The following is a 112358-nucleotide window of genomic DNA, read 5'->3' as shown; positions in this document are numbered from 1 at the left end:
TCTTTTAAGAGTACATTCTTTTCCTCATCCAGTTACAGTGCTGTTATCTTCCCTTTATTCAGAACTGAGTTCTTTCAGAACTTAGATTAAAAAAATAGTATTTAATTCTTATTTCCTGATTTTTATAACTAGAGAAGTAAGTAGAATGTCCATATCCACACTGTTTTTGTGTTTTTACTTTTAACACATGCAAACCAAATTAGTTTCAGCTGTGGATGGTATTAGCTTGATTTTGCTTGTTCAAATGAAACCACTTCCATTGAAAGATACAATTCTAATATAATGACATTAACTTTCCTAATACCAAAGTTACAGTAATTGTGTGTGTATGTTGAAATTAAAAGCAGAGGTAAGACCAGAAAAGGTGGGAATTAAAGTGCTGCTATCATCTTGCATTTCTTGTCCTTCAGGAAGAGAAGAACGTGCACAACTGGTCAAGTATTTGTTTGATGTTGTCAGGGTAATAAAACACAGTGCCAACACTCACAGGTTCCTAAGGACTCGGCAAGAAGCTCACTGGTGATTATGAAGTGGACTTTTGCAGCGCTGGGAACTGTTTCATATCTTGGCAAAAGGATTTTAGGTGCAATCCAAGGCATTACCAGCAAAGAGAGGTATTTGGGGGGAAGAAGGGAGGGAAGGATTGTTTTTAGCACTGCAAAAGTTGTGAACTTGTTCTGTTCTTCCAAGTATTCTCACCCGATTCTTTGTAACCTTAGTTTTTCATAAGTTGGTATTCAAGGCTGCCTGCCATCTAGACTAAAAGAATGATGCTGTCCAATACCTTAGAATGGCAATAATGACAGTGCTGCTCTTGTGCTGTGGAAACCATGTAGATTCTATAATGTTGAAGGCCACGAGTAAACTGTAGAAGGTGTGACTGCCCATGGCAGGGGGTGGAACACAACAAGCTTGAAGTTCCTTTCCTACCCCAACCATTCTGTGATTCTATTCTACAAGAGAAAGTAAGATCACTGACATTCAACCAGATTTCTCCAATTCACATTTTTATGCCTCTTATTTATCGCTTAAGCTTGGATCAGAAATGATTGGCATAAATTCCATTTTGCGGTCTTGAAGGAGTTCAGCCCGTTCGTCTCTTGGGGTTGAATGTGCAGTGCGGGTACTCTGGGCTATGCAAAGTTTGCTCTTCATTTTGCCCGGGCGTTTCACCGGTGTTCGTAGAAGGGAATTAGGAATGAGCGCTGTGGTTAATTAGCCCTTACGTTCACCAAGCGCACCTGGTACAGCCACACTGCCCTGCCTCCCTACCCTGTCCCGTCCACTGACCTACTCCAAACCACCCGCCGTCAGAATTCTCTCGGGGTGGAAGGCAGTGCTTCTATTTTTACAAGATGTCCTAAAACCTTTGAAGAAGTAACTACGTCTCTGCGTTGGTTTTTATGGTGCTGTGAAGAAGGGTGGAGGGAAGGATTTGGGTGCCCCAGTGGAAGCTAGAAATACTAAAGTAATTTTTGCGTTGCTGCCGTTGTGCTACTTACAGCTCCTGCCACAACCGTATGTTACACGCGGCTGTAACTAAACTCGTCCCGACGGCCGAAGCTGTTTTTAACCCTCGGGGCCGGGTCGGAACGCCGCTCCCCCCCCCTCACGGCAGGGTCGGAACGCCGCTCCCCCCTCAGGGCCGGGTCGGAACGCCGCTCCCCCCTCACGCAGGGTCGGAACGCCGCTCCCCCCTCACGGCAGGGTCGGAACGCCGCTCCCCCCTCACGGCAGGGTCGGAACGCCGCTCCCCCCTCACGCCGATCGGCCCTCAACGCGCCAGGTCCAACCAGCGCTCGGGGCAGCGGGGGGGGGAGGAGGGAGTAAGAGGGAAGAAAGGACTCCCCCTCTTCGAGCCGCGCAATGGACGCTCCCCAGCTCGCGCCCCTCCCCCTAAGCCGTCATCGCCCCGCTGGCCAATGGCAGCGCGGCGCTGCCGAGTGACGGTGCCTCCCCGCCCCCGGAACTGTTTGTTCCCGCACGTGCGGTGCTCACGTGACGGGAGAGCGCGGAAGCGCGCGTCTCTATGGTTCCCGCGTGGGGCAGAGCGCCCGCCCATGGGCCTTGGTTGTTTTGGCGCCGCCGGGAGGCTGGCGGACTATGAGTGTTCGTCCCTCATTACCTCACGGCCGGGAGGAGGAGGAGGAGGAGGAGGCTGCCGGGATAGCGGCGGACCTGCCCGCGGCCTCGCTCCGGTCCTCCGGCCGCCCCGGGAAGCCCCGGCCGCGGCGGGCCCTGCCCGCTTCCCCGCCCGCCGGGCCCGCTTCTCCGGGGAGCCTCGCCCAGGCCCATGGCCCCATGAGGCGGCAGAAGGCTGCGGGGCAGCAGCGGCGGCGGCGGGGCTGAGGCGGAGGAGAAGCCGGGACGGGTGCAGGAGGTGGGTGACACCCCCGGGGGGGTGAGGAAGGCAGTGGTGGAGGGGGGCACCGTGGTCCGCCCGCCCGCCCCGGGCTCGAGGAGGCCGCAGGGGGGGTCCCGCTCCGCGGCGCCCCCTGGCGGCCCCGGTGCTGCTCGGGGCTTCGGGCCGGGGGCACGGGGGGTCCCCGGGGTCTCCCCGGGCTGGACCCGGCGGGGCTGCGGGACCCCCCCGAACACCCCGCAAAGTTTGTGTGCGGGAGCCCGGGGCTCGTCCCGCCGCGGCGGTGCCCCGGTGTGCCCCCCGCCCGCCCGCGGGGCGCTCCCGGGAAGCGGGGCTGGGACCGAGTGGCCGCCTTTGTTAGGCCCCTACTGCAGAGCAGGGGAGAAGAGAGGGAAGCTCCCCTCTGCCCCTGCCACGTCTCCGATCTTGAATCAAGTGTTGTGCTTCCGAATAAATAAATAATGATTTATCCTCCCCAATGCGGCTGAGCCTTCAGTGGTAATTGGGGAAGGCTCGTAGGGCTCAGCACCCTCATAGAGCCAGAGCAGATTACTTTTAATAGGCACTGAACAATTTACATGATGGCTTTGTAAAAAGTTACGCTTTTCTTTTGCCTGGTTTGGTTTCTTTTTTCTTTTTCTTCTTTTTTTAAATTTTATTACTATTGCAAAATAGAGATCAAAGAAAAAATTATCATTTTCCTTAGGTCATATAAATTGTTCCTTACAGTCTTTCTAAAACCTTCAGGTGAGGATTCCTAAGCAGAGCAAGCACTGCAGGCATGCGTGGTTTGTATTGAGAGGTGCACCTCTCAACACCACTTACAGCAGTTCTGGTTAAGTTCAGAGTCCTGTGACTCCTGCTACGACTGATGAAACTTCATGAATAAAGTTTACACTGTTTGCACGTGCAGAGGAGGGAGGGAGTTGTCACGACCTGAATGTCAGTGCGTGTCATCCCTCACCCCCCAGTACTGTGTTTGTGCTTTCAGCTTGGGAGGGTTGGAGGGCTGCTCTGGTGGTTACAGTAGTACCCTGGTACTCATGAGAGCTGAGTGTGACTTCAGTCCCCCGTGGTGTTCTCTGTGACTCATGTGCCTGTGCTTTGAGCTCCTGGTTTTCTCTCCCTTGGTGTATTCAGATCTCATGTTGATGTTGGTGTTTAAGTTCCTACCACTGACCTGTAATCCTTGCCTATCATGTTTGTTCATCTCTGTCTGCACAGCCTTTCCTGCCTGTGTTTGTTCCTCCCCTTCTTGTGATGCATGAGCTGCTGTTCTCTTCTTTGCAGGCATAACACTGTTTTGAGTTGTTGGGTTTTTTATACCATATTTGTTTCCTGCTATTGTCACTTTCCTCTGTTCAGACTGCGCTGGCTTCAGCTCTTCCTCTCATGCACGTCTTGCCTGTACCCCCTGCATGTTTATTTGGGAGCTGTATTGATTCACCCAGTCCTGGAAAGCAAATGCAGTTTCCAGTTTGTGGTCTGGAAAATAGTCTGTAGTTTAGAAAATGATGGTTTCAGTGTTTTTAGCTCCTCTTTGATCTTGCCAGTGCTAAATCAAGGGCAACACCTCTGGGAGTCCAACCCCAAAGGTGTCATTTTGGGCTGCTATCATTCTCCTCTTGGGAGCAGGGAGGAGAAATGCACTTCTTTCCCCCTGGTGCAGGCATTGACTGACGAGGAAGGGGTGAGCTGGAAAAGTAGTGGATAGGATGTATATGTAGTCCCAAGACTTTTTTTTTTCTGATTTCCCACAGTTTTATTCTTTTTATGGGAAGTCTGGTTATGGTTTTTTTTGCTTGAGCCACCTATTAAAGTGTTCAGTACACCTTATCAATAACTTGGAAAGTGTGATTGCATGCATGTTGTGTCCATACTCTTGCAATTTATGTGTGAAAACACCCATTCTGCTGAACTCGCTTCAGTGCTGGAGGGTTTTCTTCCTCTGTAACAGAAGCAAGGAAGCAGCTGTTGGTTTTTCACCTGTAACTCTTTGTGTAATACTTCTCCCCTCTCCCCACCCCTCCATGCCAGGGTTCTGCAGTGCTCCAGGCAGCGAGTTTTGAAGCAGGATGGGAAAAAGACGCTGTGTTCCTCCACTTGAGCCCAAGCTGGCAGCTGGCTGTTGTGGGGTGAAGAAGCCCAAATTGTCTGGGAGTGGAACGCACAGTCATGGGAATCAGACCACAACTGTACCAAGCTCCAGTTCAGGTCCTCTTCAGAACCACCAGCATACAGATGGGAATAATGGAAGGGAGAACGTATCTGACTTGACTTTGGGCCCAGGAAATTCCCCAATTACTCGAATGAATCCCACTTCAGGAGCTCTGAGCCCACTTACTCGGCCCAATGGAACTGCCAACAGCACCAAGAACCTGGTGGTGACAGCAGAGATGTGCTGCTACTGCTTTGATGTACTCTACTGTCATCTCTACGGGTTCCCTCAGCCACGGCTTCCTCGATTTACCAATGACCCCTAGTGAGTACATCCTTATGTGGGAGCAAAGCTGGAAAACAGCTTCCAGAGCTGTGGTTTGGTTGGGGAAGGGTGAAGGGTTTCCTCTGGGGAGTGGGAGAAGTGGTGTGCAGGAAGAAAGGGGGGCATTCTGCTCCTTACTTGTTCTGCCAGAAACAAAATGATGCACTGTAAGTGCACAAAAGATTAAAGTATTGTCTGTTGGTGCACATGAGTGAGCTTTAGAGAGTGTCTTTCGAGAAAGAACATGCTTAGCTCTACAGAAAGAGCGAAGAGGTGTGGTGCTTCTTCAGCTCACAGTCTGGTGTGTTCCATGAGGCATTGTGTTCTTTGGGGTGGAATGCAAACCCACTTCATGGTAATGTTCTGGTAAAGTTTGCCCCCTTCTTTGTAAGTAGATTCCTCTGCAAAAAATTAACTGAGCAGTGCCACCTATAAAATTGTACTAAAAAAAAGTTAAATAACGTCATTAACTTGAAGAAGCTCCAGCTTCTAATGTGAGACACCGACTTGGAGAAGGGAAGAGACTTCCTTCTGCAAAGCAAATGGAAAGGGAATAAAGTAAGAAGTTGAAACAAGTTTCCAGTTCATCCTGAAACAAATGCTGGGCGGGTGAGGATTGGACAAGGACACTCACAGGAGTCTTCAGCTGTCCAGGTGAATGGGTTTAGCAGGGAGGGGAATCTAAAACTTACCAGTTATAGAAGATGTGTTAGGGAGATAGTGCTAGTTGAGCAATGTACAGAGAAATCGTAGAATCATTTAGGTTGGAAAAACCTTTGAGTCCAACCATGAACCCAGCACTGCCAAGAGAGTTAACTTTCAAGGACGATACCAAGGTTAGGAGGAAAGAAGATGTGTATGAGCAGAAGTGAGGAGAAGGATTTATGAAGCTGTTTCGCTTTGGTGAGATTTAGCTGATGTTTATCTGAAGGTTGACTGTGTAGGTGTGGAAATGTTAATGTTGTTAAAATGTTGGTTGAAAGAATTATATGGGAAAGATCAATGACAAATGGACCTTCTGACACTCCTCCAGGGGCCTCCTCCAGAACAATAGGTAAAAGAAAAAGTTGCTGACATCCTTAATTTAAGTTAATGAATTTTAAATTGATGTAAGGAACAATGGCTTAAACAGGTCAAGGACTTCCTTTCTCTGTGTATTCAGTGACTGCCCACCTTACTGCTGTCAGGGTGGATGTAGGCTGTGCTTCCATGCAGTTATTATTCAAGCTGGATTATGGATACCTGTTCTGAATGCTGCCGCAGAGTAAGCTGTTTAATACTGTAAATATAAATGAATAGAGAAATGCTCTGGACTAGGATATCAAATAGTTCCACGGGCTCCCCAGGCTGAAACATTTCTGGTGTTCATACCTACCCTAAGTAGGCTCTCTTTAGAACATTTTATGTTAGTATGAGAACATTTTATGTTAGTCTGCTTATTATTTTGTCGCTTGGAATGCAAAGGGTTATTTGCTGTTGTTCTGCTAAGCCGGTAAGAGAGATGGTTTTATAGAGCTGCATTCTTTTGGTGTCAGAGGAGATTTCTGGCTGGATTTTGTTGCTTTTTCTGTAGACTAGTTTCAAAAAGGATGTCCTTTGGGGAATAGCAGCTGGTTGAATTTTATGCCCAGATTTGAAAAGTTAAAATTTGTTCATTGGTTATTTCTGTGCTCATAATTACAAGTCTTTTAGATCAGCACACCAACAAAATATAACCAGCCCTTCCCTTCTCTTCCCCTGTCAGCCAATGCTTACCTGGATTTTCCTGTGTTTCAGCATTTATGCTGTTGCTTCCAGGAAACAGTTGGAGGTACCCCAGGGAAAAGCTTGGGGTTTGCTCTCTTGGAGAGCAGCACACAAGGATGAACTGTCCCACTTGAGACAGTAATGTAATGAACTTCAAGCCAAATGTTACCAAATACAAGAGTAAGCAAAGTGAAAATACAGAAATAATTTGCATTGTGGCCTTTTATGACATACTTAATGTCAGTGTAAGAGATCTTTGGACAAAACAAAGGTTTATACTGCAAGTGTCTCTGGACAAACAGAGAAGAGACTGTTGATTGAATAGAAAGAGGCACAGCCTGTTCTTAAACTGGTTGTTAAACTGGTGCTGAACCTTAAAGATAAAAGTGGGCGTGAAGGTCAGGATTTGGCATAAACAGTGTAATAACATGCAAGTTACGGGGTGTTGAATTGAAAACCACCATGAATTTCAGTTACCAGCCTGAGGGGATGTGCACATGGACAACACTCTTGATGGGAATTATGGAGCTGGGAGATACCTGTGAAGTAAGGTTCCCTTATTCCAGTGTTAGCAGTGATGGTCACAGATCAATGGAGAAATGGTGGCATTGCAAGACTTGTAGTTATGTCTGAATGAACTTGGCAAAGCAAGAAAATATCCCCTTTACTATTCAGCTAACTCCAAGTAATTACAGTTTGGAACTTGTGCAAGTAGTTAATTGGTTACTTTTTCCACTTTTGTACTTCAGTCTGATTTTTTAATAGTAGGTATTACAAACTGGTGCTAAAACTATACCATGGAAGTTTCTAGTTGCCATGCAAGACAAATAATAAGATACTTTCATCATAAAATCTGTTTTGTAACTGGTTTTTCCCTAGTACAAGCTAAACCCTGATTTGAACAAACTTTATTTTTCTACCTTAAAATTCCCTTTGTAGTTGCAATTGATGAAGCTAATTTTTAGTTGCTGAAATTCCCCTCTCAGCCTAAAAACCATCATCAAACACATATAAGTGGGATGTTGTGGCTGGGGAAGAAACAGTTGACATAATCTGCTGAGGATATGGCTGCAAAGTACCAGTAAATGCTCTTGGGTGAACATGGACAAAAGATTGTTGTGACTTTTCTCAGTACATCTGGGAAATAACACTTTTCAAGGAGGGGCTCTGGAACAATGGGCTTATTGTCAGCTGCACCTGCAATTTGCTGAGTGCATTTATTCTTCAGAGACAGAAACATCATCTTCTCTGCAGTGAAAATAGTTAAATTTTATCTGTGTGTACAGAATCATATCTCTTTTTATGCCTCAGTTGTTCTGACCACAATGAAAAATGGTTTTAAATGTGCTTTAAGGTATTTTAAAATATACAGCCTTCTGAAGCAATTATCTTCTCCCCTCTGATAATATCTCTTGTATTATAGATGCATAAAGCTGTGTTGCAGCTCAGTGGAAAGATGGGTTGTGGGATTTTTTTCCCTTTGGAAGGGGAAAGAGGTAAATTGATAATGTGAACCTGCAATCTGAATTGAAGGGGAATTTACTTAGATTTGTATTCTGTGAGTGATGTTTTTTATGTTCTTCCTTTCCTTTTCTCTTTGGGGTGAGTGTCACGTGGACTGAGCAGTACTTTCAAAATTTTATTAGATTAAGGTAAATTTCTACTGAACTTGTGAAAGTAATGTTTCTCAGAGATCTCCTGTGTAAGTTTAGTATCTCTTTGTTTTGTTTTTTTTTTAAGTTTTCTAATGTATTTTCTTACACTCTTTTTCTGTTTGCTCTTTCAACATATGATAGCTAGATGAAAATGTAGAGGAATGATATCCTGCAAGTGCCTTGAAGTGTTATTGGAAAACTAGAACAGAAAATCCCATGTCTTGGTCAAGCCAACCAGAAGGTTGTTGTTGGGTGTGGAAGGGTGTTTCCACTTCCTCTGTGGGCAAAGTCCTTCACATTTATCACTCAAGGGCTAATTGCTCTTTTGGCTCTTACTTATGCCATTGGTCACAGCTGGTAACTACATCCTGAATGGTGGATTTATGTTGTGATGGATTTAATTCCATTGTTGCTCTGAGAAACATCACTGGGCATTGGTTTATTACTACAGTTTAAATTATGTTCTCAATACTTAGATGTAAGAAGTTCTGTTGCTGTGTTTGAGAAACCATCCACACTCCATTCTGGTTTTGTTGTCTCAATAGAGTATCTTAGTATTTTTGGTAAGCTTTGCTGCAGAGGTACATTGCTTACAAAAGCTTCAAGAGTCTGAGGAAAGTGTCTGAGCTATGTTGTCGAACCGGTCCTGATGGTTCAAAACTCCTGTCAATGTTCTTTTAATCTCAGAAAATTATATTCTATCATATTACTTAAAGTTCAACAGAAATCCACAGACTGATGTTTTGTATTTAGTACTCTGTACTCTGAACAAGTCACAGAATCACTCATCCTGTTTTTATAATTAGGTCAGCATTATCAGTTGCCTTACAGAATTTTGCAGATGTTCAGACATTCTTGTAGAGCTGCAACCACCACTGTCCTTTTAGTGTTTCTCTCTACATCTCTTTGCAATTTCACTCACTTCTGTAGAAGTTAATTTTTTGTATTTAATCTTCACAGTCACCTTTACCTGTTTATCTCTTCATAGAGCTCTGTTATACTGAACTTGTTATTCTTTAAGGCCAAATCATGAGTTGTAGTTTAACAGCTTGAAATGAGCCTGCTGAGTTTGAGAATCTACTAGTATGCCTGTAAATTTGTGATGGTAGACAGGAAAGTGGACATCCAGGTGATGTTCGAGTAGGAACAATAGGGTTTTAGGTATGTGTTCAACAGGAGGGAATATGTGTAAATAGAAATCAAATGTAAGGTAAGCAAAAGATATGGACATAAACTGCTTGAGCCTTAGGGATGGACCCAGAAGTCAGATCCTTGTGGAAATAACAGGGAGTAAAAAAAAAATCTGGATTTCTCTTTATTCCTTAAAAAAAAAAAAAAGGAAAAAAAAAAGCTTTTATTGCAAATCTGATTTATAGAAATGGTAGTATAAAGAACTAATTTGCATAATCTATATTAATTTTTATATGAGCTCTGCTGTAAACTAGTGGATGCTACAAAGTGAGGCCAATACTGACAGGTAATGAATCCGTGGGATCAGATAATCATATCACTCATTAGAAAGACAGCACAGAGTCTGGCCAGGAGGGTATCCATGGAGGACTTCCAGAGTACTGCTGGAGAGGAGGGAATATGCTGAAAAGGTGGAGGGAAGTGTTGGGCTTTGTATGTGGGGAGTGTGGGCATGAAGTTCTTGCTAGATAGCAGGTGAGCAAACCTGCCTGCTGGGGTTTGCTGGAGGGAGAGAAAGCAAAGGCATGTGGCTCTTTTACACCTTGGTTGTCTCCCCTTAGCAACCAAATATCTGTAGAGGCTGGAGGGTTTCTTTTTTTTTACCTTTTCAGTCCACTCTTTGTGACGTGGAAGACGGGGCGAGACAAGCGGCTTCGTGGCTGCATCGGGACCTTTTCAGCCATGAATCTTCACTCAGGACTCAGGGAATATACATTAACCAGGTAACTGTTGAAAATGAAATGAATACGAAATTAGTTTGTTTACTGAAGGTCTGTAAGGATTCAATGTTACGATGTTGGATCGACATAGTTCAACGTAATATATTTCATAATGAAATAAACCTGAGTGTATGATAGTTATAGTGAGGTGATATATCAGGATTTAATGGAACATCTTTGCAAAAGGTGAGTTGCAGTGGACATTTTAAGGCTACTGTCAAATCTGTCTTGCATACTAACAGTTTTGACATCTGTATCACGTAATGTCTCTGCTACTGCAGTAGGCATTGGACAGCATCAGGAAGCTTGCCACTGGTATTACAGTTCATTAGATTAGGGAGAGATGCAAATCACTTTCTCTGCAATAGCAGAGAAACACGTTTCATGCAGGTATAATCAAAAGGGGGATAATTGAGCATCTGACACTTTAATTTGGTGCTTGTATTGGGTGATGTATCTTCTCTTCCCTTTAGTGCACTTAAGGACAGCCGATTTCCCCCCCTGACCCGCGAGGAGCTGCCCAAACTCTTCTGCTCTGTCTCCCTCCTCACTAACTTTGAGGATGCCAGTGACTACCTGGACTGGGAGGTGAGAACAGGTGCATTTGGAACTCTGCATCACTCTCTCGTTCCATTCGGGTTCGGGTTAGTACATGGTGATGTATCTCCTTCATTACAGGGGTGTATGGGGTTAGAAGAGACTGGGAATAGAAGAAATGGGGCTGGAAAATTAGAAGGAAGGAAGAGGATGGCCTAGCAGTATGCTTTTGGTTGGGGGCGATCTGAATGCGAATAAAAGAAACATGAAAGTGATTCATGGGCTTGGCCCAATAGGCAATGGGTGTAAATACACGTATAAAAACCTGGGAAGTATTTTGATGGTGTGGATAGAAACTGGAAATAAAAAGTAGTTAAGACCAGAGGTATGAATGGTTTTTAGGACCTTGTACATGGAATTGTATTTCATTCAAGAAGAATGTATGTGTGGACTTTATAGTTGGGTAATTCTAGGCATCATTCTTGTGTGCAGAGATTTTGTCTCTCTTGCGTGACAGAAGAGATGGAAAACTGACAAGACTTACCTCAGGAGAAGTGGCAGGGACACTGGTGAGGCTTGTCTGGGAAGGGTGGCTAAGAGAGCCACTTGTGAGACTTGCCAGGCAAGAGCAGAGAGTGGGGAAGAGAATGACCTTATCCAGGCAAAAGCCAAACTGTCCAAAGAGAGAGAGAGATACACAGCGTTGTGGGAATGACAACTCAGTCATGGACTCAGTGCTAGCAAACACCTCTTATTTGGCTGTTCATTTCCATCTATAGGTTGGAATCCATGGGATCAGAATAGAGTTCATCAATGAGAAAGGTGTCAAACGCACAGCCACGTATTTACCTGAGGTTGCTAAGGAACAAGGTGGGTTTGAGATGGCAGCCAAACATGTCAACACATTGTTTCACAGAATTGGGTAACTTAAATCTACCAGTTTGGGGCTTGGAATACAATGCTGTCTTCATAGTGGTGCCATGGAACCACCAGGCTTAATCTTGACAACTGACACCTGATACAGTTGTTGCTGGGTTTTCATCTGGCCCTTTCTCATCCCATATCTTTGCACAACTGTATCTTAGTGTCAGAATATTTTAGGGCTGAAGAAATAGAGGATCTCGAAGTATGGCTCTTCCAGCCTCATTCAGCATTGCATCTTTCCTCTTCTATGTTTCTCCCACCAACTAGGATAACTGCACGCTGCACAGCACCAACAGGAGAGTCACTTTCCTCCCCATTCTTGCTAAAGTAGCATCCTCCAGAGGAGGGCTAGAAACACAGCCCCTCTGAAGCACACTTCCCACTCAAATAGAGTAGTGGTCACCATGGTAACTGCTCAAAATATTGCCTCCTCCTTTCCTCCACCTAGCAGAGTGGAGTGGTCGCATCCTCCTGGCTCAGGGGCAAAAGACTAAGGTAGGAATTTTAACTCTGATCTCTCACGTAGCAGTGCACTGTGCTATCACTAGAGCATCAATCCCAATTTGTTTATGTAAAGAGCTAAGTATTATCTTATTTTCAAGGGAGCTAAGTGGCACATGGTGAAAATTTCGGGGTCCCTGCAACAGTAGCAAGGCACAGACCTTTATAAGAAGACATGGAATGGAAAATGGAATTACTGTTTCATAGATCAGCTCCAATGAGTTTAAAGGGGTAGGCATGTGCAGATAGTGTGCATGCATCAGGCCATATATGTCCAGTTCAACACTAGGATTTCTGAATCTCGGGGTTTCCTGTTTAGTTGTTTGTTTTTCTAGTGTTCTTTTTATGCATCTCTTGTGGTTTTGAAACATTTTTTTATTTTGAAAAATTTGCCTTGCTTCTATTTTTCAATAGACTGGGATCAGATCCAGACCATAGACTCCTTACTCAGGAAAGGTGGCTTTAAGGCTCCCATTACCAATGATTTTAGGAAAACAATTAAACTTACCAGGTAAGTAGATGTATTTGTTGTCTTTTAATATTACTTTATAGTGGTTTCTGGGTGATTTAAAATATTTGTGCTTGATGTAAGTCTTTATGCCTCTTCCAGAGGAGATGCAGTGTGAAAGACCAAATCACAAATGCCATGTGTTAGGCATATAATGCACATGGAATTAAGCACAATGTGTTTGGTCCATGCAGGATCGAAGTTGGCATTTTTCTAAGAGAAGTGTCACTGGTTTTAATATTACCATCTATGTGAAAGATCAGAAACAGAACCTTTGATTTTTTCGGTATGTTTCAATGAACTTCCTTTTCTCAGTGTGCTCATCTGTGAATGCTGTAGCTATTCATAGGTGACAGCTGTCTTAAAACCAAACCACACTCAAATTTGGCTGGTTTTCAGAATTTGCTTGCTTTTCTATACCCCTAGCTGTGCTGTTGGTTTCTGCCCCCTTTATGTTAGTAAAAATTGGGACTTTCTGGTTTTGTATAGAAACACTAATTTATCAGGTCATTCTTTACCTCTAGAGAAATGAGGTGGGTGTGCAGCGTTTTCTTTAACAGGAGATGACAGGATGAAGGTTTTCATTAAAATATGATGTAATGTGATCTTAGTGCAACTCATATCATAACCACTTTGTAGCTGGCTGTTGTTTAGCATGCTTTAGAAGAACTTGGAAAACTCCAGTCTCTCCAAAGGAACTTCACATTTTGTGAATTCTGATTGTACAACATGAACTAACTCATTTATAAGCTATAATAAACCTCTCTTTACCCACCTCTCAATTTTTTTCACTGCCTTTTCAAACGTGGACATAACCACAGAAGAAAACAATAGTGAAATACTGGTTATTTAATCACTGTAGTTGAATCTTCTTCCAGCAAACTTTTCATGCCATTTTTGCCCATTGCACGTGGGTAAAAAAGAATACAAATCGATTGTTTTTTTCCTGTGTGCTACTTCAGGCATCCCTTTAATTACGATCACCTTGATTAGGGCTCATCTTTTGGGACACTGGAGCTAATTCAGGCTCAGATAGGTTATTCATACATGTGGGTTCCTCTTGGTCATCACTGGCTCTGAGCTAAAGGGGAGTCTGGGGTGAATGTTTTTGTGTCCAGTCCCTCCGTGTTGCGTAGTCTGACGTTATTTTCCTGCCGCTGTTCCCACAGGTACCGCAGTGAGAAGGTGACAATCAGTTATGCAGAGTACATGGCCTCCCGCCAGCATTGTTTCCAGAATGGCACTCTTCATGCCCCCCCCCTCTACAATCATTACTCCTGACACACGGCTGCATGACCAGTCCCACTCCCCAGTTGCTGCCAACGGCTATGACATCATCGGGGCAGATGCCTCCTCTTCCTGGTCCAGTTACTTCTATTACTGCACCATTTTATGATGCTAGCTTCCGTTGCCAAGTCTGCCTTCCCACTGACCTGGGGGGAGGATGAGAGCGTGACAGGACTTCAGGGGCCCAAGCCTTATCTCAGCCTTCCCTCCGAGTGGGGGTTCAGTTGGATTGGGGCTCCATGCCTACGAACTGTCGTGAGGTGCAGAAGACCTTTAGGAGTGAAAGTGCTGCTTCGGACTGATCTGTTCCTGGGTGTTACTGACACTCTGGAAACTTGAGTTGTTTGTTACGGAAACCCCCCAGATCAAGTAGGAGCATTCCCCTGGCAGCCTGGGCAACGGAGTCCAACAAAACATTTTTTAGGTTCTTTTTAATTTTTTTTTAACCTTTGGTATCTGTTGTGTACTGAGAGCTGATTGCAGTCCCCACGCATCACAGGCGGACATCATGATATTGGGGAGGGTTGAACACCTGGATAGCATCCCCATCCTCATGGACAGAAAACATGTGAAAAATTAATCCATTATTTAAATAAACCCCTGAAGGCTTTAAGCTCAGATCCTTGGTAGGTTGGATTCTTGGTGATGAAGCCTGCTGTGAAATGCAATGCTGTTTTGCCTGTAAGAGAGCGACATGGCACATGCTGTGTACACAGAGGAAAAGACACTCGAGTGTCCCTGGACAGTCTTTGTTATGACCAAGTTTTGTTTCCAAATATTTGTAAGAGATAGGATTAGGGCTGGGGAGGGGCTTGCAGAACATTGACTGTAGTCGTACCAGTGAGAGTAGGTGACTGAAATTTGTTTAATTTAAGCTAACAGTCTTGGGGACCTTCCTTTTGATAGGACAGCCACTTTTGCCAGTATGACTACTGATCTTAGGGGCTGTGAGTGTTCCAGTTTGTAGCAGGTCTATGGAATGGAGCTCTGTAGTTTTGCTGTTAAGATTAATCTTACTTGGCTTAGTCATTGTCACATCCAGGCAGTGAGTGGGGAAATTTGTGTTGCCCAAACTGCATGAAACTCATGTGCATTCTGTATTTTTTCTCCTGTGGTTGATGATCACAAGAAATTCTCTTTTCTAAAAGGAAGTTATCAGTTGTTATTCTGCTGCATCATTGAGGGATGTCATAAACTCTAAATTATGACACTCTGCCAATGAGATAACTGGACTTCAGAATATAATTTGAGGTGGGTTTGGTTGGTTGGTTTCCAAATTTCTGGAGGGTCAGTAATGATCAGGGAAGAAAATACAAGTGCATAGCAGAGTCATGGCTGTTTGGTTGCATAGCTCTTTAGAAACTGCTTGTGTGTTGTAATTGGCTGGTGTTTGAAGCCTGAAATTATGCCTTGGTATGGCAGGGAATAGGGCTGGTAGGAAGCTGAGAACTGCAGGGTGCTGTTCCTGGTCCTAAGGAAGAAAGGCACAATTTGTGCCATTTTGCTTCATGTTGGTGAAATGTTCTGCTGGAGGAGAGAGATGTGAGGGAGATTCCTCTGGATAACGGTGCAATATTGACCCAGCTTTCCTTCCGTATTGGGTCATTCTTACAAATTGCCACTTTTCCCTTGTGATATTGTTGAAAAGCAATTGAAGATGAAAGGATTGTTTCATGACTTCCTGCTGCTGAGAATAAATGAGTCTCGTTACAAACCACTCCAGTTTGTAATTACTCTCCCAGGTGCCATGTAGTGATGGGGGAGGGTGGGGTCAGCTCCAGGCATACCACTCACGTTTCAGCTGTCAAACAGTATGATACATAGGGCTACACTCATTACTGTTCAAGTGTTCTATGTTAGAATTTAATTTCTAAAAGGTTTAAAAAAAGGCAAAAAAATGGTGCTAAAACTTCACCCCTGAGCACGCTCAGTGAGACTGGTCATGCAGGCATACAGTGCCAGGCTTTTCAACTATACTGTTTCTTTTTCAGATGTTTGCCCTGTTCTGTGTCTTCAACAGTGTATAGTGTTTTCCTGATTTCAGTTTCTTTGACTAGGGGATGACTAAAGGGTGGGGTGGGGAGGGTTAGTTGTCATTTTTTTAAAGAACAGAATTTTAGGATTGAGTGACTTGGTTGGTTTAAGCCTGAAGTGGGACAGATGGTTTGGGACTGGGGAAGTCTTATCCTCTCCCACTTCTATTTCCCCACTCAGTCTGTTAAAAAAAAAAAAAACAACAACAACAAAACATAAATGCCTCTAAATATGTACTGTGTTCTTGTCTTGTTGCAGTGAGAAGAGAACCTGGCAGATCAGAAACACTGGTCTGCTGCCTAAGGAACAGGCCCTCTCAGCTTTAGTCCCATAAGGGTCCAGCTATAAAATCAGTTGAGAACTGTGTCAATAGCTAAGTCAGCTCAGAGAAATGTATGACAAGGACAGGTGGTCTCAGGAAATAATCCCGTTTCTAGATCATTACATGGCAGCTATGCATAAGGATGAAAGAGGTGAACTAGGAACAAATTGTAGTTTGAATTGCCTCAAGATGGAGACAACCAAAATCAGTGGCCAATTGATCTGAAATTTTCTCCATGGTTGCTTGGCTGGGACAGCTGGTTAGAACTACTCCTCAAAACAACTGTTACCTGGTTTGATGTGGATTAGCTCATCCTTAGAAGCAAGTGCCTTTTGGTCTAGAAGGGCTTATTCTCATGACAACCACAACTGATAAATAATCTCACTGCAATGATGAAATGTCTTTGTTTTACAGTAACTACAGGAGAATGTCTTTGATCACTGGAGTCTGTCAGTGTTGAAATGTTTCCACTGTGAGGTTCTTAATTATTTTTTTTCATGTTGTTCAACAGTCAATCTCAACTGAAGCCATTTCAGTTTGGGAATGTTATATGGTCAAAATATCACATATCTACAATTTATCAGAACAAAAAAAAAAATCTGTAAGGAAATCTAAGAGTTCATTTTAACCTTTGCACAGAATAATTTGTTTTCATAGTACATTAACAAACCTCTGCAGTCTTCACTGACTATTAGTGCTGTTTTCTGTTTGTATTCAGAAACTACATGTTGTTTTGTTGGGGGTTTTTTTGGTTAATTTATTTCCTTAAAGCAGGAGACCTCTTTTGACCTACAGTGCAGAGACGTCAGACCAATTCTTTATATTACACTTGGTTGCCTCCTACCTATATAATAATTTCTGAGTGTAAATAATTGAACTCTATCCTCTAATGAAGTATTGTAGAGAATAAATCATAATGGATAAAGATTATTTGTACTGTCCTCTTTATATGAGTTCTCACAGTCTCTGTGGGGGATAAGATGAAATTGTTCTCATCTAGAAAGACAAACAATATATTACAGGTACGAGTAGCAAACCTGTAAATTATGCCACATATTCAAAACCAGGAAGGTTGCCAGAGTGGGATGACAGCTGTCTGGTAAAACACCAATAATCAAACAGGCTCACTGTAAGAAAGCAAGGAAAAATAGGAGGAAAATTAAAACCAAATATTAAATATATTTCATTAATAATGGCACAGTAGTGTCTTTGTATCCTTAAATAATGTTTGCTTGACAGTAACTTTCTATCAGTTGCCATGATGGTGGAATGTATAAAGCACATACATACAGAGTACTGTAAATCTTTCTGAAACTCAAGATTGTTCTTTTGTGGTTTTGTCTTCCAAAATGAACTGAGAACAAATTGTCTATACTTTAGGGCTATAGTCCTCAGGTGATGTAAAAATCTTATTTCAGAGGAATAAAACACCCATCTTTCAAGATTCTTACTATTTTAACATTTGCTTTGAGACAGGACAGGATTAACTGAATTGTAGGCTAGTTTTGAATTGTATCTCTGACTTACATGGTTTTTTCCATACATTTTCAGATAATTGTTAACTTTCTGTCTATGGCAGCTGTATAGTTAGAGATGCTACATTTTCTGCTTCTGGCTCTTGGGAAGGGCAACCCTGGATGTCAATAAACAGTCATAAGACCAGAAAAAACACCAACCAAACCAAGGGGGAGGGTAGTTTTGAGTTAAATGTGCCTGAGAAGCTCATTTATCTCAGTGCAACTCCAAAGCAAAAACCTATTTTCAGGTGCTGGTACTAGGAAGGCTAGAAAGTCAATCCCTTAGGCAACGTGAGGCAGATGCTGTGACTAACAGGATTTCCAGGTGAATTCCAGTTGAATTTCCTTGTGAATTCTGAAGTTGCTCATATCCCTACCATCCACTGCTGTCATGTGCCCAGGGGAGTTATCAAGTATATTCTCTCAGCTTTGTTGGCAGGAATACAGTGACTTAATTTATGTATTTTAGTGTCATACGCTTTTCCTTACTTGATTTTTTTGGTTTCCTATTGAATCAGTCAGACATAAAATCTTTCATCAGAAGTTCTTCCATGCATGTTGCATTCCGTGACTGCAGGAACACTCAGCAGCTCACAGGGAGGATGAGGCCAGGTAGAAGGGTGTACATATGACTGCACACTGAAATAGGTCAATCCAGGCTAAATATAAACCAGGATAATTCTCCTGGAAACAGTTTCTTTTGTTGTTACTTCTGTTTGAAATAAGAAACAAAATGAATTAGTCATTTAGCACTCGCCTCCTTCTAGAACAAAATTACAGAAAAATTAGCAGAAACTTCTAGAAGATAGTTCAAAGGAAGAATACTTCAGCATTTTTTTAACACAGAAAAGAAATCTGGTTTATCTGTGATTGAGAAATGCCATTTTTATCTTGAAGATAAAAATGAAAATCAGAACACTTTCCTATGCAACTCAATAAATTAATATGTATACTGATAGTACATGGAACAGTATGGTAGGAGAGTTCCTAGGATGGTTTTGCCACAGTCTGGGAAAAGATGACTTGTGAATATGTTTGATGATCACTCACAAAACACAGCAAGCACAGAAGAGTATTGTTACCACATTCTTTAAAACAAGTATGTAATTCTACAAATTGAACAACATCCATATTATTGAACTGTTATTTTTTCTATGGTCAGCTAGACTGCTCTTATAATCAGATTAATTCTGTCATAAATTATGTATTATACAACCAGTTGATAATGTCATATATGTATTTAAAAACTGAATAGATCATGCAGCTTTGCATTCAGAGTCTTACTATGACTTTATTACTGGATATTAATATAACTTTACTTTGCTCATACATGTTCATTCATTATAGTTTTGAATATATAATTTTAAATGGAGTAAAAATAAAGGTAAAATGCTGTGAAAACCTAAACCTGAAGAGTTATACTTCAAGTACACAGATGAAAATCATGCCTGTCTTGTGCAATGCTGGCTACTGTGGCACATGGTGCTCTCGGTGGGTGGTTATCTCCACAAAGATCTACTCCTATCACACTGGCACTCCACAGAAAAGACACAATTACTGTCAGAAAGCTTAAAAAACTCCTAGGAAAATCAAATTTATTCTGCTGATGAATTAGAAGGAAAGCATATGACAAAATAGGTTTATGCTAATAATAATTATCCTTGTTAGTTGTTCCTACATTTGATTACATGGAGATAGTTAGCTGAGCATTTTGTAAGGTCTGTGTAGGTGCAGGTAGTTGGTACAGGATCTGTGTTTAAACTGTGGCAACACAGGAATTACTATGATAGGTCTGTCTAACAATCTGCTACTCAGTACCATGTCTCCAGCAAGGATCAAAGCTTTTTGCCCTGGAATATGGAATATTAGAGACTTTGTTCATGATAAATTACATTTGGCCATGTATTCTTTTTTTTTTTCAGTCAGTTTATTTTAGGATGTCACCAGTAAAGCTGTCTAAAAGTTCCTGTAGTCATTCACTTTATTTTAATCAAGCTCACCTCACTTTTCTATGCATATTTTGTTGATAAATGCCAGAACAGTCATTATTAGTGAGGAAGAAGCCAGTGCATTTTTAAAATAACAAAAGGTCAGGTATTCTGCTATGTTTTGTTTGTTGCAGCAGCTGAACAATATTTACTGTGGGGCTTATAAGTTTCTTTTTTTTAATATTTTTTTAAATGGGGGGCAAGGGGGAGGGGCAGAGCAGCTTCCATTCAGGAATGTTTTTATTTTGCTCTTAACCAAACACATCAGTGATAATAAACTTAATCTTTCATGATAGCCTCTTTAACTGTACCTATAAAGTCTTGGTTTTATATACTTAAGTAGAATGGGTCCTTGGGGGAAAACAAAAAGGGAAATTAATAACTTAAACCTCTGTGAGCTACCTATTGCTCTGAGAATCATGACATTCTGAGTTGACGGATTATTTGAGAAACCGTCAGGATTCCAAGTGATTTTAAATGCTTTTCTCCTCAATCTGGCATGGATTTCCTTGTTTTCTTGTAAGCCTAATTGAAATTGTTTAATTTGCCAGATGTTCCCCAAGATATTTCCATTCCATCTTCCTGAATGTCTTTCTGCTTGTATCACTTAGCAAATTACTTTCCAATCAGTTTCTCTGCTATGTTCATTATCCAGATAACAAATATTAAAAATCTATTATTTGATCTCTTCACATTCTTCTAGATTATTTTTAATTTATTCCTTTTCCCAGCATGCAGGAAACCATTCACCTAGGCACAGATACAAGTTTATGAGAACAGGAGTGGTTTCATAATAAATCCTTCAACAGTCTATTTTTGTCTTTCTTTCAGGGTGCAGGATGACATAGTAAGGGCTGATAAGATGATTACTTTAAGAGTCTTAGGCTGGTTAGGCACTTACATGTGAGCTCTCTAGGGAAAACACTGCTCCGTAAGTTATTTTGCTGGCAGTGTTGGGAGAACTATCTTCATTTTCAGCCTGGCTATGACTTTTAGGGGTCTGTAGATTATTTCTGGATAGTCTGAAAATTAACCTTCCTTATGAAGTGTGTTATTTATGATATCAATACTCCTTCCTTACAGTCCGAGGTCTATTAATCACAGTGAGCTAGACAGAAATTCTGGCACAGTCACAGTTTTCCTGAGGCTGGGGTTTGCTGTCTAGCTGGAGGATGTTCTGGTAGCAAAATGGAGCTGGTTGTAGCTGCCACTGGTGTGAAGATGCATCTGATGCCTCGGAACCCTCAGGTGCTCCTGGGCAAACAGCTGGTGCTGTGCAGTCTGGTGAGGGACACCAGCGCAGTTTTGAGCTCTTTGGTTATTTCCTAAGGGACAAAGCAGAAGAAAAGTTTGCTCGTGCAAAGGACGAGTGCTGTTTCCCTCAGTGTTCCCGCACTCCAGCTCTTGGGCCCTGGTTCGTGCCTGGTAAGGCTTTGGGTTCATGATCACAGAATGGATTAGGTTGGAAAAGACCTCTGAGATCATCGAGTCCAACCTCTGAGTGAAAGCCACCCTGCCAACTAGACCATGGCACTGAGTGCCACCTCCAGTCTTTCCTTAAACACCTCCAGGGGACGGTGACTCCACCACGTCCCTGGGCAGCCCACTCCAATGTCTATCACCCTCTCTGTGAAGAAATTCTTCGTGATGTTCAATTTAACCCTCCCCTGTCGCATCTTAATACCGTGTCCTCTCGTCCTGTCGCTTGTTGCCTGCGAGAAGAGGCCGCCCCCCAGGCTACACCCTCCTGTTAGGGACTTGCAGAGTCTTGGTCTGCCACAGCTATTTGCCCTCTGTTCATACATACATACATTCAGCACCCCACTGCTTTCCCTCTCTAAAAGGAGCTAATTGCTAAGTGAGTTTAAACACACCTCTAAGGGCTGTTTTGTTGCGAGAGCACTCAGGCTCCCTGCTCCCGCTGTTTACTCTCAGTGCCCCACAGCGGCAACCGAGCTCTTTTATACTCAGCAATGCCCAGGGTAGAATCGGCCGCCGGTCCTTCGGAGAGAGGCAGAAGCAGCCGCGCCCCCAGCCCTCAGCCGGGGCAGGGCCGCTCCCGCCCCTCAGCCGGGGCAGGGCAGTTCCCGCCCCTCAGCCGGGGCAGGGCCGCTCCCGTCCCTCAGCCGGGGCAGGGCCGCTCCCGCCCCTCAGCCGGGGCAGGGCCGTTCCCGTCCCTCAGCCGGGGCAGGGCCGCTCCCGTCCCTCAGCCGGGGCAGGGCCGTTCCCGTCCCTCAGCCGGGGCAGGGCCGCTCCCGCCCCTCAGCCGGGGCAGGGCAGTTCCCGTCCCTCAGCCGGGGCAGGGCCGCTCCCGCCCCTCAGCCGGGGCAGGGCCGTTCCCGCCCCTCAGCCGGGGCAGGGCCGTTCCCGTCCCTCAGCCGGGGCAGGGCCGTTCCCGTCCCTCAGCCGGGGCAGGGCCGTCCCCGCTCTGAGACCCGCCCGCCCTCCCGCTGAGGCGGGGCCGCCCTTTCCGCCGCGGCTTTCCGGTGATGGCGGCGGGCGGCAGCGACCCGCGGACGGCAGATGTGGAGGAGGACGCCTCGCAGCTCGTCTTCCCCAAAGGTGCGAGCGGGACTGACGAGGGGCCGGCGGTCGGGTGGTGGCTGGAGGCCGGCAGCGGCCGCCTGTGAGGGTACGGAGCCTCGCCGAGCGGCTCCGTGGACCGGAGCGCTGCTCAAGCCCCGGCCCCTCCACCAGTTACTAAGCTCGAGTGTTAAAAAGCAGGATAATAAATGATTTGTATATCTTTAAGGACCTCATGATTGCTAAGATATGGCAGTTCTTATGTAGGCCGCTGCGTGTGTGTACGGTATTAAAAAAAAAAAAATCTTGTCAGGTTATAGTGAAAAGATTATTGGTTTTTGATAAAAGCTTTACTTTTTCAGTCATGTTTTTTGACACAGGAGTTCTTCCCTATGAGGGTGGGGAGGCCCGGGCACAATTGCCCCGAGAAGCTGTGGCTGCCCCATCCCTGGCAGTGCCCAAGGCCAGGTTGGACGGGGCTTGGAGCAGCCTGGGACAGTGGAAGGTGTCCCTGCCCATGGCAAGGGGTGGAATGGGATGGGATGGCTTTAAGGTCCCTTCTAACCTCAGCTGTTCTAGAAATCTGTGAATACTGCTGCAGTTAAGAAACCAGCTGTCCAGATCCAGAGTTTGTAACTATGGACATTTACCATTTGTGGATTTTTTTTTTTTTCCCCAGAAAATTAATTCAGTAGAAATTCTAGAAATGTGTTTACACCTCAGAGCCACCCTGAAAAAAAAAAAAAAAGGGGGGGGGGATGGACACTGTGCTGCATTGCTGCATTTTTCAGTTATGAATAGGGAAGTTCTGAAAGACTAACTTTTGTATTTTTTTGTGCTAAAATCTCATGTTTAGCCCAAGCTAATTTACTGCTCAATGCAAAATAAGAGTTGCCAGCTCCTTTCTAGCAGTCCCTGTATCTGCTTGTATAAAACAGTGCTGTCAGGCACTCTGGGGTGCAGCCTCTGACTGTTGCTTTGACAGCTCATATTACTGATGTTGAAAGACCTTGTTATTGGAATACATATAGTGGTTATGGTGATGATGAATGAATTCAAAGTTGGCTAAAAGGGGGAGGGGGGAATTTGTTAAGATTGGTTAAATTTTTTGGTTTTCCTGATAATAAAATTTCAGTAGGTCAATTAACTTTTCAAGTAAATGAAGCCTTTTTTAAAACATTCAACAGCATTCATATTTACTTCAAGAGCTCAGAGACTCCTGAAGACTGTGGCATCACTTCTGAATTTTGTGGAGTTTTAGAGTTCTAAATATTCTTTTCTATAGCAAGTCATGCTTTACTTCTGCCAAAATTGGGTGAAGAAAACATACTGCACAAATATGAAAAAATCTGAATGTTAGGGCTGCAAGTGTAAAATACATGGTCAAAAAGACCAACACTTTGGATTGTCACTCGAAGTGTCATTTTTATCAGCATTTTCAGTATGAAATGCTGCCCAGTCATTGGTGAAAGGGCTCACACAACTGCCACGAAACACATTTTCACTTGTTACCCAGAGCTAAATTACACACAAAACTTGTGTAACTCCCCTTTTCAAACACACTTCACCTTTTTTTATGCTGGTGTTCTCTCATTTGACTGCAGAATTTGAAACGGCAGAAACTCTTCTGAATTCCGAGGTGCATATGCTGCTTGAGCATCGCAAGCAGCAGAACGAGAGCGCAGAGGATGAGCAGGAGCTGTCAGAAGTGTTCATGAAAACCTTGAACTACACAGCACGCTTCAGCCGCTTCAAAAACCGCGAAACCATCGCCAGCGTGCGCAGGTGAGTTGGAAAGTCACAGTGTAGCCCTGTATTAGAGAATTGGATCTGCAATATTGATGCTGCTTGATGAAAGTACATTTTAGTGGTGTTGCATGATTTGTTCTTTAATTCTGAATTTTGTCTTTCTAACGAGGCAAGAAGTTCTTGATGGAGGGTTATGCTTTGTCCAGGTCAAGGCTTCTGAACTGCTTTGTTTGCAGTATTTCAATGACAGCTGATTGCATTAAATGGGAGGATTTTCTAGACTTTGCAGAATAATCCAGGGGAAGTGGAGTTAGCAGATAGGATTTATTTTTTCCTCTATGCATTTATATAATGAGTCTTTTCTCCTGGAAAAAATTACTTCAGTGCCAAAAGTAGTGTGCAAAAAGAGAAACATTTCCTTCAGTTTAAGCCCCTTTACATTTCTATCTTGTAATTTCATCAAATTCTTGTCTTTCCTTACAGTTTACTACTCCAGAAGAAGCTCCATAAGTTTGAATTGGCATGTTTGGCTAACTTGTGTCCTGAGACAGCTGAGGAAGCAAAAGCTCTGATTCCTAGGTAAGCACTTACATACTGTACAAAGACTGCTGTATACTTCCTGGGACCTAAAGCCAGCCGTGCCCACATGCCCTCTCTTCAATCCAACTCCACTGATGGAAGAACATTTGGTCTTGGTCTTTCTTCCCCTACCCACTGATCTGACAGCAACACACTATTTGTACATGTCCCTAATGCACTTCTGAGAACTTTTACTGGATCAAGTGTAAACCTCTTCAGCTGGGGTTCTTAGCTGGCTGTGTTTATGTTCCTTGGAGTTTTTTTCTGTTGGAACAAATGAACTGTTTTGTGGATAATGCAGGGGGGAGCAGTAGCTTCTTCATGTCTTGATTGGTTACCTCATGGCCCGAGGTAGAGGAGGGAATGAAACATTCATCTGAATTACAGTTTCTTCCTTATTTGTCATTATATAAAAGAGAAGGCTTTGGGATGACCTAATGGCCGTCTCCCAGTACCTGGAAAGAGCCTACAGGAAAGATGGAGAGAGACTTATTACAGGAGCAGTGACACGATGAGGGAATGGCTTCAAACTGAGAGTAGATTTAGACTGGATACTAGGAAGAAATTCTTCCCTGTGAAGGTGGTGCAGCCCTGGCACAGGGTGCCCAGAGAAGCTGTGGCTGCTCCATCCCTGCAAGTGTTCTAGGCCAGGCTGGATGAGGCTCTGAGGAACCTGGTCTAGTGCAAGGTGTCCCTGCCCATAGCAAGGGGTGGGAATGAGATGATCTTCAAGGTTCCTTCCAACCCAAACCATTCTATGATTTTATGTTAAGATTTCATAGCAGGAATGGACTGGCTTATGAGCATGCATCTACATGACTTCATTTAGAGGTCTGCTTAAACCTGCACCTGCCTTGCCTTTTTTGAAAGCACATTTTGACATTACTCAGGAGAAAGTTCTGGGAAGAATGGAGTTTTGTCACACAAAGAAGCAGCGCTGCATAGGGATTAGAGCGCTCTTCATACAGTGATGTTACAGGTGGTTCCTGGTGGTTACACACAGGTGGGTGACAGTGTGTTGAGACTGACAGGACGGAGTTATGACTGAAATGAATCAATGGGGAGAGTTTCAATTTCTGAAACCTTTAATGTCTCCTTACTGTTCTTATCTTGCAGCCTGGAGGGCCGGTTTGAAGATGAAGAATTACAACAGATTCTCGATGACATTCAAACTAAACGCAGCTTCCAGTATTAAGGTTAACCCTCAGCCCCTTTATCTGAGCAGAAAAACCTGAGGACTTGGGCTGCTTCTCAGCCTTCTGGATCAGTCCAGCTCCTGGCTGAGTGAGGGTGGTTGTGGATGCAGGGTACTCCAGTGCTGTGTTGCCACAGGTGCATGCACACTGGAGATCAGCACCATCCTTTTGGTTTGTTCCATGTGTATGTTGGCAAGGACCCCCTGTATTGTGAGAGCAAAGAACCTGAAAGGCCTTTTCCCAGAGGCTGAAGTATTTGTTTCTTCCCTAATCCCTCTCCACAGTTTGTAAATTTTCAATGTTCTTGGTTTTTAGCAGAAATATAGATGTGATTTCGTGTTTTTTTAGGAACTTCTAAAGGATGGGGAAACTTGTTCTTGGTTCTCAGAAGGTTCAGTGATGGGCAGCATCCATTTCTGTGGGTTTTTTGTTTCTTTGTTTTATTGTTTGATCGGGACAGCGAACTTTTACAGCTTCAATATTTTTCTATTATTGTTTAGTGTAAATTAAAAAATATTTTTAATTAAAGTTGTGTGTTTTATAAACATTAGGTACATATTATGATTTTGTTAATGAGGACCTTTTTAATAAATAGATCCTGGAGATCTGGGGACTCCAAGAGTGTAATAACCCAAGTTCAGTTTAGGACAGATCAGAGGTGTTACTGTGATCACAGTGAGAAAACGTTGGGGCAGCATCTCCCTCTCTGCTCCCCTGCTCTGTGCCAAGTGATTGCAGACACCCAATATGTATCCTGTTACAGAAAAGAAAAAGGTGAAGAAACCCAGTAATTTTGGTGTTAACACAGCCAGGTATCCAACCCTGGAGGGATGGACTCTTTAAGTAGGTTGCTAACTGCCCTAATTCTGAGATGAAACCAAACAATAAATAATGTGACACAGTGCAGGGGTGGCTTCTGGTCCAGCCTGTGGGAGTCACACACCCAGTGTTATCACAGCTCAGCAGCTGGGAGATTCACAAATTGTTAGCTTTTAGTTGAAAGGAATGTTATTTTGGTTAGGATAAACTTCTTAAACCAGCCCTTTCAAGTCTTGTAATTTTACCACCACACCTGAAAAGAAGGAAAATTTTGCAGGAAAGAACATTGGGACAAAGAGGCAGACAGATGTGTTAAGACACTACTTGTGATGATAAGCAATAATCTCACTGATCTTGCAAAAGGAAGAGAAATATTCTTTCAGGTCTTACCAGAAATGTAATGTTGCTCCTGTGCTGTACTGGTGTGTGGTAACTGCTTGGGCTCACCTCACCTGGAGCACATTACCTCAAACAGCATTTGTGTGTGTGCTGGGGTGGCAGTGGCTTCTGCACACCTATAAACCAGACATGCATCTGTAACCGACCACAGGAACTTTAACAGGGTCAGAATAACTATAACCAAAGAAGGAAAAACCAAGGTCGTGAATCTTTATTTTATAAAGCTTAGTGTCCCCTTTTGATACAGCATCTGATTCCCAGTAGCTGCTCCTGTTGAATGGTTTGCTCTGTAAAATGTTTCTGTTCAAGCAGCTTTAAGACATTTTCATCTAAACACACAGACTCTTAGGTCTTAATCACAACTAATTCAGGGGAGAAAAGCCATTCTGCACCTCTTTATCTACACTCCCACAGTACTACTTGATGACGCCTTTGTAAGCACCCTTAGGACTGCCAAGAAGGGGTGTAACAGGCCTAGTTATCTGTGAACGATCTCAGATTTCCACTACCCTACACACAGATAATTACGAGCCTTGAGATTAGTAGGTTTTGCTTGTTGTGTTTTGAAGCCCGGTGATGGGAACAAAGAAGGGAATCACGGAATCAATTAGGTTTGAAAAGACTTCTGAGATCGAGTCCAACCTTTGAGGGAACACCCACCACCATGCCAACTAGACCGTGGCACTAAGTGCCACCTCCAATCTTTCCTTAAACACGGTGACTCCAGGCACGGTGACTCCACCACTTTCCAGGGCAGCCCATTCCAAAGGTACTTGCGGGAGCCACACAAGGCGGCCTGTGTGTAGCGCCTGGCCGTTTGGTGAGCGTGAGAGAACTAAGGCGGAGCAGCACAGAACAGCACACAGCCGTGCCCGGAAGCAGTTATCGGTCCGGCCGCCGGCACTGCCCCTTCTGGCAAGCCTGGAGCCGCCGGCCCTGCAGTGTCTGGCGGCGGGGCCGCCTTGGCCCTCCCCACCCGCGAGGCGGCCGCGGCGGGGCTCTCTGCGCATGCGCGCACCCCTGCCCGCCCCCGCCCTGTGATTTGTGCGCCAGCCGGGCGGGCTCTCGGAAGCGGCGCGCGCCCCGCCCCGCCCCGCCGCTGGGGCGCACGCGCATTGCCGCCCGCGGCCCTTCAGGCGCGGCGCCCCCGCCCGCGCGCCCTGCTGTAGTGCGCGTGCGCGCCGGCGTGGGGCGCGTGCGCTGCCGGCGGGGGAGGCGGAGGGAAGATGGCGGGCGGCCGCGGGTCGTGAGGCGGCGGCGGAGCTTGCCGGGGCCAGGAGGACGAGGCGGGTGGCGAGGTGTCGGTGGGGCGCGGAGTCCCGGTACAAGAGGCTGGCTGGGCGGTGAGTGCGGCTCAGTGTTGGGCGGGGCGGGTGAGTAGCCAGGGAAGCGCGGCCGCCTCCGCCATCTTTAGGCCGCGGCCCCGGAGCGGCGCGGCCGGGGCAGGGCGGGGGCCGCCGGCGGGAACAGGGGGTCCCCGGGCCGGGGCGCCCTGGGGAGCGGCGGGAGCCGAGCTAGGACCCAGCGCCACGGCCGGGCCCCGTGGCGGGGTGTGCTCGAGGCCCGGGCCTGGTAGGGAACGGCAGGGCCCCTCTTCTCTTTACTGCACAGGTGTCTGTCGGTGGCTTCGCCCGAGTCTCTCAATTGTGCCTTTTTCTACTTCTTGTAATTTTATTATTCTTTAATGTTATTCTTCCCTTCGCCTTGGGTCTGAGCGGAGACACGGGCCGTGTTAGGTATCTCGAGTTTTTTACTTATGTAGTCTTTCACAAGGGTAATTCCTCTGTGTATTAAGGAGAGAGAAGAAAAAGCCACAGACTGGTTAGTATTTAAGCTTCTCAAATGCCAAGTGAAATAACTGCATTTGCCGGTGGAGAACGGTCTTAGTTCTGTAGGACTACTAAGCATTGGTAAAAGGATGGAAAACCATTATTTTTGGTTTTCTTATGGATCCCGAGAGGGCTGTTGCTCACATTTTGTATTGCGTAATGCTGTACAACAACACTGTTGTTCGAATGTGTCCCCTGCAATGTAATAACACACAGTCGTGTGTAGCAGGCACTTGCTTGTGCTGGCACGGTGGAGGGGCTAATGATCATGTGGTGTCACATTCCACTGATTGAGACTCATCAGCCTGTGCTTGGGTGGCAAACCTAGGGGACCTGTCCAACTTGAAAAAAATAGCTCAGCATTTTTCCCTTGGTGAGAGCTCATTAAACTTCTCTTCTATAGAGACATATGTTATTTCCCTCTTGCTGACTGTTAGCTTCGTTGTTACGAGTAGATAGTTGTATGGTCTCAAATACAGTATTTTTTAGTATTAGCAGTTGCTTGAACATATCTGTTTGTCTGACAAAATTGTCATGGGTAAGTAGTTCTGTGCTCTACAAATCTTGTACCTCATTATATCCTTACTTGCAGTTTGTGAGTGCTGTTTCAAAATCTGTTTTTCTGTCTAGGCAGTAGTTCCTCATCCTTCTTGCAGCATATGTTTATTCTTTTATGCTTAACTCAGAGTGCTCTAGCCTTCCTTTAAGAGAGGCAATATTGTGTTTCAGAGAGTTTATAGTATGCAAAAAGCATAGTGCCAAAATACTTCAGGGTTCCCTGCTCCTAAATTCCTTTTCAAGTAAACTGACATTTACTTCTTAGTGATCTGCTGCAATATTCTGCCATTATTTTACTGTAATAATACATAATTACCGAGCATATTTCAAAAATCTGATTCTTAACATCTTGTTCACTTGTGTTGTAACAGTTCTAATGAGAAGATCTGAAAATAGATGAATGTATTGAAAGATGGGGGGGGGGGGAATCTTAGAGCTGCAGAGACTGTTAGGTGTGAGTAACTACTCCTAGAGATGCTAAAACCTTTTGACTTAAATATCAGTCTCTACAGACAGTGACAGCCTTTCCCTGTTGCCCAAAGTGTTGGTCCTCCATTGAACCCTTGGAGCAGTAAATACTAGACTGTTTGGACTGTTGGAATTGAAAATTTCTCATCATTTTTTAATTTGTGATATTATCACAAGAAGTAAAAGCTTAATAATCCTAAAGTGTGCTTGGGATAGAGGTACTAGGAATGCCTTCTTTTGCTGCAGCAGAGAGACCTTGATCTGAGGAGGGGATAAGAAGTCTCCTATTTTGTTCCTATCCCTAGCAGATGAGTCTTCTGACTCACTGAAAAAATCAGTCATGGAGAAGACATTAGGCTGATGGAAGGAATACAGCTTAGCTTTGTACTGGGATGATTCCATGCAAAACATTTCATTTTGTGCATCTGCTAGCCACATATCTAGGGAATTTCAAGAGTTGGTTCAGTAACACTGGAAATGAAAATTATTTTGGCCTTGCTCAGATAGAGGTTATAATTTAGAAAACTGCTTGTAAAGACAAGCTGGAAGCTATCTGTGTTTGTGAATTTTACAAAATTCATTCTTTATTTGCCATATTTACATTCCTGATACTGTACTGTTTTGTTATTGCAAGTGAAAGTACAGATATGCAGGCCTGGTTGGTGTAGTTAATACAGAAACTGGACACTGTTAGAGCTTGGTGGTGGGGAGGAGATGTGCTAAGCATCTTTCAAAAGATTAAAACTTTAAGATAACCTTGGTTTTTTCTTCTTATTAAAGAAAATATCTGAAGGTAAGAGCAGAGTAGTTGAGTTTTTGATAGCTAACTGGTTTTGATTTGTGTTTTGCTACTAATTTTACTTCAGTTTGGAGCATCCATGGTCCCCTGTTTTCCAAATGGTACTAAACTTCCCAGCAATCTGTTCTTGCTCACTAGTATTTAAAAAAGCTACTCAGCATTTCATAATGTTTCTTCTGGTTCAACCTGCTCTCCACATTCAGGCTGGGTGTACCAGTCATGCTGTTGTGAAACTTGAAATGGGGTACGAAGTGTATATTTAGCAGGAAAGCAAGCAAGCTGGTTTCTCTTGTGTAGTAATAGTACTTTTGCTAACATGTTTGCTCTCAAGGCAGTGTGTTTACAGTGATTACAGATCCTGCTTAGTGGTGTGCAGTGATCAGGTCTCAATCAGCACACTTTGTATGTGGAGGGATACTAGAGACCAAGTTAGTGCTGTTCCTGTTCTACCTCTGCACCAAAGTTGGGGGTTCTGTTCTAAGCAGTTTCACTAATTGTGGCTTATATCACATTTTCTCTCCTTAGTAGGAAAGACTTGCTCTACAGTATTGAATGTCACTGTTGTCTAACCCTGATAAAGCTTGTGTTGTTTCAAACAGTTACATGTAACTGTTCTTACACATAGATACAGAATATTAAAAAGTAGGAGCAATTTTTCACATTCTTTAGACACAAATGAAAATGTTTCTTCCTGTCTTATGTATTGCATCAAGTAACCCTGGTACATTTTTTTTTCTATCAGAAAAAGAGTTAGAAGTTTACCTTCAATTTCATTTTTCCTTTATATAAGATTTTTTTTCATACACTGTTGGTAAATCTGAACACTTGCAATTTTCTGTTCACTTTGTTAGTTGATTTTGGTGCGAAGAACAGTAGCATGCCATATGAGCTCTTTGTGCTGCTTAATTAGTCTTCAGTATAATGAAGTATGTTGGTTCAAAAAATAAATTCTATTAACTTTTGAAGCTTTGAAAGTATTCTCAGTGTAGCTCTAAATTTTATTTAACCTAGAATTTTTGGTCCTTTTAAATAATTAAAATTATAGCATTCTTTTGTCTATCCACTTTAGGTACCAGAGTTGATACAGTGGTGCAGGCAGCTGTACAGGGGGACCCTTTCTGTGAGCAGAAGTAGGATGTTTGTGTTTAGTCTGGCTCACTTGTCTGTTCTGGCCTGTGTTAGAATCACCAGTTCTGGAACCAGTGAGGTGGGAAAGAGGAGGTGATGGCAAATACGTGTCTCTGCCATAGCCCTGGCTTAGGGTGCACTGGGTGATGGTAAGTGTGTTGAGAGGCAGCATGCATTATTCTGATATGACAGATCAGTTCTTTTGAAAATATATCCCTAAAATTATGATCTTGTCTACAGTACCGAGTGTTAAAGCAGTTGATCATGAAATTTGGAATTTAGGCGGCTCTTAGTCACTCACCTGTGGCTTTACCCAAAAGTGAGTGCCATGAAGTTGAATGGCATGGTGGGATAGACCAAAAGCAGTTTTGCCACTAGAACTGTAGATTTGTTGGCACTGATCAGTTCTTTATAGTAATGTTCTATACAATTCAATATGAACGCATGGGTGCATTAGTTAATCCATGTTTCTGCAGTTTAAGCATTTGAGGATTCCTTTAAATCATTATCCCAAATCCAAAAGAAACATGATACAAAAGAATATGTTAATGTGTCTTTTTTTTAGAGAGAGGCCGGAGACTGGATAACAAGGAGTCTGTAGTATTTTATGGGTTTGATACAGTTTTGTGTTCATGGTGAAGTTTTGGCAGCACAGTGACTTGTGTTTTACTGTGGGTATAGGAGTACTCATCTGCAGTTTTGAGATTGATAGGAACTGCACGTTGAGCTGGTTAAGTAGCGCCACAGCTCCAGCTAATGGAAGTGCTGGATTTACAGCCTGAAGGCTGTGGGCCTTTGCAGTCGTCTGATCTGGCATGGTATTGCCAAGTGGTAACTTCCCCTGCTTTTGATCCTTTGGTTTTCCTCCTGGGTCAGTAGAGTCATTCCCTGGAACTCAGAAGTCAGTTGCCTGACAGGCTGCTCTGAGTTTTGACCAATATTAGCAAAAAGGGTCTCATAACACAGAGCAGTTTCTTAGGTGTATGTCCAGTGTGGTCATCAGATGTTTATGGTTACTTGAAGGAGGGGTCATGGGAGGGAACCCATGGGGGGGGGGGAGGGGGGGGGCGGGGGTCAAGCCAGGGCTGCTTTGGTTTTGGTCTCAGCAGTTTTGGTTTGGATCTGGGTCATCTCAGCAATTCAGTGCCGAAGTTCCCTCAGTAGCTGCTGCTGCACTTAAATTGTATGGTCACAATAAGCAGCGATGACTCTACCCTTGTCCTCCTTCCCCATTCCAGTAAAAATCAGCACTTAGCTTTGAAAATTTCTTCCTATTGGGCCATGTTTGTAAGCAAACCATTGCACCTCTGCAAACACTAGTGAAATGCTATGATTACACCACAAGAAAAATTGGGGCTTGCACAGAATTGTAAGGAGGAGAAGTACAGACTGAATGAATATCATATGGTCTGTTCATTCTGCAGTATTTGCGCTGTTTCTCAATTACGGACTTTGGAGCTAAAGTCATACTAAAATTAGTCGTCAAACCATATTTTGCAATCTTTTTCTGTGGATGGATGCGAATATTTTGGTCTCCTTAGCAAATCTAAATCTAATAAATGAAGTAGCTGTTTCTAGTAATATCTTTTGTAGACTCTTGACTGATACAATAGGCTGCAGCTGCCCAGCTTTCTGTGTGGTAAGATGAAACTACTCACCTAGAACTGGTGATGAAAGTACTGCTTTTGACAGGAAAGCTTCCTGATGTTCTTGAGGCAGGAGATACGAAGTAGGAAAGAAATGCCAAGGGATTTTAGACTTTTGGAGAATTCCAGCTTTCAAAACTGAAGCTCTCTGGTGATGCACTGGTCTACTGAATTGTCGTTCTCATGGGCAGCTTGAGTCTTCTTGTGTTTAGGGAGAATCTGATACTGAACCCTTTCTCCTTGAAAGGCTTTGTGTGAGCTTGATGTATGGGAGCTTGATGTTCCTTTACTGAGAAATGTGTTGATGCAGAAGATGATCTCATGCTTTTATTGAACTCTACTAAATGGTAAAAGCAAAGGCTGTTTACTGAAGTACTTAAAGGTGGTCTTTTAGCAGTGTGTGTGTATATATATCTATACATATACATTCATAACCTTATACAGGCATTTGCATGTCTCATAATCCACAAGCAGAGACCAGAAAACATATTCCTGGAAAAAACTGGCTCTGTGATTCCAGTTAAAAGAAAGTGTATTTCTAATTAATTTTCAGTTGTATGAGATGTGTATACGTCACCCATCAGTTTAGAAAGTGTTATAGTATTGAAAGTTTCTTGTTATAGAAAAAATATTTAGGTTGGTTATGTTTGAAAATAAGTGAAAATATAATTTTATATGCTGGGAGCTTGAAACTACAATTAACAGCTCTGTTTATTTTTTCTTATTGTAAGTTTGTTCCTCGTGGGATTAAACAGTTTCTAGCCTAACCACTAGCAAACAGGGGTTATGCATTAATCTTCCACACCAAACTCTGGCAAAAGAATAGTTTGCATATATGCTAGACTTTCAAATCTTAACTGAAGCAGATAGTGAGAAGCCACAGTTCTGAAGATCTTCATCCACATAAATAATCTTCAGTCAGGACTTCATTCCATCAAAATAGTTTTAGAAGTGCTGTTTTCTTTGACTGTTTTCTTAATTTAGCAGGTGTTTGATTGGATTTGTTGGGGTTTTTTTGTTTTAAACTCCTTGGCTTCAACAGTAAGTCAAAAATGAGGGGCATTGATAATTAGCAGAGTCCATAAGGCTTGTTTAGCAGCACTGTGTGATTCAATAAGGTTTGAAGTGTTTGCTGCAATTCCACTACTTTTGCTTGAGGATGCCTTTTTATTAGCTAAGTCTAGGCATAACAACTGTAGGTATTAATTTGCATATTTTGCTATAAGCATAGTTGCTAATTTAGCTACTCTGCTGTTGGGGCAGATAACAAATTTCTGTCTTGGATAAGTATGTGTGCATCTGCTACATTTTTTCATGAAAAGAGAATTAAAAATCCCTTTAAAAATCTTTCTGGATATTGTGAAGAAAATATTGTAGGGTAGTATGTTACAGGCCATTTGTTCTGCAGTGTGGATATACAGTTGTTCAGGCTCTTCTTTTCTTACATTGAATACATGAGCTATGTAAATAACCTTGAGGTGCCCAGAAGATGAGGGCTCTGTTGCACAAAGTGTCCACCTCTGGCTGCAAGTTAGGGTATAGACATCGGTGGTGAATGGATTTTACCATTAAAATATGCAGCGAAATAAAAAGTTCTTTTCTCTCGGAGTTTTCTGCGGAAGTATAAAATCTCTTCTTGGAGAGAGAAGTAGAAAATGGATCTTTGAAATACAGTTAATAACTGCTGAAAAACATTGCTTTTAGTTGTTTTTTGGGTTTTTTTAACCTTCTTACACTTCTCACCATATAAAGGCACATTTTTTTTGCATGATCACACATGATAGCACTATCATCCTGCCTCCTGCTACCCCTTCCAGAGTTCAGTTGCGTAATTATAGAAACTTAAGACACTCTTGTGCCTTTATTTGGCCCAGAAACTGATATGGCAAACAGCATTGCTTTGTCAAGAGATGGGCCTGAGTAACATTAAAGGAGGGAGAGAGAGGCAGGGAGTGAGCATTCCTGGGGTCATGAAGTAAAGATTTTGTTTATTCCATTGATGCTTGTAACTTCTATGCAAAAGCAAATGTTGCAAGAGTTCTGGATGTGTTTGGTAATCATTTAACAGATAATGGTTGTGAAAAGTAAATCTTTGTAACAAGTTACACTCTTACTAATTCCCAAATTTTACTAAAAAGGCTTTGGTGTCTGGTCAGCGTTGAGTGTGCCAGTCTTAGGGTCTCAGATACTCAGCTTTGTTTAGTGTATTAAAGTGTATGTTTCTGTTCCATAGTGTAAATGAAGAGATTCAAACTGTTGCTAGATTATATGAACTTTGTTTTCTTATCAGAATTTCAGTAGGTTGTTCCTGAAGCAAAGACAATTTGCTGTGTTTCCCTACTTAAGTTTTGCTCTACAAACTGCCATAGTCCTTCTAGTCCTTTTCCCTTCCACTGATTAAATAAAGTCCTCTGAAGAAGTTTTTTGGAGAATTTTTTGTCACTTCTCCTCTCTGTCCCTGTCCATTCCATTATGTACCTAGCAGTAGTACTTGAGTCAAGAGACTGGAGGAATGGGGTGCCAGGAACACCTGGAAATCAGCAAGGAGACCTGCAGAGTTCTCCATGGGCAGGCAGAGCCTCATGGATTTGTAAAGCTGCCGAATGACTGGCTGCGCAGCAGGCTCACAGAAGAGAACCAGAGACCTTCAGTCAATGCCAAGTGAATAGGAAACAGCAATATGTTTTCCTCACAAGTAAGGCCAACTGCATATTGAATGAAACTGGGAGGAGCATGTCACACAGATTCAGCTATGACATTTTGTTCACCAAGTTTTGATATTATAACCAGCTGAAGAGTGTCTTGATATTCAGGATTAGCAAGAATATCTGGCTTTTTTTTTTTCTTTTAAGCTACTTTCCATATGTTATTTTTCAAGTATTTGTCATGGCATGTTTGTGTGATTTTAACACAAATCAGTCCTAAAGTTTTGTTTCCTGACAAAGTAGCAGCTCCAAGGTATGGCAGCATCAGTAATCACTTCAGCATGAAAACCAAGCTGTGAGTCTTCACCTAGTTAAGAGGAATTGCTATTATCACAGGGACTCACAGTGAAAGAGTTTGGGTGATAATGCAGGTCTTGATAAATACTAAGCAGGAGTTGAAATAAAGGGGTATTTGGGAAGTTTAGAGGGAGGAGGAATGTTTTATTTAAATAAAATTGTGAATAAGTTTTGAGGTAAAACCAAGGTATCCAGTTGGTAATAATAAAATCACAGCAGCAAACCAAATCCTGTCTGTCATCTAGCTGAGGTGCAGTCTGTCTCGTGCCCTCATGCTGCATGTGGTTGCTTCCATGTTTGTTTTGCTCAAGAAACTTTATCTCTCAGAAGTTGCTTTTTTGAGGTGCACAAAGGGAATGATTCCAGGCTGTTACACTCCTGAAAGCAGTTTTCTCTACTGTAGCCAGAGAGGTAAAGCAGGAGCTGTCTGAGTCCTATGAACTGAAGTATTTTGGGGGTTTTTCATAATGTATGTAAGCACATGATCTCCTGTAAATATGTGTGCTTTGGAATGAGTCAAGGGGTCAGCTTGAGCGTAAAATGAGGAATGTTTGTGATTTGATTATTAGGTATTTGTTGAGTGCTAGAAATCCAAAATTAAAAGGAGCTGTTGAAGTATGTGTAACTTACATGCAGCCAAGCAGGCTCAACTGTTGAAACTTGTCCCCTAGGCTGTAACTGAGACTTTCAGACTGGCTGTTTGAAGGTGTTCTCCCTTGGGATTTTAGATAGCTCCATTTGTCTGTAAGTTTGATCTGCTGTTTCAGAAGTTCTTGAGCACTGCGTGTTTTTATGTGAAACTTAAAGGTGTAGGCCCTTTTTGTCAATTAAATATCAGCTCTCCTTTTCCTGCAGGGAATAAACCCTTTGAATCCAAAACTGCATCAACATAATTACATTTTGCCATGTTGTATGTGCTGTCCTTTTAGACTCCATACAGTGTGTGTGTACGTGTTTGGGTCCTGTTGAAAATCCAAAGGTTTGAACTTTGTGGTGAAACTGGGCATTGTGAAAGTACAGAACTGAAGTTAAAGGGGAAAAAAAGTGCTTCTGCATTTTAGGTTTTTGATCATGCCAGTGTCATAGATTTTGGACTGTGCATAAAACAAAAAGCTTTGGAGTACTTCCAAATAAGAACAGATCTGTGAACCTTTTGGGCAGAGTAGTTTATTTTGACTTGGACAACTATTAATTTAAGTATGTTTCTGCAATTTGAATGAAGAATGAGATTTTTATTTTGTTTTTTACATTTTCTATTGGAGCACAATGACTGAAATGGAGAAAGCTGCTGAATTCTTTCCCATTATTTGCATAGTCAGAATTTAAACCCCATTTCTAGGAAAGGTTGGTTCAGAAATAGAATACAATAGAGAATGGCTGCAGATGTATGTTGGGAGCACAGCAGCAGAGCCCAGGGAAAATGTGCTTGCTGCAGAGAATAGGGATGTTGCATAATAGCAGTGTTGTATAACACAGGTCAGTATTTTTGCCTTCAGTTGGTTGATTTGGTGTATTGTGGACCCCTAGCACCTGTAGATCATTAAGGAGTCTCTCAAATTGTAAGAATGGTTTTGGTTTTAAGTTTAAACTTCCTGTACTCATATCTGCATGCCTTGTAGAAAGTTTTTTGAGATATACAAATAAAAATGCACAAAAATGCATGCTGCAGTGCCTTTATATAATTCAAAAGTGGGAATAAGATTTTTGAATACTTAGAGGTCAAGAACCTTACATAGTTTTTTTTTACTGTTACGGGTCTGGTTTTGACTAAAAAGTTGGGCAACTTTGCACTTCATTATGGAATCTAATTTTTTAACTAATTTTATCTTCCTGCTTAATACACCAATTCTCTCTCATAATCAGTGGAAAAGATACCATTATATTCTATTGAAACAGCTTAATCTATCTCAAATCTGTTTAAAAATAATACAACTTACATGTAGTAAGAAAAGTACTTAAAATTACTTCAGAATTTTGATTTTTGTCTCACAAAGATGTAGAATTTTCAGACATTGGGTAATCTTGTTCTGTGAATCTGAATAAATGTTCTTGCAATGCAGTAGGAAATTGAAACACAAAGCAATTTGGGGAATTGGTCGGATTAATATGTTCTTCACTACATCTGCAATTTGGCATAGTGGTTTTTTTCTTTTTTCCATATTTTTGTCTGTGTTTTCTGAGTGGATTTATCTTGTGTACAATGAAGGAAATGTAAGATTAATCTTCAGAAAAGTGATGGCATCTGAATGGAGCAGTAACAAAATCTCATCTGCTGTGAGAGAATAATTCATTGGCAGACATGCAAATTAGTTTTGGCAGATTTCAAGTGTATCTTTAGAAAAAGGTGGTAGAAGCTTGCTGTTGCTAGTGCTGGTTTTACAGTGGCTTTGGTAATGTGATTTTCTGATCCTTCCAGGTTCTAACCATACCTGCAGCTCTCTTGCTCCATTCCTGTCAGTGAGTGAAGCAAGGGAATTGTAGAAACAGTGACTGAGAACAAAGCTTTTGCTCAGGTTCATTTTCTGTTTAAGAGAGAAATTATTTGGGGTTTATCTACTTTAGTTTAAAATATTTGGAAGACAGTTTACTTAAAATTAAATGGTTTGCAGAAATGAACAATCTTTTTTTTTTTTTTCCTGTGTAACCCCCTGCCTGGAAATTTTATGATTTCAAGAACTTGTCTGTCACTCTTCTCAATCTTTAACCAGGATGGCTGGGTCTGTTTCTGTGTAATAGAGAAATGGTGTGTGTACACAAGCATGTTTATTTCCTTTTTTCTTTTTTTTTTTCCTAAAACATGGTTGCTGAAGATGGCAAAAGTTTGAACATTTATGTCTAGAATATCCTTTCACATAATTCTTGTGCTCGGGGAAGAGGTAGGATTCCCAGGGAAGGAAAGAGGCTGGATGAGGAGATGAAGAAAGAGCTTTTCTCAGGAAGGGGAAGCCATGGAGGGATCCACTGCTGGTCTCCAGAGCAGAGATGCACATTCTCCCAAAGGACCAAAGAAAGGCATATCTTTTGGAATGTGGATATTAAGTGTTGATACTCTGTAAAAGAGGGAAAGGAGTAACGTTAAATTGTATTTGCTGTGATTGTTACTCAGAACAGGTGTGTTTATTCAGTTGGGCTTATAGATTGCTTAATACACAAATTTAAAAACGTAGAGATATGTTTTCTCAGAGATAACTACTGACAGTAGGACTTTAAAGATGTTACTAAAAGGAAGTTAGTTATCTCTACCTTGTAGATGTAAAAGTGCTTTGCTAATTAAAGAAAGTTGTATTGAACAATAAACTTGGTAAAGTGCTTTTGCATTGTGGTGCTCTTATCTTATTCTTAGGCCTCAGGAAGCTGAGATGGTTCTTCAATCCTGTGTTTTGCACTGAATGTCCCAAACCATGGTTTGAGCTCCAGTGTGCTGTTGCAGTGCAAATAACTACTACCAATTTTCACTGTTTCCGTTACCCTGTAAAAGTGCTTGTTTTAAAGTCTGTGTGTACTTTGTAGTAGAACTGTGTAATACACATTTAAAGAAGTACTATATAGATACACTTGGAAGTTTTTAGCACTCATTTTCCTTTGCTGCTTTAGCTATTTCAGGCTCAATGTCTTTTAAGCTTCAGCATGTTGTGTTTAGTGGGCAGCGTAGGGTTTGAAAAGTAACTGGTTGCTTGCACTCTGCAGCATAACCTTCTTTGCTACCATTTGGAAACATACTTTTCTTTTGACATGTTCAGTTTATAACTCTGTATTCCACCCAAGTTGCTTTACCTTTAATTAAAAATAGCTATTATATAGGCAAGGATGTTTTAGTTACCAGTTACTGCACTTCATTAATGATGAGCTTTATTTTTTGCATAAACCATATGAAATATGTCAAGATTATACATAAATCAGATTTTTTTCTTGTAGTATTGAGCTATCTAGAAGCACTGATGTATTTAAAACAAGCCATGACTCTCTTTCTCTAAGCTTTACCTGTTTGGTGGTTTTAGTTTGGTTTTAGTAGCCTAATTTGTTTTATTTTGGTTTAGTGAAGTTATGTGTGAATTGCTTTGGTTGCATGATTGAAGTTGGAATCTGTCAATTTTCAAAACTTAATGCAAGATTCATTTTTATATAAAAGGAACAAACATATCCAAATAAGATGATAAAGTAACAACACTACTACATTTAATGCCGGTATTACCTTTGTAGCCTTATTTGGGTACGTGAATTAAGGGTAACCATTTTCTGCAAGTGACTAATACTGTTGGTGACTTTCTGCTCATTTTAAAAAGCAAAGGAAGTGCCCAAGTCCATCTTCCTTAACACCGTGCTGCTCTGGGTGTGAGATTGTCATGAGGTTTTTTTTGTTTTAATTCTGTTCTCCAGTAACGTCCCTCTGATTACTTGATGGCATCAGTAGACCTGGCATCCTTCTGGCACTAATAGGTAGGAGTGAAAGACTTGCTCTGTAGGCTCTATATCCCCAAATACATTATGTCTCAAAATCTGTGAAGCTTTGAAAGGGGTGTTCATGGGCACAGAAAGTGGAAAACTGATAAAGATGCATGGAAAAATGGAATACAAAAATGAACTTAGTTCACGTTACGATAAGGGTGTAATGAACTAGAAGGAAAAGCAATTGGTTGTGGTAACATTTATGTCTGGAAACAATGAAGTAAGAGCTGACTTATGCCAGATGTTGGAAACAAATCTTGCTGTTGCTTCTGATTGTGTGAATTAGGGAAAAGATGGTTTCTTCCATTTAAAATCCTGTTGATGGACTCTAAAATAAAGAAAAAAAATGGTACTTTGCTTAAAATAGGAAATCAGGTGTTACTGCACTGGATTGCACAGTGTCCTCCAATATTTGTTTGCATGTTTCTGCTCACACTGCTAATACAAAAGGAGCTTTAGCTAATAGACATGCTGAATTCTGACGTTGTAGTTGATAAAAAAGATCTTAAGGAGAGCCTGTTGAGGCTTTGGTTTGTCCCAACAAAAGACCAGGTAGGATACTGATAACTTAAGCATTAAGTCTATTTGTCTAACTGGAGTAGAAGTCTTTGGGAAAAAATGTTCTAGTTTCATTTGATAATTGTGTGCCAAAACCATTTATTTCTAAAGCTGCTTTGCTTGGAAGCTTCACTTGGTGTGTATATGTACTCATGTATATGAGTGTGCACACATTTTTTTATAAATCTGTTCATAGATTATATACTTGTCATATGCACACATGACATGATGAGGGTATTATGTGGATAAAACATAATATTTGAAGCAATTATTAGAAGAAAATGCTCCTAAGCAGCTGGATAAACAATACTTTTTTCAGAGTTCATTAATGCAGGTAGAAGGCTTTTCGTGATCGAGGCAGTGATCTCAAAAGTTGAAGAAACAGGATATAAATGCTTCATTTTTCTAATCCTGTGTCATCTCCCCTGTCATGTTGTTGTAGTTGTAATGTCACTTATTGTCTTGCCATAATCATGAGTGTGGAAGGATCTGTAGACATAAAGAGGTGTAATGAGCATGTTTATGCCTTCGGTCCTAGTTCTTGCTGATGTGGATTGCATCTTAAGTGAAGGTTGTTTATGCTGATTTAAGATAGACACTGGTTGAACTCGCCTAAAACTACTGCAATCTAAATTGACTCATATCGTACTTAATGCTTTATTTACCAATGATAGTAACACAGAAAATTTCTTCAGCAGGTTTTTTTTTTTTTTCCTGGAACATGAAAATAAAGTATTAATGTGTTGCTTTGCATTGTTTCCCTAAAAAGGGATTTTTATGTAATGTTTTCTTGCAAATATAGCTGATCAAATTTTTTTTGGAAGCCCCAGCATATATCTTTGTCTGCATTCTTGGTCTCAGTTCTTGACATTTATTCTTGCATTGTCTATTAGAGTGTATAGATGTGTGGTTTTGAAAAAATATCTTCTGTCTGATTTAGAGCACTCATTGGTATAAGGGAGTGTCAAACTTCAGACTTGAGAAAGAGTGGTATTGGTAATTTCATCTGGGTTTCTGGGTCTTCTTGTGGTGTGTTGTTGTTTTTTGTGGGGTTTTTTTGATTGTGTTTGTTTTTGTTGGGTTTTTCCTCTGACAATTGAATAACTACATTTAGGAGACTTAATGGACTTGTATGTTTAATGCCAGCTTGTTCTACTCATTTGAAGAAGCCACTTTCTCTTTTTTGATATAAACTCCCAACAAAAAGAATTTTACCTTTGATATTTAACACTTGATACCTTCCGTACAACAGTTTGATACCTCCTGCCAAGTTGTAAGAGAATTGGAGATGGTCTTAGGGGGGCTTGAAGTAATTCCTGTTATGAGAAAGTTTGGATACCTTGTTTCAGACAACCTTATTGTTGTAGTAGCTGTGTGTTACAGTGGTGGTCTAGAGTGGAGTGTTTGGAGACATGTGGTGTCTGATTAGACGCCCTGGTATGCCTGATATGGGGCAACTTTCAGGCAAATGAGCCTTCCAACCACCAGATGAAGGTTTGTTTTTTGAAAGCTGTTGTCTGTCTTCCCTCCTCCCTTCATTCTAGTTACCAAATTGTTCTAATAAGATGCTACACCTGCCAAAGGTGTTAAATTTCCTTACCTCATTTAAAGAAATGTGCTGGTTTAGTTTGGACTGGTTTGTCTTGAATGGAGAATAGTTGTGATGGCTTTAGTGTGGGAGTTGTTTTTGTAGCGAGGAGCTGGATGCTGTAGGTAGTTTTATAGCTGGCTTGTTGCACTTTGTTAGCATGAAAAGGAGTGTGTAAGTCTTAAGTTTTCAGAGCTGTTCACTTCTCTGTGCCAACAAACTGCCTGATATTTATTTAAACGGCAGCATGCTCCTAGTGATTAGAAAGAATCTCTTAAAAAGAATCAAACCCTGCACTGCCTTTAAACAGACTCTTATATCTAACATTTCTATCTTAGCTTTATTTTGCTGCTTAAAAATAGAAATGGTTTTGAACTGTTGGGTTCAAAAAAAGCAAGATAAAATTTTAAAATTGGCAGTGAAACAACTTTTCAGCTCTTTCAAATTGAGGATATGAGTATTTTAACTGCTTAGGAAAGTACATTCATGAATTTACAAGCAGATTATGTAATCTTTTTTAAAAAGAAATCTGCTATTTCCTTTTTCTTTTATTACATGTACTTTGCTTCTGTGTAAACATTTAACCCTTTGTGCAAAGGAGAGTTTCTAGGTGTTTTTGAATTCCCTTGATGACAGTGCTAGTTTCTTTTGGTTAAAATGTTTTCCAAAGTGAGTTCAGGATGTGGGGGAGAACATGTTCAAAATGAAGTTTGAGCATTCATTGGTTCAGTCTGGAACTGGCTGAGTCTGAAGTTAGTATATACTTTAAAGACTGTGTATATTGTATTTTCAACTCTGAAGGAGTTGCTGTGATCTCATCATTTAAGGATTTCTTAGACTGAAAAATGAGGTTTTACACTCATTTCCCTCTGTCAGAAAAATTCTGAATATTGAAATTTTCTCCCTGCCCTTCACATTTTCTTAACATTCTCAGTGAGTCTTAGTTATATTTACTAAACCTTGTTAAAGATGTAATTGATTTATTTTGTAGTAATGGGATTGAAAGTATGCCTACGGGTAGAATGTGATCTGTGGTCTATTTGCAAGAAGTTGTGTGAAAGGAGTGTAGTTTTATTTTTAGGTCACAGAATAAGATGTTGAGTCAACATTTGAAAACTTTTTCTCTTTTAATAGTTAAATTAATTTATGATTAATGTGGTGTTTCCTGTTTTTTATACTGAATCTGAAATATCCTCTGTTAAAGGATCTTGCCATTTCTTGCATTTATTTATGCTGTTTTACTCAGGACATTCTTTTCCTGCACATTTTTAGTTTAGGGATGGTAATGCAAACTTAATAGTGAAGTATTTAAATTCAGAATTCCTCTTGATAGAGAACGAAAGTATTTAGCTGCTTTGTATGTGGCACAAGGGAAAATAATTATTCAGAGGAATATGCAAATAGTTTTTTACGAAGGAACGGTAATTTCTCAAGCTGTTAGTCATCCTTGTAAACTTAAGTTAGGGGAGATGGTAGCGTGGGGTTTTTGTGATCGTGATTATGTGATAACGCAGTGTTTCACTTTGTGCAGCCTTTCAGGAAGGACGGAGCCATGGCCACAGAAATCGGCTCCCCGCCCCGGTTTTTCCACATGCCGAGGTTCCAGCACCAGGCGCCTCGGCAGCTGTTCTACAAAAGGCCTGACTTCGCGCAGCAGCAGGCAATGCAGCAGCTCACCTTCGATGGGAAGCGCATGAGAAAAGCTGTCAACAGAAAGACCATCGACTACAATCCCTCTGTAATTAAATATTTGGAGGTTAGTAAATTCGTTTTCTGATTTTGTTTGGAAACCTTTATTTTCTTCCTCATATTCGGGATTGTGCTTTTCAGTTTCCACAGGGCAGTCTGGAATACTGGGAGATCTACTGCTGCATTTTCAACCAAAATTACAAATGCTTGTAAATTTGTTATATTGTGAATAAAAGGGGGATGTTGAGTGTTGGGTATAAAACTGCATGTTTTGTGTACTTTATGTAAATACCAATTATTGCGTTTTGTCTTGAAATTCCAAGTTGGTGTGCAGTTGAATATCTTGTGTAATGTTCTGACTTTTCATAAAAACTCATCATAAATAATGTAGTTGTTCTCATTTTTGTTTTGAGATAGAAATTTCCCAAAATGGAAGATGAACCATTATCCCTTCCCCTGCAAAATCAGGGCACTAAAAATGTTTTCTCATCATTTTACTAAATAGCTCTTCAGCCTTCAGTGTAGCCTCTGAAAGTCCCTTTCTATACAGTTAAGAAATAGAGAAAAACTTAAATGTTAAGTTTTATTGAAGAAACTTTTCTGTAAAAATGCTTATTTAGTTCACCTGATGGGATGGCATTACTTTCTTAAGAAATAATTTTCTCATCCAAGATTCACTCTATGAGTACTGAATGTTACCCTAGAAGAAACAGAATGAAATCTAAATACTGGTATTGTTGCAGCTGCAACAGCAACATTGCCAAAATGTGATGCAATTAATTCCATCTGCTATGGCCAGTGCTTGATTATAGCTTGTAGGTGTTAAGTTAGATGGTTTTCTTAATAACTAATCCCTTATCTTCTAAGATCTGTTCAAACATCAAACATTTTAAACATATTCTTATGTTTTAGGGATGCCCCAAAAGAGATTCTATTAGTAGTGGACTATTCTAAAAAACAGTTTTAGAAGTCCAGGACCTTTTTACTGTGGCAGGAATAAGCACCCTCGAAATTCTGTTGATTAAAATGGTAACAACATAAAAAAAAATCAGATCTCTGTCTGCTGGCATCAGTACTACTGATTTATGTGGTTCTATCAAAAAAGAAACAACCAAGAAAAATGTGTAATTTGCTCTTGGCTTAAGAAGTTGTAGCAAAATGTAGTGGTGTATGTTGGGAATGTTTTCCCTAGGATTGTAACTTGTTTCCAATATTTGTACAGATCCAAATTGGTTAGGGTCTGTGGCACAAAGCTGAAATAAGTAGTTTAATTCTAAATTCATGAGAAATGTTTTTGAAAAGGTTTTGTTTGACAACTCTCAAAATTTAACTAATTGAAGGTACTGTTACCCCTTTGTCTTTTGAGTCTCATCCATTTGAAAGCGTTGTCTTTATGCTCACAGTGCAGGAGGTCCCTTTGGAGCTCGTGTTGCTGTGTGGATTTCATGTGGAGTTCATCAGCACAGCTGCTAATGGTGTAAATCCTTGTCCTGAATATAAAGCTTTGACACTGGGCAGCAGAGCACCACTGTCTGTGCCACAGTAATGTTCCTTGTTACATAGGACCGCTGCTTTCCTGGTGTTAAGCTTCGCTTTCAAAGGTGTTGCTTCACTCAGATGAAATTAACACTTTAAACATTCCTGACTCCTTTTCTTACAGAGTATAAATTCCACGTGTTCCTTTTCCTGAGTCCAAAGTCATAACACAGTTCGTTCTGAAATCCTTGGAGCGCTTTGGAATTTCCCAAATAAGGATCTCCATGTGTTTCTTATTCTCTGTTATTTACCAATGAAGTACCCTACTATGAACTAGGAGTTGTTTTCTTCTTTCCAGAATAGAGTATGGCAGAGAGACCAACGAGATATGCGAGCGATCCAGCCCGATGCAGGATATTATAACGATGTAAGTAAAATTTTCCTGTTCACTGGTGAAGTTGTGCAGATAAAATTTGTCCAGAAAATAGGAAGGGTTCTGTATGTCAGCTGAGGTTACTTTTGTGTCTGCAAAAAGCCTTAAAGCTATGAATGGTTGTCTTCACGTTACTTTGTTCTGTTGGAATCCATGCCCATGAAGGGACCTTAAAGTTGGACAGGCTTTTAATTTCTGTGTGTGAGAACTTTCGTAATGCACTGAGGTTGTGAAGCTGCTCTTGAAGATGCTGTTCCTGGATGTTTGAGTTGTTAAATCATGCAGACTTTGGAACACTTCTACCACCTTACTTCTGGTAATACCCCTGCAAGTGACAACCTTGCTTTTCCAGAAATGGGTGTTTAGAACGTATGCTTTTCTTGAAGTTTCTGATTTAAATGTCATTACTAAATATTTTCTTTCTTCTCTTACAGTTGGTCCCTCCTATAGGAATGCTGAACAACCCTATGAATGCTGTAACAACAAAATTTGTTCGGACATCTACTAATAAAGTAAAATGCCCAGTGTTTGTTGTCAGGGTGAGTACAGTGTTGGAATTACTTAGTTGTGTTGTCTTAATTTAAATTAGACTGAGTCTTAACTGAACGAGAAGGCAGTTAAAGCATCTTCAAATAAAAACAGCATGTGGAATGTATGGACTACTTCTGTGTCCAGTCGTTCTGTGGAGGATTTTAGGAAAATAAGTGGTAAGGTCTGAGTACACAAGAGTTCTTACTCTCAGAGTTTAATGTGCTATTCCTACCTTCCTTATTACATTTCAGAGAGCTGACATATCTGACTCAAAAGAAAGGAAGTTTGGTCTCTGTGCTCTTTGAGTCTCATAGCAGCTTTTAACAGCTTTTCCATGATGTCAGAAGTATTGTTTAGTATGGATATTGTGTGCTAGAAATGCAATGGTGCCAATAAGCTGTTTCTTCTTTACAGCTAGTTTTTCATTGTTCTTACAGTGGGCTTTGTCCTGTTGTTACAAAAGTCAAAAGTCCTCTGGCACTGTTCGGCATTTTTGCCTTCTCGCATCCTCTAGAAAGTCATTTAGTTGCTTCCATTTCCAAAGAGTCCCTGAAAAACCTCATGATTTATTTGGAGAATTGTGAAGAAATATTTGAATGCTATATTTGCACAGTTTAGTTAAATGTTTCTTTTGCAGTGGACTCCTGAGGGGAGACGCTTGGTCACTGGTGCATCTAGTGGGGAGTTCACTTTATGGAATGGACTGACTTTCAATTTTGAAACAATATTGCAGGTAAAGTAATCTGTCAAGATTTCTTTGTTTCCTTGAGGTCTTGGAGCATGTTTTAGGAGCACATCTTCACCCTGTTCATCATGGGTTTGTGGTCTGAGTGGTGATGGGAGCCTTAGAAGTCTTTTATTCTGCTCTGATTCCATGCCAGGCTATGGCTACAGGCAATTCACTTAATGCTTCTCATTCCACCTCCATCTGCTGTACTAACTGTTCTCAAGAATGTACTATGAGTATTTGTAATAATAAAGAAACACTTTGTTTCCAAAGTGCAAATACTCTTATTATTTAGAAGACCATTGTATACAGAGTAAGGGATTTTTTTTCCCCCAACATCTTGAATGTAATTAGATCATCATTGTTCTCATTTCCTCATTGCAGCTGTTAAGTTGGAACTTTAGTAACTTCAGTGTTTGTGTGGATCAGACAGTATTTGAATGTGTTTGCTAGAAGTTCTGTTTCTGAATTTGCAGGCTCACGACAGCCCTGTAAGGGCTATGACTTGGTCACACAATGATATGTGGATGCTGACAGCAGACCACGGGGGATATGTGAAATACTGGCAGTCCAACATGAACAACGTCAAGATGTTCCAGGCACATAAGGAGGCGATTAGAGAGGCCAGGTTTATACACAATATACCATTTTCTGTAGTACCTATTGCCATGATTAGACTGTTCTCTAAGTGTATTCTGGGTGCAGAAATGCATGGGTTCTGTCAGATTCTGGGAAACTTCCTGCACCACATAAACACAATATTTCCTTTTGTTTCCACATTCTCACCGTTTTGCTGGCACCTTTCTGAATTAGTATTGTCCCAGTATCCGCCTCTGCAATATGTTAGAGATGTATTTGTCTGCCGCATTTTGCACTGGTATTCTTTTCATTTTTATATGGTGACGATGTGTATCAGTTATTCCTTTTTATACGCACTGTGTAAGACAACAATTTCATTCCAAATAAAGAATTCAGTCTTTAATAATCTAACTGAATAAAATATAAAGCCTTCAGAAATAAAACACCTGCATAGTTCTCACAAAATAATAAAACACTAAATAAAGTGAAGAACTGCTTGGCTTGGTGAAGCCAAGACTTCCAGTAATACTAAATACCCACGCAGACTGCCACATACAGAAGTCTAATGTTAATACTGAATGGGTTCTTCAAGCTTGAAACTGTAAGAAAGCCATTGAAAAGAAGATTGTAGGATATTCTCTTGGTTCAGTGTTGATGCCTCAGTTGTGCAAATGTCTATATAAAAATCAAATCCAAAGTGATACTTATCAGTAAGATGTAAATGAAGGGTGTTTCTAGAGCAAACCTGCATATAATTTTTAGTAAATGTTTTTAAAGTAAGCCTGAAGAGAAGCTGCAGATCCCAAATGGTGCTAAAACAGTGTTTCTTTGGGTTCAGGTGCTGGCCCTTGGTGATAAAGGTTCACTGCCACAAACTCACTTTCCACTAAAGTCACCATTTTTCTTGGTAGGGTGCAGCATTTTCTGCCAGAGTTTGGTTATGAGAAGTGCTTACTTTGGATTCAGTTACTGTCTGACTATCATGGCCGTGCACTGAATTTCTCTACTGCTTTAGGCCCTTTCTTGATCATAAAGATCTAGGATTTCACAAAGGCTCCCTCGTGGCCTTTCACTGCACCAGAAAGAAAGTTGAGTGCCTGTCAGTTGTTGGAGATGTTCTGGCCCTATTCACATGGTTAAATAACTCCTTGCTTTTCCAGTGACTTTCATCAATCATTGTTAACTGCTGAATCTGGGAGCTCCTTATGTGTCTGTAGGGTTCTTTTCATGTTGTTGGTGGGGTGTAATAAGAGGGAGTGTTTCCAAATTGCTCTTAAAAGTGGTATGTTTGTTTTATATAGGTTTTTTTTTCCCAACAGTTAAACCAAGTAGCATTTTCCTGTAACCAGCTTTCCCTTATTTTTTGCTTCTCTGCTGCAAAGCACCTGTGGCTGAAGAGGAGTTTTTTCCCTAAGAACTGTTCCTGTGCTTCTATGCAGTGTCACTTTCTTATGGTGTTACCAAACATGAAAATCTAGGGTGACAGTTACCAAATCATATTGATGTTGCTTCTCATCCTGCAGAGAAGGCACTGCTATGTGCAGTCACAGATAGGAAGGTGCTAAGAATAAATGACAGATTTTTTCCTCATTTGACAGGGGACTGCAGTGCAATAGTAATCCTATGCTAAATTCATGTCTTGTGATGAAGTGCCGTTTGGCAGGCACTCTATTCACTTAGAAGTGCCTATGTTCAAATGCCTCCTTCAGTGTATAACACATTACAGTATAATTTTGCCCTGTCTGAGAAGCATAGATAATCTGTTAAATGCTGACTTCTTTCCCCTGCTGTGTGTCTTCATGTAACAGTTTCTCACCCACGGATAATAAATTTGCTACATGCTCTGACGACGGCACTGTTAGAATCTGGGACTTTCTACGTTGCCATGAGGAGAGAATTCTTCGAGGTATGTGTACCAAAAGTACTGATTGGGGTATTTCAAGAGGGGGAAAACCTTTTTTTTTAACTAGGTGTTCACAATACAGAAGTATCAGCTTGTCTACAGTTTGTCTTAATGCTCCAAACAAGTTTTTGTTTGGCTGCTGCTATAGGTGCCTTATATTCAGAGAGGCTGCAGTTCACAATGGCATTACACTGTTTACTCTCCACTTAAGCTCTAAACAATGGAGGTGGATAGAAGGACATTTTACTGCTCCTAATTTGGTAGAAACAACTGTTTCTGTATCAGGAATACATTTATCTTTCTCCAAGGCTTAATCTCAGTGGCCACTGTTATTTCAGAACATGCATCTTCATGCAGAGGATTCCACTCTTCTCACGGGCGTACCTTTCATTCTGATTTCTTCTGAGGCAAGGTAGTTATTTCTCATTCCTTAAGAGGAAGAGAGTATTTAAGTAGAGAAAACAGGTAAATTTTGATCACATCATTTATAGCACAGGCAAGTAATCCTAGCTTTGCTTGAAGTTTTCTGTCCAGCATCTATGTACACTAAATTCTGGTGCCTTTCCACTGGTCTTCTTGAGCCTTTCTCCTTCTCTTGCTGCAATCCCAATGAGCAAGAACAGTAGCTTCTGACAGCTATTCCTTTTTTGCAGAGATGTCCAAGGTACATAATTTAGTAAGAGAATGTATTGAAAGGCTGCTATGAGAGACTGGGGGTTGTAGATTTGCAGATAATCTGCAAAGAAGGTATGTAATAAAAACATGGGCTTTCAGTTCCAGGTGTGTGAGCTTGTTCAGTGCTTTCCTAAATTAAGGGTTTTGTTTTTTTTTTTTTTTAATCATGCCTCCAACTTGGACCTGCTTTCTGTATTTTATGAAGTAGAGCTCTCCCTGCTTCTTTTGACTCTTAAGCTCTCTTCTTGTTTTACAAGTATGTTACTTTTAAACACCACTACTTTGCAAAGACATTAAGACTTCAGCATTATTGCAGAGATGATATTTTAACAGCATGTGTCCATTATTAGACATTATGGTAGGTGTGTTCTTTCAGGACCTGGCAAACAAATTTCTAGGTTATATAATTTACACCTGTTAGTCTGGAAGGCCTCAGATTTGGGAGTGTTTTGCTTGATGCTTTACAAAGAAATCATTCTGCCCTAAACGTATTCTGTACCCTCCTCCAGGTGTGTGCTAACCGTGTGGAGGAAATAGGGATTGCCTCCAAGCAGAGTTGTCAAGGTTATAAAAATCCCTCCACTTCTACATTCTTTCAGTGTTCTGTGTAAAGCAGAAGGAAAAAAACATTCAATTTAGGCTATAGAGAACAGAATTTGCACTACATTTTCTTGTTACCTTGTGTATGTTAACATCTGATTGTAACTTGACCTCAGATAAAATTATCCTATAGTTTCTTACATTTTACACATCTCAGTATTCCATTTTGAGTTTGCACATAGTTCTAGAAATAATACATTTGCTTTTACTTATATCATCTGCCCACAATACACTTCACCTTTTGCATAAGTTAGAAGTTTGAAAGGTTTGAAAACTTTAACATCTTTGGATAAAATTGAACAGGGCAGATTACTCTTTGTTTCTACTGTCAGATAAGCAAAAAACCACCAAACCCCAACCTAAACCCAAAGAACACCAGCAAAAAAATCCCCCGCAACAAAACAAAATAATATTCAAACCCCTGATTGTTGGGAGGATGTCTCTGCAAACATACAGGTTTGATTTGGCTTTGGTCTTTAGGACTGGTTTTGAATATGGTCAGAAGAGTTACTTGAAAGAGCTGATGGGTGACATGTAATTTTCTTGGTAGAAAAGACAGGCTTTCACTCTGTTATTTGGAGCTTAAGGCTTATGGCTTTAGGATACTGATCTTCAGCTTTTGGCTTCTCCATGTGCATTCTGCTTTTACATAGTTACAAGTGTGACCTGTAATACTTTGCTTAGCACAGCCTTCCAATGGTGTATTCATGCCATTGCCATCCAGTTAGTGATCTATAAATTAAAATTTTGGTGCCACGATGTCAAAAGGATTTTATGTACATTGTTTAGATCAAATGCAATGCTGGGAAATTATTTTTATTTCCTACTTTGACACATCATACAGCTATTCTGGATAATAACTGGTGAAGTTGAAGGAGTTCTACAGTGTCCTTTAGGTCCAGAGCTTCACATGTTAAGGTGTTCAAGTTGTCACACCGAGTTATAAAAATCAAATGTAATTATCAATTTTCAGTCAGATGTACTAATAAAAAGATTAGCACTCACAGGGGGATAATATGTCAATGTATTGTTATTCTTAGTGATTTTTCAACAACAAATTAAGGAACATATTTTAGAAAACAGATTTGAAGATTCTAATGGTAAGGAATGCTTTTAAAGCAGTTCTGTAGAGAGCATTAAAGTTACTTGGATAAGCTTGGCTGATATAAAAAAGACAGAATTCCATAGACTTACTGCAGGTGCTTTTGCTTGCACTGGAGCAAACTAGTATCTATTCCTGTTATGTATTGCAATGGGTCCCTTAAAAGCAGCCTGAAGCAACAATTCTAGACTTACCTTCTGTAGAGAGTATTGAAAAAACAGTGGAAGTGGTAAATTACATAAGATGAATTCTCAAGGTTTTCCTGCAGTTTTCAGCTATCTGTAATAGGCTTCACATTTTTTCAGTAGTTTAACTGATGAATACGTGGCCTGCATGAGATACCCTTCTTAACTGGATCCCCTTTCGTTTAATTGGTGAAAGAGAAGATAAACAGGATACCCTCTAGGGTTCTTCATATGTTGTGCCAGAGGTTCTGAGTCTCTCTTCTTTAATCTCCAAGTCCCTTCGCTGGCCAGTTTTTCACTGCTTAATGTTGCCTTGGCTGTTGTTTCTACCACCATGGCTTTCCAGAGCACAGGAGGTGGAGTTTGGGCATTTTGTTAGCAGTACATGCAGATTTATCAGGCTTCTTTTTAATACCCTAAAGAAATAAATAGGATTAAAATCTTGTTTTCTTGGGGAACCGTCTTTAAATAATTCAAGTGAATTTTCTTGGAAGAACTTGTAGGTGGAAGAAATAGCACTGTGTGTCATTGCCTCCCCACAGCCCAGGTGCTGCCTGTCTTTTCTCTTGAGGTAGAGCTGCTGTGGGCCTGATTTTGCACCAGTTGGCTTTTGCCAGTGTGAATTTCTGTCCTGGTGCTATCTTGATGATGGTAACGAGTGCAGTTTAGTGCACTTAATAAAACACACAGGTGGGAACTTTACTGATGTTAAAAAAAATGTTATTTTTAAAATAAGACATGGAAAACAGACTGTAGTATAGCAATATTTTATTTTCGTGACAATAATCTGTTCCTCTGAAAGCCATTTCCAATAAAATACTCTCAGGTCTTTTGTCTAAACTGTTGCAATGAAGTTAATGCTGGGAACATTTCTGTGAGAACATACACATGGATGGATGGCTTTTAATAATACTAAAAACATCTAGTGAAAAACTGCATGCAGTACAACCTTCATGTCCCTTTATTTATATGAGAAATTAACACTATTGGTGGTTTTTACTGGTGGCAGTGATGTTCTGGGTGTTTGTGCTGATGTATCCCTGAGAATATTTTGGGTAGGTCATAAATAAACACACGATTCCTTAATTATTCCCAGCATGACGTTGTGGGCTAGGAGGCTACAAATAGATTTTGGATTTCTCAGTTCCCTTGTCTTTCCTTCTCCTTCCTTTCACAGTAGAAATGAGTGCTTGGGAGGACTGTAATGTTTCATTCTAAAGTGTAGATCAGCTCTATGTTCCCAGGATTTCAGAGGTTGCCTGCCTTAAATAGGTCTTTTGGGGAGGATGACTCCACCCAGCTTTCTGAAGGATGGTATAACCCATGCTTTTAAAAATACTTTGTAGATAAGTTTTTCTATTTTCTTTCTTTAAAATAGGGTAATACACTAAATGATCTTTCAGCCAGTGTGGTAGACTTGACAAAAGATTTGTCTTAGCCTAATTTGAACCATTAAAAGCAATCAAGATTTCATTGCATTCTGCCTGGATTTATAATGTGCAGTTTGGAACAACATGTAATTTTTTTAACACTATCTCCTACAAAATAACACGTGTGTTTGTGCCTGCAGGAGTCGCAGCAATCGTGGTAAACAGACTTTTCATCTGCTCACAGGTTCTGAAAAAGTGTTTCCATCTCTAGCCTTACTGAAATAACTGAGGAATTTTATTCCTTCCTTCTCTTCCATTTCTCAATCTTTATTAACAAATAATGTACCATGAAGTTCCTTCTTCACTTTCCATCTGAAAGGGAAGGATCTCTTCAGAGTTTTTTCCCTCAGTCAAATAGCAAATCCTGTACTCAATTTAGACATGAGTTCCATCAGTAAAAGGAACCTGGGGACCAGAACTACACCTTCAGCTTGGTCCCTCACTTTTAAACATGCATTATTATCTCGCTCTTAGCCATGAAGCAAGTAACTTCTAAAGCTGTTTCCTTTTCTTGGAATATAATTGAACTCTACATTGAATAATTTAAAAGAAAAAAATCCTAACATTGCTGTTTCCAGCTTTTATTACCCTTATGTGAGGTTTTTCTTTTTTTTCCCTTGTCTCAGCAAAGAGAGAAAACTTAGCAAATTCCAGAAATGCGTGTCTCTCAATACCATGTTTCTTGTAAGGGGACCCACTGTTTAAACCTTCAGGGGTTTTTTTTGTGGGGATTGCATCTTTAGACTATTGGGATTTCAGGTCTATATGAAATGTCTTCTAGTCTACTGATGCATCCCTACATGAATATTAGAAGGGTTTTTTACTCAGAACAGAAGCTCAGGATGAGATGAGACCTGGCTGATAGTGGCACCAACCATATCAATCTAGAGAAGGCAAGTCCTTGAATTTTTGAACTTAAAAAGGTGAACTGTTTTGGAGTGCTGGTATTGGACCAGTTCAGTCTCCTCTTTGTTGGTGGATTTTTGTTTGCCAGCTTGTGTTGCAGGTCTCTGATCTTCATTAATCTTTGTTGCCAAAGCTGAGCTGGGGCTGGGGGTAAGAGTTGCTGGAGCTGAATCAGTTGAGGAGCAGCTGCAAATGGCTGTGCTTTTCATGTACATTAGGCACAGGAAATGTTAAGGAATTTATGTTAATAGTGAATCTGTGAGAGGATTTTTTCCTGCACAGACAGTTGGGATCGCTTGCACAATCTGTGATGCAGGAGCCCTGTTGTTCTGCTGCTCGTGTTATGCCAGTAATCCTGCTGCTGCTCCTTTGCTTTTTTGTGCATGGTGGGCTCTTCATAGCGTTGTCCACTCTTCTCCTCTCATTAGGGAACGTCTCTGCCTTTGTGAGATTAAAAGTTACAAATATTGTATACAATTTCCTGCTTCATAAATAGAAGGTATCACACAACATGTATTTCCCCAGCATCTTTCTCTACGCTTTGCTCCAAGTTAAGTAGCACCAAGGACTTGGAGTATGAATACTTACACCCTTCCTTGAGCTTGTAGATAATCTCAGTCATTGCTGCTTGTTAGGATGGTGGGTATAACCTATGTTAGATAGGAAGAGTCCCATTTCTTGCTTAAAGCTACTAAAAAATGTTCAGGATAACTCAGCGTTATTCCCTGTAATGACTTTCAAGACTAAAGTGCGTTGGTTTTCTCTGCATAGGAAACTTCATTATAGGTAGGCTTTATTGAAATATCCACTTCTATGTGTTAAAAGTAGAAATCCATCTGAGAGTTGAGAAACTACCTGCTGTATTGACTTATATCAGCTTTCTATTTGTGAAGTATTTTGGATTGAACAAAAATTTGGGGTTGATCCACTAAGTTGAGGTGCTTGGTTTCTGTGATTAAAAGATGGTGATAAGGTGATAGCTTCAGGCTTTTGCTCTGCATCCTTAAACAATTCCAGGGGAATTAGAGGATACTGAAGACTGCTCTTGGAGCTGGTGGCACCCGATACGCCTAAGAATTCTAGTCCAATTGTGAGTAGCGTACAGCGTACTAAGTCTTAGAGTTCTGATTCTTATCTAGAACCAGTGTTTTGAAAATCCTGAAAAATTAATAGGAAATACATAGAATTCTCAAGGAGTGGGTAAAAGAGATCATGAGACATGAACCACAGCACTATGCTATAAAAAAAGTTATACTGCACACTGTTCTTAAGGATTTTCATGAGACAAGGATGAAGAGACACTGTGCAAGAAAGAGATTATTTCAGATGGAACTTTGAAATATTTTCATCCCTTAAAATTGTCCTGAAGCTGAAAGTTATATAATCACTCACTTTGAGCCCAAGGGCAAATTTCACACTAATATTTGTAACCCATCTATTCTGTTAAGCTTGGAGGACTATTGAGAAACCTTAGTGTTTCCCAGGACATCCAGCTCTCAATGCTGCTGAAATACAGGATGGTTCCATAAGTGGTTCTCTGCATCATTAGGATTTCTTGCCTCTGCTTCCTTTTGTGTGTCTGATGATTGCAAGGGGTAGATAAATACTGAACTAGGTGAAACCATTTTTACAGATTGTTGGTTATAAGTACTTGAGGGATGAGAACTTTATTTCCATCAGTTGTGACTTCGTATGGAATTAAAAATAATAGGGCACGATGCTCTGTGTAGGCCTCAGGATGCAGCTGCAGTGAGAGCCACTGGTGCAGCTGTGAGCTTTGTCCTTCAGCCCTACTCATGGATGTGAAGGAGGAAAAACACTATATAAGCAGATTGCATTGATACTAATAATAAAATCCTAAATTACAGAGGAATTTGATTGCTGATGCTAAGGTACTATCAGTCTTCCTTTCTCAGCACAAGTGTGGTTGTTGAAAAGGAGGCAGGTTGGGTGCCGTTAAGGATAGTGGCCTCCGGGTCATAGCAAAAGTTCTCAACAAAAAAAAAATTATCTGGAATTAGCCTTAAGCCAGTTATGTTAGTAACTTGTTCCTGATAAAGTCTTATGTAGATAAATACTCAGAATTGGACACTTCATTAATTAGATTTTTAATGGAATCTTTTATCTCACATACCATTTCCTCAGCTCAGATAAAATAAAGCTCTAGGAAAAAGTGGTTGAAATCTTCAAAAGATAGAAAAAAACAGCTCCTTGCTGAAAATAATCCATGTCAGTCCTCAGAAACTTTCCTTGCAGGCTTCTTGATGCCACTTGTATGGATTAAACAAAACTCTTTTTCATTTATTGAACTTTTATCTTTTCATATCCTCCAGTTACTGTACTAAAAGCTTTTGTGCATCTAGGTAAGCATAAACTTTGCAAAGCATTTGATATTTTCTTTGCACCATTTCTAATCTACATACTTAAATTATTTCCTGTTATTTTTACATTTAGCTCTGAGTGCCATTCTAGGTTTAGTAGTGAGACACATTTGGCATCAAGTTTTATCATATGAATAGTATCACAGTTCTTATACTTGAGATTACATGTTCCTAGGGACAGCTAGAGCCTGGGAGATGGGGAGAGAGCCTGCAAATGTTTTCCCTAAAATATGGTGGCTTTTTTTTCCATGTCTTCTGTAACTTCCTGGCATTAACTTTCTCGGGAGAAAGCTGGTCCTGCTCATGATATGTTGCATTTTTAGGAAGACAGTCAAAATTTAAACTAGGAATGTGCTGAAATGGGATCATATAGCAGACTAGGAGAAAAAGGACAAATAAGAGCCCTGAATAAATCTATGTGAAAGGTGGCTGGAAATAAGAAGCGTGGGAAATGTGAGGAAAGTGTGGAGGCTGTGTCAATACGAAAAAACAAACAGGTCTTGTAAGGATGGAGAAAAGCTGGTGACAGTGTGGGCGTGGAGATGAGAATGAGGTGTGGTGGAACTCAGCAAGTCACGCTCCAGGCATTTTGTGAACAGTTTGGGGCAACCTCAGTCACTGGATCAGGGCAGGGGTTTTATGGCTGAGTGACACACATGGACAGTGTAGAATGTGCCAAGAGTGTACATGTACTAATCTGTGTAGTAATAGTACTCCTAATATCTTACACATTTTGTGTTCTGTCTCATGACTTGTAGAAACTCAAGTTGATGAGCTGGAGTAGAGTTAGGAACATGCTCTATATTTGTTCTGAAGATGAACATAGAGTGAATCGTAGAGTATGCTCAGTTGGAAGAGACCCACGAGGATCATGCAGTCCAACTCCTTAGTCCTTGTCATCCCCAAGAGTCACACCATGTCCCCAGGAGTATCGTTCAAAGCCTTCTTGAACTCTGTCAGGCTTGGTGCTGTGACCACTTTCCTGTGGCATCTGTTCCAGTGCTCAGCCATCCTCTGGGTGAAAAACTTCTTCTGGTGTCCAACATAAATGTCTCCTGACTCAGCTCTAGCTTTTCCCTTGGGTCCTGTTGCTGGTCACAAGAGTGGAGAGATCAGTGCCTGCTCCTCTGCTCCCTCACAAGGAAGTTGTAGACTGCAGGCTGAACAGATCAAATGACCTCTCAGCTGCTCTCCATATGGTTTCCCCTCCAGACCTTTCACAGTCCTTATGGCCTCCTTTGAACTGTGTCTAAAACTTAATGTCTTTCTTACCTTGTGGTGCCCAAACCTGCCCCCAGGACTTGCAGTGAGGCTGCCCCAGGGCAGAGCAGAGCAGGACAATCCCCTGCCTTGCCCAGCTGGCAGTGCTGTGCCTCATGCTCCTGTAGGACATGGCTGGCCCTCCTGGCTGCCAGGACACTACTGACTCGTATTCAGCTTGCCATCCATCAGGACCCTCAGGTCCTTCCCCACTGCTGCTCTCCAGCCTCTCATTCCCCAGTCCATGCACACGGCCAGGGTAGCCCTGTCCCAGGTGCAGAATGCAGCACTTGCCCTTGTTAAAGCTCGTATGGCTGGTGGTTGGCCAGCTTAGTGCTATTTTAATGAGGGAGGGATGCCATCATTCTGGCTGTACCTAGGAAAAGCTATCTCTGCCACCTGATCAAACTTCTTTGTGTTGCTTAGTAGTAGTCCTTGTGAAGCAATGTGGGCTTTTTTTTTTCTTCTTTTAAGTTTTGTCAGTTTACAGCTCTAAAACTGATCTAAAGTTGCTCCACAAATCTAAGGTTAGCTCTGGTTCACTTCATTTGGGAGTGCAATCAAGGTACCTGTGTACGTTTCTGCAGAAAGCAGTTGAGTACATTAAGCATGCAAGCATGTACTCAAGACTTCTTTTCAAAGTTCAGTGCCAGAACTTTCCAAGGGACTGATCCTTACTCGCAGTGAAAATACGAATTGTCACTTAGTTTTGCTGCTCACAGATCAAGCTTTTTGTTGAAAACAAAACATGTCTTCAGGGAAGACATTTTGATTTTTGCTGCTGAAAGTGTAAATGTGTCTTGCAGGTAAAGTAACTGTCGTGAAATTTTTATATATTTATTTTTATTTATAAAGGGAAGGATTTTAATGGGGGGTATTTATTTTTTTATTTGAAAGTGTTAGGGCTGTTAAGTGTCTTAGCTTCAAAGAAGCACACCTGTAACCATGACAACTAAACAGGAGAAATCTAAAACTTCTCAAAATATATTTATCTTAAACTTTGTCCGTGAAACTTTTTGTAACAGTTCTTCTATCCCAGACAGTTTAGATTACTATTTGTAATTATTAACTCAGTGGAAGCATCTGATATTTCTAGTTCTGCAAGGTGTTATTTTGATACATTACACACGCTGTCCAGTTCAATGCATCAGCTAGTTATTTATTTTTTATACACAATATTTTCTTAATATTTGTGATATTGTGTATGCATTGATTTTGCCCAACTGCAGATATGTAGAGAGAGCTATTCCAGATGTAACTACAGCCACATACAGAAGTAGTTGTAATCAGTGCAGTTTAATTTGCTGGTGTAGACAAGAACTGCAGGTGTTTTACATATATTGTCATTGAGGACAAAAGGTGATCTTTATCTGGTTTTGACCATTTAGAGAAATTTTGTGTGAAATTTTTTGCTCACCAAAATTAGTTTTTGAAGGGAACTCACCATATATAAATATGAAAAATTGAAAGGTTAACTATAGCAGGACTGGAACAGGTGCTTCTACCAAGTCACCAAGATCTTGGAAAGTAAACTTCAAATTTTCACTCAAAAAAGCTGAGGAATGTGTTACCTTAGCTGCTTAATATTGGGAAGAAAAATACCTTTTAGTAAAAAACAAACTCAGCTTTCTGTGTGTGCTGGCAGATGCATATTTTCTACTATATGTACAAGAGGTCTTTTCCTCTGCCTGTTTATTTAGAATGATGGAGCATAAAAATATTGAAGATATTGTATTAAAATCTTGTATTTTAAATTCCATCACTTTAAAAAAAAAATCCTCTGAAGAGAGTCATAATAACCTTATAAATTAGTAGCTGTAATACTACTGTAATAACTGTAATTGTTCTAGTTCTTAAAGAGTAAAATGAATTGCCGAAAAAATGTAGCTCAGGATCCTGTCTATTATTAGCAGCATACTGTTATATGCTGGGGAAATCAAGTCTGAATAATTATACAGTACTATTACATTTGAACTTCTCTTTATAGCTGACTTCCTTCTCTCCTCCCCAGGGTAGCCCTGTTTGGCTTTATTTTTTTCTCTGTGTTAAGATTTAAGGAAGGATATCTCTGATACATGTTTACTCTCCTCAGAATTTCGATAGCAAGACCTTAACATTCTTTCTTGCTTAACAAAAAGCCTAGTGCTCCTTGAGATCCATTTTTCATCAAAGGTTAAGTTTCTTTCTGGCTGTAAATAACCACTACACTTAAGGATTAAAAAAAATGTGAGTGTCATCTTTGGATTCAGTGAAGAGCTGATATTCCACCCCACCCTTCAGCTTTCTGTGGGAGGCACTTGTCCCGAGATGGTTGACAGAGTAAAACATCTTCCTTTGAAAAGGAAACTTCCACCATTTTTTAGTATTTGGAGAGATGTAGCACAAATTGGTGTAGAGATGGTATTCGTATGTAATTTCCCACTTAAGTACAAGTTTAATGGCAATCCCCAGAAGTTCAAATGAGTTCAAACTCATTTGATGTTCCAGATATGTTGCCATTATAAAAATAAATATTATAATAAAGTTATAAGTTCTAAAAAAAGAAAATAGTTTATTTTCTAATCCAGTGGAAAACACATTTAAAAGGCCGTTTTCACTGCAGAGATGATCTCATGTTCAGGATTTTTTTTTTTTCACTTGTTCTCTTACTAGGGCAGTAGAAGAGTGTGAGAGCTTTGCTTAATTCTAGGGATTGTGCAGTCTCTGTCCTTGGAGGTTTTCAGACTAAATGTGGATAAATCCCTCTGTGACCTGGTCTAACTTCATAGCTTTGAGCAGCAGATTGAAAAGAGACTTTGGAGATTTCTTCCAGCCTCACTTACCCTGTGGTCTTGGGCTACTGAATTATACTGAATTCCCCTGTTTTGCCAAAGCCAGTAAAAATCCTACTGATGTAGGATTCAGCTGTCCACCAGCATATATGACATAAGGAACTGATCTTGAAAAGATGATCAAAAATTCCTTTTAAAATTTTTTTTAGTTCGTTTTTTTGGCAGCTTTTAACATGCTTGAGGAAATGCACACTGTTTGGATTGGAAAGATTTCATGTTTAGTGGATCTTTTTTTTAGAGATGATAAATGTTTGATCATTCCCTAGTAACTAATAGTATGTTAGATGTAATCATTACTGAAGTTTCAGAACTTCCTGTGTCCTACAAGCATTAAAACTTTGTTGTAAATAAGAAGGAAGGTGTGAAAGATGCTGTCAGCATCTTTGAAGCTCCTTCTGATTATGTAGTGAGGTAAACCAATACCTATAGATATATATACACTATATATACGTAATTGTTATATTTGCATATATTATTTTTATTTAAAAATCTGTAATAGTCCCAGGGGCACATTTTACTGCCTTAAGACTCGTTTGCTGCTTTCTTTTATGTTTCAAAATGATGCAGTCTTGAAAAAGAGTGTGCAGGTTGTATTGTAAAGCTCTAAAGCCCATGCACAATTAAATTGAAAGTGTTTGCTTTAAGAGAAAAAATAAGAAGAAAAAAGTGATTTAGGCAGATGCCTTACTCATTGAACTAGGGCAGCCTAGGTTTGTCTTTGTGCATCAGTGTTCTTGAAGGTACATTTCTCTACATCACATTTCCAGATTCTCCAAAGACTGTAAGTAGGCCTGCTGCATTTACAAAAAGAAGCCTTTACATCCAGGTGAAATGGGTCTCAGACAATCTTTTTTCTTCTTTTTCTTTCAAGTAAGAGCTGGTCTACAGAGTATATTTCACTGTTCATTCCTACACCTCTTCCAGGTCTCGATTGACTTTAATGTCTAAACCAAAATTATTCCATTTCTGAGTTCAAGCATATTAACAGAAGACTGCACATTACTAAATATTATTTTGCAGTTATCTTAAAGTTAAAAAAATAAATTTTGGAAGTTGTTTTGCCTTAAAACATGAAAAGTGCAGGCCAGATTTGTTTTGGTGTTTTTACTATGACTGAGTTTAGAAAAGACATTTCAAAAAAGAAAAAAAAACACATTTCAAAACTTGTAGACAAAATTTCCCCATTTGAATTGTAATTAATTAAGAACAAGGTACCATTGCACATGGAAAATACAATCTGGACTGCTGTAAAGCATACTTCTGTGTAGCATAGGTACTTCCAATTGTTAGCAAGATGTCTCTGTTTTCTAAGGATTAAGTAAGTCTGCATCTTGATAGAGTGCTTGGTGTTACTGCTTGCTATTGTGCCTGGTCAAGAAGAATCCTGCCTTTTCTTTGTCTGCCTTCTTTCTTATCCATGCATAATTTGTAGGCAAAAATAGTGTTTTTAATTAGACCAGCTGATCCAGTGAGAGAAAAGAGTAGGGTTTTGTTGGGTTTTTTTGGTTTTTTTTAAAGCTTACACCAACCCTTCTTAAGGATGCAGAAAATTGCTTATTTTAGGTCAGCTGATGTAGTTGAATATTAAGATGCCTTCTCCCTGCAGATCTTGCTTTATGCCCTTAAATCTTCAAGCAACAATGACTCTTTGTTGCTTCCCTAGCAGGAACTTGCCTACTTAAAATGACTGTAAAAGGTTTTTTCTCTTTAGCAATACATACATTCTCAAAAGCATTATTCTCTTGGCTGCTTTGCTAAATTTAGCCCTTAGGATTATTGATAATATTGATGAATATAGATTACTCTTGATTGCTGTTCTCCTTTTTGAAGTCCCTGTTCTCCAGAGACTTACAAGTGAGCACATGATGTTATGATTACAAATGGAAAAAGCTAAATTCAATGAGACAGTTCTTCTATTACATTTAATTGCTCTGCAGTTATTTTTTTGAGTTCTTTGGGCAAAGGTAGGTTCTTTGTTTCACACTACTCCTCGTTTGTCCGGAATATCCCTTGCTTCTAAAGGAATGGAGAAAAAAAAAGATCATTCCAGTCACCTACACAAGCATGTTAGAGGTGTCATTTCTGTAGTACGTATTGCATTTGCTGTCAGTTTTGAACAGGGCTTTTCTAAAAATGCAATCAGGAATTTTAGTGCTTGCATTAGACTTTAGAATTCCTGTGGTGACATCATAAAACCAGAGCAGTGGAGGCTTTAAATAGCAGGTGCACTCCTGCTAGCTGTGCTTGTAGGGATGCAGCCACCCCTTCCTGGCTGGAAAACGCGTCCTGCTTTTGCACACGCTGCCTGGTGCTCTCCTACTGCCATTTTCTTTTCCCTGCATCATGGAATTCTTTAAGGATTATCCAGTCTTTCTCCCTAAGAGCACTTACTGTGGGTGTTTTCAGTCTGCAATTTCACCATGAGGATGTCTGTTCCTAGTAAGCTTGGCTAGAAATACTGGCGATTAATCTGTGTTTTGTGCAATGGTTGAAGCTGCATTATTTCCTGCAGACCTCTGTCATCTCAGGTATCATCACTTCCACAGGTGTAGCAAACCACAGTAATTCACTGAAATTCAAAGAAGGTTCTAAATAATGGGAGTTTATTCCATAAAGGTGACTTATTAGGTAATGCAGGAGTTGTTTTTAATCCTTTGCACATCATTTATTTACTAAATTAATGACTTTTGTTCCAACAGAATGTTGGTATTTGAATAAGTTTTTTTAAACTTTTTTGTAAGATGGAATAATTTACTTTGCAAGTAAGTTTACTTACTTCAACTTATTTTCAAGTAAGGAATAGGTATGATAAAATTTTCTTGAGAAATACTTAACAGCAGCAATTATCACAAATATCTAACAAGCATAGTTCATTATTGGTGTATGAAAGGGAACAACGTGGGGAATTTCAGTTAGGATTGAATGTGACTTAAAGTGCCATGTTAAAAATCTTAGAAATTAATGTTGCATTTATTAGGCATGAAGAGTGTCAGAATGTTTTTCCTGATGTATCTACTCTTTGCAGTCCTTGCACAGAAAGGACTCGAGCTTAGGAGTGAAGAGGTAATTAATTTTTCAGTTTGTTGCAGTCCGTGACTCTTGGATGCCAGTTCCTGTGCACTGGACATCTGCAGGGCTGGGAATGGTAACCTGGCTGGTTCAGGTGACGTGTTCTGCTCACCAGCTGTTTTGTGATAACTCTAGTTCCAATCAGCCTGAACAAATTACCTGGTAGTGAAAAATACTACATTGCACTAATTATCTTGAAAATCTGTCCCCCTCCAAAAAAAAAAGTTCATTCACACAGTAGCAGAAAAGTCTTCCTAAAACTGCTTGATAGATAATGAGGCTGTATAACTTTTATATAACAATAACTTTTGTAAAGGTTTACTCATTTGTACATGATATAGATGTACAAAGCAGCAGGAATATTTTCTGCTGCTTTGCCACTGAATGTGTGTCATGCAGACTGCATCTCGCTGCAGAACTAAATCCCCAGTGGTTTTTGGGAGAGGTGCATTGACCCAAGGGCACAGCCTCTTGTGCTGTCTCAAGGAGATCAGGGAACTGCTGCTGCTGGAGTGATCCAAGCCCAGTCTCCAGCAGATGAAGATCTGTTTCTAGAGCCAGGTGTTTCCCAGCCTGCTGTACCTTCTCCCCAGTGTAGTGCTTGTCGCAGCTGGTCATGTTCATGGCACATTGACTCTTGTAAAACTGCATCCTGCTAGCAGCAGATAATTTACATGGGAGTGTGTATTCCAAAACCAGAGACCAGCCTAATGAAGGTGTATTCTGTGTACTAAAACAATAACTGTATTTTATTTGCACTGAAAATAAACTGTTGTCATGGGATTATACCTGTTAAAGCTTCTTTTTTTTGGGTTAACTTTTTAAGGTTAAAAATGCACTTTACTCCCCAATACAGGGTTGCTGTGTTAACAGAAATATTAAAAATCAAAATGTAAGTTTGGCAGTACTGTTCCCTTGCATCGTTTTGCCCACAAGTGTATTTGGGTTTTTTTCAGTTTCCTCAGTGGATTGCTTCAGTAGCAATGACCTGCTCTTACCTAGTCTTTCTTAAACAGAAATTATACCATCTTCTCTCATGAGAGTCATCTTTCTTTGGTCTACACTTATGAGACTATGTATGGAAATTTATCTGTGCAAGTGAAGAGGTGACTTTACTGCCTCCTCCACAGCACTGATTCACTTAATCAGTAATTTTATTTTACAGAAGATTTCTAAAGTCCAACTTCCTAGAAGATAACTCCTGCATTTTCACATTCCTTAGCTTAGCTACACACATCACATAGAGCACTGTAAAAGGTGTTTTATTTGAAGAGCACAGATCAGTTCCTCTCCAGGCCAGGAGAGCAGCCTTATACTGGCGATGACCTCCACCTCATTATTTTTATGCTTGACCTCCTTACTTCATTCTGTTACTTTCCAAACCTATGCCATTTTCCCAAGAGCACTTGCTTTTTAGCTGTCACCTGTCTCTGGAGCTTCATATATGGACCCAGTTCATCGTGGTTATGGGAACTGGTTTGTACATTTCTGAGACTGGAAAGATATTTTGTATTTTCTTTCTTTTGGTGTGTGTAAGATTAAAAATTCGAAAAGCTGTTACAGAAAGCAGTGAGAGAAATTGAAAGATTCCTAGGAAAAAGTTGCTTTCTGAATCACATTGTCTCAGTAAACACTTGTTCTCTTTAGCCTTTAATTTTAAATTGATAATATAGTTGGGGTTTTCTGTTGGTGGTTTAAGCCACATTTTTTACACAGTTGCAGATGAGTTGAAGTTTAGCAGGTATCTTTCCTGGTGCTGTTTTTGTATAGCAAATGCTCCAAGATCCAGGGAAAAAAAGCCCCACAGATAACTTGTTAGTATTTTCAACTTGTATTTCCAGAATGGTGATAATTAAAATCTCTGGTATTACTATTCCTGCTGTTATGCTCATCCTGTACCAAAGAAGACTGGGTTAAAATTCTGCAGGCAAGATCATTGTTTCAGAAAAACTGAAAAGCTTTTTTTTTTTTTCAGTATTGCTGAAGAGATGGTCAGACTTCTTTTTTTATTCTGTGTGCACTTACAAATAGATGGACATTCTCTGTCCTGGATTCTTTTGTCCATGTCATTTGACTTTTCATATATTCTCTAGAATTTTGGCTCTATGTATTCCCTAGTATTTTTTATAAAATTTTTGAAGGTTTCTTTAAAGCTCTATAATAGATTTCATTCAAAAAATACTTCAGACTGACTAACTTTTCCTCTAAGTTTTTGACTAACAACGTTTCTGTTTATCTAGTTGGAAAAGTTTCATTTTGAAATGTTAGACAATGTGTCTGGTGCTAACATGGAGGGGTATGCAATAACAGCCAGGAGCTGTTGGTGTAGCATTGGAATTGAATATTTTTCTGCTTCTGAGGAGTAATTTTCCTGTTCTAACCAACATGTTTTCCTGTGGAAGCTCTGAATACTTCATGAGAACATAACACTGCAGTTAGAGCTGCAGTAGGCTTTTAGGTTCTTTCCTGCCAAATTCTGTATCATTCCTTTATCTTATTTTGGGAATTTGTAACATGCTGCTGAGTACATGTCCCTGTAGATTCAAATACAAATCAGTTGTAATCTCCATCACAGAGGGAAACAATATTCTTGTCTGATGTTTTTACTCCTCTGAGGTCAGCAGTGAAAAAAATCTAACTGGTAGTGATTTCCAGAAGCACAGGGTTTGAAGAAGTATTTAGTCTATCCATAACCTGATGTGGTGGGGTGTGTTTGATTCCTGTATCCTCTGGTCTGGTCTTGAAAGAACAGTCTCAACATGTTGTCATAGGAAACCTGTGTCACACTCTTTTTTTTTTTTTTTTTTTTTTTTTTTTTTACACATTGAGAAATAGTGGCAGCATTTTTTCCCCTGTACTTTAAAAATCACCTCTCTCTTGTTTTGTTCACAGCTGTGACATTAGTAAATGAATCTGAGGACAGGATTTTCCACAAATTGTTGCCAGCACTTTTGTTAGGAAACCCACTTAGACTGGTGATGGTCCCCTTTGCCTTTCTTCTCATAACCATATATGTTACCTTTACATGTTCTCCATATTTTTTCCCCCTGGTTTTGATATATCTGAGTTACTGAAGTATTATTTGGATTGTTTTATCCCATTTCTTCCTGTTGACATCTCTCCCTTTCTTTGTTAGGTTTTATTGCACAAAATCCCTGGTAAGTTTTGAACACCATATTTTTCCCTGTCTCTCTGTTCAATCACATGTGAATAGCTTTATTTTGGATCATTCATGTGCTTGTAAAATTTAAAATTATACGTGGGGACACACAGAATTTTAGAGAGCTTCATAGATATTTGTACAACCACACTGTGAAACAATTATTTAATAAGGGACCTATTTTTAGAATTGAAGCAGAAATAAAAAATATTTGCATTTCTCTACTTAATTAGAAACTGCAGTGTTACTTTTAAATCTGAAAGGGGAAAAGATTTTTTTAAATTTCAGAATAATTAGGTGGCAAGAAAGAGAGGACTGGGAGTGTGGTGGTGATATAGGAAAGTCAGGAAAATAAGAGCACGGATGGTGCAGAAATTTAAAGTAAGACTGTGAAAGCATTCCTTGTTTCTCTCTCTCGCCTGAGCTCATGTCTGCTGCTTAAAATTTCAAATGAAAGGTTTCTCTCTTAGGTTTCTGTATCACTCTTCAAATCATTGTTTGTCTCCCGCATTTCAATTACACTTTTTCACTGAGATTGTTATTTTTTAAACTTTGTTGTGTTTTTCCTCATTAGCCTCAAGATGACAAGTGAATTAGACACGACTGTATGATAGTGCAATATTTCATGTGATAATTACATGCCAGATTTTTTTCTGTTTCAGTTCATGGTATTCTGTTCATTGGGTGGGTTTCTGTCCCCATAATTTTTCAGCCCTTTTGTATTTCAGTTGCTTGAAAATTGGCCCTTTCTGCTTGAGATGAGAGCTCTGTCTGCTCAGAAAGAGCAGTGCTTTGTAACTCAGTGCTCTGCTTTCTGCCAGCACTTCATTTCAGTAGACCTGCTGCTTCCTAGTTTGTTCAGCCTTGGTGGCATTGCAAAATGCAAAGAGCGACTTGAATGGCCTCTATGTTCATATCCCTTCTTGGATCTTTTACAGTTGCTAATTGGATTATTGACTGACACAAATCTTTTCCTACAGTCTATACAAAATTTGATAATCTTTCTGTCAGCCCCCTCACCTCACCCCGGCCCTGCTGCTGTTCACATACTACTGAGAGTATTGTCAGTCATGCAGTTTTTGCCCTAGAACCAAAGAAAATGGTTTTCCCAGTTTCTGTGTACCTAAATTCAGTATTTCTTCGCTTGAAATTATAATGGACTCATGATTATGAGATGTTTTGTAATGGTAAACTGTCAGAAATAGCTTACATGTATTTTTTGGTTGGCAAGAAGAAAAATAGCTTTCCTGCAAGAGTGCTGTCCCTTAAAGTGAGGACCTGGCTGGACACGTGCTCATCTGGTTCTGGCCAGATGATCATTCGTGGCTGTCCTTAAATGTAATTTACTTGACTGACAGTTGTTAGTACTTCTCTCAATGGGATGTTAAAATGGTAGGAACCTTCCCTGTCATCTTAACCATGAAGACACATTGAAAGCTATTCTCCCAGTTAAAGAATATGAAGTTGACTGAAAGATCTTGGTAGTCCTTCTGTGTTGGGTGTTTTTATTAAAAGATTCTGGGTTCACTTGGCAGTAAGGGTATACCAAGTTATATATAAGACTTCTTGTACCTTCTTTTACTGAGATCCACAAATACTTTTCATAGTTTTTAGCAGCTTTCTGAGAGAATTCTCTGGTCATGTGGCCACACAGGGGTTTGAAACTTGGATTAACCTCTAAACTAGGTATTTGGGCTGTTCTTTTCTATTGCAACAGCCATAATCACCAGCAGAACTCAAATGAGCATTCAGCAGGATGTTAAAGGAAATTACTACTGGAAATTACTACTAAAGGTTACTCCTTAGCTTTTCTGGAAGTCTTTGTTCCCTTCCCAGAGCTGGGAGCTAAGTAATCTGACTTTACCACTTAGAACCTTGACTGAAATTTTGGTCAAAGCAGAGATCTAGAGGCAAGGAGGTACTAAACTCTACAGTGTCTGCCCTGATTTCCTTCCTTTCCCCTCTGTTAACTAAATTGCCAGGCTGAATTTTAGGATGCACCAAAGTTTCTTTATTAACTTCAAGTTAATGTAAAAATACATGTAAATTGATACTGTGGTTTTGTGAGTTTCAGAAAAACTATCAAACTTTGGCTTTGCTTAATAGTGTCACACAGGTGTAACAGGCAAAGGCTTGATGAAAGTGTGCTGGTGGAAAGGCTGGGGATCTTGACTCCCTGTTGGCAGCCAGTAACCACACCAAGTCACCATTTTCAGTAATTAGTGACCAGAACTAGTTTCTTAGTGTGTGTTTAGAAAAGCCCACTGAAGCTGCTCTAGGTTCAGTTCATCTCAAAGTAACATCAGTTTCTGGGAGCTTGGCTTCAGGCACCGGTTTTTAACTCGTGCCCCACTTTGGTTTTGATTCATAAAATACAAGTGTATGTTCTGACTATTCAGTAGTTACTTTGACATAAACTATCACTGTGAGACTTTGTATTATTTGATACTCTAATCAAATTCATTTATTCTGGTTTGGCTTTTTTTTAAGTTGATGGTACAGGCTGTAGGCAGATTCTCAAACACTTGTTTGGTTCATATTTGGAGGACTTGACTGGGAACATTTTAATGTGAAAAATTTTTTGGTCTGTGTTTACAAAATAATATACTGCCCAGCAGTTTGATTCTGTACCTAGATATAAAGCCACAAAGCTATGGAAACTGTGGAGTCATGATTGAAAAATAATTGAATTTCTCATCTGTTAAGTTCATGCTTTTTCTTGCTTCGAAGGGCCACACGTTGTTCCACTCTTGGACACAGCTGTACTTGTCCCTGTTCTATGTTCCCCTGTTCTGTGCCATGCTGTGTTTAGATGAGATCAGTCCTGTCTGGTGGCTCCAGACAGTCAACACTCCTTAGAGGCAGTGCAGGCTTTGTCAGATCCAGTGACTAGTGCCAGATACTTGAAAGGAAGGTGCCAGAAAACAAGCAGTAGAAAACTGTGGGACGCTCTTACTGAGGGAGTGGGGGTTTGGCTCCTGTCAGCTGTTAATGTTATGAAGCATGAGAGTTTTTCTTATAATTGCTGTTTATTTTTAATGTTTCTTGTATGATATTTTTCTTATCATTAAATGTAAATGCCCTTGTAAATAAATATTTTTCTGTCAATGAAAAGCAAGTGTGTTGCTGCTTTCAAAGTAGGCTGGCTAATTTTTTAACAGAAAAGAACCTCTAGTCCCAGCTACTTTACAGGTAATGTAAACAGCAAAAAAAAAAAAAAAAATTATGCCACCTTTTGCAATTAAAAAACCTCCCTTTTAATTCTCTGCTAAATACATGCAAAGAAATCATAAATAATACGCAGTGAGAATTTTAGTCAATAACTATGCCTGTGTGCAAAGTAGAATCCAGTCTGTGTTTCATAAATAATTTAACTGTGAGGAAAACCCGTCTTTGTCCTTGAACTCCGCTGCATTACTGCTAAGCACTCACATTTCTATTTGGAATAAGAAGGTGTTGGAAGTTTTAATGTGGTGTATCTTCTCTTTGAACACTTTCTGCCCTTTTTTCCCTGTCATTTCTCTTGAGCTAGCTCTGAGCTTTCTAATGGCTTTTTTGTTTAAGATTAATACAGACTTTTTAATTAGAAATACTGACTGCATTGTGCTGCATCTAAAGCATCATCACATAAGTGATCTCTCTGTAACGGAGCTGCTCTTAATGATATAAATAGGTGATTAAGTGCATAAAATTGTGGTAAGTTAAAATATCTGGATGCTGATTAAGCAAAATTAGTGACATTTTAGTAATATTTTTACATACTAAAATAACTTACTGTTGATAATTATGTGGTCAATCTAGAGATGACTTAACTGTGTCTTAATGATAAGAAATTCTGAAACATGCATATTTAATTGATTTTTTTGGTTCTCACTAAGACGATGTTAAACACCTCTTGACATTTTACAGGTTCTGGTCCCAGTCAGACTTGTTTTGTCCTGATATGTTTTACAGCATAAATAACCTGATCAGGTGTAGGTAGTGATAACACTGAAAAATAAATTCAGGAGTTAGAAAAAAGAATATATGTCTAAAAGGAAAGGTACCTTTAGAGTGTTTGTAGACTCTAGCATGAACATACTACTCAATGATTAAAAAACATGGACCTGACACCACAGATCTAAACTAGCAAGCATCTTCAGCTATGTGAATTTTGTTTCTGTTCAAAACAATTCATTTCAGCTTTGGAAGTTGCTCAGTGAATTGAAGAATTTAAACAATCCCTCTCAGTTTAACGTGTGTGTAGCGAAAAACGTAACCCTTCATGATCAGGTCAGGTCCCAGGTACACTGGAACTCAGCTGCTTTTCTTCTCCTTGCTGTAAGCAAGCACTTACAGAAGATACTGTCATTGAATTTCCACAGATGTAAAGAATTCAGATCGCTACTTGCCTTTACTGGTAATTACATGTAATATAACAACTTTTATTCATTATTCTGTACAGTGCATTTACCATTACAAGCTGTGCAAACACACAGTTAGCATTAAATTTAAACTTGTTTTGCCAGTTCATTAGGGTTTTGTAGAATTCAAACTGTTCACTGAGTGGTATAAGTTTGGGACTAGCATATACAAATTTTAAACTCATTTATGGAAAAGTAATTTGTTTACCCACACCTGTTTCATTAGTGTTTAGTGATTATTACTGTTTCTTAAACTCCTGATTTCACAGATCATACACCTGTTACAAGAGCTTTTGTCTGTGAAGAAATTATGGAAGTGTAAAGAAAAGAAAATTACTTGTAAATTTTTAAACAAAGATGAATTATGTCCCATTCTGTTGCTGGATTAGTGGAATACTAAGGATCTAGAAAACATCCCCTGTAGGTAGATGAAAACCAGCAGTCTCTCTGCTGTGTCTCTGGATAACAAGTTCAATAAACTAGGAGAGAGCTAGACTGAGCAACAAAGGACAGTAAAACTTGTGCTTGTAGTACAGAAGTCTGAAAGTATGGTGGGAGGCATTATTCTTAATCCAGTGAAGACTGAAAGGAGCTTTTCCCTTAATTTATTATGCACCAACCTCCCACATTATGCTAAAAAGCACAAGCTGGCTGTGTATCTGTAGGGGGAGGGTTTCTATGGTATTCATTCTTGGAGTGGAGAAGAGGAAGTGCAAGAGCTCCTAGGACAGTTCACATAACTTGATAGGGCAAAGAAGACTAAATTACAGAGTTAAATATAAACCTACCCTTCTGCTGACCTGATCAGTGGGATCAAGACAGTACCCAGGCTGTTTTAGGTGTGAGGTATTCAGTTCCTAAGTGAGCTGTACATGGAAGCAGGGAAGTGCTGGGGAGTGGGTAACTGTCAGGTAACATTTTAAAAGCCTTTCATAAAAATGGAACAGGCAGAATAATCCAATTGGCCTAATAGGCTAGAAGCAAACAGTAAATTTTAAGGGAATTATGTAGAAAACTTAGAATTCCTTTCTGCTAACATGCTTGTTTCCATTATCTTTGACTTGCAGGTCTCTTTTCTGTCTCCCTTGTCCTCTCTTTTTTGGGGGTGGAGAACCTTAGTTCCATTGGTAGTTAGACCTACTGCTTCTTTGCAGATCCCTTGGAAATAATCCTCTGCAAAGGCCTTGCTGTTAGAGAGGTGTGCTGTTGTTTTGGGGATACAGAGTACAGGAAGGTGAATGTCAGCATGTGGTGACAAAAAGGCTTCAATCTGACCAGGCCAGGTGGGGGATACACAACTCTATTTACTCCCCATTTAGAACAGTGTAAGGGAACCAGGTGTCTTTAAAAAAATAAATCCGAGTAAATAGAATTCGAAATGAGAAACAGTATCATTGCAGTTAAATGATTATGTTAATTCTCTAAAATGTAAGCAGTTATAAATATCCATTTTCTTTGGAACATGGGTGTTAAAATGTTAAGATGCCTTAAGGCTGGTGTCTTTGTGTGTATACATTCACATAATTGCTGAGAAGGATCTAGAAATTTTCCAGTAGCATCTATCAAATTCTCTTTGAATTTATGTGCATTCAGAATGGGGCACATCCCATGGGGAAAGAATGTAAAACAGAAAAGTTAAGCTACAGCAATAAACCTGATATATCTGTAATTGCTATACACAGTTGCATTATAAAATATTGGATATCTTAAAACTGTAATATAGAGACAGTGATTCAAACCAACTTTTTTACACTGTAAGCTATATTCAGAAAGTCATAAATGCAGAAATGAGTGTGAGGAGGGGAAAAAAAAAATCACATCCTTAATTTATGTGTACTTTTTCAGACTTCTGACATACTTTATTTGATCAAATAGCATTACACATAATCCTATTATAGCTTGTTATGCCTTTCACTAGCCAGAATTTCTGTTTAGTGTCTTTTAAAGAACAACCCTTCAAAGAAATTGGCTAGCTGTACTAACAATCAGTATTTTAATTAAGAGGATTGTAACTAAGGGCACTCAAAACATTGATTATGCATGTGAAAGGTAATAGTAGGGAACTACTTTTGTATCTGAGCTTTATAAAGGTGCTAGATATTCCTGCCTTTGTTTTTCTGCAAATTTTTTAAATGGTTGAGAAAAGTTATAATAAGTAAAACCAACAAGTGTTAGTATATAGGTTTATGCTCAGACATTCACTCTTGATTTTAAATGAGTTGAGTTTCTCAAAAATCTTTGCTTTCAGTCTTTCATTTTAGTTGGTTTATGGGCCTTCCATTTCCACAACTCCTACACGATTCACACATTTCAATTCATTTGTCCATAAAACACCCCTGTTAGACAGGGAATTGTTAATAAGGTCCATGCAAAGGAGCAGGAGTTGTTCAGGGAGGAATTCTCACTCCAAAGCTCTGATCAGAGAGGCAGACGTGTGTGACTGTTGAAGTTACTGAGCAAAAGCTGTTGTCAGCAAACCGGGAATGTAAACTGCAGAGATTTGCATGAATTAAGGTTTTCTCAGCTTGGCATTTGGGGACAAGGGGGTTTTGTACCAGAGGAGAGGCTGATTCCCAACACTAAGAACTGAAAACAACTGTGAAATAAAATCTGTGAGGTGGCTTTTTCCTGGAATGTTATTTTAAATGTATTTTCTGCATCATGTGTCTCATTACAGATAATAGTGTGTGCGTCTACCAGCAGAAAGAAGGAAAAGCAATATACAACGTCAATTGCTTCCATTTTAAAAGAAATTAAGAAAGGTCTGATTAGATGATGCTATTCAGTTATTTTGGTTACGTAAATGTTCTGAGTTAGTTCGTCCCTTAGAAATAGTTCATTTAAAGCATATTTGTTGTAGGGAAAAATTTATTTTCTCTTGAGAATGCTTCATTGCATTAGGAACCTAAAGCTAAGTGTGTGATGATCCCATTTCTGCAGAGCTTTGGCTGAGATGGCTCTGCTGAGGGCAGGATGCATCACTGGCTAGATTACAAAGGAGGGTCCCAGTTTTCCCCTCTGCTGCCATAATCCAGAGTGCCTTGGTTGAAAGAACGCTCTCTGCAGGAACTGCCAGTTAGCCATTTAATCATACAAAGATTATAATGATTGTGTTTTTCAATAATATAAGTTTCTTCTGATCCCCATGGACAATACTAATGTGCTGATAGCCAGAAGCCTTTTGATAAGTACAGAGTGATTTATCTGCTCTGATTACAAGTTCTGAGTGTCCTGGCATCTTCTCCTGCTTCTCAGCTCTGTGCTCTGGGCCTAATGGGTAGTGACTATCAAACTTGGCTCTCAAAAGCCCATCAGCCTGGTGCTGTGTGTCACTGTCTCTCCTTTTTGAAGACTTTGGAAGGGTTGATGCTTCAATTGTTCTGTTTAAGATTGCCCATTCTAAGCCTTACTTTTCTCAGGGTACATATTTGTATTTGGGCGGGCTTAACTCAAGAAGAGCCTAAACCAGGGCCTTGCACAGGATGAGCTATCACCCAGGCATGGCCTTTCACCAGCATCACTTGTTTTGTGGATGCAATCTTTTCTGTCAAGCAGAGTTAGCCCTACATCTCCCTGTGCTTTTCCATTGCTAATTGTCTGTATTTCAGGAGCAGCAATGCCAATGTCACTCCAGTCCCTGTGGGTAGGGGTTGTTACAGTTTTCCTGGGCTTTGTTTATTTCATACCTACGATGGTACTCAAGTATTCTTGTCTGAACACATTTTCATACAGTTCAACCAAGTATTAACTTTAATGGAGTGTTTTTCTGTAAGGGCCTGGTTTTGCCCTTGACTTAAAATGTCCTGTCTTTCCCTGGGGACTGCATGATAGCAACTACCCACAGAATATCCTTAGCTGTAAATTTGCAAGCGTGGATTCCCCTCCACTGTGGAGGAGGAGCACTTTCTCCCTTACTCCTGGCTGAACTGTTCCTTCCAAATAAACACTGGGAAGCAAGATTTGTTCAGCATTCAGCTTCATGTTTCAGTCGAGAGACTTAGAACAAATGCAGACAGTGCCTGTCACTTCTTTCTGCATTAGAAAAGTCAGAGAAAAAGGAAATGCAGCACCTCAAGAGTGCCTCTCTGCTGGTAGCCCAGACCACCAGAGCACATTGGCAGTCTTGGCAACTTGAGGATATTGCTCTTCTCTGAAGCCCTGCATATTCCAAAGACAATTCTGCCTGCTGTGGCTGGGGAGGAGCTGGGTTCCTTCATCTGTATTGTCAGTCAGTTGTTAAAGTTGTTCCCATATACTTACCAAGGCTGGATTCATATCTTCTTTGGTCAAGAACCTCTTCCCTGTCTGTTCTTTCCTCCAGAGAGGAGGAAAGTTGCACTCACTTGAGAGTGTATTCCATGTGTTATCAGTTTGCTTCTGTTTTAAGATACAAGTATATTGCTTACTCCTTTCTTAGCTAGCACTCAGTACTCTTCCAGTACTTTGTTAGACAGACACATTCCTGGAATCCTGTTCCTATCTCGCTTCTTCAGTGAACCGAGGCCATTCTTCTACTTTGCCATGTATGTAGACATAAACATTGGGGGGGTAGGAGAAAGGGGAGAATTACTTCATTAACAGTACTTCTAATTGGGGATTCTTGTCAACTGTGCCAATTTGCTGCACGTATAGAAGTGTTGTGGCCCTGTGTGCATTCTGCTGTGCATTTTGCCGTAAGTGCACCTGAGGGATCTCTCAATAAACAGTAACTGCTTTTATCCTTTTAATCGTTGGCTTGTGATTTCAGGGCTCATAAAGGCTTCAATTCTAATTTGATTTTTCTGTGGCCTCAGGAAAATTTCAGCTGATACTTATTTTTAATGTCTTGTCAAAGTGAGATCTTTATTAAGACAGCTTGTGCTGCTTAAACTTACATGTTCCACTGTGTAGCAAAGCAGTCTGTGTGGGAGCTGTCTGAATTGATGGGAGTCCTTAGTCTTTCGTGGAGTATGCTCCCATTCTTCCATGCCATTTATGACTTCAGTGCCTTTGTGTTGCAGGCAGAGCCTCCTTTCTCAAATTGCTTTTTTCTCCACTTACTGCATGCTGCCTCATTTTCTGGGATGGACTATTACTGTTGGCCCGCCCTTGAAGTGGGCTGGTGTGGAGAGAGATTGGAGAAAGAAATTATTGTTTGTTATTTCTTCTCTGAATTCCTATAGTTAACCTCAGAAACCTCATTTTGTCATGCAGCAGGAACAGGCTTTTTTGTTGTGTTTTTTTTTTTTTTTTTTAATGGATTTTAGCTCATCTGAACAGCACTGATTCTCTCTCAAGGTCAGTCAATTTAAAAGGAAATTATATCACAAGGGTTTTTCTCTGCTAATTCTTAAGCATTGGAAAAACCTGAGTCCCTGTAAACTGATAAGAGATCACATCTCATAAGATTTCTTTTCATCATATGCTAATTTAGTTTTCAGATCCATTATTTAATTTCTTTGCTTATTTTCTGACAGGACAGCAAAAGGATAGTACTGATAAGATAAGAACAAATAGGAATTTGCTTTATATTTCTACAGTTTTTCACTGAGAGTGAAGTGTAACAGAGTCATTTTACCTCACCACCTCCATATAAATGCTTCATCAGAGTTACATTTAAAATACTGTGAAATTGTATAGGGCCAAAGCCTAAAGAAAAGTATCAATTTAAACAGAAACTTCTTAGATAATTTTTCCAGTGAGCTTGATTTGAGGGCATAATCTGAGGAGAAAATGCTCCTATTAATTAGTGGGAAGGAAGGCAAGCTAAATGACTTGGAAGAGATTTTATTTAGTTTGTTTTGTAACCTGTGCTCTGTGATGTTTTTCATTCAGTTTTACATTAGTTATAAGGTGTGCACCCTGTAATTTTTCAGTGTCTTTTCAGTGTCTGTGAAATCTCAGAATGGACGATTTTTATCTTCTTAACAGGACATGGAGCAGATGTGAAATGTGTTGACTGGCATCCAACAAAGGGATTAGTTGTTTCAGGAAGTAAAGATAGCCAACAGCCCATCAAGTTCTGGGATCCAAAGACTGGCCAGAGCCTTGCCACACTGTAAGACTTTTGATTTGCTCAAATATAAGCTAACTTTATAAAACAATTTTTTCTTAATTCCTTTCTTACCTCCTTTCGTCACAACTTTTTGGCCATACACAGTTGCTTCAAACATAAAGCTAGTGCTTTAGCTGTGCAAGAAAATCCAGAAGTTATATGAAGACAAATCTGTACCTGGAAAATTGAGAATTTAATATTTGTTATTTAAATTTACTTTGTCCTTTTTCACAGACAGTCTAGTCACACAGTTCTCATTCAGACTGAGATATGGAAAAACAAATGAGGTGTTTCATCTGGCTGATGAAAACTTTCTTATGGGGCAGTAGAAACATGCCCAGTAACTGGATACTGTCTCAGCAAGTGCTACCAGTTGCTCTGAAGTAAAAGACCAAGGTCAAAGCATAGGGCCTTTGCACAGAAAGCCCCGGTGTTCTGCTTTAGTAGCTGGATACTGCCTTGTTATTTACCTGAATATTTGTGACTGGCAGATTTTTATCTGTGTCTGAGAAATCAGTTTCAGGACAAACAATCTGTTTCTCTCTGCTTGCAGACATGCTCATAAAAACACAGTGATGGAGGTGAAACTGAATCTCAATGGTAACTGGCTGCTGACAGCTTCTCGTGACCATCTCTGTAAGCTCTTTGACATCCGTAACCTGAAAGAAGAACTTCAGGTCTTCAGGGGTCATAAGAAAGAGGCCACAGGTCAGAATTTGTTTTATTATGTAGATTGTTATTATTAAGCTTGGATTAAAAATTAAAATTATTTCCATTAATTAGAAATCCTGGTATTACACCTTCTGATTGTGGCTTACTGTGTGTTTCAGCTGTGGCCTGGCATCCTGTTCACGAAGGGCTGTTTGCCAGTGGAGGATCTGATGGGTCCTTGTTGTTCTGGCATGTTGGGTATGTGGCATTTTCATCAGCACACTGGAAAGATGTTGGTCAGTTGTGCAAGTTGTTAGACTGAACACAAAATACCTCTTTTCCCCTTTGAATCCATATTTAGCCTGCATATTTATGATAATAGTTTTTCTCTGTACATGAGGAATTTGTTAATACGCTTCATTTATGAAGAAGTTTTCCTGTAGAAATGTGCTTCAAAGGATACAATTGCTTGCACAAACCCAGCCATGTGTTGAGATGGTAATGAATGGTTGAAACTCCTAGTTTCTTAAAGCTTGTTCTGAGGTGCTGTAATTATTTGGTTTTAAATGTACAATTAAAAATCCCTTCATTACGGAACTGCCTATTAAAACCACTGGGAACAATCAGTTCACCCAGCAGAAAAGTGACAGAGGCTTAAGTTTGACAAGACGGGATAGAGGATGAACAACAACTGAAGAGCAAAAGTTTTCTATTGTAGCTGTAGGAGATATTCAGCTGTGTTTGATTGATTTTCTCTTTTTTTAATGCATCAGGGTTGAGAAGGAGGTTGGTGGAATGGAAATGGCCCACGAAGGAATGATCTGGAGTCTGGCATGGCATCCCCTCGGACACATTCTCTGTTCAGGCTCAAATGATCACACCAGGTAATTCCAAGTATTTAAAGAGAAGGTCTAAGGAAATGTATGTACTTTTAGAAACTAGAACAGTGCTTGGCATCAGTGAATAGATTGGGATGGTTCTGTTACACAACCAGTGGCCAAAGCAGAGACACAACTTACGTTATTAGGAGGCACTAGGTTGTACTGACATTTTATATTGCAAGGTGGAGTCTAACTTCTTGTCCTTGCTCTAAGGAAGCCTTAAAAAATATTACAATTTTGGTTTGTGGGAGCTTTTAAATCCACTGAAGAAATGTTTAAAGAAGGAATTGTTGTAGTTTCTTGCTGAAGAAATACTCTTACCTCCACAGTAGTTTTTCCTGCAGATCATCTACTGGTAATGTCTTTTGACATTGCAGACATGTTCAGAGGCTGTAGGTTGCGTTTTTAGGTTGGACTTGCTATAACCATAGTGCATTTTATAAATGCAGTAAATTGTTGGGGGGCCATGTGCATATTTAGTGTATATGAAAAATATACTTGAGCAAGAAGGTTTTGGAATGGACTAGAAATTTTTTTTTCAGGATCTGATGTTGATGCCTTGTACTTACACACGTTACACTTTGAAGTACCTTCTAACTTGTAACTATGCAATTCATTACAGTACTCGTTGGGGTTTTTATTTTTGGCTTGAAGCTCATATCCTGTGTTCACATCTAGAGCTGAACTCAATTTAGTAAGAGTTGAATCCTTATATAATCAAGATACTATACTAAAAACCAAAGAACTAATTAGATTAAAAGTTGTTAATGCTCTTGACCCTTAATGAGATCATATAACTTCCTTTTGACAGCAAGTTTTGGACTAGAAATCGGCCTGGAGATAAAATGCGAGATCGTTACAACTTGAACCTGCTGCCTGGGATGTCAGAGGATGGTGTGGAATATGGTAAGGCACTTTCCTCAATATGGAAGGAAGACAATTGGGGTCAAGAACAGGCCTAGGTCATTAGGTGACGCTTCTGGGTAAGGTGAGGAAGCAGAATTATAGCATTGCTGACCACTGGGGCAAAAATATCTTTTTCTAAGGATGATTTTACTTTCCACATTGTCAGCAATCATGATTCCAACAATGGGTTTTATTCTGTTTCCACAGCTCCAGGAGGTAAGACCTGCTCTGTCAATCACAGGAAGGAGGTTTGGCTCTCCCTCTGGCAAATATCTCCAGTTTACTTTTCATCCTGAAAACGTCATCTGTCTTCAAGGCTTCCCACAGTGCTGAACTGCAACAGGAAAAGCTTTCAAATTATTGAATTCTACTAAAAGCTTTAAACTTTACTCCCCTCATAAGGATTTAGCTCAAAAATTTTAGGCTGCTCAGGAATGCCCAGCTCAGTGGTGTGCCTCAGCCACCTGTAGTTGCATCTGTTTCTTCAGATTTTTGATTATTTGCCCTTTTTTTTTTTTTTTTTTTGGGGGGGTGGGGGGGGGTCAGGAAATGAAAATGCAGGACTTAAATACAATTTAAGTTTTAAAATATATAGATTTGTTATAACAAAAATGGGACTGGTTATGGGTTATTATTTCTTTTTCTCAGCTTCTACCCTAATGTAACGTTCCTGAAAGGACATAGTTTCTGACCTTCTGGGGTTGATTTATGAATCTGAACTTGCAGCTCTTTTAATACCCTGTAATTCATGTATGAAACTAAATTGTGACCTACCAGTTGTAAAATATGTATTTACTACTGGAATGTGATACTAATGGTAAAAGCATGTGAGAATCCGAAGGGCTAAAATGGTAACGTAAAGAAAAATTTTCCAAGTATAAATATTTTTTTTTTCTCTAGATGATCTGGAGCCCAACAGCCTGGCAGTTATTCCTGGGATGGGAATACCTGAACAATTGAAAATAGCCATGGAGCAGGAGCAGATGGGTAAGTAATAGCTATGGGGAAGCATTCTCCTGAGCAGTCCAGATACTGTGTGACTTCTTTTTCATTCTTTTCCTATTCTTTGGGAGCATAGATGCTCTTTTCTAAAGTTCTGTGTTGTTCATATTTGCAATGTAAAGAAGGATGAGCTGAAAATCTCTGTGAAAAAAATAAAGGGTCTTTCTGTAAGCCAGCATTGCTCTGACTGTTTGTTTCCCTGGTGCCAAAGGGAAAGATGAGTCCAATGACATTGAAATGACAATCCCAGGACTGGATTGGGGAATGGAGGAAGTAATGCAAAAGGACCAAAAGAAAGTGCCACAGAAAAAAGTTCCCTATGCAAAACCAATACCAGCACAGTTTCAGCAGGTAAGTACATGATACAAAGTGAACAGAACAACCTGTTATTTTCCCAACTTCAAGAAGTGTGTGTCTTTTGAAATGTTTTGGTTATTCGGTATCAGCTCTTCTGTATCAACACCCAGTGCAACTTATCACAGTAGCTAGTTTAATTACTATTTAAACATAAAATATTTTGTTAAATACCTTCTGTCTTATATCTGTACCTGGGAAGAAGTTATAAAATATGGAAGTTTTACTCAGCATTGTTTTTACTTTCAAGTATCCATACTACAAAATGTTTCAGCATATCCTTTCTCATTGCTGCAATGTGTTGCAAATGTGTTGTTCTACAGAATTAATCTTGTGTTTCCTAATCTTTATAGGCATGGATGCAAAATAAAGTTCCTTTGCCTCCCCCACCTGAGCCATTGAATGATAGAAAGGAGGATATTAAGCTGGAGGAGAAAAAGAAATCACAGGCAGAGATTGAGCAGGAAATGGCAGCACTTCAGTACACAAACCCACAACTCTTGGAGGTATGTGTGGAAACACAGTTATTAACAAGTTTGCTTTAAAGTGAGCAGCTTCCTGTGGCACTTTCACCTGTTTGGCTGTTTTCACCTTTTTACAAAAAGACATCTAATTGACAGAATATTGCACTTAATGCGTGATGGTGTGAAACCCTCAGTGAGGCCCCCACATCTCAGTTTGCCAGTACTGATCTGTGGGTCTCTTTGGTTAGTAATTTGTCTTTAGTTAGTTATTTCTGTTAATTACAAGGAAAGAATTCTTAAACTCCTGTGAAATGGGATGAGTGCTTCTGATTTTTAGTTGTAACATACTTCTGTGCTTAGTCAATTTTCTGGGTTTCTTTTTCGGACAGCAATTGAAGATTGAGAGACTTGCACAAAAGCAAGCTGAGCAAGTGCAGCCACCACCCCCAGGAGGATCTCTCCATGGACCTCAGCCTTTCCCAGGGCAAGGCCCAATGTCACAGATGCCTCAAGGGTTTCAGCAGCCCCTTCCACCTCAGCAGATGCCAATGAATATGCCTCAGATGGGACCTCCTGGTCCACAAGGACAGTTCAGACCTCCAGGACCCCAAGGACAAATAGGACCTCAAGGTCCATTACACCAAGGAGCTGGAGGTCCACAAGGGTTCATGGGACCACAAGGACCTCCAGGCCCCCAAGGGCCCCCACAAGGAATGCCACGGCCTCAGGATTTACACGGACATCAAGGAATGCAGAGACATCCGGGCCCTCATGGGCCAATGGGGCCCCCAGGTCCACAGGGTAATGCTGGCCCACAGGGACACTTGGGACCGCAGGGCCTGCCTGGGTCTCAGACTCATTTAGGACCACAGGGCCCACCTGGCCCACAAGGTCACTTGGGTCCTCAGGGTCCCCCTGGAGGTCAAGGAATGCAGGGGCCACCTGGTCCACGAGGAATGCAAGGACCTCTTCCTCATGGCATGCAAGGAGCTCCGGGATCTCAAGGGATGCAGGGCCCTATATCTCAAGGGCCTTTGATGGGACTTAATCCAAGAGGGATGCAGGGTCCACCAGGACCCAGAGATAACCAGGGACCTAATCCACAAGGGATGATGATGGGTCATCCACAAGAAATGAGAGGTCCTCATATGCAAAGTGGTTTACTAGGACATGGCCCCCAGGAGATGCGGGGCCTTCAGGGACCCCCGCCTCAAGGTACAATGCTGGGACCGCCACAAGAAATGCGTGGGCCACCTGGTCCACAGGGCCAGCAGGGACCTCCACAAGGCTCTTTGGTGGGGCCTCAAGGAAACATGCAAGGACCTCAGGGACAGCCGAACCCTTCGAGGGGGCCGCACCCTTCCCAGGGCCCTCTGCCCTTCCAGCAGCAGAAAACACCTCTGTTGGGTGACGGGCCTCGTCCCCCATTCAATCAGGTATGTGGTGGTCTTCGTAACAAGGGGAGTTTTAAGAATGTGGGAATGATAACTTGTGCAGTAGGAATGCACAGCAGGAGCTGAGAGAATGGAGGTTGGGTATTCCTTGGAGGACTGAGACCTCAGGAAAACTGAAGTGATAATAAAAAGGGTTATGTAGCTTGGAAACAGCAGAAGGTGTCCCTGCCCATGGCAGGGGATTGGAAATAGGTGATCTTTAAGGTCACTTCCAAGCCAATCTATTCATGATTCTATGGAAGGTAACTGTGGAAAAGGGATTATTGGGAATACTAGTACAGAAACCAGTCTGCTATGAAAATGTGTAACCTTAAGAGAAACTCCTTTTTTTTTTTTTGCCTTTTTTTTTTTTTTGCCTTTTTTTAATTTAAAGACACTGAACTTTCTTAAGTGGGGTATTTCCTGGGGAGCAGACAAGCACTACTAGCACTAATAAAAGTTGAATTTAAAGAAACTGAACATAAGAAAACTCATATGTATTAATTAAAGCAAGGTTCTGCCAACTCTCAGTTGTCCAGAGTAGTTAATCTGAACTATGGGATGAATTTATCATAGATGCTGACACACCTGGAATCAGCTTAGGTCTGGTTGCACTTAAGAGTTCACTCTAAGAGCAGAGGAGCACGGAGGGACACAGCTGTCCTGTTTCCTGCCTCTAGCCACCTCTACTTCCCAGAGCACAAGTTCAGAGACAGCGTTGTCCAGTGTTAACTCCTCAGCGCGCCATTTACTGAGGAGCAGGAGAGGAAGCACAGTTATGGGATGGGTTTGTGTAGGACTGACCCAGGCTGAGTGGGGTGAGCACTGAGCTGGAAGTGCTGAGCAGGCCTTGGATGTGTACTGACAGCAGGGAGCTGTCCCCATGCCCTGCTGCCTCAGCATCAGCTCCAGGAGGGTTCACCAGCTCAGCAAGATATCACACATAGCTGGCCTGGAATACTGGGCAGTGCTGCTTATAGACACACCAGTTGATTCCACGGGAGTCAAGTCAGGCTTTGGGAAGTCTGGTTTGGCACCAGCTGCAGCCTGTTTACCCATTCCATTTTCTGCTCTACTACACATCTCCCAGAGCTCTTGGTGGTTATTGCCTCTCATAAGCTTCTAGCTGGATAGCACCAGTTCTGTGCTTTGTCTCAATTGTCTTCAGTGCTAGGTGAATTTTGAAAGGGAACTTTGGAAAAAAATCTACTTAATTTAAAAAAAAAAAGTGTGGTGTTTTTTAACCAGAATTGTCTCTTTTAGACCTGCACTCAATAGTTTCAGTCAAAGCTTTAGAAATGTAGAGTACTTCGTGTGTAGTCCAGTACCAATCACAATGAGGAACTGAATATTCAAAGGAGCTTTAGCTCAGGGATTCCTTTTCAGATTGAAGCAGAGTAGCCTACAAGTCGTGGGCTTATTTGAATATTTTTTCCTTGCAAATCAATAATTCCCTCCAGAAGGCTGTTAATGTGCTGCTGTTGCTGAGATTTCAAAAACATCCAAGTTACACAAATGGGTGTTGGTTCCCCAACTATATAACTTAAACCAGCAGAGGTGTTTCTTATTGCTGTCCCAGGGAGACTCATTTTTCTTTGAGAATAATTACCGTGTTTGTGGAGGGCTGTCTTTGTCTGCCCTTGCCACTGACACTGTTTGGAATTCAGTAGGGTGCTTTTGGCAGGTGGCTGGTTATTTTCAATGAATACTGCTATCTTAAGGGCTTTTACAGATACTAAAAAATGAAATAGTGAGGTATTTTAGATCATTCTTCCTTCCTTGTGCACCTTTAGTATGATAATGGGTTTTAAAACTTAACTATTTTAAAATTCATAATGTCAGGTTTTGCTCCATTTTGCTTCTCTGTAATATGAATATAGCAGTAGTTATTGTTTAAAAAGGCCCCCTCTGTGATTGTTTTTAAAAACAATAGACTTTAGTTTGTTTTGTGTTCTGAATTTGACCTTTTTCTTCTGTAAACTTGTACAAATCACTTGTCTTCCTTTTCAGTAGCAGAAGTGTAAAGCAAAGGCTTGTGACATGAATACCTAACATTATAGATAATTGTAAGGGTTAATCTCCACATAAGGTATCACTGTTACCTGCACCACCTGTACACTGGAAGCAGAGGTTTGCTGGGATACATAAGGCCATTTCCAGCTTTTAGTAAAATACCTCTTTCTGAGCTCTGCATATTTCCCAGTTTCAAGCCCAGTTTGAGGCCTGGAATGAATTTTGAAACAAAAATATGAAAATGCAGAGTTGGGGCTCTGTGTTCCCCACTTGGCAAAGCATGGTTTGTTTGTAATAAAGGTTTCTGCTAAGGAGAGTTATTTACTGAGTGCTAAAAACTGTTGCTTTGGTTAAACACTTCCATAAATGGAAGAAGTTGCATAAAATTTATTTTAAGTAAGCATCTGCTAAATATATGGGAAATCCTGGAACTCCAGCAAGGCTTTGGTCAGGAACAGCAGAATCGCTGTGATAGCTGGCTCTTACCTAGTCAGAGGATGGATTTGTTCTGGACTCAAGTCAACATTCCATCACTAGGAAAGTATTTTTGGGGATTTTTGGAGGTTTTTTTAATGGGTATTAAGCCAGGTCTTTTACTTTGCTTATTTTCCCAACATTCTTACAAAATTACTCAATGCAAATATGATGTTTGTGGTATATATTTGTGAGCTTTCTTGTGTTTATCACCTACATTGCAGTTGAATATAAGTTTCTAATTTAAAACGATATTTCAAGATATGATGGGAGAAATGCACAAACTTCCTGCTTCTCTGCAACCATAAAAAAAAAAAAAAAGGTAGTGTTTCTCCAAAATAAATTTAGAGCATTAAAATTATTTAACTTTGATTCATGGAGAAGTTAAGCAGTGTAATTATGACCTGGTGGTGTGCTGGAGTACACAGGTCTTTAAGTATTTCCAGACTGCCTGCAGTCTGGAAGAGTTTTAACAAGTCAGTGTGAGGGCCAAGTCTAAATCTTCCATACTGGACACGTCTAGGAAAAAATTACATGTTTAGGGGTTTCTAGTAAGGGTTTGGGGAGGGATTGGTTTTTTGGTCATGTCAGTAGAAGATTTTGTATAGCAATCCTGCAGGTTTCAGCTCTTCAGGTTTCAGCAGTTCATATTTTTATTGTTGGATTTTATAGCTACAGTGTAAATTCTGTACATGCCCCTTTCAGTTCCTGTCAAGCACAAACCCCAGGTGATGACTTTTTGTCAGGCCTGTGCTGTCTAAAGGCAGAATCAGACCATTGTCTGAACACAGTTTTCCAACCAGTGTCACCACAGCAGGTCCAGTGTAAATTTGGTGCCTGTAGAAGTCTTTCATGAGTCTGTGACAGCAGCTGAATTTAAAGAGCATTATTTTATCCTTTAAAATTCACCAAAAAAATGAGAAAATATACCAGAAGACACTTACATACTTTATTTTTTTTCTTTGGGATGACACAAAACACACAAACCTCTGCCCACCCTACTGCTTCTGCTTCAGAAAGGAGGGACTATGGCTCCTGCCTTTAGCCCTGTCAGTGCTGAAAACTCCCTTGTTTCATGGTGCTTAGCTGGGGGTTAGCACTTTTTTTTTATCCTGAAACGAAGAAAAATGAACTTTGCCATCATGTTAAAAATGTAACTCGTTATTTCCATGTTAACAACTTAGAGGTTTAGAGAAGAGGTTCCTGTACGGCCCTGATGTTTTCCCTCCCATCCCAACATTCTTGGTAATTATTTTTGTACATATAGTTTCTCTTTTTTGTTCATTTCCAAATGAAGTCTCTGGTCTGTGAAGCTCTTTCACTGCCTGTAAATCAGTACGTGATATTTTTCAAATTTACACATTTTCCTCATCTAGAGGAATAGAATATTTGTATTGAATACTCAATAAATTCAATACATTCTTATAGAATATTCATACTTGGGAAGAATATGAGCTTTATCATCTTTGGTTGTAACAGGTAAAATGTGGATACTTGAAGTGCTGTTTCCTATAAAATGCTGTGTTTCTCAGGGACTGAAGCATTTACTGATGTGAATGTCTGAAAACTGAGGCTGAAACCATTGGAACATGAGATGTTTCTATTGTACAGCCTGTGCAGATGCAGACTTTATGGAAGAAAAATGTTTTGCACTCTTACAAAAATTATTAATTACTCACACATTACTCACAATTCACGTGGCTTTTCTTCTTACATGCTCACAGGATGGACAGAACCCAGGTCCTCCTCCACTGATACCAGGACTGGGGCAGCAAGGAGGACAAGGTCGTCTGGGCCCTCACAACCAAGGACCTGGTCTTAATAAAGGTAATTAAATATATTGTCTGTTCTCCTGGGAGTCAGTCCTCTCAAGGAGGGGCTGTCCCAGTGCAGTGCACCCAGACAGAAATGGCTGGAGCACAATGCAGGGCCGTGGCTGAGAGAAAGGCTTCCATTGATGTGGACTGGAATAGACAGGAAAAATTTTCCCAGAAGTATTGTTTAATGTGAAATTTATCCCATATGCTTTCTAGAACTGTATGAACTAGAGCATCCTAAAGTGATCTAGAAATTGTTACAGAAACCTGCTGTGATTTCTTTTGCCCTCAAGGTGATGCCCGTGGTCCACCAAACCATCACCTGGGCCCGCTGTCGGACAGACGGCACGAGCAGAACAGTGGTGGCCCCGAGCATGGGCCGGAGAGGGGCCTGTTCCGAGGGGGCCAGGACTGGAGTGATGGCAGAGACAGCAGGGGCATGCCAGACAGACGGGGACCTCACCCCGATTTCCATGACGACTTTGATCGACCAGACGACTTCCGTGATGACTTCCATCCCGATAAGAGATTTGGCCATCGGTTACGAGAATTCGAGGGGAGAGGAGGCCCACCATTGCAAGATGAGAAATGGAGACGGGGTGGACCTGGGCCTCCCTTTCCTCCTGATCACAGGGAATTTGAAGGAGGTGGTTCAAACCGTGGGCCTCCTGGTGCTTGGGAAGGACGGAGACCTTCAGATGACAGATATCCACGGGATCCTGAGGATGCACGCTTCCGAGGAAGGCGGGATGAGAGGTAAGAATAAATCTATTTCTCTTTCTTGGGTTAAAGGGTAAATGGAGGGAACTCTTTTATTCCTGGTTTCCTTTTTATTAAGGAGTCTATCTGTTTCAGATTTATAAACTGGAAACCAATAAGGAAATGAAAACTCTAATATACCTGAGTATAGAGTCCATAAAAATCATTCAGTAATAGAAGAAAACTTGAAAAATGGTCATTGTACACAGCAGCTTCCGTGTCTTTAAACAGTAAGTAAAGAGAAGGGGGAAAGTTTGTAGAGAAGATCCAGTGACACAGGATGAAGATCTGAGACCGTTTTGACGAAAATTGAGAGGAGACTTAAAGGTTAAAGTGACAAACTTTTGAACACTAGAAGTGGATTTTGAGATTCTGTCTCCAGTCACAAACTACAGCATGACTGTAGAGACTGTAGGATGAGATGCAATGCCCTTGTAAGGAGCAGGAACAGTGATCTGACTGCCAGATGGAAGGGACAGAGTTACAGCATCTGTTGGACTGTCGAGACTATTTTTTCATGCGTTTGCTTGTAGGAATTTTATTTCTCTTTCTGACTAATTTCTTAATGCCAAGTGAAGAACTCTAAATTAATCTGATTTACAGCAATGTCCTTGTCATTGCTCACAATCTCGGAATAAATCACAAAGGGATAAATTTGCTTCTAGTTACCAATGTAAATATGGAGGAATTAGTGCTGTCTCCGAGATTAACTGTCAGCAAAATTGCTCCAGATTTATGCTAGTTTAATTAAGTGAAATTTGGCCTCCCAGGTCTAAGCCTCTCACTGACCACCAAGTCTCTATGTATAAGAACATGTGCTTGTACAAATATGCTGTGGTCTCCACATAATGTGAATTTTGTGTGTTTTAGTTGCCTTTTTAATCATTTTCTTACATTCCTTTTACTTTGCATCTATACAGCTCTTCTTTTAGCTATTTTCTGCCTAGCTCTGTAAGATGTAACTTCCTTTTGTGTGAAGAGTATGAAAAGAAATGAACAGTAACTAAAAGAAGGTAACAATTAAAGCCATTTTTAAAAAGTAAAGCCAGAGAGAATCCAGTTGGATGGTCCAGTGGTCCAATGGTCTGCATCACAGAACTCTAAAAGCAGTTTAGCAGACAAGACTTTTAGAAGCTTAGTAGAGATTTTCAGATCTTACATTGAAAATGCTTAGGGACTGGAAAATATTTTATTATGGTCCTGATTCTTGAAAAGTTTCAGGAAGGGAAACAAGAACCTTGTGACCTGTAAACCTGACTTTTGAACTAAGAGTTAAGAGTATTCTATTTATCAGAGTACAAGTGTTTGCCCAGAGAGCTTGAAATGAAATGGCACAGGGCCCTAAAAGGCTCATTGTGCTTGTAAATTTGATGATTTTCTTGGAATGAAGGTGAACTAGGTGCCATTTACTGCAGATGCTGTGGTGGACTTAAACCCAACCACTCGTTCAGCTGACTTGGTTTGAAATTGAGATTGTAACTGGTTTGATCAAGCATGAGAGGCAAATGTGTGTATGTGTGTTTCTCTCTAATTTCCCATCCTTTTCATCCCTGTCCTGTTCTTACTCTACCTGTGCATATCCACATGATGCTTCTACTGCAGAGACCTGCCTCTTCCTGCCTGCTAATCTGCACAGTGTGTAGTTGTGTACAGTAAGGTCCTAGGCCTCGGGGAAGAAGATGTGAGAGCAGTCAAACAGGAACTGAACCCGATGCAAGGCAGGGTTTTATGTGTGACTGATATGAAAAGGCAAATAAGGATATCCATAACACAATATTGGGAGCTGTGGCTATGTCAGGCATAGGTATCGTAGATTTCAAAACTCAACTGTGTCCATAAGTTGCCTGGAAGACATAGGAAAGGCCCTGTTCCTGCAGCCCTGGGGCCTTGTGTTGAAAATCTTGGTAATTTCCAAGTCGAATCACACCATATCAGTATTAAAGTGGGAGCCCCTCTAAGAAACCTCTAGAGGACTGTGCTGTTTCAAGGCTAAACAATATTGCTCTGTGATTATTTGAACCATTTGTACCTGAAACTGTTGAGTTTGTTTTCCCAAACCATCCAGGTTAATGTAAATGGTTCATGGTCCATACACAGCACTCCTCCATCCACTGTTGTACCTATACAGGCACAGCAGCCTCCTCTCTGTATTGTGTTTGTTTTCTGGGAGGTGGAGACAGACCTATTGTTTTTTATTAAAAACAATGTAAAAGTTTAAAAACATTGTATTGTGTTATGACTACTGTTAAAATATTTAAATTTGTAATTAAAAGGTTAATGTTGTTAAAATTCTAAATAAAAGTATCTAAAGTTTTGCTTGTAATAGGATGCACTGTGTCGTTAATGAGCTGGGGAAGGGGATGCTGCACACAGCCAACACCATGGGAATATTGTGGTGCTCCCAGTCTGGCCAGTATGGAACTGGGAACAGCGGGGAGGTGGGAGGCATCTGTGACTGGGCAAGGAGTGCTCCACACTGTGTGCTGGCACTGAGGGTGGGCAGAGTAGCGTGGGGTGGCATGGTGGGGACTCGGCACCATGTGCCTGCACCACCTGAACACCTCAGCTGGGCTGTGACTGAGACAAGCGTCCTTTGGAGCGCAGTCCTCACAGAGCAGGGCTGTGCTTGGCAAACGCTCCAGGTGCTTAAAGTGCTTATGGCAGGAACAAAGCTACTAGTTATTCACACAGCCAGCTGCAGGCTTACCTGACGTGGCACTGACAGCTCAGGAAGAGCCATTCTCCTCTTTGAAGAGCTGTCCAAGTCCCCCAGTGCGGCGCTGGAGGAGCTGTACTCAGTTAAGATGCAGTGCAGAAGCCAATCGTACCAAATTCCTGGAGATGCCACTGGTACTTACTAGACAGCAATTATCAACTTCAGTGTCATAATTACATTTTGCAACACAAAATTCATTACTGCTCTTCAGGTTGCAGAATGCCACTGTGCACTGTTCAGCCATCACTGTGCCTACAGATCCAAGGGCAATCTAAATGCATTTGCTAAAACTGTAAACTTTGAAGAATGGAATGAAAAGGAGAATTGTCTGGCAAAAGAATCATAGAATTAATAGGAATGAGATCCTGTAATGTTTTGTTATAGCCATGACTCTCATTGCTTCTATGTTTTCAGTTTGTTTTATCATGGAAATGGAATGGAAAAAAAGAGAAGGGGAATCTAAGACCATCAGAGTTAAGGGGAATTCACTTATACTTTTCCTTGCCTTACCTCACCTTATATCTATCATCACTCATCAATTGTTTTTCCCACCTTTTCATTAAATGAATGCAGTATGTTTAACAATCTTTTTCTTGTATGAAAAGCCAACATAATCAGTGGAAGGAAATATGAGAGGAAAATTACAAAGCTTACTATCAAAGTGCTCAAAGGCAGAAATGAGCACTTTCCCACCTACAAATCCTGTTCTAGTAACTGTATGTGCTGCAGCATTAAGTGAAACAGTTCAGAAATTAGTTGATAATTAAACTGAAACTGACTCAATTATGCCTAAAAACCACATTTGTATCATGTTCTTTCTTGTAGCTTCCGAAGAGGAGGACCCTCGAGACACGAGGGCCGGGGACCCAGGGGCAGAGATGGCTTTCCTGGCCCTGAAGATTTTGGGCCAGATGATGCTTTTGACTCTCCAGATGAAAACTCCAGAGGAAGGGACCATGGTGCTCGGGGGCGAGGTCGAGGTGCTCTAAGAGGTGAGGGGACCGTTCTTCCACACAGAAATGCAAGGATGAGGAAGGAAAGGCATTTCTTGGGCAGATGACATTATTTTCATGAATACAATGTCTCTTCTCACTCCTGTTCCCTGCTTCTCTTACTGCTCAGGAGCTCGGAAGGGTTTGCTTCCTACTCCAGATGAATTTCCACGCTTTGAAGGAGGGCGGAAACCAGAATCCTGGGATGGAAACAGAGAACCAGGTAAAACCTTTGGTGAGGTTTGTAGACTTCTACAATAGAATCACTTAAAAAAATATTTTAAAAATCATGTCTTTTTCCTGTACCTCATATGTTTGTTACCGGTATTTTACCAGGAGAAAAGCCAAATGCAGTTCTATGGTCTTTTAAATTTAGGAAAAAAGAACTATACAGAATTTACCTGGCTCTAAATACAACTGTCCTACTGAACAAAAGGGATTGTGGCCTCAAAGCCTTGATTTTCAGTTGCGTTCTTGTACAGTCCCGAACTGCCCGGGCAGTTGTCACCTCTGCATGACTGAATCACATGTCATGGGGGTTTTTTTAAGAAGTATATTAATGCCAACAGTAATCCTTCTCTTGGTTGATATCTTTTCAGCTGTAATGTCTGACAGCTTATATCAGCATTTGTGTTACTAGAGGCAACCCCATATGGGGCAAGACAGAGCTGTAGAATGGAAAAAAAAGCACAAACAACACATGAAAAAATGAAGATGTGATTGTCTCTAAAATATATGAAAGTATTTTATACTGAAAAGAACACTTTACATCTGCCACACTTTTCTTTCCCATCATCTTTAAAATCTGTTTTACCTTTAGCTTTTTTACTAAAAAATGGGACAGAGGAGAAGCTTTACATAATTTTAACTTCAAAATGGGTGCCAAATAGTGTGGGCAGTTTGTAAATTTAAGTGGCTGCCTCCAAAAATGAGGAATAATGATCCAATGAACATTACTTATCCTTTGTTTTCATGCACAGGTCCTCGTCCAGATCACCCTCCTCACGATGGGCACTCTCCAGCCAACAGAGAACGTTCTTCTTCACTCCAGGGCATGGACATGGCCTCACTGCCACCACGGAAACGTCCCTGGCACGATGGACCGGGAACCTCTGACCACAGAGACATGGATGCTCCAGGTGGACCTCCAGAGGAGAGGGGCAAAGGTAAAAAGCCCCTTTGATTGAAACCCTTAAGTAATACTGGCATGTGTTTTCAGCATTAGGTTTATCCAGAACTTCTCTGTTCAGAAGGGCTGAAGCTGAGCTGGTAAATATCTGGTTTTACCAGCTGGGAAGTTAAAGACCAGTCTTACAGGAACATAAGAACAGAGGGATTTTTGAACACCAAATCCAAATCTTGTCTCCAGTGTAACAGAATCCCCTTCTTTACTGCCCTGTTCAAAAGCAGTTAGTTTTTGCTTCCCTGTTACTCCAGCTGGAAAACTCATTAAGACCATTTTTTTTCTCATTTTCAGAATAGATACTTGTTAATATTCATGCTTGTGATGTTATCCTTTAACTCAAATAGAAGAACATTGATCCTGTGTAGTGATATGTCTCTGAAGAGTTCTCTAAACCTATGAAGATCTGTAGTTTGGGACCTTGCTAAAATATTATTTTTATATTTCATGGCTTTTTAGTTACCTTTTGTGTACTTCTCTAATTGCTTTAAGACTCATATAGACTTCTGATATACACAACATCCATGGACAGACCTCTAAAACTTAATTGCAGTAGACTGTGCTTTAAAAAACGAGGGAAAAAGTTTTTCTCTTGATTTATGCTTATCATTCACTAATTTAACTTGATGTCTTGTGTTGTAATTAAATTGAATGTTGGTTCCTGTTATTTCTGAATGCCACTCTGATTGCACTGAACTCCACCACTTCCAGCCTGAACCAGCTCTTCTCCAAGTCAGAGCTCTGATCTATTTATTCTTTCTAGAAGTTGTATCTTTCACTATCCTTGTTACTCTGTATGTGCTATTTTGAGTTTTAAATTATCCTTTCCTAAATTAAATGAGGTAACCAGGAATTGCACACACTATTTAAGATACGGTGTAACCATGGATTTCTACAGTTCTCTTGGATTTGTTCCACTTTCTCCATTCTTTCCCAATAGTTCCTGGTGTTACAGTTTCCTCTAAGTGGTCACATGCTACTGTAACCCACAAAACACATTCTTCTGGAGTCAGTAGCTGGTTCAGAGCCTTTTGCTGGGTTTGGCACTTCCACCATCCTACTAGTGTCACACCAGTTCTTGATCCTATTTCTTACAAATCTCAGGACTTCTGTTCTCTTTTGTAAATATTGTCTTTCTTTAATGTCCTCACATTGACTACCCACTGTCAGGTAGTGACCAGTGACAAAGGTCCTTCTCATTTGCTTCCAGTTAGACTGCACAGCTTTGTCTCTGATGCCACTGAATCCCATCCCTCTTCCCTTACCATTGTTCTGAAGCTCATTCAGTTTTAACTCCGTGTCACTCCTCCTCTGTGTGGACTCTGTTCCCAGTGTAGCATTAACAGCAGGTTTTATCATTCCTTCACTGATGTTTTGAATAAAACTCTGCTGATAAACTTCTCTATCAGTATTTTTCCTTCCATATTCATCTGCTGTATTTCTCAATTTAGCCAGCATCTATCAAATCTGTAAGGATTCCTTCTCCAGCTTCAGTAATGATTGTGATAACTCTCTCAGATTCTTTATTGAAGTCAAAACAATGGTTGTCCAGGCACAAGAAGTGTGGTAATTAACTCATCATGTGCTAAACAAAGTTTAGAATGATGGCAGAAAGCCTGATAAACAAACAATGAACAATACTTTTTCATATGTGGGCTATGTCACCTTCAGTTGTATTGGTAAAGTCATTCGAAGATTAAAACTTCATTAATGTTTCTGTGAAACAATTTGGTGACTGTTTTACATGGAACCAACCAAAGTCAACAAAAATCACTCTTGCTAAAGTGCAGCAAAAATATCTGAATTTAGCTGTAGTATGTGTCCATAAAACAAGGTTACCACTGATTTTGTTTTTTCAAAATACTGCTTCTCATTTTAGGCTAATGAATTGGGTTGGGTTTTTTTTAATGTTCTTTTACATATCAAAACCAAAAAGGTATGTGAGAATTAGGAAATTCTATTCCTGGCAGTAAGAGCTTGAGTAGTTTTTGTTCCTGGTTAGTAGTAAAATAAAGCATTTTTCCATTATTTTTAGCAAAAAATGGAATGAAACAGTAATGTAACTCATGATCTTCACCATCAGCCTCAACTGTATCAATCTGTCAACAGTGCAATTTCGTTGTTTAGGATTAAAAAAAAGTATTATGCAATAAAAACAGAGAGAACCACAGATAGTGGCTCTTAAAGGACAAGAACTGGCAGTGTGGAGAACAAGCTATCACTATTCTGATTTCAGTCCAGTGACTGCTGACGGTATCAATTGTAAGCTCCTTTAATTCCCAAGGAATTGCTTGATTGTTGTCTATCTTCTGAACTGTAAAGGAGACACTAAATCTGTGTAAGAAAATTGTATTGAGGGAGGAGGTATAAAATTGCAGGTCTCAGCTACAGCTGGTTGGTGAATGGTAACACCACAGCAGAACCAGCTCAATACACGGCGTGTCTGAGAAGGGACACGGCTCAGACTGACACCAGTAACTGGTTGTGCTTCCTTTGTAGGACGAGGAAATTCAGGACCTTCCCAGAGAGCGCCAAAATCTGGGAGGTCCAGTTCTCTGGATGGAGACCACCACGATGGATTCCACAGAGATGAAGCCTTTGGCGGAGGCCCCGGGGGAGTCAATAACCCCTCTCGAGGAGGAAGGAGCGGCAGTAATTGGGGAAGAGGAAATAACATGAACTCTGGCCAGTCACGGAGAGGAGGATCTCGGGGTGGAAGAGGCCGATAGAAGAGGCTTTGACTGGGTCATGCCCAGTCCTTGTGGGACAATATTTAAATAGACTGCTACTCTGGACTCAGTCACCTGCAATGCCACGAACCTGGATTCTTAACTGGGATAACTGAATGTGCATTAGTTCCTAACAAGGGTCTTTCTTTTCCTAAATCAGTCATTTGCCTCTAGCTGCAGTATTGTAGCTAGCTTTGTTTTGTTCTTTCCCCTCCCATTTCCCTCACTTTCTTGTTTTGTCAAGAGCTGGAATTTCTTTTTAAGTATTGTGGAACATGGAGCATCTCCACAGATTTCAGTTCACCTCCAGACAGAAACTTGTTTCTATATGTACAGTTTGTCAAAGAGTTACGTTGGTTTTGTATGAATACAGAATGTAATTTGCGCAAAAATTAACAAAAAATCAACAGTGTGTGATTCTTTACTCACCTATTACTATAGAGGGTTGTATTTAGGCAAAGTTGCATTTCAGATGGAGCAACACTACTACCTCCTGAAATCTCAGCCATTTAAAATACTGAGAGCCGATTCCTAGTTTTGGTTTATCATGTATAGAGAAGTTTCATTTTCACCTTTGGCCACAGCTGTCTACCGAATACAATGGTGCTGACATTAAAATTCCGAAATGCAGGCAATCACCGCTGCTTGCTAGTCTGCCATCCTGAAACAGAAAAAGTGGAACAGCTTTTAGAACAAGTTGTCAAAGACATAGTGTGAGTTGCATAACCTGGATCACAAGACAGACATCACGGCAAATATTGTTCTACACTTCACCTAGGCGAGTCCCGGATTTTTGTTCAAAACAGCATCTGTTTATAGAAATTGAGGAGGAAAGTTCAGCAGCTTGATTGGTATGTTTTACAGCAGCTGTGTGACACATTGTTTAAAGCTATGGGTGTTCAGCAGAGTCTGGTGCATTAATTGCTGAAGTGCAATTCATTGCTTCCATAATAACATTTTTTTAAGTGTCTTTTTCTTTAGGATATTGTTACCTGGTTTTACTAAAGGAGGGAAATGAGGAGGAGGGGTTATTCCCATTTCCCACATTTCATAATAAAGCTGCTTACAAACCATGAGTTTGTTTTCCCCATAAATCATTCATATTATTCACCTCCAGCCACCATGTTATCAAAAGGCTCTTTTAATACCTAAAGCCTCAGTGAAAATCTTATCACGTAAGTACCTTTTCTACAGATACCTCTCAGGAAGGTCCTGTATTAAAAGTAGAGCATATAATGTATAATGAAAAATGACTACCAGGCTTCCCTCTCTCCTGCCTTGAATTTCAGGTTATAATCAGGACGAGATGATGTAGTTCTAGAGGCTCCTGCAACCCAGGAACACATGGCAGCTGTTGCATCTTCTCACACAGTCAGGTTTACCAAAGACTGGCTCAAGTCCTGATGTCCCATCTTACTTAAAGACATCAAAGCACAGACGCTTAAATTTTTCTCTTGGTTCAGTCAGTCACAAGTACAGTTTGTTACTTAGTTTTTAACTTGAAAATTGTAACAGATCATTAGCCTATAAAATCCTTGCCATGGGGCTCCAGAGAGACAGAATGGTCTTAAAGGAATTAACTAGAAACAGCTGAGATGCATCTGGTATGACACACTTTTCTCCCTTGAGAAAACAATGCTCTTTAGCTCTATCTGAGGGACTTTGGGTGTATGCCTGGGAGTTAGGATTTGTCCTGAAGTTTTCATGATAAATACTAATGATTTAATCATTGGCAAAGAGGAAAGCTTGCCCTCTTTTATTTTTTAGCAAGCCCTATATATGTTTAAGGGGCTAAAAGAGGTCTAATACTTAGAATATATGAGTTAGAGGATGAGCTTTAGGCTTTAATTAAACCACAGTCCGCTACCAAAACAAGTTAGAGTGTACCTAGCAAGAGAAAACACAACTTTATCTAGACAACTTGTATTTCCTCTGATGATTGGTTAATTCCTTAAACTATTATGGTACTTGGTGTTAAGTAATATTCTTCAAGGGGCAGCTTTTTAAATGGAGTTTTGAAGTATTTCACAATCATATGCTCAAAAAGTCCTAAGAAGATCTGATAATCTTAGAAGGTAACAGCATAGCAGAAGAGACAGAAGCAGCTTCCCGGTCTGTGATACCATGATACCCACTATTGCTGGCAAATGGGCACAATTATTTAATGGGAATATACTTCTGTATTCCTCAGGTCATGTTCTTTTACCAGTGCTGCACATAGGGTCTTATGCTCTACCTGTCAGTGTAGAGGCTGTCTCAGATTTAATTTTATTCTGCTGTTACAAATAAAATTAATTTTAAATACTGTAACTTAGAAATTGTAAAAAGAAGAGAGCTAATTTAATGCTATTCTGATAGCTCTGACCTACATTCTTAATGGAAAAACGTGACCATTAGTGAAATGTCTATACTGACAAGTGGACACAAATAGTTTTATTAAAGCAATCTATGTACACTTAAAGTACCCCCTTTAACAATTTCAGTTTCATTCAGAAAAGTATTTGGTGAATATGTTAAAACTAAATAGTTATAACAGGTAAGTACTGCAGTGGCTTTATTTTCTCCGTGAGGCACAAATGCTCAGTGAGATACTCACTTGGAGCTCTGTGCAGGTGAGGCCCTGTTGTCCCATTTCCTTGCAGCAGTCCAGCACATGGCCCAAACTGGAGCACCCAGCTCTGTCAGCCTGAATTCAGCACCCTCGTAAGGCAGCTCAGCTTCTGCACTGAAGCAGAGCTCCAGTTACTTGCAAATCTATTTCTGAAGGTCAGGCTGTGACAAGTAAGCAACTCCTGCCCAAGTTCAGAGAGCAATATGTATACACAAAAGTAAGGTTCTAAGAGCTGAAGCTACCCTTTTAAAGCCCGAGGATTTGGTCCCTTACAGCAGCTGTAAGGCAGCAGTACCTGCCAATGCCAATGCTCTTAACTAACATTAGCACCTTGCATCCTCTCATCATCATGCAGGAACACCCCCTCCCCTTATAATTATGGGCAGTGTTTGTGACCCACAGCCCCAGGAAAGTTTGTTTCACTTACTGGATGGTTATTTTAAAGCTGCTTTTTAGAGAGAAATGCAGGTCAGTGGCCACAGTCTTCATATTCACCACTGGTTTGAGGTGACAGCAAAACCAGTGTGTGTTCATAGTGTAGGGGTCAGCACAAAAATGAGGTAATACCAGTTAATTTTTGAATGTTCTCCCCCAGACTCGATCACATTTTGCTAAATCATCTTCGTGTTTCAGCATCCGTCAGCCTTGCGCACCTCAGCTGCTCCTCCGTAACGGCCGAGTCCGTAATTACACCGCATCGGCTCCGATCTCACGGTCTGAAGCAGCTGCTGCAGCAGCCACATGGTCCCATCCTGGAGGTAGCGAGTAGGATGCTGCCAGCTCCCTCCCAGAGGTGGAGCGATGCGACAGCACGGCAATGGAGCCGACAGTGCGGCAAGGCAAATAACGAGCTCGGGGGCGGCTCGGCAGGCTGACACCCGCACACGGCCACGTTCAGCTCGGAGTCACCGCGGCCGCTCCGCGCTGCCCGGCCGCCGCTGCTGCTGCTGCTGCTCGAGCACTGCCGAGAAAAACGTGACGGGCCGCGGAGGAAGCGAAGAGAAGCGGCGTCCCCCGTCTCGGAGTCGGCTGGCTACAGCGCGAGGCTCTCAGTCCGTGTGCGAGGGACTCCCCCGGGAACGCGGCCGGTCCTCCCCCGGTGCGGCCGCAGAGCCAGGCTCACCGCGGAGCCCAGGCCGGTCTCACAGGGGTAGTGTCTTGCCTCGGCCGCACACCGCGGCGCGGAGCAGCCCGGCCAGGCGGCGCAGGCCGGCGGCACCGCCGGGCAGCGCGGCCAGGAGTGCGGCGGCGGCGATGCCGAGCTGCGCGGCGGCGCCCAGCGCCGTCAGCGCGGTGCTGCGCAGCGCCAGCGCGGCGTACAGCGTCCCGAAGAGCGCCCCGAGGTACAGCAGCGCGCCTCGGCCGGGCTCCCGCAGCAGCCGGGCGGGCCCGCGCAGGAGCGCGGCAGCGCCCAGCGCACAGAGCGAGCCGAGTGACCAGAGCAGCGCGAACTTGCGGGCGCGCAGCAGCAGCAGCGGCACGCACAGCCCAGCCAGCCCGAAGCACAGCGCGGCCAGAAGCACGCACAGCCCACTGCCCGCCAGCCGCTGCCAGCGCGACAGCCCAAACAGCCACGGGTCCTCCTCTCCCGCCCAAGGCCACACCGGAGCGCCCGGGGGAGTGCCCGACGGGAACGGGTTCAGCGCGCCCAGCCAGGCCCGCAGCCCGCCGCGGTCCCCCGCCTCCTCCTGCGAGCCGCCGGCGGCCGGCGGTGCGGGGACCGCGCTGGGGCCGGTAGCAGTAGCAGCCTTGGACTGCGCGAGGTACTCGTGCAGTTGCCGGCCCAGATCCGCCATGGCGGGGATGGCACCGGCACCGGGCGCTACCACACTGCCTCCGCCCACCCCTGCGCCGCCATTTTCCCGGGCAGAAGCCACATCCGGGGCACGGCCGAACAGGCGGCCACAGGCCGGGCGTAGGAGGGTGCGCATGCGCCGGGGATCGTGAGGCGCAGGCGCGTGCGCGGGGATCGTGAGGGTTGTGGCAGCTGAAGAGGGATGGGGCTGTGCGGGGATCATCCTGCGGGGCTTGTGAGGGCTGTGAGGTCTGGGAGAACTGAGAGGACTGTGGGGGCAAGGAGATCTTTGAGGGCTGTGGCGGCTGGGAAAACTGTGGAGACTGCGAGGGCTCTGCGGTATGAGGGCTGTGCGTGATATGGGGCTGTGAGGGCTATGTGGGATGTCTAGGGCTACGGGGTCCCTGAGGGCTGTGTCGGCTGTGAAGGGCTATGGGCTCTGTGAGGGCTAGAGGACTATGAGGGCTTTGAGGTCGATGGAGGCTGTGAGGGATGACTGGCCTGAGGGGTCTCTGAGGTCTTTGGGGGCTCTGAGGGCTATGGGGCTGTGGGGGCTTAGAGTGATACTGGGGCTGAGGGGGTCGGGGGGCTAAAGCAGCTTAAGCAGCCTGTGTGGGCTGTGATGGCTGAGAGGGCTATGAAGGCTCTTAGGGCTGGGGGGCTCTGAGAGCTGCAGAGGCTTTGAAGTCTGTGGGGGCTGTGAAGGCTCTGAGGTGTTTGAGGGCTTTAAGAGCTGTCGGGGGTGTGAGGGCTTTCATAGCTGTGGGGTCTGTTAGAGCTGAGAGGCCTGTGAGGGATACAGGGGCTGTGGGTGCTATGAGGGCCATGAGGTCTGTGGTGACTCAGAGGGCTGTGGGGTCTGTGAAGGCTGTGAGGGCTACAGGGGCTTGGAGGGTAATGGAGTTTGTGAGGTCTTAGACAGCTAAAGGGGCTTAGACAGCTAAAGGGGCTTAGATAGCTATGGGAGCTGTGAAATCTTCCAGTGCTCTGAGGGGTTTGTGGTCTGTGCAGGGTTATTGGGTCTGTGAGAGCTATGGCATCTCTCAGGGCTCACCTGGCTATGGGGTCTGTGTGAGCTGAGAGGGCTACGAGGGCTATGGAAGCTGTGAGGTCTTATGAGGGCTCTGGTGGCTGTGAGAGCTGTGAGGAGTTTGAGGATTGTGAGGGCAGTTGTGGAGCCTGTAGGGTCCTCAGTGAGGACTGAGATGGCTCTGTGGTGTCTGAGGGCTCTCCTGGCTGTGAGATCTGCTAGTGTGGAATGCCTGGCATCTTAACCGAGATTAGAACAAGAGAATGTTGACCTTAAAGGCTCTGCCAATTGTGTGTTTGCTGGGGATGCTGTGAGAAATTACTTCAGTGGAAACCCACCATGTGTGCAACTTACTGTGGCTGAAGACAGTCATGTGAATGGAATGCTTGAGACATGTTTTGTGTTACAAAATTAGCAGAGATTCTGGGGTCCAATTAGAGTGCCGTTGTTTTTCTGTAATGGACTAATAAAAAGGAGCTCACATGAGAAAGCGAAAAAAGGAAAAAGAAAAACAACACCTGTGGAGCTCAGAAACTACGACATTGTATCAGTGTGCTTTCATCACCGACACTCAGATTTTTTCTTTACATTTAGATTTTTTCTTTTCATTTGATCTCATCACCAACATGTTAGAGCTGAGAGGGCTGTGAGAGCTATGAGGTCTTGGAGGGGTATAGCATCTCTGTGGGCTCTTAGGGCTCTCAGGGCTTTTTTGAAGGCTATGGGGCTGTGTGGTCTGAGTGCCATGGGGGCTATGAGTTCTGTGGTGGCAGTGTTGGCTATTGGGCTTTGAGCAATATGAGGGCTATGGGGTCTGTGAGGTCAGTGGTGTCTGTAAGGGTGGAGCTGGCTGTGGGGGCTGTGAGAACTCTAGGGGCTGAGAGGGGTCTGTAATGTATGATGTCTCTGAGGGCTGTAGTGTCAGTGAGGGCTGTGGGGGGTGTGAGCTCTGTGGTAGTTATGGGCTCTGAGGGCTCGTGAGTTTGTGAGAGCTGTGGGGTCTGTGAGGGCTGTCTGGGCGCCTGTGGGCCTTGGAGGGGCTTGGAGGGCTGTGGGGTCTGTCATGTCCTTCAAGGCTGTGAGGGCTATGGAGGCTCTGGGGGCAGTGGGACCTAGATGGCTGTTGGGGTTCTGTGGGCTCTGAGTGCTATAGGGGCCTGAAAGGCTATGGGATCTGTGGGGTCTTTCAGTACTCTTAGGGCTTTGGGGGCTGTGAGGTTTCCAGGGGCTCTGACAGATAGATGGGGTGGGAGGGCTGAGATAATTGTTGGGGCCCTGGGGTCTGGGAGGGCTAGAGGTGCTCTGGGCCTTGTGGTCTGTAAGTGCTATGGGGGCCATGAGGTCTGAGGTGACTGTGAGGGCTATGGGGCCTTTTAGAGCTATCTGGTCTGTGAGGGCAGTGGGGTCTGTGAGGACTGAGAAAGCTCTGGGGGCTGTGAGGGCTGTGGTGGCTGTGATGGCTGTAGGGGGCTTGGAGTGCTATGGGGGCTGTGAGGACTAATGGGGGATCTGTGAGGACTCTGAGGGGGTATGGGATCTCTGTGAGGGCATTGACCGAACAGGAATGATCGACAGGTAGAATAAGCCGGTCAGTGACTGACAGGCTGGAATAAAAGTGATTGACAGGTGGGATCAGCCCAGGAGATGGATTGACAGGTGGTACTAAGAGTAATTGAGATGTGGAGTCATCCACTCAGAGTGATTGATAGGCAGGGCCAAGAGTGATGGGGGTGGGGGTCAGCCTCCCAGGATCAACAGGCAGGGCCATGGGAATGCCTCTCAGCTGCCCTGAGACATTTGGACACTGGGCTGTCCTTCCGGTGGAAAAGATCTGTCCCTTGTGGCCAGGCCTCCATGGCTGAAATTGGAATTCTGCCTCCCAAAATTGTGTACATCCAAGGATTACTCCCAGACAAAAGCTGCCAGACTGACAGGTGTCACTGGCCTTGGCCTCCCAGGGGCTGCTCTCAGCTGCCCCAGAGACACTGGGGCACTGGGTTTTCCTTCCTGTGGAAAAGAGCTGTCCTTTGAGGCCAGGTGCCTGGTGACAGAAGTGGGAATCTGCCTGCTAAAACTATGAACATCTGAGAATTGCTCCCAGACAAAAGCTACCAGGACTGATGGATGTGGCTGGCCTTGGCCTCCTATGGGCCACTTCTCAGCTGCTCATGAGACACTGGGGCTCCAGGCTTTCCTTTCTGTGGAAAAGAGCCATCCTTTTCAGCCTCGTGCCCCTGTCCAAAGTTGGGATTCCACCACCTAAAACTGCAAATGTCCTTGGATTGCTTCCTAGACAAAAGCTGCCAGGGTCTGGTGGGTCTGGCTGGGCTTGGCCTCCCCTTGGAAGTGCACCTGAAACACCGGGGTTATGTGCTTTCCTTACGATGGAAATGAACTGTCATCCTCATCTGGGAGCCTATGAGGGAAATTTCGAATGCACCTCTAAAATTCAATATATCAAAGCGTTAATCTCAGTTGAAAGCTACCAGGACAGATGGGTCTGGCTGGCCTTGGCCTCCTGTGGGCCACCTCTCATCAGCACCTGAAACACTGGGCCTATGCTCTTCCTTCCTATGGGAATGAACTGGTTCTAGAGAAGAAAGAGGCCGTGCTGGAATTCATTTTTCTTTTGCAGCCTATAAACTGCACAGCCAACAGTGAGAGAATTCGTCTTCCTTCCCAGCTCTATGCTGGATCACATTTTTTCAGTGTCGAAGAGCCAGGATCCACAACGGAACCCCTACACCAACTATGCCAGGACAGAAGGGACGTGACCTTTACCTGGGCGCTGTCAGCGCTCATAAAGTGCGCCACACGATGGCGGTGTGTACTTGCGAAAGAAGGAAACGCACCTTTGCCTAGCTCTAAACCACCCGAAGTGCGGATCCGAGTTCAAAACGTCTCTGCTCTCAAATGAACTGTGTCAGGACAGAAGGATTTCACTGATCATCCGTTTCCAAGTACAAATTCTTACTTGCATCACACTCAAAACGAACTCCTCCGTGCTCGTAAATATTTTCTATCTCATGGAGTCCAGCTACAAACTTGAAAACCTCTGGCAAAAGCGTAGCTCACAGAAGTGCCAGCTGAGAAAGTTGTTGCTGGCCAGAACTGCAGCTGCACCCATCAAACTGCAGCACATACCCTGCTGTCTGCACTCTCCTTCTCAGCTCTGTGTACCATCGTAATCCTTCGGTCTCACAGAGTCAGGAGCCAAACCTGAATGGCACCACTGATGGCTCACACACTAAAGGTACCAAGACAAAAAGCTCAACAGCTTGGCTTTTGCATTCCCACTGTAACACTGCAGCAGCTCTAATCCATAGAACTGGAGAGTAGGAAAAGCAATTAAATTCACCAAGCTCACCCAAGGAAGGGAGGAAAGGCAGCACAAGGCAAGGGAGGGGTAGGTAAGTCATGGCAGCAGCAAGGTATGTAAAGTAAGGCAAGAGAGCCATAGAAAGGGAAGGAAAGCAGCTAGGCCTAGTGTTTCAGGTGCACATGACAGGCTACTGAGTAGAGATAAAGACTAGCCTCAGCTTTCTGTTCTGACACCTCTGGTGTAGAAAATCCAAGTGTCATGTGAAAAGGTGAGGCGTTCTTTACTCTTAGTGTGGGGAGATTTACTTGACCCTTAGTGTTTAATTTCTCTGTCAGCTTCCCAGGAAAGCCAAGACCCTTGTTCCTGATCAGTCTGTCAGCATCCTGTTAGGGGTACCCTTCACTGAGCAGTCCTACTGGATCGGAGGGTGGTTTTCTGACTTAGGGAAACACACTAACAGCAGAAGGGAGAGCCCTCAGGAGGTCTTCTCCTTTATTTGAGGGTGTTCCCCACTGCCAGTGACTGCCAGTGCCCAGGAAGGATTCACACTGACAGTTTATGGAATAACACTCTTTGTTAATATAAAATCGTGACAGGTTAAGGTTCGAAGATTGTCAATGGTAGTATCTGAGTGCAAAAATATACTTGAAGGAATATACAGACATGCTCTAATTCCCAATAAAATATTCAGTGTGCATGGAGTATGATTCTTATCCTATATATACCCAATAGATGTCCCTATGGGGGAGAAGACAGGTCCAGCCCATCCACTGATCCCAGCAGTTACAATGGAGTCTTCCTTACTTTTACGCCGTTCTCGACTTATTTGTATTCTATTTCTTTGGATTTAGGTGGAGCTTGAGTGACTCCAGTCATGAATACCTTTCTTACTGATTGGTATAAAATTCTCTCTCTTCGCTTTTAAAGATACAGGCAAAAATAATATAGAGCACATGCCCAGTGAGGGGTGGTCATACCTTGGAGAGAGATAACTTTGGAATGGAGGGGTGAGTTAACACTATTATTGGGCTTTAATGAATCATGTTGATCTAAGGAGAGGAATTTTGCCACAGTTGCTGGCTCAGCTGTAGGACATGTTCCTCTACCTCCCCTGGCTGGCAGGTGGTATGTGGTTTATTAGCTGTAAAGTACCATCATGTAAGGATTTCCACAGAGCCTGGCCAGAGTATCTCCACTCTGCTCCACCCTCCATTGCATCCCCTTAGCAGGTGCGTGTGGAGTCACCATGAAATAGGTTTCAAGTCAGGCCAACCACATTCCATCCAGGGAGCAGCAACTGTGATTTACCCTGTAATTTCCATACCATTGCAACTCCTGTTAAAATGCTAATATACTCAGTTTCCTCTAACTGTACGCCCAGTTACCTGTCCACAGGGTCCCTAGTCATTTGCCCACACCAAGGCATATACAATTTGTGATTGTTGGCTCCAGATTTCTAGGATGGGGTTCAGGAAGTGGAGTGCCTTTCCTTGGGAAGTAAAGGATGTAGTCCTAGTTTTTTCAGAGCAGATGATAAGGTACTGTGGGGAAGTAAACTCCAGCAAGACATTTTGGACTCTCAGAGACTGAAAGGGCATGATGCTATGTAATATAGCTGAGAATGAAAGTGCAGTGCACCTTTTGTGCAGGAGTAATCTTGGACGTATGTAATATTGGAGTTGGTGTCCAGTTTTTGGCTGGGGGTTCCTGAATGTGTGTGGCAGTGCTTTTACATGGGTACACTTAGGCCCAGTGTTTCAGATGCAGATGATAGGCTGCAGCAGGCAGGAGCAACTTTCTGTCCTAGCACATTCTGTGTGGGAGCAATCCCCCAGTACTTGCAATTACCATATTGGTATCCAAATTTTGGAGTTAACCTTCAGAAAATGATGAGAGTGCTCTTCGACAAGAATGAAAGCACACAGTCCTAGTGTTTGAGCTGCCAATTATCAGGTTCCCTGGGAATGAAAGGGATATCAGCAGTTCTTTTTGTCTGGCACCTTTGGGTGGAAGCAGCTTTGCACTGTCTGCAATTTGGGATGTCATATCTCCACATTTCAGAGGCGGTCTTCTGAAATTTTTAGCTCTACATTTATTTTGGGCAAAGTAAGCAGCTATCCTGAGTCTTGGTGTACAGCCTAGGGGAGGTAATCCCCAGTAACAGTGTCCTAGCACCTTTGTATGGGATCACTTCCCAGACCTTTTCTGTTTTGGAGACAGGATCACATTTCTTTTGAGATGGGGGTCATAGTTTCCTTCTCTGACAAGGAAAATAATTTTGGATCCACACATAGGGTGGTCTTGGTCAATTCAAGTGATTTTCCTAGTATACAGTGGTATTGGTTAGAGCTGTTGAACCATTACAGGGGGAATGTAAAAGCCCAGCTGTTGATCTTTTTGTCCTGGTACCTTTAGTGTCTGAGCAATCAGTGGTAGGGTTCAGTTTTGTATTCTGACTCCGTGAGACTGAAGGACTGTGATGGTACACAGAGCTGAGAAGGAAAGTGCAGACAGCAGGGATTGTGCTGCAGTTTGAAGCACATACTTCGGTGCCGTAGAAGTAGCAGCCAGCAAGAGCTTTCTCACCTGGCACTTTCGTGAGTTATATTTTTGTTGGATGCTTTCAGTGTTGCAGCTGGGCTCTGTGAGAGTGAAAAAACATATTAGCACATATAATTGGGAAGGAGTTCGTGTTGCCGTGTGAGTGTGGCGCAGATAAGAGATTGCACGTGGAACGGGAAGGTCAGCAAAGCCTTTGTGTCCTGACGCGTTTCGTGTGAGGGCCGTGACCAGCCGTGTACCCCCGGGAGCGGCGCTTTGGGCTGGTTTATAGGCACACAGCCCCATCTACTGGAGCTGCTGAGCGGCGCTGGGTGCTTGACAGAGACGGGGGGTACGCCGTGGTTATCCCCGAACCATCCCTTGTGGACATCCAAAGTCCGCTGCTCTCAAAGAAAATGTGCCAGAATAGAAAGACTTCTCTGACCTTTCCTTACGTTTGCAAACTTGTACTCGCACCACAGTCAAGCGGCAGTTACTTTTCTTGCAGCCTGAAAACTGCACACACAATCATGGTGCACTGCACTTTCATTCTCAGCTGTATTCCGTAGCATCATGCACTTTCAGTCTCTCAGAGTCTGAAATGTCCATCTACTTCTCGCACAGAGAAATGCGTCAAGACAGAAGCAGTCCAGAAAACTGCTTCTGTCAAAACATGCCGGTGCCATGTACTTTCCTTTTCAGCTGTATGTACTGCCACATTCTGCCACTCTTAGAGTGCAGTGAGGGCTGTGAAGGGTTATGGGGGTTATGAAGAGCTGTGGGGGCTGTGAGGGTTGTGAGACCTGTGAGGGCTATGAGAGTTCAGGGGGCTGTGGGGACTATGGGCGCTATGGGGAATGAGACAGCATTGACGGCTATGGGAGCTTAGAGCGTTATGGGGCTGTGAGGGCTGAGAGGGGTGTGGGGTCTGAGGGGGCTGAGAGGGCTTTGGGCCCGTACCCGGTGAGGGCTCAGATCCACATGTGTCCAGACCGCTCGGTCCTGCGCCAGCTGCTGCCACCGCCGGCAGACCCTGCGGGGAGGCGAGCAGCCGTCAGCGCCGGGCCGGGGAAGCGGCAGGCGGCCGGTCCCGCCCGGGGAGACCCTACCTGGCCGCTCGCAGCCGGTCCCGCAGCGGCAGCAGCGCCAGGACCTGCACCAGCACCGAGTCGGGCAGGGGCGCCCGCTCCGCCATCGCGGCGTTGCTAACAACAAACCCGGGGCGCGGCCCTGGCGACGCCTCAGTTCCGGGGCCGCGCCGGCGTCCCTGCCAGAGCCCGGGGCGCGGCCTCGGCAGGTAGCGGTAGGCTCCGCTAGCTCCGCTGGGCTCGGGACCTCCCTCTTTAACCCCCTTCCTTACCAACAACCCCCTCCCCGTGCCTCTTCGTTCCCCGGCGTTAAGCCCCGGTGTCTCCTCCAGTCTCGCCCGCCCCACGGTGCCTCTTGTCCCCGTGTTCCCTGCTCGGTGCCTTTTGTCCCTGCTTCTCTATGCCTCTTGTCCCTGTCACCTGCTCGGTGCCCCTTGCCCCCTGTCCCTATCACCCCCCGGCTGCCGGTGCCTCTTCGTTCCTCCCCGGTGTTCCCGGCGTTGCATCTCCGGTCTCGCCTCGTCCCGTCCCCCGTCATCCCTCAGGCAGTTTGTGCTTTTATTGTGATTCTTCCCCATCTGTTCGGATTTAAAAAGGGACAAATTCTCTGGTTTCTGAGGGGGTTTACTCCAAGTGTGAAAATGAGCGGGTCTGGAAGATAGGAAATACTTTGGAAATTACCACAGAAGGCACGAGCAGATACACATGGCCGAGAAAATAAAATGCATTTGGGTCTGATAAAAGACCTGGATCTGAATATTAAATACGTACATGTATGAAATCGTGGTACATGTGTGCAAGTTGGTGTGTGAAGAGGCAAAGCAGCAGCTTGGTAATCAATGGTTGTTCCCTGCAATAACTGATAACCCCAAATGTTATGGCTTCTCTGAGTTTTCTATTCACTTAGAGGGCTGTGGACTGCTACTCCTTTCAGAATGCTAAGACCAATTCCATGTCCTGGCTTTGCTGAAGGTTTAGCTGTCTCTGTTGGACATTTATTATGTATTTTTAAAAACATTTGGGCTTTGATGTAATGATGTGCATATGAATACCTAGAAGGTGGGGTTGGGGGAAGAAACACTCAAGTCAGCAAAAGATGAAATGGAGATGAACTGAGTAGAAACCCCTTGAATTTGGAAATCAGAAGAAACAAAGATCAGGAACAGCCCTCCAAAGAGCTTCAAGTAGGTATGTGGGGAGGGTGAGTAGAACCAGAATTTCTGATTAAAGACCTTTCAGTCTTTTATGCCCCTAATTTGCCCATAGTCATCCAGTATTTAAAGCTCCCCTCCTGCTTCCAAACCTGAAACACTCCACTTTGCACCATATCAACTTGTAATTGTTGTCCCCTGTTTAGCAGTTAATTAATGGAAAACTGGCATGTTGTGACTGTGGGGATGTTAAATTCTGTTGTTGTGCCATCAGGATTGCAAAGATCCTGGTGCAAAGATCAGGAGAACATCGAGGTTCTTGCTGCATCTCACTGTGCCTTGACTGATTGATGGATTTTTACTGCTTTTAATTTTCCCTTTCCCTGTCGTACTGTCCCTCCCCATCCCAGAGAGTGCTGGAACAGATAATGCTGGAGGTTTTAATGAGGCTAATTCCACCAGTGTTAATCTCCTTGCCTGGGATAAACACGGAGCGGTAGTTACTAAGTCAGCAGCCTTGGGATGCTTTCCAAAGCACATTTTACCTTTGGATATTAGCCCTGAAGCTACCCTGAGACTGGGTTTAGGAAGAAAAAAGAGTCCAGGGCACAAAGGCCACCCGAGAGCAATGAGGATTTCACCACAGGGAGGGTCACTGCCATCCAGGACTGTCTAAAACCCAAAGGTTTATTGCATGTGCTGCAGCTGAATGGAGGGCAGGGGGCGTTTGGGATGAAAACAAGGCAGAAAAAGCTCAACTGAGGTATTAGTTGTCCTGCTCCGTTTCCTGTAGGATGCTCTTGTCAAAAGGAAGGGTGTCCTAAGGGGCAGGAGAGATGCTGAAGCAGGTTAAAAAACCCCCAAGCCCTAAGAACAGGGGTTCAAATTAAAGTTAAAAGCTTGCAAGTTTTTTAAAATAAATACAATATTTGCTTTAAAATATAGAATAAAAATTAATAATAACAGCATAACATTTGGGCGGTTATCTGGTGTTATGAAATTGGGGGATGAGGGAGGAAGAGGAAGTGAATGGAGACAACAGATGATGAGAAAACGTGGATGTTACCAGCAAAACCCAGAGGTAACGACAGCCCCGGCAATGCCCAGGGGCAAACGGGATGTCTGGCTCTTGGGACCAGGTGTTCAGGAATCCTCGTGACCAGTCTGACAAGTGACTTGAAGATCCAAATTTGAAGGAAAGGAGAAGGAATTGGAAATCATGAGGTTTTGGCTACCAGGTCTGTTTTTTCAGTGACAGAAGGGTGTCTCACTTCACTCCTTGAATTCTGCACTCATTACACTGCTGCCTGCTCCTCAGCAGTGGAGAAAGAGGAGAAGACAGAGCTTAAACTTGTCATCACCCCAGCCAGTTTTTGGTCAGTGGGGTTCCCAACGGCTGGGTGTGCTTCCCAGCTTTCCTATTCCTCTGATCCATGGAAAACAAGGAGCGGGGAATCCTACCAAAAGCTTGTTAACAAGCTTATTTACATGACAGCTTTTTAACATATTTATGTGAAAAACCGTAATATTTTAAGGCCGATGGGAATTTTGTCCCACAGCTATGTACAGGAAAACAGGCTTTACCAAAACAAAAGGAGCACTTCAGGTGTAGTAAGGAAGGATAGCACTTCAGGCTATCAAGGAGTGTGAGATATGGTGCAATGTGGAAAATTCTCCTGAATTTTATCGAGGAGTTCATCTTCAAAGCAAGTTCCACCTAATTTGAGGTGGTTCAGGCGAGGCAGCACTTGCAACAAAGCAATAACAGTACCAAGGGAGACCAAATCATAGAGGTCAAGGCACAGGGTCTCCAGGTGCTCCAGTGTCACAATAGCAACCAGCCCCCTGTTTGTCAGGAAGTAGGCATTGCTGATTTCCAGGTAGCGGAGCTGCTTCATGTGGCGCCCAATGAATACCATGGCAGCATCACCAATGATGCAGTGCCGCAGAATCAGACGTTCAAGCTCTTCCAGGTGTGGAGCTGCTGCTTGGATCCCCATATCAGTGATGCG

General features: G+C 41.8%; 5 protein-coding genes across 8 annotated transcripts in view; 3 read left to right on the top strand and 2 right to left on the bottom strand.

The window, feature by feature from the left end:
- The first annotated feature begins 2144 nt into the window (after positions 1 to 2144).
- Positions 2145 to 15966, top strand: AMMECR1L (AMMECR1 like). The gene is made up of 7 exons (XM_082287816.1): positions 2145 to 2380; positions 4400 to 4844; positions 10048 to 10158; positions 10629 to 10743; positions 11472 to 11562; positions 12532 to 12628; positions 13795 to 15966. Exons 2-7 carry the CDS (start codon positions 4438 to 4440, stop codon positions 13904 to 13906), a joined length of 933 nt encoding a protein of 310 aa, XP_082143942.1. The 5' UTR covers positions 2145 to 2380; positions 4400 to 4437; the 3' UTR covers positions 13907 to 15966.
- A 6127-nt stretch (positions 15967 to 22093) lies between these two features.
- POLR2D (RNA polymerase II subunit D) lies at positions 22094 to 26370 on the top strand. The gene is made up of 4 exons (XM_082287843.1): positions 22094 to 22335; positions 23901 to 24081; positions 24529 to 24624; positions 25741 to 26370. The coding sequence occupies exons 1-4, from the start codon at positions 22263 to 22265 to the stop codon at positions 25817 to 25819; spliced, it is 429 nt and encodes a 142-aa protein (XP_082143969.1). The 5' UTR covers positions 22094 to 22262; the 3' UTR covers positions 25820 to 26370.
- Positions 26371 to 28243: 1873 nt separating this feature from the next.
- Positions 28244 to 97248, top strand: WDR33 (WD repeat domain 33). 2 transcript variants are annotated; one of them, XM_082288333.1, is made up of 22 exons: positions 28244 to 28381; positions 44592 to 44816; positions 46584 to 46652; positions 47093 to 47197; positions 47827 to 47922; positions 48393 to 48544; positions 50304 to 50401; positions 78311 to 78437; positions 78988 to 79142; positions 79265 to 79343; positions 79859 to 79969; positions 80778 to 80872; positions 81773 to 81859; positions 82086 to 82225; positions 82582 to 82734; positions 83082 to 84128; positions 88337 to 88439; positions 88723 to 89185; positions 92730 to 92896; positions 93027 to 93119; positions 93877 to 94062; positions 96579 to 97248. In XM_082288333.1, the coding sequence occupies exons 2-22, from the start codon at positions 44613 to 44615 to the stop codon at positions 96806 to 96808; spliced, it is 3960 nt and encodes a 1319-aa protein (XP_082144459.1). In that variant the 5' UTR covers positions 28244 to 28381; positions 44592 to 44612; the 3' UTR covers positions 96809 to 97248. The 2 variants fall into 2 exon arrangements, with proteins under 2 accessions (XP_082144459.1, XP_082144458.1); XM_082288332.1 differs by lacking the exons at positions 81773 to 81859; positions 82086 to 82225; positions 82582 to 82734; ... (5 more) ...; positions 93877 to 94062; positions 96579 to 97248 and adding an exon at positions 81080 to 81176.
- An 83-nt stretch (positions 97249 to 97331) lies between these two features.
- SFT2D3 (SFT2 domain containing 3) lies at positions 97332 to 101268 on the bottom strand. Of its 3 annotated transcripts, none has more exons than XM_082288335.1 (3): positions 99847 to 101268; positions 99405 to 99533; positions 97360 to 97469 (listed from the first exon to the last, which is right to left on the bottom strand). In XM_082288335.1, the coding sequence occupies exon 1, from the start codon at positions 101213 to 101215 to the stop codon at positions 100562 to 100564; it is 654 nt and encodes a 217-aa protein (XP_082144461.1). In that variant the 5' UTR covers positions 101216 to 101268; the 3' UTR covers positions 97360 to 97469; positions 99405 to 99533; positions 99847 to 100561. The 3 variants fall into 3 exon arrangements, with proteins under 3 accessions (XP_082144460.1, XP_082144461.1, XP_082144462.1); XM_082288336.1 differs by having other exon boundaries at positions 99405 to 99528; XM_082288334.1 differs by lacking the exon at positions 99405 to 99533 and having other exon boundaries at positions 97332 to 97469.
- A 10715-nt stretch (positions 101269 to 111983) lies between these two features.
- The window catches only part of FBXL12 (F-box and leucine rich repeat protein 12), a gene marked incomplete at both ends in the record, with an annotated part of 1242 nt that continues 867 nt past the window's right edge, over positions 111984 to 112358 (bottom strand). The window contains one exon of the mRNA XM_082288011.1: positions 111984 to 112358. This exon is cut by the window's right edge and continues 399 nt beyond it. Coding sequence (XP_082144137.1) covers positions 111984 to 112358 — 375 coding nt within the window.

This window comes from Coloeus monedula, assembly GCF_965178545.1.
Source record: "Coloeus monedula genome assembly, chromosome: 10".
Classification (NCBI taxonomy): domain Eukaryota; kingdom Metazoa; phylum Chordata; class Aves; order Passeriformes; family Corvidae; genus Coloeus; species Coloeus monedula.
Note: the sequence above shows the minus strand (reverse complement) of the source record. Positions and strands in the feature narration are given on the sequence as shown.

Bases quoted from the DNA above. Each gene is read 5' to 3' on its own strand.
- AMMECR1L (XM_082287816.1), top strand. From the start codon at position 4,438: ATGGGAAAAAGACGCTGTGTTCCTCCACTTGAGCCCAAGCTGGCAGCT. The intron at 11,563-12,531 runs GTGGGTTTGAGA...ATTTTTCAATAG, and splicing joins TGAGGTTGCTAAGGAACAAG to ACTGGGATCAGATCCAGACC. The intron at 12,629-13,794 runs GTAAGTAGATGT...CTGTTCCCACAG, and splicing joins AAAACAATTAAACTTACCAG to GTACCGCAGTGAGAAGGTGA.
- POLR2D (XM_082287843.1), top strand. From the start codon at position 22,263: ATGGCGGCGGGCGGCAGCGACCCGCGGACGGCAGATGTGGAGGAGGAC. The intron at 24,082-24,528 runs GTGAGTTGGAAA...CTTTCCTTACAG, and splicing joins ACCATCGCCAGCGTGCGCAG to TTTACTACTCCAGAAGAAGC. The intron at 24,625-25,740 runs GTAAGCACTTAC...CTTATCTTGCAG, and splicing joins GCAAAAGCTCTGATTCCTAG to CCTGGAGGGCCGGTTTGAAG.
- WDR33 (XM_082288333.1), top strand. From the start codon at position 44,613: ATGGCCACAGAAATCGGCTCCCCGCCCCGGTTTTTCCACATGCCGAGG. The intron at 50,402-78,310 runs GTATGTGTACCA...TCTTCTTAACAG, and splicing joins TGAGGAGAGAATTCTTCGAG to GACATGGAGCAGATGTGAAA. The intron at 82,226-82,581 runs GTAAGTACATGA...TAATCTTTATAG, and splicing joins TACCAGCACAGTTTCAGCAG to GCATGGATGCAAAATAAAGT.
- SFT2D3 (XM_082288334.1), bottom strand. From the start codon at position 101,215: ATGGCGGATCTGGGCCGGCAACTGCACGAGTACCTCGCGCAGTCCAAG.